Source organism: Onychomys torridus, chromosome 11, assembly GCF_903995425.1.
Source record: "Onychomys torridus chromosome 11, mOncTor1.1, whole genome shotgun sequence".
NCBI classification, from domain to species: Eukaryota; Metazoa; Chordata; class Mammalia; order Rodentia; family Cricetidae; genus Onychomys; species Onychomys torridus.
The window spans coordinates 84,849,107-84,993,285 of record NC_050453.1 but is presented as its reverse complement, the minus strand read 5'-3'; positions in this window follow the sequence as shown (position 1 = coordinate 84,993,285).

Here is a 144,179-nt window from a genome sequence, read left to right as displayed (position 1 = left end):
TGCTTATGAAAATATAAAGCATATTACAGGTTTACTGCATAATCCTATAGGCCAAGCAGTCATAGAAAGATCAAACTGAAATCCAAAGAATATGCTAAATAAACAGAAAGGGATAACAAAACCCCCCAGAAATAGATTACATAATGCTCTATTAATTTTGAATTTTCTCATTGCTAATGAGAAAGGAACAACAGCTGTGGAGAGATGCTGGATAATAGAAAAACTACAGAATTAAATCAGCATATATTCTTTAAGACGTGCTGACCTCAGAATGGAAACCAGGATATGAATTATGTTGGGGATGAGGTTTTGTTTTTGTTTCTACAGGAGAAGAAGAACTGTGAATACCATCAACATTGATAAAAGTTCAAATTGAACAAAGGAAACTTCTAAAGTAGAAAAGGTGAAAGTTCATCAGCCAGCATGACCATTCAATTTAAACTAAGTTATACCACCAACAAATGCTTTTCATTTAATCAGATATAACTTGCCAAAAGGTAACCTCCCCAAAATTAGGCTCCAGGACAAGATTTTGTTTTTCTCTTTCAGGAGAATTAAGGCTTAAGAATCTGAAGAACACTGGACAAATGAGACATCTGAAAAAAAGGACAAATTATCCAAAAAAAAAGTACCAAAAAATGAGAATTGGCCTATTGGTAGATTGCATATAAAATTTCATAAGTCTTCTTAAATGTTTGTTTCTGCTTTTCTCTACAGACACTTAACACAAATGATCTTTATATAGTCTCAGTTCAATTGAAAATTAAAACTGGCTTTGTAATTGGAGCATGTGTTTCTCCTTCTCTAAATCTAAGAATGCTTGTTAAAAGAAAGTGCAAGATCTCTGTATCATGTCAGAAGAGCAATCTGATATGGGACAGAAGAAAATCAAAATTAAAGGACTATTCTATTGCCACTAATCTCATAATTCTTCAGTTCTATTTTGATTCTTTAAAACTTTTCTTAAGGTATAAATTTTATATCAAAATTTATATATATATATATATATATATATATATATATAAACTTTTGTCATGAAATTAATGGTCATATAGAGCACTAACTAATTCTAGAAAAAAAGGTTTCGTCTAGCTGTCTGTACATGTTTTCTTATTTGATTCTCAGTTCTCTGCAGAGAATCATGAACAGGCAACTTTGAAATCTCCAAAAAGATGATGGGACCCCACAACGATGATTCCATCAGGATGATGATAATACCACTAAGCTGACAAATACCACCCAAAATTGGCTTTGAACTACAAACTGCTAATGACAATTTTGAGATGGCTATCTGAGATCATCCAGCCTCACAGACTACTCAAGCATGGACTTGAGACAAGCCCTGCATTTTCTCATTATGCAGAGACTGGACAACAAATGATACAGCTACTTTTCCCAGGACTTGACAATTAACTCAATTTTTTTTTCTTTTCAGGATCCAGTAAAGATGCCTTTGCCCCCAGACTGCAGGAAGTAATTTTAAGAACACAACGCCCACATTCCCAATAGGTGGGGTGGGTAGTTTTTGGTCATTCTATGGGCTATGGATAATTGTTATTGTTTAGGATGTTTGGTTACAAGTTGTTAATTGCTAATGGTCAGGAAAAAAGTTTAACAAAGGAAATTAGAACTAGGATTCTTTTTTGAAAAACAAAAGAGGATATAGACAAGAGATAGAGTATTGAATCTGCTCTGGAAAAAAAAGAAGATATAGAAATGACAGAATAAAGGGTAGATTATTGAATCTACTCTGAAAAGAGAAAAGAGAGAACATGGATATATGATAAGATAAAAAGGTAGATTATTGAATCTACTTTTAGAAAGCAACTATCAGTTTTAAATATTTTACATTGATTTGGAATTTTGTAATATTATACACCAATTTTGGATATTGATACAAATTTAAGATTGATTTTGTTAGAAAAATACTGTACATGTATTTCTAATCTTTTCCAAGGTATTGTACCTATACAGTTCATATGACAATGTAATGCAATTTTCTAATCTTTAAATTATTATTACCAACTAATTAGGATATAAAGAAATGAAAGTTAGTAGATAGTCATTATAATAGAACTTGTCATCATATTAGGTATATTTTCAATATTTAGCAGAGACATATTTTAATAGACAGGTCATCTTCAAACACTTCAGAGATCAACAGAATATGTCATTTAAGATGTTTTAATAACATAGATTTTTTTTCTTTTTTATGGCTATGAGATATGTCTGCTTCTGGCAGCACCAATCTGCTTCAGAGAAGATGATGGGCATAGAAGAAACTCTATATGGAATTTACTTTCCTTTTGACAAAAGTTAGCCACTGGGCAAGAAAGTGGCCTCACATTGACTCCTGACAGCATGCTGTCCAAAATGCACAAGCAGGACACAAAAGAAAGGACTGCTGATCCTTGCCCAGACAAGGTAGGAAGGCCCTTTAGTAAATCTTACTTCACAGATGAGCCTGTCAAGATAAGCTTGTAGGCTGGAGAGTATTTCCCAACATTGCAGAGAAATGTCAGGTGACTGTCCAGGCAGCTGACTGTTTCTGTTATAACTCACATTATGTTTTTTGGAAGTTTCTTATTTTCACTCCTGTTTTACTAGGGAATATTATTTCCTTCTCAGGTCTCTGTGGGAGTTAAAGAATAGATAGTTATAGTTTTCCTTGTTAACAAATTCAGAAAAGAAACTCACATAGAGGTATAAAGTGTATAAGTTTGAAAGACATCAAAAGATAGTTTTTGGTTGGTAATACATGTTTTAAGAGAATGCATGAATCTTAAAAGAGACTCTGAAGTTTTAAACATCTTTGACACTGTGATTGATCATGGGGACTTTCGAAATTGGACTAATTCATTTCATTTCTGCATTTATGGTAAATCTACAAATCTATGGAGGGCAGAGAGTAGAATGTGGTGATTTGAACAGGAATGGCTGCCATAGACTCATGTGTTCCAATATTTGTTCCATAGCAAGTGACACTATTAGGAAGTGTGGCTTGTTGGAGTGGGTGTGGCTGTTTTGGAGAAGGTGCATCACTGTGGAGGAAGGCTTTGAGGTCTCATATGCTGAAGCTAGACCTACTGTAATGACAGTCTCCTTTTGCTGCCTGAAGATCAAGCTGTACAATTCTCAGCTCCTTACCACACACCGCATGTGCCTGCATGTTGCCATGCTTCTAGACATGGACTAAACCTCTGAAACTATCAGCCAGCCCCAATTAAATGTTTTCATTTATAAGAGTTGCTAGGGTCATGGTGTCTCTTCATAGTAATAGAAACCCAAACTAAAACACAGTGGTTAGCTAAGAGGAGAAATTAACTCTCATCAACTTTTGTTTTTCCCTGGTTATTCAAGGACAATACTGATGGATTATATCTGTACTCATCTAAGACTTTGTTCTCAATGTTCTTGGTGTCATAATCACTTCATCTCTTAAATACATACTGAATCATAGGAAATGGTACAGGAATGCTGGAATAAGAGCCTACAGAATACATTGCTTAGCAAAAGAAAATGAAACTTACCAAATGTTTTCTAAATCAATTAATTCAGAATTGTGAAAAATAACAATAGAAAGAACATTTATTCCAGATAAGGGTTTCATTTCGGGTTGAACACTGAATATTGATGTGCTTGGGGCTCCTCTCAGGCCCCTTTCTCTGATGCTCTGAAAGCCATGGGAACTAGAACCTCACAAGTGAAGTAGTTCAGGAAAGTAATTAAAGCATTCTCAACCACAACCGCACATTGTTAATTTCTGCCAAAGCCAAGGGTCCATGTCTCTGTAGGCTTTGTTCAATCAGGAAAACTAGCTGCACCTCAGCAACTTCTGTCATTAGGTGGAAGCCCAAAGAAGGGTCTTCAGACAGGCTTCAACCAATGCCACCTTAACCACCTACTTACATATGTGTAAAAATACATATTGTTGGCTTCATTCAACCTGTAAACCAAAGCTCATTTATTTAGCGATTAGCTTACCTTATGACTTTCTAGCATATTCTGAACTAAAATTCAGTTTATTAATTATATGGTTTTGTTCTTTATTAGAATGTGATAGACCATTGAATATTATGAAAAGTGTTATGAAGGGAAAATGTTACACAGTTATAGTAAGACAATGAAATAATAGCTGTTGATATAAAATTGGCACTTATATCAGCTTGGTGCAACATTAAAGTTCATGTTTTTATTACTGTGTATTTATTTTACACAGTAATGGCTTCCATAATCACATTTTCAACCTGCTTTATAATGTAATTAGACTATTCAACCCTCATTATCCTCAACTCTTACCATTCTGCTCTCTCTCACTCTTTCTATTCAAGCTTCCAAACATTTCCTTTTATTTTCATCAGTGTGCATGTGTGCATCTGTGTGTGTGTGTGTGTGTGTGTGTGTGTGTGTTAGTATTCTGACCCACCCCTTGGAACCGATCCAGCATCCTGTCATAAAGTCCCCTTTTAAAGAGAAACTACTCCTACCCGCTCTCTCTTTCTCCCTGTTCCCATGAGGTCTCTCGGTCTCTCTCTCTCTCTCTCTCTCTCTCTCTCTCTCTCTCTCTCTCTCTCTCTCTCTCTCTCTCTCTCTCTCTCTTTCTCCTCTCTCTCTCCCTTACCAAGTAAAACTCTTCACTGAGTGCTGTCTGCATGGCATCTCTCTCTCTCCCCTGCTGTGAGGCACCTTGGCTCCATCAGCAAGGACTTCCCATGGGCTGTATCATAACATTGGTGCTAGTGACTTGGCAGAAGCCTTCCTAGTGCATTTCTCCTGCCTGATGGCAGTCTGAGACATACTAGGGGCCCTGGAACCTTCTACACTCAATTTCATTCAACACCGCCATAATCAGTAAGCCCCGTTTTGGCCATTTCTCATGACTGAGTATTCGTCTTCTCGACCATGGTCTCTCACCTTTTGGCCTCATTCATAAGTCTCAGTACTTAGCAACCACATGTCCCTTGTGCTTCTGCCCTCCAGTCCCTGTTCTGTGTTTGATGAGACATTGCAGCAGCCTGTGCCATCTCATTTGGACCTCAGCGTCCTTTGTAACCCGGTTCTGCAATTCACAATCACTCAGCAGCCTGTGTCCTCTGCCTCACTTAGGGTGAATTAGTCAGATCCAAGGATTCTTGTACTATACACTCTCATCCTTTCCTCCCTCCCACCTTGCAGCCACCTACACTTTTGGCATTGGGGCAAGCAGCATGGGACATAGCCCCTGTCCCCATTGCCACCACTTGGGTGACCCAGGATGCCTCCCTTTACTTCTGCTTCTTCCTAGCTTTTTCCCACCCTGATACCTCTCAGTCTGCAGTCCTACAGCTCATTTTTTATATATATTTTTTATTTTATTTTTTATACGGATATTTGTGTTTTAATTTTACATATCAGTCATGGGTTCCCCTGTCCTCCTGCCTCCCACCCCTGCCCCTGCCTTCGCTCCAGTCCCTGGCCCCCATTCCCATCTCCTTCAGGGCAAAGACTTCCCTGGAGATTCAGCTCAACCTGGTAGATTCAGTACAGGCAAGTCCAGACCCCTCCTTCCAGGCTGCAGCTCATTCTTTATATTGTACATTCTTATCTCTCTCTCTCTCTCTCTCTCTCTCTCTCTCTCTCTCTCTCTCTCTCTCTCTCTTTTAAGTTGGTCAGCTGACAGTTTCCTTTAGTTTTTTTCTGTCATTCAGTTAAAATGGTTTATTTCATATGTGAGAATGGAAATGTATGATTGAGGTGGCTACCTGACTGACTTTTGAATGCTTGAGTTTATGTGTCCCATATTTGTTCCTTATGCCCATAAATATATATATATATATATATATATATATATATATATATATATATATATATATATATATATATATATATATATATAAATGTGAAATGTGAATATGTGGTCAGGCACTAGAGGGCCATCACATGGTCAGGCTGACTACTAGGGTAAAAACAGACAGGCCATATGACTGCATTCCTAAATTTGATAAGGGCAATCACATAGTCAGATGCCATCTTTACTAAGGTCAAAGGCTGGTCATTTGGCTCCATCACCATCTTTGATGTGATCTGGATCTACCTCTTCCGAGTCTCCACCCCAGCAGTCTTCCACTGCTTTACTTTTTCACTATCATACCTCCTACACTAACTCTGCTGCCCATGGTGTGTTTGCCTGCTTCACATCAGGGGCTCACTCACCTGAAGCAGATCTGCCCCCTCCCACCATACCAGGTCTGTTTTCCAATTCACCTTCTTACACCTATGACAAATTTGCCTTCTTGCTCACCAACAGCTTTACAGTTTACTACAACGTGTGAGTCAGAGATGAGGAGGCCAGCCTTGTCCCACTCAGCACTAGTTCTCCCTTTTAAGATTTTAACATTTCAGATTTTAACATTAATAGAATTAGGATACTGTTTGGGTTACAAGCTCAGGATTTTAAATTTTCCTTGGTTGTCTTCTAAATATAAACTTGAACTTCTTATCAGGCCAAAGACAGCTCTGTTCAATCTGTACCTGGCTTTCTCTAAATAAAATACATACTTTTTAACCCAAATCTCTAATTTTGCTAGAACTCAAAGGTATGAGCCTAGATATTCATTACCTGCTTTTCAACAATATGGATTTCAATACTGATTGACAATACTGAATATATATAAAACTTTTATGTTCTTTTATAAAATAAGAAATCATATAAGCCTCAGAGGATTAATTAAAGCCATTGGCTCTACTTCACAGAGGTCAAAAGGACTCCAGATAAGCACAACAGTACAGCTTGAGTTTTCAAACTTCCTCCCTTCCTAATTACTAAGACTGTGAACATAAAGATTCCAAATAAGTTCATAAATTTTATTTTTTGTCTCTAGTCTATCTGTTTCAAGAGATTTTCCACTTGGCTGGCAGACACATGGAAACAGTAGCTGTGGAGCACCAGGTTTTCTGTCTATGTATGCCAGGAGATCCTCTTAGCTACGTGATATGGACCAGTCCACCAAACATGATTGTTCCCCATCTCTACAGCAAGGTCAGATGACCAGATGCTCCTGATAAATACCCTATTGCCCAAATTCCCTCCTTACCTTTGTCTACCCAAGGTCCTGACCACCTGCACCCCATTTCAGCTTGAAGCAATTATGGAGGAGAATATATCATCCTATGCTCCCTGTTCCCAAAACAGTCTAAAGGGCTAAGTTAGAGGTAAAACCCTTGTCATATGGCTTCCTAATGCCCAGTGACTTATGCAGAATCAAAGAGGTATTCTATAACCTTGAGAAATTATTATCTCTATAAAAATCATTCAAGATGGAGTTTCTAGTCCACTGAGAGGAGCCTTTTTTTCTTTTCTCAGAGGGTCCTTTTCTCAGAGTTGGGCCATACCCTGACTCACAAGCTCCTTTTCTCCTGATCCTATTCAGCCTTTGGATCTTTCCCCTTCTTTGACTTCTCAGGAGACAAGTGGATGGGTGACTTAGGGAATACTAGCTGATAGTCAGCCATTCATACCCAATAGACTAAATGCTCAGAGATCTGCAGAATATGGCATTTAAATATTGATCAAAAAGCTTATTATATCAAACAGAAACATCCACATGCCACAATGTGACAGTTGCTGTCAGGACTTAGCCCAGACTGTGGACAAATAACAGCAGGACATTGGGGAACTGTTTGCACCCCTTTCACCTAAACAAAGTAAGATCAATCTTCTCTATGTCTCTCTTCCATGGGTAAAACCCCCACCTTATGATCCTAATGGGCAAAGATTGATGCTGTTCTGGTAATCCTGCCTACAATGATGTTGAGACCTATGTATGGACTGAGTGGACTGGTCCCTGTCATTTTTTAAATTCAAAAGCTGGTTTGTTCCCACTAAGATACTATTTATCCTTCTCAGATCTCTGATTCCATTTGACAGTCAGACTTGTTTCAGCTGCCTTCTCAGTTCTCTACATAAAATTCACGGGTCCCCCTCTTCTAAAGGCTACTAATACGTCTAGATAGAACTTTCCTGGTTAACAAATCAGATAAACTCACAGAACAGATTTCAATGTAACTTTTTATTATTGACGCTCTCAGTATATCCTGGTTTGTTTATAGAAAGATAGAAAAGCTGTCTCACTTTTATTCACTTATATATCCTTCTCAGATCTGATGATGTTTAGGGAAGCCTCCCTTCTCCTTCACTTACTCAACCACTTCTAGTCAGTGAATTTCCTCTGGTTATAGATTTAAAGATATGTTTCATTGGGCTGAAGCCAGGAAATGCTCATACCTTTTAATCCAAAGCTACAAGCCTTTTGCTATATCTATTACAACTGTCTTAAATATACTTACAGGCTCCTGGGAAAATTTTTACTACTGCATCAAAAATCTGGTCTGATGAAAACTAAAAATCCCCAGAGTTCATTTTTTACCCCACCTATATTTTGCAGTCACTCCTCCGCCTGACGTCTATAGAAACAGCAGACACCTTGGCTCTGTGCTCCTGATTTGGCATGCCATTCTCCCAAGCTCCTGGAAGATAACTGCTGCAACATGTCTTCTCAGCTCCCTCAAGAAAACGATGTCTGAGATCTCCCAACATTCCTCCTTCCCCACTCTGCCCCTTGTCAGCATGAAGTTCTCGAGGATTCAGTGACCTCATTTTCTCCTACTTGCTATCAATAACTTAACTTTTTATAATAATCAAAACAGAGGAATGTTAGTATTCTAACTCACTCCTTGGCGATCCTCCCAGCACCCTGGTGCAAAGTCCCCTTTAAAAGAGAAAACTCCTCCAACCCCTCTCTTTTTCTCTGTTCATTCTAATGAGGTGTGCACTCTCTCCCCATCTCTCCCTCTTTCCTTCTTTCTCTCTCCCCCCTCTCTTCCCTCCATCAAATAAAACTCTTCACTGAGTGCTGTCAGCATGGCATCTTTGTCTCTCACCCAACCTGAGGCACCTTGGCTCCACCTGCCAGGGCCTCCTATGAACTGTATCATAACAGTGTGCATGCTTATGTGTGTGTGTGTAAGTTGTAAAATGGAAGACAAATCTACCAAAAAGCTTCACTGACTTTCAGAATCAAAAGTTAGAATGAATAGAGGTAAAAACAAAGTATATCAGTCATGGAGATTCCCTAAACTGGGAATTAAGACTGATAATTTAATTATCATGTTATGGAAACCTTACTACCAACTTTGGTAGTTACTTTAGATATAGACAAAATAGTTTTAAATTTTACTTTTATATGCTTCTTTTGAAAATTAAATCCATCTAAAATTTAATACAAAATACATAAGCTACAGCCCCAGCTTTCAAATAATATATTAAAATCTACTGGTGTGAGTGCAGGGGGAGGGATGACCCACAGTGGTGTTACGGAGTATTTAAATAATTGGAAAACATTTACCTAAAACAAATATTTTTCATAGCAGTGTTGAGCCATGGTAAGCCAGGACTGGCAATATGTAGAAAGCTTTGTCACAGAGATAACATCAATGGAGACATGAGTGACACAGTGTTTTCTTGCAATCTGATAATAAACTTCAGGATTCTTTTTTAATAATGACAGAACATTTTATTAAGACAAAATATATAAATAATGTCTTCGTGTTCCATAATTATATAAGAGAAGGTAAATCAGCTGGGCGTTGGTGGCACATGCCTTTACTCCCAGCACTCGGGAGACAGAGCCAGGTGGATCTCTGTGAGTTCGAGGCCAGCCTCGTCTATAGAGCGAGTTCCAGGACAGGCAATAAAACTACACAGAGAAACTCTGTCTCGCAAAACAAAAACAAAACAAAACAAAAAAAGAGAGAGAGAGAGAGAGAGAAGGTATGTCTATTAACCTTTGGGTTTTAAATTTTCAATTATTTGTCAATTTATGCTTTGTACTTACTTATTTTGAATTAATTACCATGTACAAAATATAATATGAATGAAATAGAAAGTGCCATTATATGTATTACATTTAACTTTGTGACCTATGACTTATAGTGTGTTCATTTTTATTTTATGATCAACAGCTGTTTATATAGTACATATATTCATTCAAATCATGAAAATATACATTGTAATTAAAGAAATGTGGATAATAGTTAATATCAATATATGATTATATATAATTATATATTTTATATGATTAGTGTATGTTTTTTGCTAAGAACATTTCTAATTATAGTTAAAAAGACATTTTTAATTGACATTTTGATTATTATTTTGCCATCCTGGGAAAATGTAAACATATAATAAATGTTTTCTGGAATTATGTGTGTAAAACTTTCATGTATTTTAAAGGAACACAGCATTGTGGAGATTTCCACTACTGCCCACTACTTCTTGGAAAAGCATGTTAAATGAATCATAGACAGACATACAAACCTTAATTCTCTGATGTGATGTGAAATTATATCCACTTTCTCTACTGTGCTAGAGACTAATGAATACTACTTAAAACCTGCACTAAATATTAGGAATTTTCTAGTCAATGAATTATTAATAATAGAATTTTAAAAAGTGAACATTGTGACCATAGTATTTTAAATTAAATATTGAAATTTAATTATTATTAAATATTCACACTTTAAAATATTAAAATAATGTGTAATTGGCTATCTAATTAAATTCCAATAAATAGACATGTTAATGTTTCCTTTTTTTAGTTTTTGTACAAGTGCGGATCAAGTGTCCATTCATTAATCAGAAATGTGATGATTCCCTCCCCAATTATCACAAGATAAATGAGTTCATCACATTTTATTTCTTTACCTTTTGCAAGCAATGCATTTTTGAACTTTACTAAATGAGTGAACTTTTAAAGTTCTTTACTTATATATTATGTAATATAAGATTTCTTTGAAAATTTAATCCCATAAGTGATGAGTTATATTAGAAAAACATGTAATGGGAATTAAATTAACAAAACCATGGTTTTAGTAATAATTTCAAATAGCTCCTCATGACCTTAGGACAACAGAAAATTTTGATTGTTGAAAGTAGTGAATAAGTGGGTGGCAGCTCTCTAAATATACACTGAGGAGAAATCCAAGCTGTAATGTAGATGGCACAACCTCATCTCTAACTTTGAGGAGTTCTTCTAGGTTCAAGTCCCCATGAGAATAATGGTGTATATTCAGCCATAAAAGTACAAACTTTTTATTTTTATTTTTATAGGTTAGGGTTCCCAAAAGCAACAATTACTGATCAGATTACCCAAAGAATACTTAAATTTTCAAAATGTCTCCAAAAAATAAAATTAACTAGTTACATTACACAAAGTTACTAGACAGTTGAACCATCTTCTGAATGAGCTCTTGGGCAGCTATAAAAAAAAAGTTAATAAGAAATCGTTTGATTAATAGCAACTGAACTTTCCATTACTGTGTTGTTGCTGAAATTTTATTTTCAAATATTTTGAATAAAATTATTGCATGAGTTAGATACACTGCTCTCTTTAGTTGCACTATCATTAGTGATCTGGACCTGAACTACTGTGATACTTGCCAGAGAATCAGTTATATAAATGAAGCACCAAACTCAAGGCCAAAGTGTGTAAAATCAGGTACAGGCTGAATTCCTCTTTTAGCTGGAAAAGAAGACAGACCATTCTTATGCTTTCTAGTTTTATCCACTGTCACTTTTCATATATATGTGTGTGTTTGTGTGTGTGTGTGTGTGTGTGTGTGTGTCTATGAAAGATACATTATAATGGCATATGTATATATGGTGTAGAAATTGTCTTATAATCAATAACATTAAATTATTAATAGGAACAAATATATTGAATATGTCACATAATCATAACATATATGACAATGCTACACTCATACATAGGAGTACCACATATTACTTATTTAGGGTAGTAGTATATCATGAATTAATCTTAAATGATCATGCTGAGAAAGATAAGTAGTGAAGACCAAGGCTAAGAAAAGTCAAAGACCTTCTTCAAAAGCACAGGTACTTCTTTCCTTACGGGAGCCCTAGCATTAACAATTCACTGATTTTACTTTCATTGTTTTTAATTTTTGGACATCAGGATAAATGGTCAGGAAAACTAAGAATAGATTTTCACATTGTTAAATACACTGAATTGAAATGAGAGTGTTATATTTTCTTATTATTTCATATATTAATTGGGTCAACTCTCATGAGCTAATCTCTGGAGGTGACCTCACACATGTCATGAAAAATATGCTTCATGAATATCCCAGGTATTTCTTCTTCTTCCCCCTCTGATTAAAAATGTATTCTTTTCTCATATGACATATCATGATCACTGTTTCCCCATTCTCTACTCCTCCCATTTTTTTTTCCATATTCCCTACCATCTGGATCCACTCCCTTTCTGTTCTCTTTTTTTAGAAGCACAGGCTTCTAAAAGAAACAACAAAATATAACAAAACAAAACATAATAAGATAAAACAAAACCATCACATCAAAATTGGACAAGGGAACCCAACACAAGGAAAAGAAACCCATGCACAGGCACAAGAATAGAGACCCATTTGTACACCCACTCAGGAGTCCAATAAAAACACTGAACTGAAAGCCGTAGTATACAGGCAGGGGACCTGGTGCAGACCTGTGCAAGCCCAATGCTTGCTGTTTCCGTGCCTGTGAGTTCATAAGAGCTTTGCTCAGTTGATTTAGAAGTCCTTCTTCTCCTGGTGGCCTCCAACCCCTCTGTCTTCTTGATTCCTGCCTTCTCTTCCACAAGTTTCCCTGAGCCCTGAAGAGAGAGATTAATTGGTGACATTCCACTTAGAGCTGTGTGTTCCATGGTCTTTCTTTTTGCTTAAGGTCTGACTGTGGGTCTTTGTATTTCTTCCCATCAGAGAAGGAAGCTTCTCTGATAATGATCAAATAAGGCGCTGACATCTGAGTACATAAAACTATTCTTCTGATCTGTTTTAAATAAGATTTACCTTCCTAGCAAATATTAAAAATAAGTATGTTATGTAAAATACACACAATATTATTGTATTGTTAGTATCATATTCTCTTTTTTCAAAGGAACAATATGTGTTAATGTATAAATTATTGTATATTTTAATGCAATGTTTGTTATAGTACATTTAATGTAATCATCAAAACAATCAGAGACAGAAAAATAATCAGCTTTATTTTGAAGATCACTACCAGCTCTTATAATTCTCAGCCACCCCCAGCTACACGACTGTGCCTGTGTTGTCCATCAGTCAGGCAGAATGCTTAGTCATCTCAGGGCCTTATGCTCTACATAATCTGTGCACTATGTGATCAAATAATCTATGTGCATGCATGGCGTAGCTATGGAAGCCCATATGTGCATGCTGGGGGTGGGGACTTATAAAAGCAGATTCTACCCATGCCCCTGACCCTTTTTTTCCTCACTGTTCTTTTCTAGTAGGCCTATTGCACAATCCCTCTTTTCCCTCCCCTAATAAAAACTCTTATAGTGGATTTTGTTGTACCTTGTGTTTTCTCTCACATGGTAAATAATGCCATAAATAAATAACAATTCAAGAAATAGGAAAATTTTAAATGCCTTTTTCACAAAAGACATGAAATATATAGTTTCAAGAAACTAATAGACATATAAAAATTATGTATTTAGCAGCTTTATTATAATCTTTTTGTAATAAAGCTATTATATATTATATAACAAAGTAGCAGGATTTATTATAATTCTTGGACAATAGAAATTTCATGAAATTTATTAAAGTATTAGTTACTGTTCCTTGGAAGTTGTAGTTAAATAAAGTAAAACATACTATAAAATAATATATTTATGCAAATGAATTACATAGGATGCAAGGCCCCGGGATGACTAAGAATTCTGCCTGACTTGATGGAGAGCTCATGTGCAGTCATATAGCTGGGGGATAGCTGGGAATTATAGCAGTTATATTAGATAAAATCATTTCTTCTTGGAAATGAAGACATTGTACAGAAAAAATTGAGAATTGGCTAAATATGTCTTTACAACTTAAAACTGATAATACCCTGTTCAAAAGCCACAACTCATCTCACTTATAGGAAATGGGAAATTAATAACAGCTAATCATGTTCTGATCATTCTGTAATGAGTTTAATGGTTTGTTTCCCCTGCACACTGATCTTAGTCTGTCATTTCCAACCCAGAATGAATTTAATTTAACCATCACAAGTCTCCTGGCAGACTGACAAAAACTGGGAAAATGGAAATCAGAGTTCAGGTAAAGGGAGGAGATTGTGTTTCTGGCCTTTGAAAGAATGATTACACCTTGTCTTTTTAATTTTATTCTCTTCTTAACATTTTCAACATCAGTGCTTATAAGGGTATCATACTATTTTTACTGTCTTTGAATTATATAAACAGGTTTTGTTCATGTGTTTTAAGTTTTTCAAAATTTAAACTTTAAATTAAAAATATGTGATACTGAAATTTATGATACATTATCACAATACCAATTCTGGGTTGGGATGAAATGATAGTAGAAGGGCAGCTAATGTAGTAGAGACTAAAATATAGGACTTTATCACTTTAAAATTGCATGAAGTTTAAGCGAACAAATTTCTTCCTTGATATTTGACTTCTTACAAAGTATCATACTTTGTTTTTAACCACTTGGAAGTCTTCTAAGCAATTTAAAGAATAATTTTTCATTTATTATCAGTAAACAGAGAAGAGTGAGGTACCACTTACAATAGTCAGTGACAATTTGTCTATTTCTTGAGTTTCCTTGTTTTTATGGGCAGTCTGTTAATGTGATGTTTAGTGCAGCATAAATATAAACATGAGAGTAAAGCTATATAAATCAAGAGAGACACGATAAGCCAGATTGTGATAATTTAGTCATAATAGGTCAGGAGATTTCAATGTACTCAATTCAGAAATTAATTATGAACTATTTATGTCTTGTGTTTGTTAACGAATGTTATGAATTAGATTCATATTATTATTATTATTATCTATTCTAAGTTCTAAACACTTTTTTCATGTACCAGACTTTGGGAATAGTCATCTAAAGATGTATTTAGGTAAATAACATCCTGGTTCTTTATAGTGAAAATAAAAACAGGAAAATAATTATGGGTTTAAAAGGAGATATGCACATATACAATATTATCTTTCAAAATCAATGCAGTTTTTCAATAAGAATGAGTTACATGTGAAGAAGATAAAATATTCATTTTCAAGAATGGACAATTTACTGAAATTGCCTGATTTTAGTACGTTTTTATATTATGTATGTTTATATTTATATTTTCTAAATGGCTTATACTCAATGTATCCATATTAAAGACTTTTATACATGATGCAGGTACATTTCAGGTAAATTGTTTCAGAAAAGTAGAGACTGATCATATCACATCTGCTAGAAGAGCAAGATTCATCATACATAACAGAAAAATACCACCAGCAATAAATGCTAAAACAGCAATTTTTTCAGTGTAGAACATTAATTATAAGTCTTAAAACGGTTTGCATTCCAAGGAAGTATCAAAATGCAGATGTCACATAAAATATATTCATTGATGGAGATTATATGTCACAGAGAAAGGTCTTTAAAGGAAACTTCCAAGGTGATGAGCCATAACAATAAATCAGCCAAATGATCCTCATCTGCCGTTGATGGAAGGAATTTCTCCTTCAGATCAATCACTGTGAACAGGCTGAGAACAAAGTAACCCTGCTGCTGATCTCGTGCCAGTCTATGTGGAAGATTTCTTGGGTCCTTGAAAAGCAACTAGTGTAAAAACGGCACATTCCTCATGTCCACAATTTGTTGCAGAGAACAAGGAAAAGAAAGATTCAGGTAGCATTTTGCTCCCCCAAGGAACCCAAAAAGGGAGAACATTTCATCTTTTTTAAAATTTATTTTTGGTTGTGAACTAGGTTATTATTTTGTCTTTTTGGATGAGATTTGGAGGCATAAGAAAATATAGGGCCAGAGCAACAGGTATTTGGTATAGGCAACTGCATGCTTTTGTAGAACTTCTACAACCTATCACTTCATACCAGCCAATGGCATGGGACATTCCAGTGCCACTACTGGGATATTGAGGGAACCATTTAGTTTTTCTATCATCTCCATGAATACTTCTAAATCATGGTTTAACAGAGAACAGATAACATATTCTAAGTGTTGAATAAACTGGAGTTTGTGATGAGCATCAGGCTTTCTTCATGAAGGGATTATGGCTCTTGTAACCATTCCTTGAGAGGTAATTCTTATATTTTGTGCAATTACAAATTAAAATGACAAAACTCAGTAAGTATTTTTTATAGCAGAAAATTGAGATTTTTAAAATGGAATCCCACATAAGTTATTTGTAATTGAGACATGTATTAATTTAAATATATTAATAGTAATCTAATTTGAGTGATCATTGTTGGTTCTCAACTGAAAGAGGAAATGTATGCAATGCTTACACAGGATAGAGTGAAGGGAACCTAGAAGGAAAATGCCATGAAAAGAATGTTTCTTTTTTAAATATTAATTTTATTGTTCTATTAACTATTTGTAAATTTTCTAGTAAATTAAAATTGGAATATATATTTTAATACCAAAATAGTTGTCAAAAATGATCCAGCTTCTTTACCAATAAACAGTGATATACATTTTTTTCCTAATCAACTAGTTGTTTAAAAAAAAACAAAAAAAAAACTTGGACAGATGCCTGTGGGTTGGGCTGAACCTGAGGACATTTTGGTGCTCCAGTAACATGCTGGCACTGGGACCACGCTGATCTAGGTGACCTGCAATGCCAGCTAGGACCGTGATGAAATCAGGGCCCTGGGCTGGTCCCTGGGACCATGTCTGGGTCTATGGTCCTGATGCAGTCTGGCTCTTTCCAAGTTAGTAAGCCACTTTGAATGATCGTTTTTGGCTCTCAATTGAAAAAAAAAAAAAAAAAAGTATGCATGTTTACACAGGATAGAGGAAGGGGAAATATAAGAAAAATACCATGGAAAGAATAAGTGATGTTTAAGGACTGTGTTGCCACCAAAGGACACACAGATGCCCATTATCTGGGCTGCCTGTGTCAAAGTTGGTATCCAAGGTCTGTGCCAATGCTGGGGCCAGACAGATCTGAACGACTTTCGTTGGCAACCGGGGCCAGGGTGTGCTATGGGCAGTGCTGCAGCTGTGGGCATGCCTGAAACCGTGGGTCAGCTAGAGCCAGGATCTGTGTTGATATCTGAGGCTCCTGTTGCCATCAAAGGCCATACAGATTCCAGGGTCTAGGCTCAACCTGAAGCCATGTTGTTGTTCAAGGACCATGCACTCACTGGGTGCATTCCTAGCGAGTAACCTCGAGAGCCAACTGTGGCCATGGTGATGTTCTGGCCCTGCCACTGACAAGGATCATGTCTAGGTTCAGGGTCCAACCACAGCGGGGGTCTCTGTTTATATCCCTGGCTCAGGTTGCCACTAAGGATTACGCAGAAGACCAGAGTCTTGGCTGCAACCTAGGGCCATGTTAGTGTCTTAGAGCCTGGCCACTGCCAGGGCCAAACAGATCTGAGTGGCCTGTGCTGACACCTGGGAACTTGGTATCATCCAGGCCTGGGCTGCTTCCAAGGGCCATGTCTGGGTCCATGCTTCAGCTGAAGCTCTGAATTGCACTGATGTCCACAGCCCCTGTTGCTACCAAAGACAGTGAGGATAGGGCTGCGCTGAATTGGGTCTGTTCCTCACTGGCTACAGCACTGGGTAGAAATGTCCCCCCTACCCCCACATGCAACTGCTGCACTCCAGAAAGAGGGCCCTGCATCTCTCCTGAAGCACAGTAGAACTGACTCCATTGGTGGGGGTATGGATGAGCCAGCCCTGAAGGGATGAGAATGGAAGAGCTATCCCTACTATCTGTCACAGAGTGTGGGTCAGGCAGAGATACCTCCTTCCTCTCTTGCCACCTGTTGCAGGTGGGAAAGCTGGTGCTAGAGGCCCAAAGGTTGACGAGCTTATCTGCCTTTCACAGGAAGCAGAACTCAGGAGAATTGGCCTTGCAACTCACCAGGGCAGCACACTAGAGCTGACACTGTCAACAGGCTTGCAGGTGATCCTGGTCCTGGAAAAGTTCATGAGAGATCTGGCCTCACACCTCATCTTCCACATGGTAGAGTGCTTGAGAGAGAGAAGCCCTCCTCTTGCCCTTTAGACACTGAAGTCATGAGAGTGGGAGAAATTAGTATTCTGACCCTCTCTTTGGAAACCAATGTTAGTATTCGGACCTGGCTCCTTGGGGCTCCCCTGCGTCCTTAAGTAAAGCTCTCATCTTAAAGAAAACCCTTCCTCTCTTTCGCCATTCCTCCCATGAGGTGTGCTCCCTCGACCCCCTTCCTCTCTCTTTCTCTCTCTTCTCTCCATCTTTCCTATGTTTCTCTTCATCGGTCCATTATGATAAACCATTGCCCTGCAGATGCAGAATCTGGGTTGTGAATGACTGTCAGCTGCTGTGCTGCTGCTATGTCTGCACGGTGTGGGTTGCTGCTAGCATGCCGCTGCATCTGCCCGGCCTGCCAGCATGTTTCCCTGTACACACTATACCTTTGGGGTCCCCTGTGCAAAGGAGAGCTTGTTTGTTTTTGTTTTTGATTTTTTTATTTCAATTTTTTAATGAGTAGGTTGCAAATGCAGACAGCAGATATGAAAGGGTGGGGAGATGAATGGGATTCGGATGCATGATGTGAAATCCACAAAATATCAACAAGAAAGAAGCCTAAAAAAAAAAAAATCCAATTTTTCCTCTTTCATGCCTGAATTATTTTCACTCACGTTGAAAAACCATGGACATTTAATTAAGAAATCTTGTAATTACATTGCAAGTGTTTTAACAGATGCCAATGTAGTTAATCTTTCCAAATGTTTAAGGTCAAAATATTACAGAGGAGACCTCCAAGTTTGTCATCTTAATGCTTTTATTAATGAATGAAACATGGCATTTTTTCAAAAATATGATCTATTAAATGTCAAACTTTTATAATATGATGGGTCTTTTAGCTTCCTTTCTTTGTAATGAACATTATGAAACAAATCAAGAACAAACAGAAGATTTGACAAAGAAACTACTTTGTACCAAATGAAGAACAACTTCATCTGCTCAGATAGCAGATAAGTTAGCCACATTTAGAGGAACTGTGCAAAAATGCCCACATTAACATCATCCAACTTGGTATTCTAGCACTGTATACAAAGGGTTTGGATCCTGATAATTCCAAATTCCTAACTTTCTTCTGATAACTCCTTCCTTACATATGTGAGTTCACAGTCTATTATTAAGATGTGATTATGACACTTGAATGCTTTCTGCAACTAGATGCCTTGAAGACACTGAATTCCATCAACTCAGTCTTGGCATCTATTGATTGTAGTCTCTCATGCAAGAAAAAAAAAAGAAAGAATGACCTTGTTGAATTTTTTCTCACTTTTAATGTGAACATACACTTTGTTTAAGGTGTCAAAATACATATCTAAGAGATTATAGAGTCTAGCATGAGTAGTTCATACAGAATCCTTGTGATTTTTCTCTAGGGAGAACAAACATCTCAGAGTGTACAATTTAGTTTTGCCCCTTGATGCTGTTAGTCAGGTGGTTATTGTAGATTGGGAGCCATAGAGTTGTGGTTATATAATAAAATTTATAAAAGCTCTATCAACAGTATGTACTCTCTGTAGGAGAACCTGTTTTTGTTCTTTTCTTGTTATCACATTTCCCTTACTATTATAGAAACTCCTAAATTATCAAGAGGTTATGATTTTAGCCACTCAACCCATTCTCATGCAGGACTAAACATGTTTTTTTTTTCAGTGAGCCCAAGATAAAAGACAAACTGAATATGAAGCTCAGATGTTCTAATTTGTGCCTTCAGAATCATTGTCTACCTAGGGTATAGTTCTCTTCTTCAGTAAAGTGATCTGAGTAGAAATTCTGCACCACAAAACTCAGCAAGAAAGTCAATATTTATTACTTTGCTTTTGAATGTGTGGCTGATTCTGCATGTATCATGCACATAGACATTTCTATTATCCACAGTTCTAAGATTTACTCATTAGCTCTCTATCCAAGCTTCATATGCAAATGTTTCTGAAATAGTACCAAGTGAAACCATGATGATTAGCATCTTAAATGTGGTAACATGTTTTTCTTACTCAAAGTTCTTTCTACAAAATCTTTGGCATAATTAATCATATTGATTTCAAAACTAAAAAAGCATGACTAGAAGGGTCCATCACAGAAGATAAAAAGAAAACTTGGACAATGAAATGTCTGCTTGGTACAAGAAAGAATAGTATGAATTTCTGTTTCAGCTAGTAGTTGGACAAGTTATAAGTGTATCAATATTAGAATATGTCACATATTATGCAGTTTGAAAGTTACATACTTTGACAATTTAGTTATTGACATAATGAGTATAATAGTATTCAGTAAAATAAAAGTATCCAAACAACCTTACCATTTATACATAAGTGATAATAAAATATGTGAAATTTTCAGACTGTCAGTAGTTTCTTCCTCAAGACCAGAAACACTGAATAGATACAAAGATAAGAATAATGTGAGGGAGACTTAAATTATAATAACAACTATAACAAGTAATAAACTTTTAATAGCAGTTTGGCATCTGCCAAAATTCCAATAACTATCAATCCCATCCAGTCCATCTTTAAGGAGCAGAAAGGACCAGGTCTTATATACAAAATACAAAAGTATTCACTTAAATAAAAATTAAAAATGTAAGCTGGACATGGTGGGGCAGAAATGTAACATTAATATTCAGGAGACTGAGAAAGGAGGATTATCTTAAGATAAAGACCAACATGTAATACATAGTAAGTTTGAGGTTATATATACATTTTATGTGTATATATTATGAAATTATACTCAAAGTAAATATTTCTTTACCTTATGTTGAATCTGTAATGATTTTTAGATTGCTATATATAGTTTAAAGATCTATTGTATACATTGGTAACTGTCTGGACCATGCAGTCTTGATAAACACCTTTATTTCACTTGGACTCATCATGGAGTAATTTTACTATAAACATCCATAGGATTAATAAAGTAAGTTCAATTTTCAGCCACAATATTTTCTATAGTATGATAATACAAAGGAGCAAGTGATTATAAGCTTTCAAACTAGTAAGGCATTTAGGTAACAATTACCTATGCATGAATTAGCTCACATCTGCAAAGCTGGCCAAGGAGAATATAAGCATAACCAAACATCACTAAGCACATAGACAACATCTATGTTCATTTCTGGCATTATAACATCTTTGACAATACCTGAATACAATCAATACCACCCTGGCTTATTCATCAATTAAATAGGCTTACATTTTAAAATTCTTCTGTCAATTGCGTGATCTCTTGATTCCAAAGTTATTTTGGGTAGTTAAGGGATAAAGTTTAGTACTAAAGGACACTTGATAATCTTTCATACAAACTAGGAGACAGACTCACATAGACTTTATTCTTATTTCATTTTTTTTTTAATTTGCTTGCTTGTTTGTTTTTTTTTTGTTGTTGTTGTTTTTCCATAAGTAGCATCAAGATTCTCTTCTAACAGGCCAAGACTTTGGCCAAAGAATTAGGAAGCAAGGATAATTTTGAGATAATTTATTGTCCTCTTTAAGTACTGAAGATGTTTCTGTGGTGTGGGTTGAGAGATGCATTAATGTATTAATACAGTCTTAAGTCTTGCAGGGTGTGTTGTCTAATACATACTCTCATAGGTTAATGTGTAGAGAATAAGAGATTGCATAGAACTGGGCCCAATGGGGCTTCTGGATCTAAGAAAATACCCATAACAAAGATAAGTAATCAGGGGAACTAAGACAATTTCAAACTCTCAGGGATCATCTCTGAAGGAGCAGAAAGGTTTTAATACCCAAAGGTTGTAGATAACTAAATTAAATATTGTTTCCTGGACACAACGTGGAAGTTTTGAAATTACAGTGGTTATGATGTCATGCACAAAACCTGAACAAGATCAAAGCACAATACACTCCCAGAGCAGAGTGGGGAAGAGGGCATGAAGTCCAATTGCTCACTGAGGAGATGGTGGCAATTGATTGTTGCTGGAAGAGGTACAGTTAGTTTGCTTTAAGAGTTTGATACTTGGTAGGCTGACCTTGCTCCAGGGGTTGGTCTCACACCTGAGAGTATTTGGGAAAGATTTACAGAACTTGAGAAAAAAATAAAAATAAAAATAAAAATAAATAAAAGCCAAGAAAAATAAACAAAGAAAGACACACAGCATTGGATGTGTAAGAAGGTGTCAATGTATCTGGAAAGAGTTGTGAAAGGTCATATGAATATGATCTGACACATTGTATGAAACTCTAAAGGAATTAATAAAAGCATTATTTTTAAAAATTAGTAGATATTAGGTCAGCATTTTAGAATGTAAGAGAAGACTGAAAGTAAATGCTACAACTGTTGTCATTTCTTGGAATCAACATTGTGTGGTCTGCTTCTCTCCCCCTCCCAAGTGGCCCTGGAAATGTATCAAGTACGTCTTCTGTTTATGCCCAGGGCACACATAATTTTTCATAAGGGGATATCCTGAGGGAAATAGTTCTCTGCAACTATGTTTTGAATTATAAAACATTGCTTACCAAGAAAATATGTTACACATAATTGTCAAACCCAGGCAGAACTGTCATTCATCATAGGGTTGACAAAGAGGTCTTAGTTCATAGCAGAGTTCAAAGAAGCGAAGGAACAATCAAGGTAACTCTGTTTAAACACAATTCCAAGGTCTATCTTTCAATTGCTTCCTAGATCTTCCTTTTTTTTTGTAAAGAATCAAGCATTAAATTTATTTGACCTTAAAATGTTATGACCTTTATATTATTTTTAACTTAGTTACAACTGTATCCTGTTTTTTTATCTATAAATATTCTTTTCTTTATATTTATGTTTCAATTTCACACATCAGCCATGGGTTCCCCTGTCCTCCCCCCTCCCGCCCCTGTCCCCACCTTTCTCCCAGCCCCTCCCCTCCATTCCCATCTCCTCCAGGGCCAAGACTCCCCTGGGGATTCATTTAAACCTGGTGGATTCTGTACAGGCAGGAGCAGTCCCCTTCCAAACTAATGGAAACACATGAATTATGAACCAAAAGCTATGGAGCCCCCAGCTGGATCAGGCCCTCTGCATAAGTGAGACAATTGAATAGCTTGAACTGTTTGGGAGGCACCCAGGCAGTGGGACCCGGCTGTTTGGAACCTTGGGCTTACACAGGTACACTTTGCTCAGCCTAGATCTTCCTTGTTAATGAGCTATAATTTGGGAATATGATTTGTATGTTGTTGACTATATTACCTTGCTAAGACTGTGTACAAAGTATCACATCATAGGTGTCTTAAGCAACAGACATTTGTTTCCTCCTAGTTCTGCAGCTGAAAGTCCAACAGAAAGGTGCTAGCATCCATGACTTCTCCTTAGGTTGCTCTTTTTGGGTTACAAATGGCTCTATCTATTGGCTAGGTCATCACAAATTTGTTCTCTGTCTCTGTCTCTGTCTCTCTCTTATTCTTCTCTTATACATTACATCCCTACTGCAGTTTCCCCTCCCTCCACCCAGTCTCTCCTTCTAATCTCCCCTCTCCCCTAGATCTACTCCCCCTCTGTTTGTACTCAGAAAAGATTAGTCCTCCCAAGGACATCAACCAAAGAAGTCATAACAAATAACATTAAGACTAGACACATACCATCACATCAAGGCTGAATGAGGCAACCCAGTAGGAGGAAAGGGTCCCACAAGTAGACAAAAGAGCCATACAGACCAGCTCTCACTATTAGGAATCCCACAAGAACAGCAAGCTTTTTAGCTATAATATATATTCAGAGAACCCTAGGTCGGACCTCTACAGTCTCCCTGATCTGTGAGAGCCTCTATTAGTCCCAGTCAGTTGATGCTGTGGGCTGTGTTCTTATGGTATCCTTGACCCTCTGGTCCCCCCAGTCCTTCCTCCCTCTTCTCCACAGGACTTCCCAAACTCCATTTAGATGTTATACTCTTCAATCAGTTGTTGGGTGAAGTTTCTCTGTTACTTAGCCTTTCTGGGTCTGTGGACCACAACACGTTATCTTTTATTTTAGCTGTATTATCCCCTTTTGCATCCAAATTTAACTTTATTTTAAATGTGTGAGATTAAATTGAGGCCCATTCATATCACACTTAACAATAATTCATTTTGAAGGTCCTGAATATCAAATATATCCACATTATACAGTATTGGGAGTTAGATTAAGAATTTAATTTGCAAAATATTGCAAGAATAAATTCAACCTGCCCTTTGAACAGTACTACTAGTCAACATGATTACTCCTAATGTGCATGGGAGAAAGCTATGTCTTTGTAATTTTCTAAATATTTCATCCTTTATGGTCAAAACAAGGAAATTATATTTTACATCTTTTTAAGCAAAAATTATTGTGAGGAATTTCCTGGGTCAAGGAAGAGGACATTATTCTCATATTGAAGTACAATAACCATGTTTCATGATGCTTCTTCAAAGCCATGTTCTCAGAAGACATAAAGGCATCACAGCGATACCTGCTTATGGTATAAGCTGTGCTACAAAAGAAGAATTTTGAGTATAGAGGGGTCCGAGATACATTGTTAACAGACTGAAATTTTCTAGGAATGGAGACAGTGTCTCTGTGTCCACTGACAATTGCTCTAAAAACTTGCCTGAAAACAATATTGAACAAAGGCCATGAGAATATTTATTTAAAAGACATTCAAGAGTGTAAGAGATCATGGAGATTCATTATCATGTATATTTTATATACAAAACAATTCAAACTTCACAAATGTATATGCTAGCTTAAATAGATAAAATTAAAGTAATATTAAAAACTTAAAGTAAATTAAAGTAAATAATATAACAACAAAAACCTTAAAAACTAGTGGATCTTTAACTGTACATTGACTAAAGAAACTTGATTTCTTAAAGAAGATTAGCCTTAGATTCTTAACCTTCTTTTCAAAAGCATTTAAACAATGAAAAGGCATCAACTAATACATATTTTACCAGAATACACATAAGCTAAACAAATTCTATAATGATTTATAGAACAAATATAAACAAAATCTTATTTCTGCAATATAAAGAAAATTAAAACTCACAAACCAGGAAGTTCCATTTGCTACTTTGAATGCATGAAAGTAACAATAAAGATTCATTTCTCTCAATCATGTTTATTTTATTTTAATTTAGTTGTTGAAAGAGCTTATGTAGCTGGAGTTTTCTGCAGTCCTGCCTGGCCCAGGGTCAGGGCAAATCTCTATCAGCTGCCAGTCTCATAGCTTCTCAGACCCAACCAAGTAAACGCACAGAGACATATATTGCTTACAAACTCTATGGCCATGGCAGGCTTCTTGCTATCTAGGTCTTACATCTTAAATTAATGCATTTCTATAAATCTATACCTCACCACATGGCTTGTGGCTTACCAGTATATTACATGTTGGTACTCATGGCAGCAGCTGGCAGTGTCTACTGAGTCAGCCTTCCTGTTCCCAGAATTCTCTCCTCTGCTTGTCCCACCTATACGTCCTGCCTGGCTATTGGCCAATCAGCATTTTATTTATACAGAGCGATATCCACAGCATGCTTATCCTGATCACAGTAAGAAATTCCTCCTATTAAACCTGGTGGACATTATAAAGACAATGTTATAAAAACTAAGCTTGTTTTCAAAGCAAAGTAGATACTATTCAAAATTACCATGTAAACAAGATCTGAGCTGTTCATTATGTGTGTTGCAGAGCTGATAAAACCATTTACTAAGTGTTATCCTTTCCCCTTTTTCTCCTCCTCCCCCTTTCCCTATGAATATTTATCTTTTTCCAGCACATTTTTGGTTGACCATGAGAAAAATGTAATGAGGAAATTTATTTGTATTGAGAATTGTGAAGGGAATATAGGATATATATATAGATGAATTGGGGGCTCCAAACTTATAATCAATTTAATCAATGGCTAGATTCCAAAACCTCCATCAGTGTAGTAAACCCAATAATTTTGCAAGTTTATCACCTACCTTCTGAGTTAAATAATTTCTCTTAGTGCACTAAAAATTCCTGAACCATCTTTCTTATTGTGCCTAATTAACACAACATAACCTGTTTAGAAACTAAAATTACACTTTGGAACACCAAACTTTTAAATTCCTTCACAGTTTTTGTGACAGGAGATAATGTTACATGATAACATGCTTCATGTGAAGATAAGCTAATTGTGTTTCTTCTTAGAGACAGTTTTCAAATGACTGTATTTGCAAAATGAATATTAGAAGATTTTTGTTCTATCTTTAAAGAGATTGTACAGATGATGGAACGACTGAGGCCACCACCTCAGATATGCTTGTAGTATTCTATTCTTCTATATAGTCAACCTTGATCATTAATAGATGACAAAATGTCAAACGCCAATTCATTATATTTAAACAATTGTAGTTGCACAAATCTCTAACATTCTGGAGAGTCATGTGTTGCTTTCTAATTTCTATTTTGATTGAGTTACAATATGGCAGTTTCTAGGATATTCATTGTTTTTAATATCTATGAAACTTTTTTATGTGTGCATGTGTTAGAGAGAGAAGTGTAACACACATCTTAAAGGGTCTTAGAGTAAACACACACACACACACACACACAAAAAAAAAAGAACCCAAATCAAACAACAACCCTGAAGCAAGATATTGGGGTGAAAGTTCAAAGATCAGATAAACAGAAAAAGTCAACCATGTTCTTGCCTCTATGAAATTCTCAACTTCAAGAGAGAGACTCCTTGTTTACTCATGCCTTATATATCTTTCTGTGTCCTGCCATCTTCCTTCCTTCCTAGTGCTAGGATTAAAGGCATGGCACCACCACACCTGGCTCTATTCCCAGTGTGGTCTTGGTCTCATAGAGAGCCAGATGGATCCCTGCCTTTCTGAATGCTAGGATTAAGGGTGTGTGCAACCACTTTATGACCTCTATATTTAATGTAGTTTCTGAAATTGTCCTCTGATCCCCAGGCAAGCTTTATTGAGATACACAATATATCACCATAGAGAGGTGTGCATGTCTTCATTTCCTCATGCTTGCACATACCAGTGTTGGGTCACATACATGGAGGTCAAAAAATATCATGAAGGTCAGTCTTCAACTTCTATCTTGTTTAAGACACAGACTCTTGTGTGTTACTTCACATACAGACTGACATTCAAGGGATTCTTCTGTCCACACTCTCCATCTCACTATTGGTATTTAGCAATTTCAGCTATGCTACAGCATCTACCTTTACCTGGTTCTGCAATATCTCTTTGCTTGATTGTGTGATAAAGACTTTTTTTCCCATCTCACTGCTATCTTTTTTTTTTCTTTTTATTTATTCTTTCCTCATACAATACATGTTGATCACAACCTCCCCTCCCTCCACTCCTCCAAGGCCCCTCACACGTGCTCTTTCTCTCAAACTCATTTCTCCTCAATTTCCCATCAGAAAAGAACAGACCTCCTGTGATATTACACAATTAGAGTATAAAAATATGCTGGACTAGGCAACCCAGTAGGCGGAAAAGAATCCCCAGGGCAGGCAAAATAGTCAGTGACATGCCCACTCCTACTGTCAGGAGTCATGGAAAAAAATAACAAGAAAAATAACCACAACCTATATGCAGAGGGGATAGATAGTGTAGGCCTATAAAGGCTCTGTGATTGCCACTTCAATCATTGTGAGCCCCTATGAGCCCTACTAAAGAACATAATTAACTACAGTCAGGGAAGTATATCACCACCAGGTTCCAGCTATGTGAATAAAGCAAGCCCTGAATATTCCAGCAAAACTGAATCAAAAGAAAATCATCTTAAAACTAACTTTATGAAGATGATGATGTTCCTTAAACAAGTAGGACTGCTTGATTGACTGGACATGCAGGACCCATAGAAAGGTGACCACTAAACTTTGCTTGACAAAATGGTCCTTCAGGTTCCTGCTTCACAGAGGAAACTGCCAGACATTCTACAGGACACAGAGAGAAGTGACTGAGAGACTCTAGCCCTGTGGGCTGAAGACAGATGCCCCAGCTTTACAAAGGAACATTAGGTGACTGTCCAGGCTGCCAGCTGTCTCTGTCTACCCTGCAAGACTCCTGAAAGTTGCTTGCATCCTTCTCCAATTTCTCAAGTAATATTATATCCTTCTGAGGTATTTGATGTGGTTGAAGACTAGAGAGTTATAATTTTCTCAGTTATGATAAAAGATAAGTTAAATATAAAACCTTAGACTCACAAATATAAGATAGATAAGATATCTTCTTTAATATTGTAACTGTTAATTATTGCTTGATACTTGTTTTGTTATATGTAATTTTACTATGTAAAAGTTAAAACCTTCCTTAAAAAAGAAAAGGGGAAATGCTGTGGATATTGCTCTGTGTAAATAAAAATCTGATTGGCCATTAGTAAATATAGGCAGGATAAGCAAAGAAGAGAATTCGGGGAACAGGAACACGGAGGGAGAGACACTGCCAGCTGCTGCCATGACAAGAAAGATGTAAGGTACTCATAAGCCATGAGCCATGTGGCAAAGTATAGATTAATAGAAATGGGCTGAATATAAGAGTAAAGCTAGACAGTGGTAGGCCTGAGCTAATGGCCAAACAGTTTAAATAAAAAAATTAGATAAATAAAAACTTATTTTATGGAAAAAAATCCAGGAAAAGATTAATAGAAAATTGGAGGAAATGAATAAAACCATTCAAGAACTGAAAATAGAAACAAAAGCAGTAATAAACTACAAATTGATGGAATTCTGGAAATGGATAATCTAGGTATGTGAACAGGAACTGTAGACACAAGTATCACCAAAATATATAAGAGATAGAAGAGAGAATCTCAGATGTTAAAGATACAATAGCTGAAATAGATACATTAGTCAAAGAAAATGTTAAATCTAATAAATCTCTAAATAAAATATCCAAGAAATATTGGACACTATGAAAATATGAAACTTAAAAACAATAGGAATAGGAGAAGTATCCCTACTCAAAATCAAGAAAGTGTTTTCAACAAAATCATCAATGAAAATTTCCTAACCTAAAGAAGGAGATGCCAATAAATGTACAATAAGCATATAGAACATCAAATAGATTCAACAAGAAAAGAAGGTCCCCTTGCCACATAATAATCAAAACAATAAAAATGCCGAACAAAGAAAGAATAATTAAGGCTGCAGGGAAAAATAGCAAATAACACATAAAAGTAGACCTATTAAAATTACAACTGATTTTTCAATGGAGGCTCTAAAAGCCAGCAGGGCTTGGAAAGATGCTCTGCAGACTCTAAGATACAACAGTTACCAGACCAGACTTCTATAGAAGTTATAACCAGCAAAACTTTAAATAGCCATAGTAAACTATGTATTTCATTATAAAGTCAAATTTAACAATATCTGCAAAACCATTGCAGATGTGACTATGAAGAAAATGCCAATGCAAGAAGGTTAAGTATACCCATGAAATCATAGGAAATAAATAATCTCACATTAGCAAAATGAAAACAAGGGACACACACACACACACACACACACACACACACACATACACACACACACACAATCACCACTACAAATAAAACCCAATAAAATAACAAAATGACAGGAACTAACACTTATTGTTCATTGATAACTTTCATTATCAATGGACTCAACTCCAGTGAAAATACATAAACTAAAAGTATGGAGGGAAAAGTGGGGTCCATTCCAGCCAGGCGGCGGTGGTGCATGCCTTTAATCCCAGTACTCAGGAGGGAGAGCCAGGCAGATCTCTGTGAATTTGAGGCCAGCCTGGTCTACAGAGCAAGATTCAGGACAGGCACCAAAACTACATTGAGAAACACTGTCTTGAAAAACAAAAACATAAACCAACAACAACAACAACAACAAAATGTGATCCATCCTTCTGCTGTATAAAAGAAACACACATCAATATCAAGGTTAGATATTCCTTCAGGGTAAAAGTTTAGAAAAAGATATTCCAATAAATGAACATAAAGAATCAAGATGGTGTAGCCATTTTAATATCTAAAAAACAGACTTCAGACCAAAATTAATCAAAAAGTTAGAGAAGTACATGGATATTAGATACAAAACAAAGGATGACAAGGCTACAATCCACAACCCCAGAGAAGCTAGGTAAAAGGGATGACACTAAGAGGAACACATCTGGATGGACCCAGGAAGGGAACAATTTAAACTGGGTAAACTAGGATGGGGTAGAAGGGAAGGATGACATAGGAGCAGCAGGGCCAGAGGGAGAGTGATGAAAGAGAGATTGTGGTAGAGGGGACTACAGGGGGTTAGGGAGAAACCCGGTGCTAGGGAGATTTCCAATAACCTTCGAGGATGACACCAGCTAAGATTCCTAGCAGTAAGTAATAAAGAGGATGCCTGAATTTACCTTCCCTTATGATCAGATTAGTGACTATCTTAATTGTTATCATGGAGCTGATGGAGGCAGTTGTAGTGATCTACAACCAAGCATTGGGCTGAGCTCCTAGACTTCAGATGAAGACAGGGAGGAGGGATCATTGGAGCAATTGAGGTCAAGATCATGAAGGGGATAACTACAGAGACAGATGACCCAAGCTGATGGGAGCTCATGGGCTCTGGCCTGTCAGTGGCAATATGCATGGGCCTGAACTAGACCCTCTGAATGTGGGTGACAGCTATGGGGCTAGATATGTTTGGGGGGAATTCCTGGCAGTGGGACCAGGACATATCCTGGATACATGAAATGCCTTTTTGAAACACATTCCCTAGGGTGGGATACCTTGCTCAGCCTTGACGTAGGTTGGGGGAGCTTGATCCTTCCTCAACTTAGTATGCTAGACTTTGTTGACTTGCCAAGGGAGGCCTTACCTTCTCTGATGAGTGGATGGGGACAGGGTGGGATAAGGGAGGTAGGGGGTAGGAGAAGGGGAGGGAGGTGAAACAGAGATTGCTTTGTGAAATGAAAAATAAAACATTTTTTTAAAGTAAAAACAAAATCAAAAATAAAGAAGTTTGAGGACACATAATACTCATCAAAAGAAAAACCCACTGAAATTACATCTCAATTTTTTTTTTTGAAAATACAACTTTTAAAAAAGACTTATTTATTTATTTTATGTATATGAGTACTCTGACTGTTTGTAAAATTTTATGCCAGAAGAGGGCATCAGGTTCCACTAGAGTTGGTTGTGAGCCTCTCTGTGGTTGCTGGGAATTGAACTGAGGACCTCTGGAAGAGGAGCTGGTGTTCTTACCCACTGAGCCATCTCTCCAGCCTGACATTTCAATTCTTAATGTTTATATCCCAAATACAAGGACACATACTTTTGTAAAACAAAATAACCACTACAACAAAAGACATTATCTAGCTTACTTCACATAGTGGCTCTTATGCACTGATATTAGGAGATTTCAACACCCCACTCTCACCATTGTACAGGTCATCCAGACAAAAACTAAAAGCAGAAATACTGGAGCTAACAGACATTATTAAAAAAATGGACCTAATTGATATCTACAGAACATTTCACCCAAACACAAAAGAGTATACCTTCTTCTCAGCCCCTTATGGAACTTTCTCCAAAACTGATGAGAAACTGTCACAAAGCAAGTCTCAGCAGATACAAGAACACTGAAATAACTCATTGTATCCTACCAGAATAACACAGATTAGAGCTGAATTTCAAGAAAGAACAGAAACTACAAAAACTCATGGAAACTGAACAACACTCTAATAAATGAAAACTGGATCAAGATAGGAATAAAGAATGAAATCAAAGCCCCTATAATTCAATGAAATAGAATTCCCAACATACCCAACTTTATGGGACACAAGACGAGTGATGCTAAGAGGAAATTTTATAGCATTAAATATCTACATAAGGAAATTGGAGAGCTCTCATACTAGCAACCAAACAGCACACATGAAAGCTCTAGAACAAAAAGAAGCAAGCATATCCAAGAGGAGTAGACAGCAGTACATAATCAAAGTGAGAGCTGAGTCCAATAAAATAGAAACAAAGAGAACAATACCAATGAAATAAAAGTTAGTTCTTTGAGAAAATCAACAAAATAGACAAATCCTTATCAAATCTAACTAAAAGGCTGAGAAAGTATCCAAATTTACAAAATTAGAAACAAAAGGGGGGATATAACAGCAGACACCAAGGAAATCCATAGACTCATTAGGTCATACTTTAAAAGCTTGTACTTCATAAAAGTGGAAAACCTAGAGGAAATGGATCATTTTCTCAATAGGTAATTCTTACCAAAGTTAAATCAAGATGAGAAAAACAATTTAAGAGACCTACAATCCCCAAGAAAATAGAAGCAGTCATAAAAATTTTCCCAAACCTTCATGAAAATGATGGATCTGAAAAGTATTATATTAACTGAGGTGACAAAAACTACATGTTCTCTCTCATATGTGGGTCCTAACTTTTAATATTTGCTTGTATGTAAATAAGGGGTGAGAGAGTGGGTATAGACTAAGAAACCAGTGAGGAGGCTAGGAGATGTGAGGAAGGGGTGTGGAGAAGTGAGTGAGGACAAAGAGTCATGTTTGACATGAAAGAGGAAAGGAATGGGTACTGAGGGTGATGGGGTGCAAGGAAGGGAAGAGTAGGGAGAAAAAACAGAAACAACAAATATAGTTTTGTCCAAGAAAATGCTATAATAAAATTAATCATTTTCATGCTAATAAAAAGAAATAAAAATGTGTATTCAAAAAAATTCCCAATCAATAAAAAATGAGGGGTGGGTGGGTGGACCAGGGCTAGTTTTAGTGCAGAATTCTACCAGACTTTCAAAGAAGAGCTAACTCCAATACTCTTCAAATCATTTTACAAAATATATACCAAAGCAACAATGACAAATTCATTTTATGAGGCCACAGTCAGCAAAACCAAACAAAAATTCAATGAAAAACAGAATTACAAAATCACTTCTTGTATTAACATAAATGCAAAAATACTCAGCAAAATACTAGCAAAGTGAATCTAAGAACACATCAATAAGATCATCCACCATGAACAAGTAGGATTCATAAAGAGATGCAGGAATGATTCAACATATGAAAATCAGTCAATATAATGCACCATATAAACAAGCTGATATGAAAAAATAATATATCGTTTGACAAAATCCAACACCTCTACATGATGAAAGTATGGAAAGATTAGGGAAAAATAAACAAACCTAAACATAATAAAGGAAATTTAAGCAAGTCTATAGTCAACGTCAAATTAAGTGGAGAGAAACTCAAAGCAATTCCACTAAAATAAAGGACAAGAAAAGACTGTAAATTCTCTACATATCTATTCGACATAGTACTTGAAAGTCTAGCTGGAGGAATAAAACTGAAGAAGATCAGGAGAAAAATTGGAAAGGAAGAAATAAATGTTTCATTATTTGCAGATGATAATATAATATATATTTATATATGCAAAACCAAAATTCTACCTGGTAGCTCCTATAGCTGATAAACATTTGCAGAGATGTGGCTTGTTAATAAAATAAAATAAAATAAAATAAAATAAAACTAAAATAAAACATAAATCAGTAGCCCTTTTATATACAAATGACAAATAGACTGAGAAAGAATTGAGGGAAAAACATTCTTCACAACAACCAAAAAGAAGCAAGTAAAAGAAATACATGACAAAATGTCAAGTCTTCAGAGAAAGAAATTGAATAAGATATGAGAAGTTGGAAAGATCTCACTTGATTATGGACCAGTAGAATTTAGTAAAAACTGGTCATCTTACCAGTTGTAATCTATAGATCCAACACAATTTCCATCAAAATTTCAACACAATTCTTTATAGATCTTGAAAGTACAATATTCAATTTTATGTGGAAAAACAACAACAACAAAATCCCAGGATAGCTAAAACAATTCTGGACAGTAAAAGAACTTTCAGAGATATCACCAATTCAAGCTCCACTACAGAGCTCTAGTAATAAAAAAAACAACAACAAAACAAACAAACAAACAAAAAACCCAAAAAACCACGCTATTGACATATAAACAGATATGTTAAGCAATGGAATTAATTCAAAGACCCATATATAAACCCACACCTATGGGTTCCTGATTTTTTATAAGGAAGCCAGAAATACACAGTAGAGAAAAGAAAGCATCTTTAACAAATTACTCTGGTCTAACTGTATGTCTGCATTTAGAAGAATGCAAATATATCCATATTTTTCATCCTGCACAAAACTCAAGATCAAAGACCTAAACATGAATTCAGACACATTGAACATGATAGAAGAAACAACTTATTTACACAAGAAACAACTTAATTGAAAAGAACTCCAATAGCACAGGCACTGAGAAAGGCATCTACAAGGCAAAGAATACTATCAATAAGACAAATTGGCAGCCTAAATAATGGGAAAGTATTTTTAATGATCCCACATCTGACATTTTTTATTTCATGGGATAAAGACTTTTTGATAAAGAAATTAATGAAGGAGTCTTGGCCAGACCTTAATGAAGAACTTGGTCAGGTGGATTAAGTATTTACTGATAAGACTAGAACACTCACTGATAATAGCATGGAATTCATTGAATGTTGCATTGATGGGCACAAATATAAAGGCACAACCCAGGAAGCTGATGGATTACCTCAAACTGATGGGCCCTTAACCTATTTTGATAAAGTAGATAAGAACTGAAAAGAACTCTTTTTGTGTGCTCTGTGTTTATGTCACACTGTAGAAATTAGAACAAATGATGCTGTTGATGGACCTACAAAAATAGCTGAATTCACCTATATCTCCTCCTCACCAGATGAAATAGCTTTGGTGAAAGGAGCAAAAAAGTTTCGGTTCACATTTTTGGAAAATTGGAATGGACATATAAGAGTAGAGAACCAAAGAAAAGAAATAGAAGGTTATGAACTTCTCCACACCTTAAATTTTGATTCTGTCCACTGACATATGAGTATAATTGTAAAGACCCAAGGAGGAGATATACTACTTTTTTTTAAAGGAGCAGATTCATCAATTTTTCCTAGGGTGCATAACCATGAAATTGTTGAGTTAACCAAAGCTCATGTGGAAAGTAATGCAATAGATGGGTATCAGACTCTTTGTGTAGCTTTCAAAGAAATTGCTCCTGATGATTTTGAAAGAATTAATACACAAGTAATAGAGGCAAAAATGGCTCTATAAGATGGAGAAGAAAAACTGGAAAACATTTTTGATGAGATTGAGACAAACATGAATTTAATTGGAGCCACTGCTGTGGAAGACAAGCTGCAAGACCAGGCTGCAGAGACCATTGAAGCTCTGCATGCAGCTGGCTTGAAAGTCTGGGTGCTTACTGAAGGAAAGATGGAAACAGCCAAATCCACCTGCTATGCCTGTCACCTTTTCCAAACCAATACTGAGCTCTTGGAACTGACCACAAAAACCATTGAATAAAGTGTAAGGAAAGAAGATCAATTACATGAATTGTTAATAGAATATCATAAGAAGTTGTTGCATGAATTTCCTATAAAAGCATGAAGGGGTCATGACGAACAACTGAAGCTTGGCATTTTGAGAAGCCAGAAGAATCCCTTCCTGAAGGCATATTCTCAATGGTGTTGAATGCCCAGGATTGAGGGTCACCCAAAAAAGTTAATAGAATATCATAAGAAGTTGCTATATGAATTTCCTAAAAGCACTTGAAGCCTTAAAAAAGCATGGACAGAGCATCAGGAATATGCATTAATCATTGATGGCTTTGAGTCCTTCAAAATGTATGAAGGACTCCAGAACCTAGACATCAGTAAACCAAATAATCCAAACAAAACTATCTAAACAGAGAATTGTCAACAGAGGATTCTCAAATTTCTGAGAAACACTTAAAAAATGTTCAACATCCTTAGCCATAAAGGAAATGCAAATTAAAATGACTCTGAGATTTTTCTCTTACACCTGTCAGTTCAATGAAGATCACAAACACAATGGCAGCTCATGCAGCAGAGGATATGGAGCAAGAGCAGAACTCCTCCTTTGCTGGTGGGAGTGCAAATTGTACTTCCGCTTTGGAAATCATCATGACAGGCCCTTCAAAAATGGTAATCCATCTACCTCAAAACCCAGCTCTACCCCTCTTGGGCATATACTCAAAGGATGCTCAATCATACCACAAGTACACTTGCTATACTCTGTTCATAGCAAGTTTATTCATAAAAGCCATCAATCAACCTAGATGTCCCTTGACCAATGAGTAAATAAAGAAAATGTGGTAAATTTACACAGTGGAGTATTATTCACCTGTTAAAAACAATGACATCATGAAATTTGCAGGCAAATGAATAGAACTAGAAAAAAATTATCCTGAGCGAGGCAACTCAGACACAGAAAGACAAGCATGATATTTACTCACTAATTAATGGATATTAGATGTTAAATAAGGGCTAGTCATGCTATAATCCACTGACCCAGAGAAGCTAAGTAACGAGGAGGCCTTTAGGAGGGAGATTGGAATTAGAATATATTTTTGGGGGTAGCCCAGGGATGGGTGGGGATAGAATATGAGAGATCAGGTGAGAGAGGAAGTGATGGAGGGGGAGAATACAGGGAGAGATTATAGGAACTGGGGGACACATAGTGGGTAATGTGGAAAACTAATGCAGTGGAAACTTCATGGAACCTATGAGAGTGACCAGAGAATACTCCTCATAGTAGACAACAAGGAGCCTGAACTGGCCATCTTCTTTAACCATGGAAGGCTTCTAATTGTGAGACCGGTACATCAAATCAGCCACAAAACCTCCCATCTACAGTCTTTCCTACCTGCAAGATATGCTGGTGTGATGGTGGCTCAGAGATCATGGGAGTGACCAACCAATGACTGGTCTAATAGCCAAGAATCAAAATTTGGATGGCCCAGAGTCCTAGGGTAGAGCCAAAAATAACTGGTGAAGTAATTAATAATAATAATAATAATAAACAATAACAATAATGAAAATAAAATTAAAAATTCATTGAAATGATTCTTCATGATATTCTGATATACTCAGAGACTGGTGGCTAACTCAATTGTCATTGTAGAGGCTTCTTCAGTAGCTGATAGAAGCAGATGCAGAGACCCACAGTGAAATGTAAGGCAGAACTTAGGGAACCATAAGGAAGAAGGGGAGGAGGACTGTAGGAGCCAGAGGGATTGAGAACACCAGAAGAATACATGACACAGACTCAACTAAGCAGAGGTTGTAGGGGCTCACAGAGACTGAAGCACCAACCATCAAGCCTTCATGTGTCTCTGCATGTACATTATGATTTTTATATTGGATTTTTGTGGGACTTCTAACAATGGGAGCAAGGGTGTCTCTGCCTCTTTTTCCTGCTGTTGGGACCCTTTTCATCCTACTAGTTTGCCTGTTACAGCCTTGATAAGAGGGTATATGCCTAATCTTATTGTATCTTGTTATGATGTGTTCATTTGCTACCCCTGGAGGGCCTGTTCTCTTCTGAAGGGAAATGGAGGAGCAGTGGATCTGTGGGAGAGAAGTGGTTGTGAGGGTATTCGGGGAGAGTGGAGGGAGGAGAGACTTGTCAGAATGTACTATATTAGAAAAGAATAAGTATATAAATATTTAAAAATAAAAAAGAAGGGAATCAGCATTGTTGAGGTGCAGTCTGAGCAGTGTTTCCTCAGTGTCAGTGTATGCACAAAGAGGCTATTACAGAGGTGATGAAGGTTGTTCCTTGTGCTGGCTACTGAACTTTGTAGTGTAAGAGTCATCTAGGTGGTACAGCTTTTGAAGGCATGAAGGGGTCGTGAAGAACAACTGAAGCTTGGCATTTTCAGAGGCTAGAAGAGTCCATTACTGAAGGCATATTCTCAATGGTGTTGAAGGTCTAGGACTGAGGGTCACCCAAATAAGTTTAGGCTTGACACCATGAAGACAGCCTATGAAAGGCTATTGGAAAGTGCAGTCCCACTGCAGCAGAAGACCCAAGAATTTTGGAGAAACAGTACTGTGGGAAGACCACCAAGAACAGTAGGAGCAGTATAGGAGAGGCAGCTGGAGTTCAGAAGACAAGTTGTGGGTGCTGCAGAGGGCAGAGCTGGAGAAGCCAGAACTCAAACTTCTTGGAGGAGCTCAGAAGATTGTGAGTGAATCCCAGATAATCAGACATCAAGTTATTTATACTGTTCAAGTTTGGATTTACTTTCTTCAAATTGTGACTAAGTCCTGGTTCTTCCTTCTTGAAGAAAGTATTTATATAAAATTTAAAAAAATTTTTGAGACAGGGTTTCTCTGTGTAGCTTTGTGCCTTTTATCTGGAACTCACTTGGTAGCCCAGGCTGGCCTCGAACTCATAGAGATCCACATGGCTCTGCCTCCCAAGTGCTGGGATTAAAGACGTGTGCCACCACTGCCTGGCTTAAAATCTAATTTTTTATAGAAGCTCACAGCTAAAAGACTTTGACCTTTTAAAAGAAATTTTGAATTTTTAGAGAGATTTTATATTTTAAAGAGACTTACATTTTATTATGTGTGAATTTGTAAAGACTGTGGGACTCTTAAACTTATTTATGATTTTAATTTGAGCTCTTGAACATGAATAAAAAAGGAATGGTTGTACCTTAATAATGATGTGTTTGTGTGTCAGGTTGACACAGGGTTAGTTTTGCTAGCTAGTCTTATGTCAACTTGCCATAAGCTAGAGTTATCTTAAAGGAGGGAACCACAGTTGAGAAAAAATTCCATGGTAATTCCAGCTGTAAGACATTTTTAAAAATTAGTAATTGATTGGGGTGGGCCCAGCCCTTTGTAGTTTGTGCTATCCTTGACCTGGTGTCCTGGGTTCTATAAGAAAGCAGGCTGAGCAAGCCTTGAGGAGCAAGCAAGAAAGCAGCACTCCTCCATGGCTTCTGCCTCCAGGTTCCTCTCTATTTGAGTTCTCATCTTGACTTCATTTGATGATGAACAGCAATGTGGAAACGTCAACACATACACCCTTTCCTCCCCAACATACTTTTTGGTCAAAGAGTTTTGTTGTAGCAATAGAAACCCTGACTAAGACAACAGTTAACATATTTTAACAGTTAAGTTAAGAAATTTTGGATGTTTAAAAAGACTTTGAACTTAAAAAGTGTTGAATCTTTTAAAACTGTTTGGTTTTATATTTGTACTATATTTTATATTCTAAGATTAGCAGGAGTTTTTTCAGGTAAATAAGAAAGTAAATACTGTGAATTATTGGTGATGTGTTTATGTGTTAAGCTGACAAAAACAAAAAGTGTTATTTAACTCTAATCAGCCTGACTCACAAGCTACAGTCTCCTGGGGAAAGTGACTTCAACTGAACAATTGACTATCAGATTGTCCTGTGTGTGCATGTCTGTGGGGGCATTTTGTTTATTAATCTTTGATATGGGGGGCATCTCACTGTGCTGAGATCATTGTATATGGTGGACTGGATTTTATAAGAAGCAACCTGAGTAAATAAATCATGGGAAGCACACCATTGAACAGTGTTCCTCAACAGGCTGCTATTGAGCCTGTCTCCAACTTCCTGCCTCAATTTCCCTTAATAACGGACTGTCACTTCAAAGTGCTCTGTGCCCCAGGTTGTTTTTAGTCAGTGAAAGCCTCAGAAAGCAACTTGGGCAAGTGTCCATGGAGCTCCCTGCCTTGCTGGTCTGTCTGAATTGATGACCTTTGTTTTCAATGAAATACTGGGGTTCCCTGTCTCCAAGATAAGTTAAGTAGTAATAAGTGAAGACAACATAAGATGACCTCTGGTCTCTGCATGAACATATATAAATATGCATGAACATATATAAATATCCTCCCCCAATTTTATACATGAAATACACACACACACACACACACACACACACACACACACAATCAATTTTAAATATATTCTGACCAATGCCAGTACAAACTGTTCTTGTAAGTTGTATCTAAATTCAAAAAACAAACTAATGTTAAAAAAACAATTTATAAACTGACAAAAATACATGTATTCATGTCTGTTTGACTTTTCTTAGTGCTTATATTCTTAAATAAAAATGTAGACATAAATTAAGGTGTCTCTCAGGTAAATATTCTAATACTTTAAAAATATCAATTAAATATTGGAAGGTAGGCAAAATATTTTCTTATTAAAATGGGAGTATAATGATATGTATTAATAAAGGAAAAAGAAATTATTATTGAAAATAATGGGCCAGTTAAACAATGCAGGATCGATAAAGACTTAAAGTAGTATTTAATCCATGCAGAGTAATATAATGGAAGTTAATTTGTATACTTAAAACATCCTCAATTAATCAACAGGCATCACTAGGTATTACCTCATGAACTGATATTTACTGGTCACAGTAATTATCCAATGTCATTCAATTTATTTCCTCTTGCTTTGTCTTAAATAATACTCATCAACCCGTGGGAGCAGTTTCCCTTCATTATGAATTACCTTGCCCTTCAGTCAACCTGCAAAGAAGGTTCTACCACCAAATATTCTTAGAGCAGTTCTTTATCCAGGTGGTTTGTGGAGTCACCTTCTGGCTGTGTGTAATTCAAGCATATGTAATTCCACAACTCTATAGCTGATTTGCACAACACAACATCACGTCACAGAAAATAGTTTCAACTGCTGCACAGTAAGAACAGGATGATTTAAGAAAACTACCACACAATTATTAGAAATTATTTCTTGGATCTGTTCACAGTTGTAGCAGCTTTCTTCTCGAAAGATGATGATGTACTCCTTCCCATTCCTAAGACCACAGGTTATGCCATCCCACCAGCAAAGCTGCTTGATGCCAAGGCATGGCCCTAGGTCCTGGCAGCTGTACGCGAATCAGTTCTAAAATTTTAATGATAGTTTGTTTTCTTATTAATGTGTATTGGAAACATATTAGGAAATAAAATTTTAATTATATGAATAATTAAGGATGCCCCAATGATTTATTGGGCAACATCTTTAAGTACAGTATAGTATGGCCCTCAGGTGAATGTGCTACTGGAAGTAGGTTTCCTTATAAATGTCATAAAAATATTAATTACAGTAACATATCTTCCCCTGACTAATTGTTGCTCATGACTCTAATATCAGAAGGAGTAATGTATATCTTCCCACATCTTCAAATCTCACTGGAGCAGAATAAGCTGAATTTAAAGCATGTAATTTAATAGTTATATTCTACTTCCTATTCAATATAATTCCTTTTTGAAGGTCATAAATTGAAATAAGAGCTGACATAGATAATGCCCCTAACCATCTAGCTATGTGTACTTGGCTGACTGAATAAAATGCAGAGTGAAAGCCCAGATTAGTAGAAATGATTTTTTGAGTAGTGTGTCTTCTGTTTAAATTAGAAAGGATCAGGAGAATATCTGAGGTAGGAAGAACTTCAGTAGATTCAGGACAAGATTGAAGGATTTGGAGGTCATTATCCTGTAAGAACTGGCTCATTTAGAGCCTTCTATATTCAGAGTAGGGAATTAGATACTGTTATCTTGACAGACTTCCTACAATGACCTTCCTGACATTCAATGAAACAGTTACATTCATAATATTCTGAGTAGAAGTATAAGAATTTTCTGAGAAATATAGTTTCCCTCGGTCTATAATATAACAAAATTTATGTTGCAGAAGTTATTGTGCATTGTTTATTTTCATTATTCATGAAATTGTTTGGGATCACGTTTCTGTAAAGAACTACATATTTATAATTTACATTTAAAACACTCTACCAATGTTTTCTCCTTAGCATTTACAGCTGCTGCATACTGCTGAATTTTACAGGGAAGGCACGTCAAGTATCTAGTGCTATGTCCAGAAACAAAATGCAGGAAACAAAGGAAAAGGCTATTGGCAAAAAGTCGAGGAGGGAAGTCTCTCTGCACAAATTGTGTGGCTGTTGAATCACCAGCTCTGACCAGCAGAGTAAAAAAAAAGATAGAGGCATTTTATCGCCATTTGAAATGGGGAGGGGGACAAAATATCTGTTTGACTAAAAATTTTAAGACCTTACTAGTTGACCATGCTTTTGAACCCAAGTCATTAACCACCCTTAAGGAGTATTCAGGATTTTAGCTTCCCACCTGTTAGACTCAATAAAAGTGGCTATGGACATAAGGGAACCACTGCATATGAAAATTCATAAGAAAGTATTTCATGTTGTAGTAAGAAACTGGATAAGAAGCTACCAGCTTTTGATTTTTAATCAAATTCATGTGTCAGAATATTTTGTATTGAAATTCACTAAAGGGTTTTGTTTTTCTAAGATATTTGACATTTCATATTTTATATTCAATCTTCTGTTCCAAATTTCTGGATTACTAAGAATATTTGTGGTTCTTATTACTACTTCTTATTTTTCTCTTAAGGTACATAGGTGTAGTATGAGCTAGTGGACAACAGTTTGTATTCAAGTTAGTAAGTAGCTGAATGTGATCTTCAAAAATGTAACGAACTTTAGATGCATATATGTGCGTATACATATAAGTCTGTATGTATTTTTCTAAGATAGATTACTCATTTTGATATAAAAATAGAAGATTTTTCACTAAGGTCTTGACATAGTTACAATTCACTATAGCTGGATTTTTCCTGTGTCCCACCTGGCCCATGGTCAGGACAAATCTCTCTCACCTGCCAGTCCCACAGCTGCTCAGACCCAAGTAAACACACAGAGGCTTATATTATTTACAAACTGTATGGCCTTTAACTCAGGCTTATTACTGACTAGCTCTTATACTTAAATTAATCCGTAATTCTTATTTGTATTAGCCACATGGCTTGGTAACTTTTCTCAGTTCTGCCTTGTCATTTTGCATCCTCTGTGTCTGTCTGGTGACTCCTGACTCAGTCTTCCTCTTCCTAGAATTCTCCTTGTTTGCTTATCCTGCCTATCATTCACAAAATATTCAAGTACAAATTTTCCACGAATTTGAAAACCATTGTAAATTTCTTATACTAAAATGAAAACTAATGTTTTGTTTTATTTTCTTTCATTCCATCAGTCTCCTTTCATCTGACATTAATATTATTCAAGTAAATTCCTAGTTGATAAAATTATGACATCATAGCTTTTGTAAGTGTATATCATATCTTTTATGATTCATTTAGTTTCTGTAAGTGAACTGTCTCAATACAACCAAAGTCTAGAAAGCCATGGGAATGCTCCAGTTCTACAGACTCATCCCTTCTTGTGGCTCTTTGGCATTCTTTCTTCTCTGTTTTTAGAAAGTGCTAAGTCAGAGTGGGCATTTCTGATTTTATGTTGAGTAATGAGATTCTTAATTGGTACTTGGTAGTACCAGTACCTGCTAGAATTCAGTGCCTTGCTGTAGGAAATGGTGCATGTGAGGAACTGCTGTTGTTTTTTTAAATTTTTTTTAGCATAATCTAGATTTACTGGAAGATGTGAGATGCTGCAACCAACAATGTATATCAGTGAAGAGGAATGATACACAAGTATTTGGCTTCTGGCTACTATTTCTGGTCCTAATTTGTACTGTCTTCTAGAAGAAAGTCTTATCATTCATAGCTTAAAGGCATGTTCACATTTTACAGATTAGTTTTTTGTCTCCACTTCAGAAATACTGTATCAAATTTTATGGAAGTGACACAAATTATTATTGGTGCATATATTTGTTAGAGTCTACAGTCATAGGGTTCTGGGGAAAAATAATAGCTGTGAAAGTACAACAGAGTTTTCCAGGTTACCCAAATTGCTCAATCCAGATTTAAGCACAAAAGAATATACATTTTTCTCAGCACCCCATGAAACTTTGTACAAACCTGGCTACATATTTTGTCACAAAGTAAGTGTCAATAGATACAAGAAAATTAAAATAATCCCCTGTATCATTTTACATGATATAATGTATTTCACAGGATCTGGGGTGATGGCTCAGAGGTTAAGAGCACTCTGTGGTCTAGCAAGAAAACCTGAATTTTTTTTTTAAATTAGGAGGCGGACAATTGCCTGTAACTCCAATTTCAGGGGAACTGATAACACTCTCACTTCCATGGGCATCTGCATGCACATAATGCATGTAAACTTCTCCAGGCACATACCCTATCAGAAAATTAATAAAAATAACTGAATATTAAAATATGTTTAACAACATTTCAAAACATTATGAGATTTAAATTTGAAGCTTTATTTCCCCTAGAACATGTCAACTTTTAGGTATAAGGCTTATACATAAACTTAGCAATTGATATTTTAATATTACAACTTTAGTTTATGTGCTATGCTGTTGTTTTCATTTTACTTGGGCATCCTGGGCTAGCATCAAACTCATTATGTTACTGAAGAAAGAATACTGAATTCCTTATTCTCCCAGCTTCACTTCCCCTGTGCTGTCGTTATGGCCATGCAGCACTATCTCTGAGTCACTAGGTGCTTTGGATTAAACTAGGGTTTTGTGAATGTCAGACAAGCACTCTTGAGAACTTGCTGAAGTGCACTTGCATCCACCATCTGTCATTAACGCAGACTTATATGTGTCATTAACACAGACTTTTATGTTCTTTGAGTTGTTTGTGTGTTCTAGATACTAAGTAAGGCTCTTTCAGACAGACACCTACATAGTAAAGATTCGTATCATCCCATGGGCTACCTTTTGTTTTGAATGATGCTGTCTTTTGCTGTATGTAAGTGTTTTAGTTTTACAAATTCCCACCTTAATTGTTGGTTTCCATGGCTTCACTATCAGGGCTCAGTTCAGAAAGTCCTTCCAGTGTTAATGTGTTAAGTTCTATGTCCTAATTTTTAATTCCATAAGATTCAGGATATCTGCTTTTATGTTAAGGCTCTTGCTATTTTGTAAAGTAACTGCTTTATCAACACCATCTTTGCAGATTCTGTCTCTTCTCCAGTGAGTATTTTTAGTTTCTTTGTCAAAATCTAGTGGCTGTGGGCTTATATGAGGGGACTCAATTCTAGCATTGATCTGTGGGTATTTTATGCCAGTATAATGATGTTTTTATTATGATACTTTTGTAGTATAATGTAGCATGAATCTTAAAGATACTTATTAATAAAATTAAACCTGAGGCCAGTTATTGGGGTGAATGCTGGAAGATCAGAGAGACAGAACAGACGACAGCTAACCTCACCTGGCCAACTTCTCAGCTGATCCTGTTTCCTCAGACTGGAAGCCTCTGAGGCCTCATCCAGAATGAATCTCAGCTGAACTGTTGCTCAAAAGGCTAAAAGCTTAACCAGTCTAAAAGCTTATCCAACTCTAGTTCCTGGTCCTCACGCCTTATACCTTTCTGCTTTCTGCCATCCTTTCCTGGGATAAAGGCTCACTTCCTGGGATTAAAGGTGTGAGTAACCATGCCTGGCTGTTTCTAGTGTGGATTTAAACTCACAGAAATCCATGCCTCCAGAAGGCTAGGATTAAAGTTGTGAGTTCCACCATTTTTTAGCCTCTGTATCTAGTGGCTATTCTCTTCTCTGACTCCAGATAAATTTTTTAGAGTGCACAATATTTTGGGGAACACAATACCACCACAGTATAACTTAAAACTTGGCATGATGATATCTTTGGAATGGTATGTATTGTTCAGGGTTGCTTGGCCTATCCTGACTCTTTAATACTTCAAGGTGAGATTTAAATATATGTTTTAAACTTCTGTGAAGAATTATATTAAAATTTGATGGGAATTATATCTACGCTTTAACTTACCTTTGGTAGGATGGCAATTTTTATAGTACTAATATTGTAAATCTTCATAGTATGGGTAGTCTGTGGGAGCCCACAGAGTTTTGCTAGTAAGATCTGAGCTTGCATTACCAACAGGGCTGCATAAGAGGATGATTGGACCATAGGCCTGGGTACCAGGTGTTTGGAAGGGTATACACTTGGCTGTGCCTAGCAAGGGGGAGGTCTATTGCCTTGCCCCATGGCATTGTTATAAAAAGTCCCGTTGAATAAAGTTTGGGGCCTTGGGTATTGACCCGGGTCCTCCTGAAGCTATCCTGGGTTTCTGTCTTTCCTCTTGCTGGCTGGGACTGCCATTCTCTCCACACGTTCCTTCTTCCTCGCCCCTCCTTATAGGAACCTGACAAAGCGGGGGCTGGTCCCTCACAGTGGTCTTTTCAATTTCTGGAATCTTCATAAAATTCTTTTTGCAATGTTGAATTTTAAGTTATAACTGTACAATTCTCTTACACCTTTGGTTAGATTTATTCCAAATCTTTGTTTGAAGCCTGTTTTTCTTCATTTTGTTCAAGGCTTTCTGCAATGGTTTAAATGTTTTAATTACTTGATTTTTAGTATTTTAGGTCTATTTTTCTACTGTCTTTTGTCTATCATCACTGATATTTGAGAAGTTTTACTAATATAGTTTAAAGTTATTCTATCACTTTTGTGTAAATACAGTTTTTCACAGCCTTAATAATTTAATGCTATTACTCTAATTTTTGAGTATGGAAATTTGCTATACTTGTGACTGAATTATTCAGCCTGTTTTAAAAACTTTATTATTTTGAAAATATCATTATTTTCTTCCAGATATTTTCTTTTAAATATCTCTCACTGAATATATTTGGATATCTCTTTAGTTGAGTCTACAAAATGTTTCTTTTGACTGTTAAACTCATCCAGTTATTACAACCCAGTGTTCAGCATGTTACAGGTCACAAGTATTTCAGAATAAATAAATGTAGCACACTGTACATACATGTTAAAAAGTAGAAAATCTACCTTAATATTATATATTTTGACATATATTTTATATAACTGATCACTCTGCGTACTAATTGCATGTTGTAGTGGTTTGAATAGGTATGGACCCCATAGACTCATATGTTTGAATGCTTGGCCTATAAAGATTAGAACCATTAGGAGGTGTGGCTTGTTGGAGTAGGTGAGGCCTTGTTAGAGTTCGAGGAAGTGTGCCTCTGTGGAGGAGGTCTTTGAGGTTCCATATGTGTTCATCAAATTCTACTACCTGAGGATCAAGATATACAACTCTCAGCTCCTTCACCCACTTCATGTCTGCCTGCATGCCACCGTAATTCTTATGAGACTATGCAGACAGCTTGCAACTTGGACAGTCACCTAAGGTTGCTCAGCATCACTGGGTCATCCAATTTGCCTACAGGCCTAGAATAACTGGCAGACCATTTTCAGAAGCAAGAAATTTGAAAGACCATCTTACTCTGTCTTGGCAAGGCTCAGTAGTCACCTTTCCTTATGTCCTGCACCTCTGGAAAGGACAGTCTTCATTCTGTCAGCAGTCAAGAAAGGTGAGTTCTTTGTCCAGTAGGCCATTTTGTGCCAAGAAGACAAACTTCCAAATGGAAATGTCTTAGAAGCTCAACATTCTCTCAGAATCAGATATGAGCTGCCAGGAGCAGTAAGTAGTATCTCACATCAACAGAACTGTAAGTTATCAAAACATTTAAATGCCATATTCTCTCAGTCTATGAAGTGTTTGAGAATTACCTGTCCATCTGACATATGTTTCTACAAATCTAGATAACCTAACTAACATAACTATAGAAATGACAAGCATGGGTGACTATAGTTCTGTAAGTTTTATCTACCTAAATAGTCTAAGGACTAATGCTACACATTAACAAGGTAAACAGTCTGTAAACAGATGTACCATAGAAGGACAATGACACAAATTGTGACAATACACAAAATATCTTAAATGGAAGTATAAATGTATAGTGCATTATGATAACAATATCCTTAATATATATCAATATATAAAATATTCTAAACAGAGGTAGAACATACCTACAGTGTGGCAAATATAATTTTACATTTGTATCAATATACAAAATATGTGGTAGCAAGAATTTCTGCCCAAAACCTGAGAAAACTTTAAAATGGGTTCTAATATGGAGTAAAGAGCAGCTTCCTAGTTGTGTCTCTCAAGCAAGCTATGATACAGAGACGCCAAACTACCATCTAAGGAGCAACATGAATTGGGAAGCATGTAAAGCCACAGAACATGTGGCGATTCATAAATTAATAGTTATGGGTTGAATTAAGTCATAAGAGCTAGATAACAAGAAGCCTGACCCATAGTTTGTAAATAATATAAGTCTCTGTCTGTTTATTTGGAACTAAGCAGTTATGGATTGCAAGGCCAGGCAGGATTGGAGAAAGTTCTGGCTACATTTGTAAAATTTAAATAAAAAGATGTCATTTCTCTTCCAGTTTTTTATTCCAATGTAGTTGAACAAGATTATGTAAAAGTACTAAATCATCTCAGAGTCTTGGTCCAGAAATGATTCTGGAGAAGCAACATAGTTCAAGATATAAATTTCTCTTAGAAGTAACTCATTAAAAATGTTTGGTAGTAAAATTATATATATAATAAAAAGGAAGAGTTAAGCAAACTAAAAGTTTGATACAAAAAAGTGTTACTCCCTCTGCTTCTAATTCTAAATTTTAACCCTCAAAAATCAGTTATCACACATCAAACGAACTTCTCCTGTTTCTGCTGTCTCCTAAGCTTTCGTATGCACAATTATTATTTCTCAATGTAATAATGAAAACTTTCCTCTAGAAATGAAGTGATGCATTAACTATGAGGCAGGAGCTAAAACACTGAAATTCCCTCATTGTGTTCTGTGATTGCAGCCAAGTATAATAACTCATTGATAAATTGCCACCTTTGTAACTGCAGGTAGCAAGATGAGTGGGTGTTCACCATCTGTAGTTAATTTTATTCTCTGTGATAGGAAGTGTTGTTTTTAAGCATCTCTTATGTTGTAGCTCCCATGCCGAAATGGATTCACCATGTGGCAGTTACAGAGCAAATGGACATATGTAGGCAATTCTGAGAAAACTTGGCACTATTTCCTTCCCAGGTTGCTGTCATTTCCTGAAACCAGAGAGTCTGCCCTCCTTGCTATCCACTCCGTTTGGGATCCAGCATTCCTCCCACTTTTGGCAGTGAGAGGACTATTAACATTGGCCAGCCTTGGCTGCTTGTGCAGCAGATGTTTGGGAAGTCTTGGTTTTGAAAATTGTAGCCTCTGTAGAATAAAAGTTGGGGTTTAAAATGTGTTTCTAAGATTATAATTTCTACTATTTTGATAGTTGTCTACTTAAAATGCAATTCTTAAAGATGAACCACAATGTCTGGCTATTTTCTATTGATCTTACTAAGGATTTTGTGTGTGTGTGTGAGCAAAAGTGATGTGAGTTTAAATTATTACAAAATTTCTCTTTATTTATACAATCAGCACAAGATGTCAAACCACAGTATTTCTTAGAGGAAAAATGTTGAAGAAAATAGAGTTTAATGTGTATAGTACAGCACAGGCTTTATAGTCACAAAATAGCATGATTTTTTTACTGAGCAGAGTTTTACTGAGGATTTAAAAGTAAACTATTACAAAGCTGATTTATGTGAAATTGACATACCGCATATGAAACTATGGAGACAATATGTGCATATAGCTATATAAGAAAAAGTTTCCTAGTTAATCTGAGACTGTATAAGAAAAATAATTCAAATGAAATGAAACTATGCTTTGTGTATGTATGCATGTATGCATGCATGCAGGTGAATGCATAAATGTGTATGTATGTGTGTGCTTGTGTGTATGTGCATGTGTGCGTGTGCATGCGTGTGTGTGTGTGTGTGTGTGTGTGTGTGTGTGTGTGTGTGTGTGTGTGTGATCCATTGCCTCCATACGCACAAGCAGTTTCCAGGTAAAAGATAATGTCAGGAACATCATCCATTGCCTTGTTCTTTCAGTGAATATCTCCATCAAACAAATCTAGAACACATTGATATGATGAGATTCAAACCAGCTTTCAGAGTCTGGAGTCAGGTTACATTTCCCTAGGACCTAGGCATGTTAACTGTTGTCTTCTTCCTCTAGTAGTAACCCTTTTAACAACTGGACCATCTCTACAAGGTCCATATTAAGGATAACAGCAGTGTTCATATTGGTTATTAACATGTATTCTTTCTGTACACAGGTTATAACATCTGAAGAATCAATTTTATTACTACACTGCAAAATTTATGTTACATATTCTAAGAAAAACAACAGAAAATAACCACTTCCGTTAAAAGCTTGTCCATATTTTAAAGAGTAAAATCTGAGTTCTTAAAGCCTCTTTCATTTTTTGTGACCATAAAAATTCAGAAGATGGACACAAATGATTAAATTTTGTATGTACATACAAAACTATGTGCACATCACTTACGTTTTGTGCAATATATATATTTTAAATTATAATAGAAGAAATTCTCATTATGATTAATGTGTTTCACAGTACATAGAAATCTTTAGCAGGTAAAAGCAGAAGGTAAACTGGTTAACAAAAGGATGAAGATGAGTAGAAAAGGAGACACCATGTGGACTATTACTAGCAAAACAATTAATTCATGAAATAACAAAAAATCACTACTTTGTACATTCAAATTTTATTAAAAGTGATAGAGGTTATTGAGGTAGTTCAACTCAGTGCTGTGGTTGTGATGTGTATATTTTGACCTCATTTAAATTATCCACCATTTGTCAGGCAGTGGTGGCATACACCTTTAATCCCAGCACTTGGGAGGCAAAGGCAGGAAGATTTTGAGGCCAGCCTGGTCTACAAAGGGAGCTACACAGTGAAACCCTCTCTCAAATAACAAGACAAAAATAAATTATCCACCATTCAGATACTTCTACTGTTATTTCTTACATGTTTTTTCACAGTCATTTTTTTCCTTTGTTGAGGTTTTAATGTTGTGATCAACCATGAGCAAAAGCAAATTGAGAAAGAAGTTTGTTTGGCTTACATATCCAGAGTCATAGTCCATTGAGAGACGGTAAGACAGGAATTGAACCAGAGAACATGGGGAAATGCTGTTCATTGGTTTGCTCCGCATGGCCTGCTCAGCCTGCTGAAGTCAGCCAAAACAGACTAGTTGCTCTCCATCATTTACTAATCAAGAATGTGAACTAAAGACTTGGCTAAAAGCCAATCTTTTTGAAACATTTTCTGAAATGAGTTTCCTTTGTACCAGTGGATCCTAGCTGTGTCAAGTGGATAAACTCACTACTCCACTTATCCAGAACATAGTAGATCATTATCATTTAAAGTACTAGGAGAGATATATTGTTATTTTTGACAGTATAGAGAGATGAGTTCTTTCTGTGTTCTGAAATCCTAAAACTTTCATTTAAAAATTCAGTTTAAAAAGTTGTCATAAGGGTAAAGAAATGGCTCAGTGCTGATGACTTAAGTTCCATCCTTTTGACACACATCATTAAAGCCAAGAACAAATTGATTCCCTTGGATTGTTCTCTGACCTCCTCTCACCATACATTGGTCCATGCATAACCCCCTCAAATAACACCCACTGAACGAATAAAATCTAATGAAAATTTTAGGAAGTTAAATAGTGTTCATTTCTATTAAAGTACAAATTTTATGAAGGAATGAGGATATAAGGAGTGACAATTACTGTGGAGACATGAAGCCATATAAATAGTTCCAGTAAAGCAAAATTTATTGAGAACTTAAAAAAATGCTTCCATGATTCTCTTATGTAAAAAGAATAGATCTGTTATATTACAATAGAATATTTTCTCACAAATGTGAATATCATGGTTCCTTGTGTAGTAATACAATTTTAAAAAACAGAAGATGTTTATCTTACTTCAAATTATTATTTATTATTCAGCAATAATAAACAACAACATCATGAAATTTGCAGGCAAATGGATGGAACTAGAAAATATCATCCTGAGTGAGATAACCCAGACTGAGAAGGACAAACATGGTATGTACTTACACATAAGTTGGTACTCGATGTAAAGCAAAGGATAAACAGACTACAACCCACAGCTCCAGAGACGCTAACAAGGAGAACCCTAAGATGGATGCATGGATTACCCTGGGTAGGAGAAATAGATGAGATCTCCATGAGCAAACTGGGGGTGGGGGAGCAATGGAGGGTAGGATATGGGGGATGAGAACATAAGGGAATGGGATGGTTGAGCTGGAGGAGAGACAGAGTGGGAGAGTAAGGAAAGAGATATCATGATAGAGGGAGTCATCATTTGAATAGTGAGAAACAGGGTGCTAGGGACATTCCCAGGAATCTTCAAGAATAACCCCACCTTAGACTATTAGCAATAATGGAGAGGGTACTTGAACTGCCCCACTCTGGTAATCAGATTGGTGAATACCCTAACTGTCATCATAGAACATTCATACAGTAACTGATGGAAGCAAATGCAGAGATGCACAGCCAAACAGAGCTCCAGAAGAAAATTCAAAGAGAGAGAAGAAGGATTCTACGAGCAAAGGGCATCAAGATCATGATGGGAAAATGTATAAAGACAACCAAATCAAACTAGTGGGAACTTATGAACTGTGGACCAATAGCTGTGGAGCCTCAATGGGACTGACTGGACTAGGCCCTCTACATAGGCAAGACAGTTGTTTAGCTTGACCTGCTTAAGGGTCTTCCCAGAAATGGAATCAAGATCCATCCCTGGTACATGAGCTGGCTTTTTGGATCCCAGTACCTATGGTGGGACATCTTACATAGCCTTGGTGCAGGGGCTGTAGCTTGAACCTGCCTTAACTCACTGTACCAGGGTCTGATGACTCCCCATGGGAGGCCTTGCCTTGGAGGAGGTGGAAATGATGGATGGGTTGAGGGAAAGACTTGGAGACAGGATGAAGGAGAGTGGTATCTGTGGTTAGTATGTAAAATGAATAGGAAATTTCTTAATATTAGAAAAAGGAAAAAAAAAGAATGTGAGTTTTCAGAGCAAGGGGAACAGACACCAATGAAAATAGGTGGCTCAGGTAATCCAGCCTCTCAGAGTTAGAAAGTTAAACAAAGAAGATTAGATTCAGGGATCTCTTTCTGAAGGGAAAAGGGGGTATAGAGTATAGAAATGATGGAATAAAAAAGATAGATTGTGTAGTCTACTTTTGAATAACCACTAGTCTCACATATTTTACATTGGTATTGATTTTTGTATATTGATCCAAATTATAGGTTATTTTTATTGTACTGTATATATGTTTCTACTCTCATCTAGGTATTGTACATATACAACTCATTTTAAAATGTGAGTAGAGTTTTAGTCATTAAAACATATTTAAGTTAACAAAGAAAAACAAGTTTGTAGTTAGTCCTCTCTAACAATCAAACTTATAGTCATGTTAGGTAAGTTTTCACAGGCAAATACAGAAATATTTAAAACAGGTAGATGGTCTTCAACTACTTCAAAGACCTATGGAATATGGCATTTAAAAGGCTTTTCTTGATGAGACACGTCTGCTTCTGACAGGACCAATTTACTTCATTAAAGTATGAGGAGAATTGAAAATCCTCCATATGGAGTTTGCTTTCATGTGTAGCAAGATTATGCACTGGGCAAAGAAACTACATTTGCTTCAACATCTGACAGAATGATGTCCAAATTAGACAAGCATATCACAAAAGAAGACAACTGCCCAACTTTGTCAAGACAACATAGAAGAGTCCTTAAAAATTCCTGTCAAGTGTTTTAAAACATCTGTCAGATATTTCTGGCCTGTAGACCAAAAGTGGATACTCCAGCCTTGCAGAGGAACACCGGTGTTCCAGATGTCTCTGTCATTTCTCAGTTTTGAAAGTTGTTTTCTCTGCACTTCCTTCCTGTTTATTCAAGTAATATTTTATCATTCCCACATCTCTGATAGAGGTGAAGACTCAAGATAGTTATACCTAATTCAGAAAGGAAACTTACAAAATAAATGAAAATTATATAAGTTTGAGTAACATAAAAACTTAAGTTGTTTATCAAAGAAAATGTCTTAAGGTCTAAAAGGGTATTTTTAAGTTGGTAATAAAAAACTATGATAGAAAAGGTTTAGGTATAAAACTTTGGACTCACAGGGTGGAATAGGTAATGGAATTTTTTCTCTAAATTTCTAGCTAACTTCTCTAACTTAAATTATCCAATTTATCTTTAACTATTTGCCTCTAGGCTTTTTGCCTTTCTTTATTCTATATATCTTTCTTTCCTTCTTACTCTGTGGCTTGCTGTGTGGCTGTGTGGCTGGTCCCTGGTATCCTCTTCTCCTCTTCCTTTTCTCCCTCCTCCATCTTCTCTTGAGCCTAGATTTCTCTTCCCATTTATTCTGTCTGCCTGGAAGCCCCACTTATCCCTCTCCTGCCTTGTGATTATCTGTTCAACCCTATATTAGAACAATCAGCCAGGTAAAGTAACACAGCTTTACATTTTTAAACAAATGAAACATAAAAGAATGCAGCACATCTTTGCATCATTAAACAAATATTCCCTATCATAGATCTTAAACTAATATTACACAAAAGGTTAATTTAAGTTATAAGAGATAATGGGACAGGCCTAAATTATAGGCTGAGCTTTAGTAATTAATAACAAGTCCCCATGTAGATTTTTGTGAGCTGGTAGCTCAAAGAAAAATCATTACAGTCATACAAGGCTCACTTCTAAAGTGAAGGAAGGTAAGACACCATATCAACAGATAGAAGATAAGAACTCTTGTATTCACTTTGGTAACTGCAGAAAATAAAAATGAAAGACAAAGCAAAATCAATTACGGATTAAAATCATCGTCTAATGACTAATGATACAGGAAGAATTAGTCTCTCCCAGGGATGAGCCTCCATATTTGTTATGCAATACAGAGTGGTCAGCACTGAAACCATATAGAAACAAGCAACAAAAACCAGACTCTGCAGATTATGTATTTGTGCATATATGTACATACGCATATATTATTTTATGTATATAACAATAATAATCAAAGTGAAAGATGCTAACAATTTGAGAGTAGTGGGTAACAATTGAGGTAAAGAAAGAGAAGCAGGAAATGATGTAATTCCATTTTAATTATAGTATAACTTTGAAGGAAAAAGTGCTATCAGCAAATTATTCTTTAAGGAATATTCTCTATTCCCAAAGGAAAAAAATACAAAATTAACATGAACATTGAAATAGTAACTGTTTTCATTAACAGTTACAAGAAATACAGAGTGGCTTCTAATATCCTAATTGAAGTTCTACCAAAGCAATGAAATAAAAATTAAAACAGTCATAATTTGGATGTTAATATGCTGTCTGCAGTCTATTAAAATATTAGGATATATAAAAATAATAAATTAAAAATTTGCTAGACCTACTGGATTCAGAAAAAGTATGGGACACAAAACCATTAAAAATAAATCAAATTTATTTGTACATCTTTTGCCCAAATAAACAACTTGAATTTGAAATACAAATGGGGGAAAATAAAAGCACAATGACATTAATCAAAGAAAGCACATAGTTGAAATTGTAAGAAAATATCTGCAGGACATTTATAGCTCAAACTATAAAGAAATGATAATGAATCAACAAAAATATAAAGAAATGTAAATCAGTACTACAGAGATTTAGACTCAGTATACTTAACAGTAGAGAAGCAAGAATTCCGTGTATTTTCCCCACAATGCAATGATAATGAGGAGAAAGATGTTTGCTTTAAATTGAAATATGTATATATATAATTCAAACTTAAAACATATGAATTAAAATAACAATTAAAAATATTAGTATATTGATGCAAAATATGTAGTTTCTCCACATTACCCTTTTGCAGCAGCCTCTTTTCATATTACTAACAAGTTATGAATTTTATTGTTATCTTTTTTCACATTATGATAAATTGAAAGAAAACAAAACTGAAAGAATACATGTAGCAGAAAATCTAAAAAATATTTGCTGTCTTGTTCATTACATAATAAATATGCCATTCTTGACTTACAAAATCAATGTAAATGCAATTTAAATTTTAAGACTATTTTTAGATATTAACAAGTTGACTCTAAAATTTATATAGAAAGGCAGTCAACTGGAATAGCAACATGATCCAATTTTCACTTATCAAAACACTATAATTATCAAGACACTAAGATGCTGTCAAAAGTATAGAGAGGAATCAATACACAGAAATGGAGAGCCCAGAGGTGGTATGCACAAAGGTAGCTAAATTTTGACAAAGACACAAAAACAACCTGTGCATAAATAATGGATATTTCTTTCAAGGATAGTTCCAGAAAAATGAAAGGTTACTTAAAAGTAGAAATAAACCATAAAAAATCTTCATCACTTATATAATATTCCAAATAGGTCATGGATTTAAACATATAATTTGTAGAAGAGAAAATATTTGTAATTTTGTGATAGGCAAACATTTACAAACATTAAAGCCATAATATGTAAGAAAACAAAACTATAAATTTGACTTATAGAAACTAAACAAGGTTTCCATTAGAAAGCATTTTATACACCAGGAGAAAATATTTGTAGCACATATTCTGACATGTGTGTATAAGTTACAGGAAAATCTTTTTTTCTATTTTTAAAAATTTTTATTGTTAAGAAATTTTCTGTTCATTTTACATGCAAACCACAGATTTCCCTGTCCTCCCTCCTCCCACCCCCCATTCCCACCAAGGCAAGTTCTCCCATGGGGAGTCAGCAGAGCCTGCTATGTTGAGTTGAGGTAGGTCCAAGCCCCTCCCTGCTACTTGAAGGTTGCACAATGTGTCCCACCATAGGCACTGGGTTCCAAAGCCTGCTCATGTACCGGGGACGTGATCATTATGGGAAAATGTTACAGTGATGGCCAGACAAGCTAGTGGAAACTCATGAACTGTGGACCAATAGCTGTGGAGCACCCATGGGACTGGACTAGGCCGTATGAATGGGTGAGGTAGTTGTTTTGCTTGAACTTGTTAGGGCCCCCCAGACAGTGGTATCTGGAAAAATCTTTAATAGTCAATGCAATAAAAAAATGCAATCTGCAAAAAGTAATGTATTAAAAATACACCATAAACATATAAAATAATAAATAAGCATGCATAAATGCTGTCACTGGCACTAATGATTAGGAGTAGGCAATTTATCATATATGTTTTTATTATATGAACCATTGAGTTCCACGTGGCCAGCCAACAAATACTTATGGAGAGACAACTCAGTCTCTGTCATCAAAAAAAGATGCTTTTGTTTTGGAAAGGTAATACATACAACCAAACAGAAAAAAGAAGGCCAATAATATAAATACTAATTTCAGATACTAACAACTACTGGGAAGATAAAAGAGAATGAAGTGCTTGGTTGGAGTGGAAGTTGGGGTAAGTTTGGGGTGTGCAGTTTTAATTGAGATACACAGTAGATACACAGCCTACAGAATAACAGAAAATCTTTGCCAGCTGTTTAAATAATGGAAGATGGACAAAGCCATGATAGGCCCTGCCTGTGAAAAAACCTGCCAGAAGGTTTCAGAAGTGTGACAAATTCAAAGAAAGGTGGGGGAAAAAAAAAAAAGATATCCAAGCAACAGGGTGAAGCCAGACTGTGTTAATGTACTTGGTATGGTTTCAGGGCTCAGTATGAAATCAGGATTTTGTTGATATTATGATTAGAAACCATTAAAAAATTTTTGAAGAAATGATTCTGAGGAAAAAAATAACTGAGGCCTTCATATGTGCATGTGGTGCCAGTAGTAGTGTGGGACTGAAGTGAGGGCTTTAGCTGCTCACAAACTGTTTGTGCATGTATCTGTGTAGCATGCTGAATAATAATCTTCCAGGAGAATAGCCTGGATTGGTGTAGCTGGTCACATTTCTCTTTCCCCATATCCTTCCCAGCATTTATAGTCATTTGTTATTCTAATAAAAGGCATATTTACTGAAATGAGCTGGTATCTCAAAATGTTTCCATTTGCATTTCCTGAACACATTTTCAAGTTTATACTTACCATTTCTTTGTTTCTTTTGAGGATTATTCAGTCCCTGACACATTTAATTACTGGATGATTAGGAAACTGTTGCTTAATTTTTGGAATTCTCTGTACACCCTAGATAGTAATTCCTTGTCGGCTATATAGCTGGCAAAGATTTTCTGTTTTTCTGTCGGCTGTGTATCTACTGTGAAGTTTCTTTCATCACCTGTGCAAAGCTTTTTAACTTCATACAATCCCATTTTTCTATTATTCAGATTGTTTCCTATGGTACTACAGTTCTTCATATAAATTTCCTTCCTGTGAAACATTTCAAAGTCTGTTGACTTACACAAAGGTCTGTTTTCCATTTGAAACTTCCAGAGACATAACCTGGAAAGTGTAGCTGGTTACATTTCTCTTTCCCCATATCCTTCACAGCATTTGTATTCATTTGTTCTCCTAATAAAAGACATATTTACTGAAGTGAGACAGTATCTTAAAATGTTTCCATTTGCATTTCCTGAACACATTTTTCAAGCTTATATTTCCCATTTCTTTGTTTCTTTTGAGGATTATTCAGTCCCGGGCCACAGCCAGACTTAAGAATTTAGCCTCATTATTCTGCATGTGAATATACAGCTTTTCTACCATCATTTGCTGAAAACATTATCTCTTATTTTAATTTGTATAGAGCTGAAGCTCTGTGGAGCTAGTTTTTGGTCGTGCATTCTATTCCACTGATCCATATGACTGATTCTGTGCCAGTTCCATGCTGTATTTGTTACATAGCTTCCTAGTATAAATGTAGAACATATATCACAGTGAATCCTGAATTATTCATTCTGTTTAGGACTCATTCTGTATATATTTATGTGAAGAATATCATTGGAATTTTGATGGGAATTGCACTGGGTCTGTAGGTGGCTTTTTGTGATGCAGCCGTTTTTATAGCATTAGTTCTACCAATACCTCAGCATCTGATTCTTTTACTATTACAGTGTAGTCTTTGGGCAGGGTTAGAGTGGTTTTAGTTGAAAATACTCAAATAAATGTCATTCATATGAAAAAGAAAGACAGTTTTAGGATCATTATAAAGCAATGAGGTTGGAAATTTCCTAAGAGGAAGAGATGATCAAAAGAGAAGTAGGAAAGAATCCATTATAGCAAATCCTAAACTCTTAAATGTTCACAAAGAGAGAAGAAAAAAGTTAAACAATGTGATTAATTTTTAATTCTTCAGTAAAAAAAAATTAATCTTCTTGAAGAAACAGCTCATACCAGGGCGAGAGTGAATTACAGCAGTTTATGACAGAAAAAGCAATGTTTGACTTTGTCGAATAATAAGGAGTGCCCAATAGCACATTTGAATTGTGTGGACAAAAAATAACATAGTAAAGTAAATGAAACATGACAATCAATTGAAAAGTTCCAAATTGTCAAAGCAGGAACCATTTTAGAAAAAAAAAAAAGTGTATTTCTTTTTGTCATTGTCTACAAAATAAACAACTGACAAACTGTTGATGCAGATGGAAGTAGATAAATATGGTAAAGAAATTGAGGAAAGAACTACCCTAACTGAGAAATGAATAGAATACAGAACAAAAGAGGCTACTAAAATATTAAAATTTAGTTCTTGTAAAAGAACTTTAAAGATGGTTCATAAAACTAATTTGAAGTTAGTTGTGATGTTGACAGGTTTCTAAAATATCCTGTTCAATTTTTTTTATAGAGGATATAAATTGTTACAGTGTAGATAAAAGTTTTCTGTGTTGAAGAAATAGTGGAGAAAATGATGGGAGTAGAAATAATGGAAATATAGACTACTATTTAACATGGAGTGATCTTTTCAATTAAAGATGTAAAGAAATTCTTAATACATTAAATATTGTATACATATATCATACACAGAGACAGACAGACAGACACACACACATTATACACACACACACACACACACACACACACACACACACACACACACACACACATTCTAATCAGTCCTTATTTATATACGAATTTAGGGCTGATCTTTTGATATTAGACAACTGATTGATATGTTCTTCCTAAAGGACTACTGTAGATGCTGTTATCAGAATTCCTAGTTAGCCGAGAATTCTTTCTCTGCTCTTGGAGACCAGTGAGATTTCCCCCTCAATGCACAGGTCACAAATTTGAGAGAGAGTAGGTGGAGGGGGGCATACGAAAGGGTTAGAGAGAGTTAAAGGACAGGGAAAAATTATGCAATTTTATTTTAACTTCAAATATTTTAAAATAATGGAAATAAAATGAGGTTGAACCTAAAGCTAAATTGTAGAAATTTGGCTTGGTAAGTAGAAGACTCTAAAATTAATTCATATCACAGGCGCGGGCACACACACACACACTCACACACACACACACTCACACACACACACGCACACACACACACACACACACAAATGTACATACATGAGCATATAATAAACACACACCACACACACTCCCAAAGCTGTCTGATAATTGTGTTAAATAACTATTACAGGATATTTGAAAACAATATGTACAACTATTTCTTTGGTATTTCTAACTAAAATCCTTGGTATGATTTAATCTTCATAAAGTTCCTCAGCAGTTTTCAGATTTTTCAGTTCATTCATTGACTTGAGAAACAATTTGTATACTAGGTATGATCTAGGTAGTTTGGAAGCTTTGTTTTTTCAACCAAGTTGAAGGACCATTGTGTATCGAAGCCTGACATTGCCAATCCCTCCAGAGCATAGCAGCTCATTTTTCATTGGACTGTGTTTCACAAGGGCTATCACATATTGGCCTGACTCTGCTCTCTAATATGCCAGTTCTCCAAAAGCAAAACATATTTTTTTTCATTCCCCCATGAAAATGATAACTAAAGTGACATCAGAAACATGAGCTGCTTAAACATCACTTTCCTTCTATTCATTCCCATTGGTGACCAGGCATGTCAGGATGATAATGTTTAGATGACAGTGAGCATTCCACTTGCCTTCTTCATCATGTAACCCATTTCTTGTTCAAGGCTTGGGTAATGGTGGGCTATGCCTCAAGTGTGACATAAGCATCCACTTGTAAAAAGTATGTCTGTAACTCCAATTCACAAACCTTCTGCTATGTAAAAATTTTCCTAACTAAGATTTAGTTAAGCTATGCTGATTTCCATGAGCACCTAGTGCCAAACATTTTTCTTACAAGAGTATTTATATCTAAGAAGTAAAAACATTAATGATGAAAGCAGACTGAATATATATTTTTGACTTCACAACATATATATACACACATACATATATGTTGTGAAGTCAAAAATCTCAACTACTACATGATTAGCCAAAAATTGTATAGTTGTTTAAATGAAATAATTGGAACCTACTCTGTCTAATGTTTTTAAAATAAACTGTTAGCATACTATCAAATAAAATGTATTAAATAAATAACTAAAAAGACAACATCTCAGGATGTGTTTTGAAATGAATTTTGAATGAAAACCAAATAAACACAGTAAGTGTATGAGGTTTATATTTATTCTGTTGATTAAGTGATGTACTCACTTTGCAGCACATAAACTATACATGATGACAGGCTTATAATTTTGACTACAAAGTAAGAAGCATCTAGGTTCATGAACTTTTTTTGGAATGATGGTTATATTGTGAAAAATAAGATTTCCTTATTCCATGGTACAATTAAAAACAAATGATACAAAATACCAGAATATTACAATAAATACCTGTAAAGTCTGTAGATTTCTCAATTACAGAAAGAAAGCATACAAATTCTAGAGATACATGATATAGAGATAATATAGACAAATACATTTCAAGGCCTGTTTTAGAACTCAATTAATTTTGCTTCTATTGCTTAAAGTACAGAAGGTATGTTTTTGTGTAGAAATATAATGGATGGTTAACTGGGTAACTTTTTCTTCAAAGGGAGTACAACCTAAAGAACACAGAAATACTATAATATGGCAAGAACATAGCACATAAAATTCTGAGATGGCAAAACATCAACTGTCAGAGCCCGTTTAGGCTGACAAACTGAGCTAACTGATCATCCTTGTATCTTGGATTTACTGTTTGTATCCTTAGTTCTTATTTATTTATTTATTTATTTGTTTGTTTATTTATTTATTTATTTATTTATTTATATTTTATAATTTAATTCAATTTTACACTTCGGCCACGGATTCCCCTGTCCTCCCGCCTCCTACCCCAATCCCCACCCTCCCCCCAGTCCACCCCCATTCCCACCTCCTCCAGGGCAAGGACTCCCCTGGAGATTCAGCTCAGCCTGGTAGATTCAGTCAAGGCAAGTCCAGTGCCCTCCTCCCTTCACCCAGGCTGAGCAAAGTGTCCCTGCATAGGCCCCAGGTTACAAACAGCCAGCTCATGCACTAAGGACAGGTCCAGGTCCCACTGCCTGGGGGCCTCCAAAACAGTTCAAGCTAATCAACTGTCTCACTTATCCACAGGGCCTGCCCCAGCTGGGGGCTCCACAGCTATTGGTTCATAATTCATGTGTTTCCACTAGTTTGGCTATTTGTCCATGTGCTTTTTCCAATCATGGTCTCAACAATTCTGGCTCATACAGTCCCTCCTCTCTCGTGCGGATTGGACTCCTGGAGCTCCAACTGGGGCCTGGCCATGGATCTCTTGCATCTGCTTCCATCAGTCATTGGATGAGAGTTCTACTCCAACAGTTAGGATATTTGGCCATCTGATCACCAGACTGGGTCAGTTCGGGCTTTCTCTCAACCATTGGGAGTAGTCTATTGTGGATGTATCTTTGTGGATTTCGGGGAACTTCTCTAGCACTTTGCTTCTTCCCATTCTCTTGTGGTCTTCATTTATCATGGTCTGTCATTCCTTGTTCTCCCTCTCTGTTCTTGATCCAGCTGGGATCTCCCCCTCCCCTAAGTTCTCTTTCCCTCAACCCTTGTCCTTCATTAGCCACCCCCCACATCCAGACTGCTCATGTATTTCTCATCTATTTCTCTGTTGCTGGGCAATCGCTGTGTCTTTCTTATGGTCCTGTTTTCTAGGTAGCCTCCCTGGAGTTGTAAGTAGCAGTCTAGTCATCTTTGTTTTACATCTAGTATCCACCTATGAGTGAGTACGTACAATGTTTGTCTTTCTGAGTCTGGGTTACCTCACTCAGTATGATATGTTCTAGATCCATCCATTTGCCTGCAAACCTCATGATGTCATTTTTTTCTCTGCTGAGTAGTACTCCATTGTGTATATGTACCATATTTTCTTTATCCATTCTTCAGTTGAAGGGCATATAGGTTGTTTCCAGGTTCTGGCTATTACAAACAAAGCTGATATGAACATAGCTGAGCAAATGTCCTTGTGGTACAATTGAGCATTCCTTGGGAATATGCCCAAGAGTGGTATAGCTGGGTCTTGGGTGAGATTGATTCCCACTTTCTAAGAAAGCACCATATTGATTTCCAAAGTGGCTGTACAAGCTTGCATTCCCACCAACAGTGGATGAGAGTTCTCATTGTTTCACATCCTCTCCAGCATAAGCTGTCTTCAGTGTTTTTGATATTAGCCATTCTGACAGGTATAAGGTGGTATCTCAGAGTGATTTTGATTTGCATTTTGCTGATGATTAGGGATGCTAAGCACTTCCTTCAATGTCTTTCAGCCATTTGAGCTTCCTCTGTTGAGAATTCTTTGTTTAGCTCTATAGCTCATTTCTTAATTAGACTGTTGGGCATTTTGTTGTTTAATTTCTTGAGTTCTTTATATATATATTGGATATCAGTCCTCTGTTAGATGTGGGGTTAGTGAGGATCTTTTCCCATTCTGTAGACTGTTGCTTTGTCTTGTTGACCATGTCCTTTGTTTTACAAAAGCTTCTCAGTTTCAAGAGGTCCCATTGATTGATTGTTTCTCTCAGTGTCTGTGCTGCTGGTGTTATATGTAGGAAGTGATCTCCTGTGTCAATGTGTTCAAGACTACTTCCTACTTTCTTTTCTGTCAAGTTTAGAGTAACTGGAATTATGTGAATTATGTTGATGTCTTTGATCCACTTGGACTTAAGTGATTAAAGGCGTGTGCTACCACTGCCTGTCCTTATGTTTAATGTTGTGGCCGTCCTGTTGTCTTACCCCAGGTAAGTTTATTTTGGGGAACACACAATATTTCAGGGAACACAATACCCACCACAGCAACTTACTCTTCAGTCCCAGCTAACGATAACTATAGATTCTCAACTCAAAATAGCAAATGGCCCTGATGGAGTCTTTAACATTCCCTCTGAAACTTTGCAAGCCAGACCTCCATTGTCTGTACTGCTCTCAACATTTTTATCTTCCAAACTCCCAAAAAATAGCTTACCAAGCTTTGAAAATTCAATGATTTTTCTTGTTTCAAAGTTACTAAGTTCTTGAACAATCATCCCCAAAACAGGTATCTTGAAGCAATACCCTACTCCTTGTATTAAGAAGTTTTCTACTCACCCTACATACCCTCCACAGATTCCACATCCTCCCTACTCCCACTCCCAAGCCTTCCCTCCCAAGCAACTCCCCATTACCACATCCTCCAAATCCAGGTCTCCCACAGGGAATCAGCAGAGCCTGGCACACCCAGCCAAGGCAGGTCCATGCCCATTCCCACCACACCAAGGCTGTGCAAGGTGCCACACCACAAGCACCAGGCTCCCAAAAGCCTGCCCATGCACCAGGGATGGATCCCTCCCCCCACCTGGTGTCCCCTAAACAGTTTGGGCTAAACAACTGTCTCCCATATCCAGAGCACCTAGTCCAGTCCCATGAGGGCTCCACAGCCACAGTTCATGGGTCTCCATCAGTGTGGCTGGTTATCTCTACCCACCATGATTTCTAGGTCCTCCACCTCCTTTCTCCCATGGACTGGATGATCTCTGTATCTACCTCCATCAGTCACTGGATAAAGGCTCTATGATGACAATTAGGGTAGTCACTAGACTGGTCACCAGAGTAGACCAGTCCAGGTACCCCCTAGATGACTGCCATCAGTCCAAAGTAAGGTCATCCCTGTGGATTCCTGAGAGCTTCCCTGGCACCCTGCCTCTACCCATTCCCATGATACCTTTATCTATCATAGTATCTCCTTCCCTGCTCTCCTACGCCATTTCCCTATGTTCTCATCCCCAATTCCTTGCCCTTAACCACAATCTACCACCCCTAGCCTACTCATGGAGATCCCATCCACTTCTACATTTCTGGGCAATCTGTGTGTCCCTTCCAGGGTTCCTCCTTGTCAGCTGGCCTCTGTAGAGCCCTGGGCTACTCTCTAGCTATCCCTTGCCTGACATCTAGTATCCACTTATGAGTAAGTATATACCTGTTTATCCTTCTGAGTCTGGGTTACCTCACTCAAGATGTTATTTTCTAGTTTCATCCATTTGCCTGCAAATTTCATGACATTGTTTTTGTTGTTGTTGTTGTTTTTGTTTGTTTTTTTACTGCTGAGTAGTACACCATTGTGTATATGTGCCACATTTTCTCTTCAGTTGAGGGGTATCTAGGTTGTTTTCAGGTTCTGGCTATTACAAATAATGCTGATATGAACATATTTGAGCATGTGTCCTTATGGTAAGATTGAGCATTCCTTGGGTATATGCCCAAGAGTTGTATTACTGGGTCTTGAGGAAGATGGATGCCCAATTTTCTGAGAAACCAACAAACTGATTTCCAGAGTGGCTGTAAAAGTTTCCATTCCCACCAACAATGGAGGAGTGTTCCCCTTGCTCCCCATCCTCTCGAACATCATCTTCAGTGTTTTGGATCTTAGCCATTCTGACAGGTGTAAGATGGCATCTCAGAGTCATTTTCATTTGCATTTCCCTGATTATTAGGGATGTTTGGCAATTCCTTAAATGTTTCTCAGCCATTTCAGAATCTCCTTTTGAGAATTCTCTTAAGCTCTATACCACATTTTTTAAATTGGATTGTTCAGTACTTTGAAGTCTAGCTTTTTGAGTTATTGATATATTTTGGATATCAGCCCTCTGTCAGATGTGGGGTTGGTGAAGATCTTTTCCCATTCTGTAGTCTGTTGTTTTATCTTATTGACCATGTCCTTTGCTTTACAAAAGCTTCTCAGTTTCAAGAGGTCCCATTTATTAATTATTGGTCTCAGTGTCTGTGCTACTGGTGTTCTGTTTAGAAAGTGATCTCTTATGCCAATGTGTTCAAGACAATTTCTTACTTTCTCTTCTATCAAGTTCAGTGTAACTGGATTTATGTTGAGGTCTTTGATCCACTTGGATTTAAGTTTTGTGCAGGGTGACAGATATGGATCTATTTGCAGCTTTCTACATGTTGACATCCAGTTATGCCAGCACCATTTGTTGAAGATGCTTTCTTTTTTCCATTGTACAGTTTTGGCTTCTTTGTCGAAAAGCATATGTTCATAAGTGTGTAGATTAATGTCAGGGTCTTCAATGTGATTCCATTGGTCCACATGTTGGTTTTTAGGCCAGTACCAAGCTGTTTTTATTACTGTAGGTCTATAGTAGAGCTTTAAGTCAGGAATCATGATGCTTCCAGAGGTTGTTTTGTTGTACAGAATTCTTTTAGCTATCCTGGGTTTTTTGTCTTTCCATATGAAGTTGAGTATTGTTCTTTCCAGGTCTGTGAAGAATTGTGTTGGTATTTTGGTAGGGATTGCATTGAATCTTTAGATTGTTTTTGGTAATATTGTCATTTTTACTATGTTAATCCTGCCTATCCATGAGAATGGGAGATCTTTCCATTTTCTGATATCTTCTTCAATTTCTTTCTTCAGGGACATAAAGTTCTTATCATACAGATTTTTCACTTGCTTGGTTAGAGTTACCCCAAGGTATTTTATATCATTTGTGGCTATTGTAAAGGGTGATGTTTATCTGATTTCTTTCTCAGCCCATTTATCATTTATATATAGGAGAGCTAACAATTTTTTTTAGATAATCTTGTATCCTGCTGAAACTCATTACTGAAGGAGTTCATCAGCTGTAGGAGTTCCCTGCTAGAATTTTTGTTGTCTTATTGCTATTGCTAGAATTTCAAGTACTATGTTGAATAAGTATGGGGAGAGTAGACAGCCTTGTCTTGTTCCTGTTTTTAGTGGAATCACTTTGAGTTTCTCTCCATTTAATTTGATGTTGGCTCTCAGCTTGCTGTAAGTTGCCTTTATTATGATTAGGCATATTCCTTGTATTCCTGGTCTCTCTAGAACCTTCATCATGAAGGACTGTTGGATTTTGTCGAAGGCTTTTTCAGCATCTAATGAGATGATCATGTGATTTTATTTTTCTTTCAGTTTGTTTATATGGTGTATTACATTGACATGTTTTCATATGTTGAACCATCATTACATCGCTGGGATGAAGCCTACTTGGTCATGGTGGATAATTTTTTGATGTGTTCCTGTATTTAGTTAGCCAGTATTTTATTGAGTATTTTTGCATCAATGCTCATGAGGGAGATAGGTCTGTAATTTTCTTTCTTTGTTTCATCTTTGTGTGGTTTGGTTATCAGGGTAACTGTGGCCTCATAAAAAGAGTTTAGTAATGTTCCTTCTGTTTCTATTGTGTGGTACAATTTGAAGAGTATTGGTATTAGCTCTTCTTTGAAAATCTGGTAGAACTCTGTGCTGAAACCATCTGGTCCTGGGCTTTTTTTGCTTGGGAGACTTTTAATGACTGTTTCTATTTCCTTAGAGGTAATTGGACTATTTAAATAGTTTATCTGGTCTTGATTTAACTTCGGTATGTGGTATCTATCCAGAAAATTGTACATTTCTTTCAGATTTTTCACTTTTGTGGAATATGTGTTTTTGAAATATGACCTGATGATTCTCTGGATTTCTTCATTGTCTGTTGTTAGGTCTCCCTTTTCATTTCTGATTTTGTTAATTTGGATTCTCTCTCTCTCTCTCTCTCTCTCTCTCTCTCTCTCTCTGCTGTTTGGTTAATTTGGATAAGGGCTTGTCAATCTTATTGATTTTCTCAAAGAACCAACTATTTGTTTCATTGATTCTTTTCATTGTTCTCTTTGTTTCTATTTTATTGATTTCAGCCCTCAATTTGATTGTTTCCTGGCATCTGTTTCTTCTGGGTGATTTTGTTTCTTTTTGTTCTAGATTTTTCAGGTGTGCTGTTAAGTCACTAGTGTGAGATTTCTTCAACTTCATTATGTGGGCATTTTGTGCTATGAATTTCCCTCTTAGGACTGCTTTCATAGTGTCTCATAAGTTTGGGTATGTTGTACATTCATTTTCATTGATCTCTAGGAAGTCTTTAATTTCTTTCTTTCTTTCTTCCTTGACCCATTGGTGATTCAGTTGGGCATTATTCAATTTCCATGAGATTGTAGGCTTGCTGTAATTCTTGTTGTTTTTGAAATCTAACTTTAAACCATGGTGGTATGATAAGATGCAGGAGGTTATTTCAATCTTTTTGTATCTGTTGAGATTTCCTTTGTAACAAATCATGTAGTTGATTCTAGGGAGGTTCCATGGGGTGCTGAGAAGAAGGTATATTCTTTTGTCTTAGGGTGGAATATTTTGTAGATATCTATTATGTCCATTTGTGTCATAGTATCGGTTAGTTCCCTTATTTCTCTGTTAAGTTTCTGTCTGGCAGGCCTGTCCATTGGTGAGGGTGGGGTGTTGAAGTCTCCCATTATGGGAGTTTGATGTGCAATTTAAGCTTTAGTAATGTTTCTTTTACAAATGTGGGTGCCCTTGTATTTGGGGCATAATGATTCAGAATTGAGACTTAATCTTCTTGGATTTTCCCTGTGATAAATATTTAATGTCCTTCCCAATCTCTTTTGATTGATTTGAAGTCTATTTTATTAGATATTAGGATAGCTGCACTAGCTTGCTTCTTAAATCCATTTGATTGGAAAGTCTTTTCCCAGCCTTTTATTCTGAGTCCTCTATGAAGTTGAGGTGTATTTCTTGTATGCAGCAGAAGGATGGATCTTGTTTTCTTATCTATTCTGTTAGCCTGTGCCCTTTTATAGGTGAATTGAGACCATTGATATTAATGAATGTTAATGACCAGTGATTGTTAATTCCTATTGATTTTGGGGGGTAGTGTTGTATGTTTCCCTTCTTTGGTATTTTTTGGTGTGGTACTGTCTATTGGGGAGGCATTTTCTTAATTACAGTTCCTTCCTCTCAAATGAGTTTGGTTTGTCCCAAGTAGACATAACATTATTTAGCACACTAGCCATATCTTAGAAACTGGATTTCACTTTTGAGTAGTCAAGGAAATAGTGAGATTTGCTGTTTTAGCTAAGATTATGTGAGAATTTCAATTATCACCCTAGTCTGTCAATGACTTATAATTTAGTCATCATCAACCATTCCTTTCTGAAAGATGGGGAAAAAATCAAGTTGTTATAAGGTGGAAAAAGAGGGTGAACAATTTCTGGTTATTTTTATTGGTATGTTTCTATGTATGCCTACTCATATGAGCATACATGCTGTGTGACACTTGTGGGGGGCAGAGATGATCAATTACCTAATCACCTCAGATAATATGACAATAACAGAACAAAGTAAGTATAGGAACATTGTTTAACTTAGCAAACAAATATGTTTTCTTGGAGATACCTTTAGGAGTATAGGTAAGGAGTAACAGAGGAAAATAAATGACTCACAAAAACAAAATTGACAGCTACATCATCAAAAGCTGGCCACATTCTTGTACAAATAACAACTCATAAAATATGAAAACCTGGAGTTTGCAAATCAGCTTGCTGGCTGCTCAGCTGAAGTATCTTGGAATCAGTGTTCAGAGCCTCTTCTAGGCTGCGAGCTTGCCTTAAAGTCTTCTAGGTAGCTTGGCTTCTCTCTATCTCTCCTAGAGGGATTGGATAGTTCAGGAGGCTAGTTCAGTGTTGCTCACAAAGGGAGGTCTAGAGCATCTATCTGGATAGGCTGATTGACTTCCTAAAGACTCTGCATTCATTGTTTATTTCCTAAGCTTAACAAGCTTACCTGAAGAATAGAATGTTTTCAACTTGATATAGAACATCCTGTAACTTTATAAGTCTTCTCCAAGATGTAGGTTTCCCATGTCAGAAGTCGATACACCAGAATGTGCTGTGTATATGTATGTGCCTTACAGATGTCACACCATGGCATAAGATCCCCTGGAAAGAGAGATAAAGGCTTCAAGTACCACTTGATGAATGTTCTGAGAACCAATACCTGTGCCTTGCAGGATCAGTGAATGTTGTTAGTTTCCAAGCCATCCCTCCAGCTTGTGAAAAATCAGCCATACCAATTTATTTTAAGAATTGGCCACTCTAAATTTATAACATCTTTAAAAGAATATTTTAGAGACTGTTTTTTAAAACTCTACACCTCCTAAAGGTGATGGTTTAATAGGTTCAGAACCTCAGCTGGAAACCATTACTTAAAAATGAGCCTATTTCCAATGTTAATATTCTTTAATTTCTTTGATAATTAAAGTTTAAATTCCCATTTTAGAGTTATCAGAGTAACAGTTTTAGTAATGATTGACTTAATCTTTTCTAACAGTGTGCTAAATACAAAACACTCAGAGAACCCTCCCAAATCTCATTTCTACACAGCTTACTTAAGAAACCTACACTGAAGACATCAGGTCCCATAAGACAAATTTTCTACACAATTTATTTTCATAAATGAAAAGTTGAGCTTTGTAAAGAGGTTGCCTGCCTTCTCCTAATGAAGCCTGGCAAATGACACCTGGGGTGTTGTCTGCTTTCCCACTATACTTGATGATAGTGCTGATGCTGCCTCAGTACTTTTGTCCAGGGAGATGGTCATCACATTGTTTAAGTGAGGGTTTTGACTCAAACCAACATTTATGGACTCTTTTATGGACTTTGGATCATGTGTTGTAAGGATAGTTAATACTAAAAAGGAAACAGAGAAAATGCCAAGTGAGCCACAAGTTGTGACTGTGATGGATTTAGCACTAAACAAGCCTGTGTACCACTGAATCAGTTTCTCCAGTTGGTAGTCCTCCTTGTGTTCTATTAAACAAAATCAAAGGGAAGAAACCATAGATCTCTGATATTGTTTTGGTCTCTTCCCTTCAAGTTTTAACTCACCTGAAGTTTTATCCTTTCTGTGTACTGAATAATAGCCTTGAGTACATCACAGGTCAAGAATGTCAGCATCCTTTTAGAGAATTACAGATCAGAATATCTTCAACTACTGCCTGAGCAAGAAAATGATGACAAAAATAAGTCCTTTGGTAGACTATTTTCTCTAGTATTGAATCTGGCAAAAAATACTCAAGATATTTTTAAAATCATTGATATCCTATTAAAATTTTATTATATTCCAAGATATTTAGGGTTTGTGAATGTGCAACTTAAATACACTAAAATCTTTAAAAGCTCATAAAAACAATACATTTGCTTTTTCTTTATTTATTGTAACCCAAAGCATACAGATTTCTAATGTAAACCAAAAAAACTAAACAATGACAATATCAGAAAGGCAAAATAATCTAAAAATTAAGTTCCTTGAACTGTGTACAGTTCTGGTGTGGGACAGAAAAAAACCAGTATTTTTATTTAAAACAGGTTGATTATAAATGTGATCTCTTTCTAAAGAAGAAAAGGGGATATGATATAGATATAATAGGATGAAAGGGTAGATTAGTGAACTTACTTCTAAAGAGCAACAACTCATTTAAAGTGTTTTACATTGGTATAGATTTTAGTCTATTGATACAAACTTAAAGTTAATTTTGTTATACTGTGTGTATACTTCTACTCTTGTTTAAGGTATTATGTTTGTATAGCTCATTTAAAATTGTAATGGATAATTTAAAATAGATTAATAATTAATCATCTATGATAATCATACTCATAGTCATGTTAGTTAAGTCTTTTAGGTATACATAGAGATATTTCAGATAGATAGGTAATCTTAAAATACTTCAAAGACCTTCAGAATATGGCATTTAAAATATTTTTAAAATTTAGACTTTCTGGACAGTGAGACATGTCTGCTCCTGGCAACACCAATTTACTTCAGAGAGGAGGATGGGCATTGAAGACACTTCATATCTTATCTTCACCTTGACAAAAATAGCCATTTGGGCAAGAAATTGTTCTTGCCTGGACTGCTTGATCGACTGGACATGCAGGACCCATAGAAAGGTGACCACTGAAATTTGCTTGACAAAATGGTCCTTCAGGTACCTGCTTCGCAGAGGAAACTGCCAGACATTCTATAGGACACTGAGAGACATGAACAAGAGACTCTAGCCCTGTGGGCTGAAGACAAATGCCCCAAATTTACAAAGGAACATTAGGTTACTGTCCAGGCCGCCAGCTGTCTCTGTCTACCCTGCAAGACTCCTGAAAGTTACTTGCATCCTTCTCCCATTTCTCATGTAATAATATATCCTTCTGAGGTCTTTAATGTGGTTGAAGACTAGATAGTTATAATTTCCTCAGTTATGATAAAAAATAAGTTAGATATAAAAACCTTAGTCTCACAAATATAGGATAGAGAGAATATTTTGTTTAATTTTTGCCAAAACAAATAGAATAGATGTTGTAACTATAATTCTTGCTTGATAATTGTTTTGTTACATGTAATTTTACCATGTAAAAGTTAAAACCTTCTTTAAAAAAAAAAAAAAGAAATGGGGAAGTGCTGTGGATATCGCTCTGTATAAATAAAATACTGTTTGACCAGTGGCAAGGCAGGAAGTATAGGCGGGACAAGAGAGAAGAGAACTGTGGGAAGCCGAAGGCTGAGGGGACACTGCCAGCTGCCGCCATGAGAAACAACATGTAAAGACCTTGTTAAGCCACAAGCCATGTGACAAAGTATAGACTAACAGAAATAGGTTAATTTAAGATAGAAGAAGTAGATAACAAGGAGCCTGCCATGGCCATACAGTTTGTAAGCAATATAAGTTTACTTGGTTGGGTCTGAGCGTCTAGGGGCCTGGCGGGTGAGAGAGATTTGTCCTGACTGTGGGTCGGGCAGGAAAACTCTAACTACAGCATTGCAGAGAAAGATAGATAGAATTAATGTAAATATCAGAGCATGTCTGAGAAGGAGTTAGTGAAAAATTTTAAAAGGAAATCAATACTTTTAAATTATAAAAGGTATATGAATTTAAGTATTTATTTCTCATGTTAAAATAAAACAGAATACAGAATAGTTTAATTATAAATTCACTAAGAATGCCTAATTGTAGTTGTCAAACTAACATTTACCTGTTAAGTAATAAAATATAATTGATACCCCAAATCTTATGCTTGTAATGTGTACAAAGATGTTTTACAGGACTTTCTCATAATTTATTGGTCAAAAAGAGAGAGACTGAAAAATGACAATATTGCAGAAACTGTAATGACAGGTTTTGTGTATCAACTTAACACAAGATAGAGTCATCCAGGAGGAAGGAGCCTCAATTGAGAAAATGCCTCAATGAGATCTAGCAGTAAGGCTTTTTCTCTGTTAGCTAGCAGTGGGGAGGGCCCAGCCCATTGTGGCTAGTGTCATCCCTTGGCTGGTGGTCCTGGGTGCTCTATGAAAGTAGGCTCAGTAAGCCATGTGAAGCAAACCAGTAATCAGCACCTCTCTATGGCCTCTGCATCTGCTCCTGTCGCTGGGATCCTGCCCTATTTGAATTCCTGTCTTAACTTCCTTCAGTGATGAATAGCAATGTGGAAGTATAAGCCAAATAAACTCTTTCCTTTCCAACTTGCTCTTTGGTCATGATGTTTCATTCCTGTAAATAGAAACCCTATCTAAGACAAATTGATACCAGTATAATGCCGTATTGTTGTGACAGACCTGACCATGTTTTGGGGAGGGTTGTGTAAGAACTTTGGAAATTTGGGCTAGAAGAACCATTGAGTGTTAAGCACTCTATGGGGTGTTCTGTGGGATCCTGGAAGATACAAATTTTGAGAGCAGTATGGAGAATGGAGGCCTGGCTTTCAGAGGGAAATTTATACACTGTATTGGAGCCATTTGTTATTTTGAATTAAGACCCTATGGTTCTGTTTAGCTGGGGCTGAATAATCAATCAGCTATGATTAATAAGGTAGGAGAACTACTAAAGTGGATTTTTGTTGTTCTGGGATACTTGATGCTGGTCCTTGAGAGTACAGAGCAGCTATGTTACAGAGGTATCAAAGATTGATTCTCTTCATGGTATCCGGCCTTGGTAATGTGCAAGAGTCACTGAGATGGTATTGATTTTGAAGACATGAAGGGGTCATGGAGTGTAGGGACAGATGCACACATATTATAAAGAACCAGCATAAAGCTTTTAATTCTGTTCATGAAGGTCAAAGCAGAAAAATTAGTAAGAATATAATTATATGTTATGATGTTACAAAATAGCATTGTTTATGAAAGTAGAATAAAATATAATTTGAATTTCTCAAGAGTTAACTTATTGTGAATATTCTCAAATGAAAAAGATACTGAATTAGATTTCTGTTATGTAGACAATCACTGAGATATTGACTATTGAAAAATGATGTCTTTTTCTTCCTTATATATTATGAGTATATTGAGTGCAAACCTAGCTGTTATTTTAGTTCAATAATATTAAAATGTAACAATGTGTGAAATTATAAATATATGCATAATATAAGGAAATAATGCAAAACATTTAGAAACCTACTCTGTATTCTGTATTTTTGTTAATTCCCTATGTAACTTTTAAAACAATGTCTTAATATAAGATATCTACATATACTACACACACACACACACACACACACACACATATATATATATATAGTTTTTCATTTATTATTTTAAAATGTAAATATACAGTTCAATTCAATGCATACTATACATACTTCTCTATGAACTACATTAAGATAGTAGAGGAAAGGGAGGAGTCAGAGAGGCAAAAAGAAGGTAGTATAGTTGAAAAAAGGAAGAAGGTCTGATGAATTCTGGAAGAAAGTTACTAGTGAGATGGAAATAAAGATTGTTCTTATTTCATAGTCAAAGCATTTTGTCAATCTTTTCCTGAAAGTGTTTTTGGAAAACATGTCAGTGATAAAATATTTTACTTGACCAAAATCAGTATTTTGGCACTGATTTAAATAAAAACTGAATATGATGAAGCCTGGCATAAAGCAGGTACAGAATGTAGTGCAAGTTTAGTGGAGAGATCCTTTGTCTATAAAGGAAGGAATGAAAACCCTTCAAAGAAGGACTTCTGAAGTTAGGATTGGCTAGGGGTAAAATTGGATATGCACAGAAATTCCCATTTCATTTCCAGTGAATGTACTTAGAATCAAAATATGTCAATGTTTAAAATATAAAATATGATATTTGCAAACAACAGCAAAGGGTGTGATATATAAACTGGAGAAATCCCTACTGATGATTAAGATATCTTACCTTGTTTCCAAAGTTCTATAAATCTTGGATTGTTCTAATATACAAAATTCACTAGTTTCCCATATAAATGTATGTACATTCTGGAACTGACATAAAACAGAACTCCTCAATGCCATGTAATAAGTTTATAAGATATACTTCAATTTTAATCTCACTTCCTACTAATAATCAATCCAAAATATTAAATTCAGGTGATTTTTGCAAAGGGAAGTTCAAATTGCACAAGAAATAAATGAAAACTAAAAATGTACCACTTTTAATCTTTTCTCTACAAATTCTCATTCATGCTCTGTTATGACCTAGATGCTGGAGATAAAGGAAGTATCAGCAATGAAGCTTACAGCTGAACCCTTTTATTTGGGAGTTTATATTTCTTGTAAACAATATGGTGATGAATACAGAGATACTTGAGTTCCAGTGTGGTTTGTGTTAGTCCATGAACACTCATATTCTCTGTGTGAAAGAATGATAATTAATGTGATGATCTAGAAAACACTGCATGCATGACAAGGGAGTTCAGGCTTTGGCATTCTTGATTTCAAGCCAGATGAAGGTTCACATTTAGTCAAAAGGAATTAGGACAAAATGCTGTGAAGCACAGGGAGCTCTTGATTGAAAGATTCCCACAGTCACAAACCAGAAAACAGCTCCCATTCAAGCCAGCTCCCATTAGAATGGGAAGGAAACTGATGAAAACACAGGATAAAAACTTTTAATAAAAAAGTTGATAAATCCCCTTTTAGAGCGTGTTTGAATGTTCTCTGTGTGTGTGTGCACATGCGCTCGCACGCGCATGTACACGCACACACACCTCCCTTCTATGGGTTTGTAGCCTGTGCTCTATAAATATTCAGCAGTAGTTGTTGAGGTCTTTTTTATTACTATGACAAAGATAGGAGCACCTCTTACAAACAAAAGAGATTGGCTCTGAAAAATGCATTTATATTCATCACTTCTAACTCAGTTAAAGAAGAAATGATGATACCTCACATTTCTCTTTGGCGCTACGATGAAATGGATGCTCACAATCATGCTATGAATCATTGTTTTAATATTAATGGAGAAAATAGGACATTATTTTATTGTATGAAAAAGATAATTATTGGCATTTATTCTGACATTCTCATAGGAGATTTTCAGGTAGACTATTTTAATTGTAACAAACTGGTGGTCAAAAGTGATTCTTTACAGTGAAAAAAATGAAAAAAAGCTAAAACTCTAATAAAATCATTTACATAAAAGTTTATATATTTCACAGATATGTGTAAAGAAATTGAGTTGCTAACCCATTAGTGATACTGAATTTAGTTATTTTAATTTTTGCTTTTCTCTTATTTGTTCTAAAAAGGGATTTACTTTTTAGTACATATTTATTGATTTTTAAAAGGTCATATAATTATATTTTAATACTAATCTACCTCTCCCATAAGCTCCTCCCATCTACTTCCCACCATACCCAACCAGCTTCATGTTATTCTTCTCTTTCCAAAAAAACCCAACAAATTCTAAATACAAACAAACAGCTGGTAGGTGGTGGCGCATGCCTTTAATCTCAGCACTTGGGAGGCAGAGCCAGGCGGATCTCTGTGAGTTCAAGGCCAGCCTGGAGTTCCTCAACCAAGCGAGTTCCAGGACAGGCTCCCAAACTACACACAGAATCCCTGTCTCAAAAAACAGTGACAATAATGCAAAGAGAAAATCCAAAAGACAAGAATGCCGAAACAAAGCCAAACAAATGTAAATTAAGCAAACAAAAAAAAACCCTGGATTCTGTTTCATGTTGGCTAATTATTCCCAGGTATGGATCATATTCTGGAATATGGTTGATCACCTAATGTCAAACCAATGGAGAAACATTTTTCCCTATCCCAACTGGTATCAATTGCAAATAGCTTCCTAGTTGGAAATAGGACTTTGCCTACTTTTTCTTCTCTATAATGCAATTTTGTCTGTCATGAATTTGTTCAGGTCCTGTGCATACTGTAAACAATTTTGGACATCCATATGGACACTAGTCCTCCTATATCTGGATCACCCCATTTACATTCACCTCTGGTTTTTACAATCATTCCACCTCCTCTACCACATGTATCTCTGGCCGTGAGAGGAAGTGTGTAATAAAAACTATCCCACTTAAGGCTGAATGCTCCAGTTTCTGCGTTTTGTCTAGTTGTAGGTCTCTATATTAATTACACCTGCTGCAGAATATTCTCCTGAAGAGAGTTGAATAATGTACTGAATCAAGGATGTAATATGTTCTTTGGAGTGATTTTATTGCCATATTCATTTAGGATGATGATAATAGTAAATTTCTCTTGGTTCTTGGCCATTTTAGCAGTGTTAGGCAAGGATTCCATCTCATGAAGTGAGCCTTAAAACCAAGCAAAAATGCTGGGTTACTCTTATAACATTTGTGCCACTATTGAATCAATACATCTTGAAGGCAGGAGGATATTACAGGTCACAGACATAATTGCTAGGGGATATTGATAATTACTTTTCTACTTCTGTATTATACCTCGTATCTTTCCACACTATTTATGCTACTTAGTAGTGACAAAGCTTCTAGTTGGGCATCAGCTTTATTTCTCTGTGTTTGAAGACACTGGAGTGCTGTAGAATATTTAATTATGCAAAGATATGTTATTTGTTTATACTGTGGAATATAACTTTGACTATGTGAAGGTGTGTTGCATTTGCTTATGGTGCCTTTGTTAACATGTAAAGAAAGATGTGTTACATTTGATGCATTTTTTTTATCATGTAAAGATGTGTTGCTGTTCCACCTTGACTGTCTAAGGCACCTGACAGTTTGGATTAGCCTGACTAGGAGGAGGTGCAGTGGAGGAATAGAGGAGGACTTGGGAGAAATGGGAAGTGCATGTGATTTCTCAAATAATTAATAAAAATGTTATGTTGGAAAAAGGGAAGAGAATATGATGCTAAATAAAAGAAGCCATCCTCCTATTTGAAGTAAATCAGTGATGCCAGGAGGCCTACATGTCTCACTGTCCAGAAAGTCCAAATTTCTAAAACTTTTTAAATACCATATTCTGCAAGTCTTTGAAGTGTTTGAAGATTACCCAACTAATTGAATTATATCTGTGTGTATCTAGAAAACTTAACATGACTATAAGTTTGACTATCATAGAAGACTAATTATTAATCTGCATTTTTAATTATCCATTACAATCTAAATGAGTTACATAAACATAATACTTCACATGAAAGCAGAAATATACATACAATATAACAAAATTAAGTTTAAACTTCTATCAATAAACTAAAATTCATAGCAATGTAATACATTTTTAAACAAATTGTTGCTCTTTAAAAGTAGGTTTATTAATCTACCCTATCATCCTATCATATCTATACTATTCTCTTTCTTCTTTAGAAAGAGATTGCATTACAATCACCTTGGTTTAAATAAAAATATTGGTTTTCCTCTGTCCCACACCAGAGGGATTTTCTGATATTGGACAGAACAATCTCTCAACCTTTTCTTTCAGCAATATCCTTGGTTTTAGAGAAGGAGTGTGCCAATTCCATCTCCAAAGTCAGCTTGTTATATTTGGGAATTTGGGTGTAGCTTTTCATACTATTTCTTGCTCGATGAGGGCACTGTATTCTTATAGGGACACAAAGAAATTTTAGGATTATGGAGTAGTCCATGAGGCTGTATTTTCTGAGCCAGTTGCCTTTAAACCATTCTGGATGTTGGATCATCTGGGCCATGGTGTCATCAGAGACCTTTTAGGGAGTCTTGGCTGGTCACACCTGCTGTATCTTATTCTGGAACAAATCCATAGCCTCTTGTTTTATATGGAAACAAAAGCAGAACATCCTTTCCAAAGCAACATATCTTTAGATCCAAATTTTGAAGTTAAGATACCTTTAAAATATACATATTGGTATAACTGAGCAACCTTTACAATCAAATATCTTTCTGCAGTTAAAAATCCCAAAGACAACACAATCCATATTCTCTGTGTAATATCCATCTTTGTGTGGCTTACTATAATACTTTTTACTGTCTCTTTAAAGACTTTATATAACTGTCTATATTCATTTTCTTCTCTCTTCCAAGCCTACATACATTTTTACACACATTGTAAACCATTTAAAGTCTTGTCCCATCTAAATCTATCTGCCTTATTGTGTAACTATTGCTTTAAACTGCAGTGGCTAGTACTGAAGCAGAAGCCTTGGCTGCTGGCTCCACCCAGCTCAGCTTCCCAACATGGCGAAAATATGTTTACCGCCAAGCTCACTGCTGACTCTGGGAAGCAATGGATCCATGTATTCATCCAGCAGCGTGTAGCCCAGGAACCTCTTTTTTTTTTTTTTTTTTTTTTTTTTTGGTCTGTACTAGCAAAGGCTAAATCCACTAGGCACCACACTGTATAGCTTGGAGATGCCTCTGTGTACTGTGGCAGGAATCCATAGCCATGCCCACATGCCATGAACCTGCCATACTGTAGTGGCATCTCTGGCCCACCCACATGAGACATGAAGCAGGAACCTGTTTTTGCCTCTATTTAAAATTGCTTATTAAGTATTTTCAGGTTTTAGGTGGAAACTCCAATCATTGGGCACCATTTGTACCTGAAGTTTTCTCTGGTCTTGCCCAGCCCCACAGACCCAGCAGCCACTTATAAAATAACCACTCTGAACCTTATATTAATTAAAACTGCTCAGGCATTAGCTCAGTCCTACCACTGACTAGCTGTTACATTTAAACTAACCCGTAATTCTTATTTATGTTTAGCCATGTGGCTTGGTACCTTTTCTCAGTTCTGCCTTTACATCTTGCCTCCTCTGTGTCTGGCTGGTGACTCCTGACTCAGCCTTCCTCTTCTCAGAATTCTCCTCTCTGCTTATCCCACTAATACTATCCTTCCTGCCTGGCTACTGGCCAATCATTGTTTTATTTATCAACCAAATCAGAGCAACACACATTCACAGCATACAGAACAACATTCCCATCACATGACAAGTTGTGTGTGTATATATGTGTGTGTGTGTGTGTGTGTGTGTGTGTGTGTGTGTAGGAGGAGGGATCAAGACACATTTAAAAAAATTGACTCTCCCTTCCACAGCAGCTATCACTTGCAAATAGTTTTTCAGCAAGAATGGGAATTTGTCCCCAACTTTACTATCTATGATGGAGTTTTGTCAGGTTTGTACCTGCGTAAGTCTTGTTCATTTGTTCAACTGAACTACTGTGTCCAACAAATACTATATACTTTTAGTCATCAATCTTCACAAGCTCTTGCAATATTACACCCTCTCTTTCATGGTGACACATCCTTGATGGGACAGGATATGATACACATGTCCTATTTAGGTCAGTGAATTTCAGTCTCTTATACTTCACACTTTGACCAGTTTTTGGTTTCTGTATTGCCATCTGCTGCAAATATAAGATTCTTTTATGAAAATTCATAGATATATTAATCTATGGCTCTAATTGTAAATCTTTCAGAATTGGTTTAATACTGTATCCTCTAGGGCCTATGACTTGTCTAGCTATAGGTTCTTGGGCACTGTGGTGGTATTGTGTTCCCCAAAATATTGTGTGTTCCCTGAAATAAACATATCTGGGGTCAGAGAACAGACAGCCACTAGAACAAAGCCAAAAATGGTGGCTAAAAAATGGGAAGAGAAAGCTATAGCAGAAGTTGGGCGGTGGTGGTACACACCTTTAATCCCAGCACTTGGGAGATAGAGCTAGCTGGATCTCTGAGTTCAAGGCCACTTCAGAAACAGCTAAACATGGTGAACCATGCCTTTAATCCCAGAAACACAACCTTTAATCCCAGGGAGTGGGGGCAGAAAGAGAAAGGTATATAAGGCATGAGGGCCAGGAACTAAGGAGTTCAGCATTTAGTTAGTTAAGCATTTGGCTGGAGAAGTATTCGGGCTTTGGAACAACACAGTCCAACTGAGAGCCATTGGGATGCATCAGAAGCTTCTAGTCTAAGGAAACAGGATCACCTGAGGAACTAGAAAGGTGAGGTAGTCGTGGCTTGTTCTGTGTCTCTGATATTCCAGCATTCACCCCAATAACTGGCCTCAGGTTTAACTTCATTAATAAGAACTCTTTAAGATTCTTGCCACAGGGCACCAATTATCTTGTCAAGTATCAGTTTCATCTTGTGAAATGGGCTTTAAATTTAATAACAAAATGTTTGATTACTCCTATAATATTAAGCCTACTACTTCACCAATGGTAATATATTTATATTTCTAGAACAATTATTATTATAGCTCCCACGGTTCACAGCTCAATGAGATTGATTACTTTTCTCTTCAAGTATCATGTCTATTGAGTTCTTTCACAGTGACAGCTAGCCAATAGAAATGAGTCTTTTAATGCAATACCTGCTTAATTTCTCCATGTTCTATGACTCAGGTATTGCTTGTTTTCAGTAATCGAGTCTTGTCAAGTTCTGAAACACAAACAGAAGCACTGGCAATATCCTGCAATGCTTGGGAGTCTATGGGTCTTTTCTGACCCTTGCCTCAAAAGAGGTAATTTATTCACTGGACTTTGTACTTGTTACCTTGTGTCTTCTGGGACATTGTCACTGAGCTATAGCATAACTACCCTTAAATTATTTTTATATATGTGTATGAACAAACTTAGGAAGCCTCTACAGTAGTAGGTTTCCACATGAATTTTAGGAAAGTCTTTGGTGCTAGTTATTTCTCCTTCTATTCCCTCCTCTACTTTGCTCTCTCATCCTTCGTATTTTCTAATCCTTACTAGTATATTCTCCTTTATTACATTCTATCTACCCTCCCTTGAAAGTCCCAACTCTTATGACCCCTTACTCATTTCTTGACCTCTATGGGTATTTCAAATTAGACATTCACATCTAAGGATTTAAAGCTGACACTCACAAGTAAGAAAAAAACCTGTGGCATTTGTCTTTTCTGGTGTGGGATATCTCACTCAGAATGACTTAAACCAACTGTATTTATGTATGCGTGGTTATCTTTTGACATAACAGTTCAATGTGTGAATGTATCACAAGTTTTTATCCACTAATCAGCTGATGGACTTTTGGCTCTTTTAAATTTCCTAAATATAAATAGAGCAGCAATGAACCTAGATTAGTAGGTGTCTCTGCAGTGGTTATGCTGTCCTTTGTGTATATGCCTAACTGTCGTATGTGCAGATACAGACTCATTTCTAGCATTCTCAAGATGCTTCCAGCTGCTTGTCATATTGGCTACATGAGTCTACTTTGCCAAAATTGGTAAATAAGTGTTTGCTTTTTGTTTGAATCCTCTCTAGCATATGCTTTCATGTGGTTTTGAGGTCTTAACGATTCTGATTGGGATAAGAGAAAATCTCAAAGTAGTTTTAATTTTCATTTCCCTGATGGCTAAGGATGTTTAACAGTTTTAAAATGTTTCTTAGAAATTTGTATTTCAACCTTTGAGAATTCTCTTTAGATTCATGATCAATTTTTAATTGAGTTGTTTGCTTGATTTTTATTTTTTGAGCTTTTAAAAAATACATTATGGATGGAAATCCTATGTCATATGTTAAAGATTACTTTCAGTATTGAATGTTGTCTCATTACTTGAGTTATAGAGTCATTTTCTGTATAAAAACATTTTCAGTTTAATGAGTTTCCATTCATGAAATGTTGGTTTAATTTCCTACACCACCAAGGTCCTCTGCAGAAAGTTCTTTCCTGTTCCAGTGAGTTCAAACATATTGCTACTTTTTTCTCTATCAGATTCAGGGTACTTTGTCTTATGTAAAGGTCCTTGATCCATTTGAGGTTCAGTTTTGAACAGAGTGAGATATAAGGACTTTTTTGTGCTTTACATGTAGTTATCCAGTTTGAACAACAGCATTTGTTGAATGTGTAGTCTTTTCTCCAATACTTTATAACAAATTCTTTCATATGTACAGAAAAAATTTTAAAACATTATTTATAAAACAATATTTAAAAGTAAAATACAGGAAACATAATATATATGTATATATAAGCAGTTTCTATCAGATAATATGTATTATACATAATTGTTGTGGTATAACATTTTTTAACTTTTGTCATTGCTATGGGTCTATACCACCACAAAAACCTGAACAATGCATGGAATTACATTTATATAATGGCCTCAATATCCACACGTAAAAATACCTTGAGTTTAAAAATATAAACTTTTGAGATTATTATTGTATACAGTGTACAAACCTACTTCTCTTTGAGATAATACTAGAGCTGTAAAGCCTATTGAATTTTACAACCTATAAAATATGAATTTTTCCATTTGAAACTGTTATATACAGATATATTAATCTATCCCAACAAAGGAACATTTTATGTATTTCCTCATCCCTGTTGTCTTGACTTAATGTTTCTTTTTCTTTGGTGACTTTTTTTTTCCTTTCCTTGTTAAATATCATCTCTATGTCAAGTACCTACATAATATAGAATTCCCTGTAGAACTAGAAATTTTAGGAAGAAGGATTATCATGCCATGGTGACTATGAGTGTTTACATTTTAGGAATGTCAATATATATGTTTATGCAAAAGAACGTGATCTACCAGTGTAAAGAGAATCACCTCACTCATCAGTGGCTACATGATAACCACAATCTTTCCCAGGTACTGTAAGAACTTTCATGGTATAGGGTTTTCTGCTGGTTTAGCTGTGAGCTGTCTGAATAGACTTCACTCAGGCCACTGGAGCTCTGTTACACCTTACTTATGACAACTACTGTCACATGAATAATAGCATGAGGCTACTCAAGTTTATTTCAGATCTTAACTACATTGATTTAGGCAAGACTCTGTGGCCAAATCAAGTTGGGAACTGATATCCACATTTATGAATGATGTTCACCCTCTAATAGAATTGCTTCTTTGAAAGAAAAAATATATATATATGGGATGAAGAAAGAGGTTTCTATCAATCTATTTCATACATATATCTTAGTAAATGTTTATTCATAAAATGTGTATTTGTGAACATAAGCATATTTGAACATAAATATAATCTCTTAGAGTGTATAGAATGTAACATGGATAATTACAATTTTACTACTGGCCTCCAAATACCAAAGTCCTTTGAAAAGATTTAAATTAGCATGTATACGCAAGGAAGAAACTATCTCCTCATTTATGGCAAAGTTCTTTGGACATACTTTGTAAGATAATTAACCATGTCTGTATAATGTAGATGACTTCTCTGTACCTATCATTCCTTATCATTTATATTTTCACATTACTTAATTTTGCCCTATCCATTCAATTATAGCAAGCTGAAAACATCTTATAAGTAGTGATCTTTGACTTTTCTTTTCGGTTAATTTTGTATTTAAAATTTTCAATGTTAGATCTTTATTCAGCAAATATTACTTAACAAAATTATAAAGGTATATTTCATTGTACTGAGAGAATATAGTTTCATGCTTGTATAAATATGAGGAGCAGATTTTATAATAGTATTTCAATTTTTTTTTCATTTTTCAGACTACTAGTGAATTTTTGAGGAACTTACACACACACACACACACACACAGCATTTGACTTGATAAGGGCAACATTGATCTATAATGAAAAAGGAATAAGCACAGGTTAAATGTTAGCCAAGGAACGCACAGACCTTTAAAATGTATTATCAAATGATCAGTGTAGAAGTAACTAACCAGTGCCAACAAAAATGCTTAAAGAGCTTGCCAAGATGCCAGATGCTCCCACTGCTAAATTATCTATTGCAGATTGGCACTGCATCTTATAACTGACATGCCTTTAAGTGCCATTCATACCGCAGTGCTGTACACATTCGACCGCTAACTTAAAAATAGTTTATTTCCCCTTCAAAAGTGAATACTCCCCATGCATCTGCTTTAATCTCTTAAGAAATTTACACATTTAAAGAAAATGAGCCATGAAAATAAAATAACACTTGCAAAACACCCTTCCTTCTTGTAAATATGTTGTCAGATAAAAATGATATATGATTCACCAGTGCCAACGTTTCTTACTTTCTCTTACATCTTGCATGTGTTGAATCCCATTCTGAAATGCTAGCTTACACAAAGAGGAAAGAAAGTCAAAGTTTGTCATATTATCTTAAAATGTTGGTATGCTATATAATGTGTATTTTAAGAAACTAAATAAAATGTACCTCATAAATTTATATCTGAAGAATTTTAATATTGTAGAGACATTCTTAGGCCAGTTAATTATAATAAAACATGGAAGTATTTGATAGCTTTTGTATAATTAAATATAGTATAATATATTGAAAATATGTGATGCTCAGTCTTGCATTCCTTGACATTCTCCAAATAGCTTAATCTCTGTTCAGTATGTGACAACTGATTTCCAACATAGTAGCTGAATTTAGGAAAAAGGATTTATTAGTAGTATATGAGGAAATTAAAATAATTGTGTTTATTTTTTTTTACTGTGCTATAATTTTTCTAAACATGTTAAGACTATCTCAAAATTTTGACCTTGGTTTATCTAATTATAGCAAAGTCTTTTAAATTATCATTTTTATTTTAAGCAAGCCATGTTTAGAACCTCAATATTTTAGAACATTTTGCCAAGTGAAAAAAGGATAGTATGATACACGAGAGAAAGTCATACAGCTCATGCAAAATAGTACCATAATATATTGCTATAATCATTTTTTTAAATGAACTCAACAATATTCTATAGTGTAGGTGCAAAAATGTATTTTGAAAGAATTATAGAGAATGAAAGTATTTAATAGTCTCCAAAGTAGCAACTCATGTTGGTAATAGTACTCATGTTATACATAGTGTAAAGAAACACAGAGCCCACAATTTAGTTTTTGGTTTTGTTTTTAGTAGGCTTGTGAATACTCTAGGTAAAATTTCACAGTCTCATACCAAGCATGTATCTTGAAATAAGAGGTAAAATAAATCATGACAGTCAAATGATGTCATCACTAGGTCCTTAACATCGAAGTCTAAGCCAGGTGGTGGTGGCAAATCTTTGTGAGTTTGAGGCCAGCTTGTTCTACAGAGCAAGATCCAGGACAGGCACTAAAACTACACAAAGAAACCCTGTCTTGAAAAAAAAAAAAACAAAATCTAATAAGGTGTGTATTAAAATAATGAAATGTGAAATGGAATGTCATGGTTTTTCTGTATTTAATAAAACCAATAATGGCTGTTGAGATGTGACCACATAACTAGGAATATGCTTGCATTTGTGTGTGCATGTTACACATCTGTGTGAGAGCTCATTTGCTAATACAGTGTATAATTTATTGTACTCTAAAAATGAAATTGATATTTTATATGAATATTGTGAAAACCTATGTTAATTCTGGGGTTCATCTTTCAAATATAATTTCTATGCAATATTAAATCTAGCTTATGCAAAAATGGTAACAAATTACTTTTGAGGTACACACACACATACACACACACACACACACACACACACACACACACACATGTATACATTTAAAAAAGCAGCTACCATTGGAAAAAAGTAGTTTTCCTTAAAGTATTATTATCATTAAATCAATAAGTGCCAGATTTCAAGAGACATGTACAATGCAGTATTATTTTCTTTAGCCAGACTGAAGACTTTCTCCTGGGACCTTGTTTGCTGAGAAGAATTCAGGGCTGGAGCATATCAGCAGCTGGCATGATAATGAGCCCACTTCACTGCAAATGAGTTCATTATTATTCCATTCCTGCTATCCTGTAATTCACAGTTGCACGGCATCTATACATAAATAAAATATAGGTATTGTGCACAGCAGAGCTCTAGTGATCTGTAAGAACTGCATTTGCAAACAAAAGGACAGAGTAGAAAGCAAGAGCAAATGAAGCTACAAGGTGAGGGAGGGAACAGAGTCAGTTTCTTTTCAAGTGAATGGAAAAAACGAAATCAATTAAAACTGAGAGTAATCCATGCCAACTCTCATTTTTGTAACAGAATGAGCTTTGTCTTACTATCAGATCACTTGGATGAAAAGATTTTGTAGGTTTCTGGTCTTTTTTTTTTTTTTTTCCACCCAGGGACCATAACAGTTTATATAAGGTCTTACATTAGTACAACAAAGATAATCCTCTTCACTTTTATTTGTAAATCATTAAACACCACTCTAATTGGAAATAATATGCTACCATTAATGGATAATTTTCTGACTTTACAGCAGATGGAGAGTAATCTTGAATTACATAATACTGAGATGATTCACAAAAGATTTGAATAGGGATAGTGAAAAGCACAAATAAAAATATCCAGCCACTTTTAGAATTCGAAACTTAAACAACTGAAATATAAGATAAACAAATCTAGAATGTTTCAAAGTAAGGTCAAGAAATGAACATTTCAGATTACAGGTAAAATTTAAATTCTGCTACAAGTGTTAAGCATTTGAAAAATGTTAGGGGAAAACAGTGTTGACTGCTTAATACAGATCACTGTAAAGTAAATTGAAATGAGATAAATGTAACTTAAGATATATACATCACTTTTAGCATATTGACTCAAATTGTTGCTACTTAGAAGAAGAAAAACAAGTTCAATCATAGAAATGTATGAAAAAATCAAATGTAAAATTTAAATAAATGTGCTTTTAAGAGAGCATTAAAATTTATTAAGTGCTTAGATATTTTCAAAGTAGTGCAATCTTCAAATTAACCTCATAGGAGAAATAATGATGAAATGTAACACATTTCTAAACTAGAGAATTAGAAGAATATAGAAATCTATTCATAGAGAAATACAGCATTTAGAAAAGAAAATACATTGATTTTTTAAAAAAATTTTGATGAAGTAAACTAGTGTATTTTTAATATTGCGGTGAAATGTTAAATCTGTTTAAACTTAAAAAACCTGAGCTAAACCACTATAATTAATATTTTCTATCTTTATAAATACAGCTACTTAGTTTTATGAAATTAGAAAATATTAAGGCAAATCATCCCAAATCCAATTATCTTCTATTCCAATATATTTTGAGAAAATCTTGTTCCTTTTCATTTTCTTTTGAAAATTCAAGACACATATACAGAATGAAAGTAGGCTAGAGGACAAGAACTCTGCTGTGAAATAAGTACTAGTAATGTCAGGAATCCAAGGCTGTCTCAGAAGTCCCTTAGAGATTAATAGTACTTGCTTCATCACATGGAATCTATATCTTTGTTCAGCAACTGTCCAGGAGTGGTCTGTATCTAAATGGTACTCTCCACCAGCCCTGCCTTTCTATAGATGAACAAGTTAATATAGATGAGCCTTTGTCTTTCTCTGAATTTGCTCAGGAAATTCTGACAGGAAACAAAATTTGTAGAGCATATTTAAACAGAAAAGTTATTTTCACAAGGAAGTCAAATATGATAAAATCTAAGAGTAAATATAGATACTTCTCTACCTGGCAAAACATCATGTTTACTTTTGATTTTGTTTCTGTAGAGTTATTTGTAATGTACTGCCACGTAAATTAAAATACTTCTCTAAAATAGTAGTACTCTCACTCCACTTTAAATTAGAAGTGTATGTATTATGAATTTTGGAAATACATTAATTATTATGTAATAATTTACTGGACACATATTCTTTGCATAAGTTCTAGTCTGATTTACAATTTGGAAACATGAAACTCACTGCAAAAGTTTGACTACATTTATATCTCCAAACAGACCATAGCACTATACCTCCTTACTCAGACTGTTTTGTGTAGTGAGTGGGTTCTATTCACATGAATAATGTTCCTCTACTTAGAATGAAAAAATGTAATAAACTAAAATGAAGACCTTTAGTAACTAAGAAGGATGTAAAGGTCACAGGTTGCAGCTGTGAATAATTACCTTATCAGTCTACAAATCATATTGAGTGGTTATGTTGGCAAGCCTGGGATAGGAATCCTCAAGGGTGTGAAATATTGCTTCCTTTATCCAACTGTGTTTTGGTATCAAGAGAGTAAATAATTGGCCACTTCTTTCCAGACTGCAGGAGGAGAGTATTTGATTCATTACACTGGTTCTTATGAAAATGAACTTAGTGTTCAAGAAAATAACACCTTGTAATAATAGGTAATGTTTTTATTATCTTTTAAAATATAATTTTTTTCCTGGTCCTCATAATTTTAATGTTTCTGCTCTTCCTTTCTATATTAAAATCAAATTTTATTTATTTTTCACCTTTAAAATGTACATACATTTAGAGCAATAATATCCCTCACTGTTATTATATAATATTTTCCTCCTGAATCCCTTTGCCACAGATTTAATGTTTTTCCACATGATTTTAAAAATACAGATTTAGTCTTGGCTAAGCTAAGGAATAATACAGCACCTGTATGTCATACCTAGCTCATACTACTTTCATACATCTATTAGTAGAAGGCATAGGGAATAGTTACTAAACACAGTCTTAAGTACACACCTATCCATAGGCTCTGGGGAAACATTAACTTGCACTTGATATTTGCACTATACTTTGGTGTGCAAATAAGGAATATGATGTGAATTCACTAGTAATTTTGTATCTTTGAGTGTGACAGGACAGAATAAAACATGATAGGATTCAGTCCTTCACATTAAGATACTATGACTTTTTCTGGGAAACTGTGTAGACAGGTTTCTTCTTTCTTGAAGAACACTTATTCTGAATAGAGATAGATCAAGCTAAGCAGAGAGTTGTGGGGAGTTTCTGCCATTGGACTGCATTCCTCATGAATAATAGTTAGAATTTGCCACCCCATGAAATGTACAGATTATAGCTAAAGTAAGAGTAAAAGAAACTGGCATAGAAAAACAGAAAGTGACTGTTAGTAGTCATCACTTGCTTTATAGAGACATGGTCTGATCAGTAGACAGCCTGCAATTGGCCAAAGCTAAGCTATTGTTACTTTCTTAGAATCAGTGGTTCATTTTATTTACATGGCATAGTAAGACTCAATTAAGTGGGTATAGAAGCTGCTTAGAGCCAAGATTTTCATTCAGATATGAAAGGTGTGGCTTATCACTAATGCATACTGGTTTACTTGAGTTATGTCTTTGTTTTGGGAAAGTGGGAATCCGAAGCTCCTTTCCATAATCTGGAAAATTATTATATATGGAACCATAATGCTTAGACATTTCTTAGTGCTTATTTATTTAATTACATATTTATATTAATTTTTGAGTTACATAAGATTTTGTAATCTAAGTAGGCCTGGAACACACTATTAAGTTCAGAATGAACTTGAATTTACAATGATCTTCCAGCCTTTGTCTCCAGAGTTCTGGCATTCCACATGGTCAGTGTGTCTTTTGAATGTCAATTGTCTCCTAGAGGCTGATCTGTTTGACCCCTTGTTTCCCAGATCTAGTGCTGCTGGGGAAGGCTGTAGGAACTGTAGTAGTTTCCACATTGGAAGAAGTGGTGATGTAGGACCTGTAGTAGTTGTCTCATCTGAAGATTACTGGTAATGACCTTTGATACATTTTAGCCTGGCCCCCATTTCCTGGTCAACATCTCTGCTTCCTTACTGATGACATAATGAATATTACACTTTGAATTTATTTTGTCATAGCAGTAAGAAATGTCACTACAATACACAAACTGGAGTACTGATTTGATTTCCAGCCTACCTGTGAAGATCAGATGACTTAGAAAAAGCTCTCTGAAATAAACAAACACAAAGCTGTAGAGAAAGCATTGTTTTCGATTTATTATTAAGGAAGCAATCTTTTAAGAGGAAATGGAGCCTCAAAAATCTCCTCATTGTTGACTATTAAGGGAAAAAGTTCAATATTAGATGCACATGGAAGAGAGAGCTTCAGAGGCTTTTAGGTCACAAGAAAAAGACAATTTGGAAGCTGGTATCTAATGATTCTAAAAATGAAATCTCAAGTGCAAGTGGATAAAAAAACCTCAACATAAATCCAGATGCACTGAATCTGGTAGAAGAGAAAGTGGGAAATAATTTTGAATGAATTGGTACAGGAGACAATTTCCTGCACAGAATACCAATAGCAGAAGCACTAAAATTGGCAATAAATAGAACCTCATGAAATAGAAAAGTTTCGTGAAGGCAAAGGACACTATCAATAGGAGAAAACAGCAGCCTACAGAATGAGAAAAGAAGGTTCAACAGAGGGATGATTCTCAAAATATATAAAGAACTCAAGAAACTAAATATCAAAAACAAAATAATCCAATTTAAAAATAGGGGTACAAATCTAAACAGAGAATTCTCAACAGGAATCAACATTTAAGGAGATGTTCAACATTCTTAGCCATCAGGGATATGCAAATCAAAATGACTCAGATTCTATCTTATACCTGACAGAATGGCCAAGATAAAAATCACAAGTGATAGCTCATGCTGGAGAGGATGTGAAGCAAGGAGAATACTCCTCCATTGCTGATAAGAATGTAAACTTGTTCAACAACTTCAGAAGTCAGTGTGGTGGTTTCTCAGAAAACTGGGAATCCATCTACCACAAGACCCAGGCATAGCACTCTTGGGTGTTTACCCAAAGAATGCTGCATCATACTACAATGACAGTTGCTCAACTGTGTTCATAGCAGCTTTATTTGTAAGAGCTAGAATCTGGAAGCAACCTAGATGTCTCTCAACCTAAGAATGGATAAAGAAAATGTATTACTCAGCTGTTAAAAACAAGGTCACCACGAAATTTGAAAGTAAATGGATGGAATTAGAAAAAAATAATCCTGAGTGTGGTAACCCAGACAAGAGAGAGAAACATGGTATGTGTTCATTAATAAGTAGATATTATCTGTAAAATAAAGGATAACCAGATTATAATCCACAAACCTAGAAAGACTAGGTAACAAGGAGAGCTCAAGGGGGGATTCTGAAATCTCCCTGGGAATGTAGAAATAGAAGAGATTTCTTGAGTGGACTGAGGTTAGGTGGAGGTGGTAATAGGACTTATGTTGAGGCGAGCAGCAGTGAAGAGGGAGATTACTGAAAAAGATTACTGGAAAGGGAGATATTTGGGGATCGTAAAAAAATCCTAGCACAGGAAATCTCCCAGGAATCTACAAAGATAACCCCAGCTAAGAATAGCAATAGTGAATACATAGCCTGAACCTGCTATCTCATTCTGATCAGATTAGTGTCTAGCCCAAATGTCATCTGAGAGGCTTCATCTAGTAACTGACAGAAACAGATGCAGACCTGCATCCAAACATTAGGTGGAGTTTGGAAAATCCTGTAGAAGAGGGAGAGAAGGATTTTAGAAGCCAGATGGGGTAAGGACACCACAAGAAAACTCACAGAATCAACTACTCTGGGCTCAGAGGGGTTCACAGAGACTGAATTGACAACAGGGAGCCTGCATAAGACTGACCCAGGGCCCCTGCATATTCATTACAGTTGTGTAGCCTGGTCTTCCACTTGTACTCCACGGGAGCTATTTTGGGACCCTGTTTCTCATAAGGGGTTTCCTGGCCCAGGCTTAATGTAAGGGGAGGTTCTTAATCTTACTGCAACTTGACATGGCATGGGAGACCTGACCTTCTCTGAAGAGAAAGCGAGGAAGAATGGAGGAGATGGGTGTGAGAGGGGAAGTAGTAGGAGACAGACTGAGAGGAGAGGAGGGATGGGGAACTGTGGACAGGATAAAAAAATGAATAAATAATGTATTAAAAAAGAAAAAAATAATAATAAATGTAGACATTTAACTTGGTAATAGGATTGAAAATATTTAGGTAGGTAATAAAATATATTTATGAAAGCTGTTTTCATTGTTTATTCTTTTTGTGTTTGTTTGACTGAACTAGGCACCCTGGGAACCATGCATGTTAGACAGTACTCTACCACTGGGCTTCAGTTCTCTACCCTTTTTCTTTTCTTTTCTCATTCTTCTCTTTTCTTTGATTCTCTCCTTCATTCTTCCCTCCTGTCCTTCCTTCTCTCCTGTCTTTTTCCTTCTTTGCTTCCTTCTTCTCTTCCTCTCTTCCCCCTGACCTTCTTTCTTCCCTCTCTCTACGCTTTACCTTTCATTCTTCTGTGGTGAAATTTTGTTTGTGATCTAACAAATAAAGCTTGCCTGAAGATCAGAGTGTAGAGCTAAGATGCTCATTAGCCATAGAGGCCTGGTAGTGGTAGCACACACCTTGATTTCTAGCTCTTATGATCTTTACTCTCAGTACTTGAAGAGATACACATGTCTTTGATCCCGGCACTAGGGATTTTGAGACAGGAGATGATATGGCTGAGTGGGGAAAAGAAATATAAGACAGGAAGAAACAGGAGTTCCTTCCCTTTTGACTGAGTAGTTGGTGAGGTGAGTGGTGGCCATGGCTTGTGTCTTTCATCTCTCTGATCTTTCAGCATTTACCTGGATATCTGGCTCCAGGTTTTTATTAAGACCAATTAGGATTCATGCTACAATTTTCTATTAAAATAATCTCTCATTAACGTGTCCAATATATTTTTAATTTATTATGTAGCCAAGATCAGCCTTGAATCTAATAAATTATGGCCTCAGATACTCAAGCACTTGAACTTATAGCACTGCACTGCTGTGGGATATCTTTTTGTAGGCTGTGAATGTGTTGCTCTGCTTGGTTGATAAATAAATCTGTTTGTCCTGGCAAGGCAGCTTAGAGGCAGGTAGGAAATCCAGGAGAGAGATAGGAAAAAGAAAGGAGAGTTGGGGAGACACCACCCTGCCACCCAAGGAACAATATGCCAGCAGACTGATAAGCCACAGAACATGTGATGTGGCAAAACATAGAATAATAGAAATGGGTTAATTTAAGATATAAGAGCTAGCTAGCAAGAGTCCTGCCATAACTTATATATAGTTAAAAAATAATGTAAACCTCTGTGTGTTTACTTGGGTCTGAGTGGATGTGGGACCAGGCGGGACACAGGAAAACTTTCATCTATACTGTACCAACAGTCCCCAGCAAGAAACACATGGTAAATTTTTATACTAATACAGACTTAAGGATAACTAGAGAATGAGAACATTGTCAGGAAATAGTTACAGGAGATATGGATGTACAGTTCTTTTCTGGCATTTGTAATAAGGACATCAAATGGTAATATATATCATTGAAAGAGATCAGAGATTGTTAAACCATTGACTTTAGGATGGTATGATGAAAGAAGTTAACATAAAGTATTGTACTTAATAAATACAAATTCCTCAGTTCAAGGAGAGTTCCAGTTAGGATACCAATTAAAACATAGATTACATAGTGTTATATGAGATCAATGTTTTTATATCAATATTTTCATAAAAATGGAAAATATAATGCTACTTTCTAGAGAAGTTCTAGAAATTAGCATCAATAAGATATTAGGGACAATATAGAATGAGTGCAGGGAAAAGATAATGAAATAAACCCAGTGGCTGCTCAAACTATTCCCAAGTAATCAGCATTAAAATAGGAAAACTAATTATACAAATGGATATGTGGGAACTAAATGGGGATATAATTTTATCTCAATGCTTGGTCAAAGCATAGATCTACAAAAAATCACATGTGTAACCTTTTCTAAGGAACATTTATTCTTAGGGATTTGAGTAGATACAAAGGTGATTTTTAACTTACCTAAGGCATAAGTTTATTGATCTTTTCAGAACGTTGCTCCCTGATAGTTTTCAAATAATTGCAATTATAGATCAAAATATAATAACTTAATATGGAATCACGAACACCTTATATAAAATAAACTTTAGATTTTTCACCTTTGTGTTCTGATAGGCAAAATCTCCCTTAGGCTCATTAGCTATTTTCTACTTTTAAAAAGCCCACATATAAAAGCAACAAAAGAGCTGTATATGCTTGCTACTCTTTCAGCCAATCATACTCTTCTAAATATCCTGTGAATAGATCTCATTTTCATTGTTCATTTTAATTTGAACCAAAATAAGGATTGGTGAGAAAAAATAGCTCAATAGAAAAGGAACTATAAACTGCCTTAAAACTTTTGATTGCAGAAAGGTCTTGACTTCGGGTTTACTTGTAAGACATAATGTTGTCCTGCTTTGGGATATTGTCCTACTTTGAAGCTGTCTAAGAATATAACCTGATCAGTGTCACATAGCCACTCCCATCAAGCTGCACTTATGGCAGGGCAATAGGAATAAATGACTTATGTGTGATTCTAATCACAATCAGTAGATATATACTTGAATCAAGTACATGAAAAATACATTTTTCATTTTTGTTTTAATAGCATATCATTTTCAAAGATGCATGAAGCAAACAGATAGCAAACTTATGGGTAAGTCATTTCTGATGAGCTAGGAGATGGAAAAGTTTCATGCTGAGGTAATAAAGGTGAAATTTCCTAGGCAGGGAGGAAGCCAATTATGTAACAATGCTGTGAGGTCACCTTGCTCAGTAATTTTCAGGCATGTTTCAGGTGCATACATTAAGAATCTAGAGGCCATGTTCAATGTTATCTAATTCATAATGAAGTTGATGTTGACTTTTACCACTAAACATGTAAACAAAAAAAATAATTTGCAGAAATACAACCATGAACACTAGCCTCAGACAAATAAGCAGATACAGGAAGACTCTCTTCATCTTACTTTTGACAGTCTGTCTGTCCTTGAAACCATCTAACTGTTAAGACACTCACTAATGATATCTCCCTCTTTCTTTTTCTCTTTCTTGCAAACACGCACATTAAGCTCTGAAAAGAAAATGTGTTATATGCTATTGAAATCATTTAAAATATCATACTTAATAAAGTTAATGAAAAGTTCTGAATGTTATTTTAAATACCCAACAATATTTTATGGTTGATGAACATTAGTAAAGGTTTTAATCCAATTCCTATGTCTAAAGAGGTGAATTTTTTAAAAGGATTTATTTATTTTGTGTACATTGGTGTTTGGCTTGTGTTTATGTCTGTCTGAGGGTGTTGGCTCCTCTGAAAATAAAGTTATAGACAGTTGTGAGCTGTCATGTGGGTGCAGGAAATTGAACCCATGTCCTCTTAACTGTTGAGACATTTCTCCAGCTGGAGTAAATATTGTTCTTAATGCATTATTTCAAATGGTTGCATTTGAAATACCTAATAATAACAAGTTGAAATTATCCACATCTTTTGGCCCTTGATACATTTTATTCATTGGTTCATATTTAGATTTTTAATATGGGAGCTATGGGTATATATACACAATTGTTTAATTTTCATTTCATTAATTTGTTTTGTCAAATATATTTTCCACATAAATGGAGGACATTCACATGCCCAAAACTTACCATATTCTTCCTGAAAACTCCTATTCCTCTCCTAAGCTAGAATATTGTAATTACTATTTGTTAATCTTATATATGTAGAGACTTTAATTAGATTTCTGCTCTAGCTCGTTTTGTCAAACTGTATGTATTATCTGTCCATTATATAATATATAATATTTTAAAACATTTAAAATAATTTTATTTTCCTAATATTAAATTTTACAGATGCTTGTAGATATGACACATTCATAATGAATATTAGAAAGCATATATTACATTCTGATATTGTTACTTTTCCCCCCACATTTGGATTACATACAATGTAACAGGAATCTTTTTTTTCCTCCTTTTTAATTTATTATATTTGTGTTTTGATTTTACACATCAGCCATGGGTTCCCCTGTCCCCCCTACTGCCACTGCCTCCACCTTCCCTCCAGCCCCTCTCCTCCATTCCTATCTCCTCCAGAGCCAAGACTCCCATGGGGAATCAATTCAACCTGGTGGATTCAGTACAGGCAGCTCCAGTTCCCTCCTTCCAGGCTGAGCAAAGTGTCCCTGTGTAAGCCCAAGGTTCCAAACAGCCAGCTCATGCACTAAGGACAGGTCCGGGTCCCACTGCCTGGTTGCCTCCCAAACAGTTCAAGCTATTCAACTGTCTCACTTATCCACAGGGCCTGCCCCAGCTGGGGGCTCCACAGCTTTTGGTTCATAATTCATGTGTTTCCATTAGTTTGGCTATTTGTCCCTGTGCTTTTCCTATCTTGGTCTCAATAATTTACACTCTTTCTGGACAATTGGACAGCTGGAGCTCCACCTGGGGTCTGGCAGAGGGTCTCTGCATCCACTTCCATCAGTTATTGCATGTGAGTTCCAGCACAACAGTTAGGGTGTTTGGCCATCTGATCACCAGACTAGGTCAGATCAGGCTTTCTCTCAACCATTGCCAGTAGTCTACAGTGGATGTATCATTGTGGATTTCTGGGGACCTCTCTAGCACTATGCTTCTTCCTGTTCTCATGTGGTCTTCATTTATCATGGTCTGTTATTCCTTGTTCTCCCTTTCTGTTCTTGATCCAGTTGGGATCTCCTGCTCCCCTAAGCTTTCTTTCCCTCAAACTTGCCCTTCATTACTCCCACTGTCTTCCAGGTTGTTCATGTAGATCTCATCCATTTCTCTCTCATTGGGTGATCCCTGTGTCTTTCCTAGGGTCCCATTTACTAGGTAGCCTCCCTGGAGTTGTGTAGCAGTCTAGTCATCTCCCACACACCTATGAACATATAATTTTTGACAAAGAAGCCAAAAATGTACAATGGAAAAAAGAAAGCCTCTTCAACAAATGGTGCTGGCATAACTGGATGTCAACGCCTAGAAGGCTACAAATAGATCCATATCTGTCACCGTGCACAAAACTTAAGTCCAAGTGGAACAAAGACCCTAACATAAATCCAGTTACTCTGAACCAGATAGAAGAGAAAGTTGGAAGTAGTCTTGAACGCATTGGCACCAGAGATCACTTTCTAAATATAACACCAGTAGCACAGACACTGAGAGAAACAATCAATCAATGGTCCTCTTGAAACTGAGAAGCTTTTGTAGAGCAAAGGACATGGTCAACAAGACAAAGTGACAGGCTACAGAATGGGAAAAAGTCTTCCCCAACCCCACATCTGACAGTGAGCTGATATCCAGAATATATAAAGAACTCAAGAAATTAGACATCAAAATGCCCAGCAGTCCAATTAAGAAATAGGCTATAGAACTAAACAAAGAATTCTCAACAGAGGAAGTTCAAATGGCTGAAAGACATTTAAGGAATTGCTCAACATCCCTAATCATCCAAAAAATGCAAATCAAAACAACTCTGAGATACCACCCTACACCTGTCAGAATGGCTAAGATCAAAACCACATAAGACAGCTTATGATGGAGAGGATGTGGAGCAAGGGGAACTCACTTCCACTGCTGGTGGGAATGCAAGCTTGTACAGCCACTTTGGAAATCAATATGGCACTTCCTTAGAAAATTGGGAATCCATCTCCCCCAAGACCCAGCAATAGCACTCTTGGGCATATACCCAAGTAATGCTCAATCATACCACAAGGGCATTTGGCCAGCTATGTTCATATCAGCTTTGTTTGTAATAGCCAGAACCTGGAAACAACCTAGATGCCCTTCAACTGAAGAATGGATAAAGAAAATATGGTACATATACACAATGGAGTACTACTCAGCAGAGATAAACAATGACATTATGAGGTTTGCAGGCAAATGGATGGATCTAGAAAAAATCATCCTGAGTGAGGTAACCCAGACTCAGAAAACAAACATGGTATGTGCTAACTCATAGTAGGATAGTAGATGTAAAACAAAGTGAGTAGCAGGAATCTTAAAGGTAATTATTAATAAAATCAAACCTGAGTCCAGTTATTTGGGTGAATGCTGGAAGATCAGAGAAGTAGAAAACGCTATAGCTACCTCACCTTGCTATTTCCTTATCTGATCCTGTTTCTTCAGGCTGGAAGCCTCTGAGTCCTCATCCAGAATGAATCTCAGCTGAACTGTGTTCTTCCAAAGCCTAAAAGCTTAACCAGCCAAATGCTTAACCAGCCAAATGCTTCTACTTTCTGGTCTTCATGCCTTATATATCTTTCTCTTTTTGCTGTCACTCCCTGGGATTAAAGGCTTGCTTTCTGGGATTAAAGGTGTGTGTCTCCAAGCTGGCTGTATCCTTGAACACACAAAGATCTGCCTAACTCTGCCTCCTAAGTGCTGGGATTAAAGGTGTGCACCACCACTGCCCAGCTTCTGCTATGGCTTGCTCTGACCCATTTTCTACCCACCGTTTTTTGGCTCTGTATCTAGTGGCTCTGTTGTCTGACCCCAGATAATTTTATTAGGGTGCACAATATTTTGGGGAACACAATTCCACCACAATATATTATCTGCTATAATGTAAAATATGATAGTGAATACTGTTTTCTTTGAATCTTAGCAATTGATCAGTATGTATCATTCATTTTTTTTAAGAATAAAAGACAAAGATTTGGGCAAAATACTCCTGGCTGGTTATCTTGGCCCTTAGAGATGAGACTGGGAGAAAAGATTGGAAATAAACCACTTGGGCATTCTTTGGAGTCAATTTCTCAACTAAATAGTGCATTAGTATCTTCTTCAATTAAAACTTATAATTTGAGGCCATCAGCATTTACACTGGGCAGCTTGGAATAGCCTATTACTCCAGCTCAAAGGATCAGAATCTGTAATGCTAGGAGTGTGTGTGTATGTGTGTGTGTGTGTGTGTGTGTGTGTGTGTGTGTGTGTGTGTGTATGAGTGTGTGTGTGTGTGTGTGTGTGTGTGAGTGTGTGTGTGTATGTGTGTGTATGTGTGTGTGTGTATGTGTGTGTGTGTGTGTGTGTGTGTGTGTGTGTGTGTGTGTGTGTGGTATTTTATCAGTTCTCTTAGTCTGTGACCAGAACATAGAATGTTCTGGTTCCTTTTGTGCTATGAATTCAGAGATGCCCTGAATTTAGTCCTAAATTTTGGAAAAAGCCTCCACAGTCCCCAAAGCATCCAAAAAATCACCTAAAATTATATCAAAACTGATTCTTTTCAGAAAGCTTTGTTTTTCAGATCTTAAAAATACTTACTTTACTCTGACTCTCCTCAATAAAGGAGAACAATTTTTAAATGTTTTGGCATCTACACTTCTGAACTCAATTTGCACTTATATGTTCATTAAAGAATGTATCAGAAAACACAGAATTAAGAATGATTAAAAATAATGTAGCAAAATATTTTTGTGAATAATTTTCTGAAATATAATGCACATCAATACTGTGTAAATGTACCGGTGATGAAATGATAAACAAAATTGACCTTATTTTTTGCTGTTTTGGAGGTTTGTTATTAGATTAATGGTTGAGTTTAATACCACAACAAATACAGCATAGTGAGAGATGAAGATACAAACTATATCCCATCTTACCTCTTGTCCTAAAGGAATTCTGAAGAGGAATTTCAATGGGACAGTTGATTTGGGGGCAAAAACAAAACAACAACAAAAACCATGAATTACTGAAACATGTTTAAGTTGAGGAAACCTTAGTAAAATTTCTAATGCTATGATTGGGTATCAGTTGTGGAGTCAAAATTCTATCATTGATATATAGGAGCAGCATTATGAATGAGATTTTCCAATGAGACAGAGGGAAGAAAGTATTCAATGTGTGCCAATATGTTCCCCAAAGCCATAAAAATACCTACTGGCATGAGATCTATCTAAAAATACAAGAGTACAGCATCTTTGAGCATATGAAAATAACTAAATTTAGAGCTTTTTCTTCCTGGCTTATGTAAGACTGTTTCCATATACCTTTTTTTTCTAAATCATTGGTTTTCAAAATGCAATTTTTTGTTGGCTGTGGCCTCTATCCAACAAGATGATGCAATTCCAACATACAAATTTTTCTCTTCCTGAGAGAAATGAACTTTCATTCATCTTAAATTCACTTCTAATGAATACTAAGATGCAACCAAAAGACTTCTTTTTTTTTAACATGATTTGATTGTGAGAAGTAAACTAAATTAATAATTTTATTCCCTACTTTAACCATTTGAAAAATAGAAATAAAACATTAAACTCATTATTGACCAGTTTGTATCACAATAACACCAGTAGTAATAATGCGTGAGGCTGGGAGATGTCTCAGTGGCTAAGGACATTGGCTCTCCTCTAGAGGACTGAGATTTGATTCCCAGAACCCACATGTTACCTCACATCCATCCACAGATCCAGTTTTGGGGAATTCAGTGGGCTCTCCTAACTTTTGTGAGCCCAACTCATTCACATGGTTCATATACATACATACAGTCAAAATATTTATATACATAAAATTAATAAATGTAAAAATATAGTAGATAGTTTTGGGAGCTTGTAGAGAGCTGCGTGTAGCCGCACCCTAAAGATGGCGCTGGCTTCCACCCTCTGCCTTCCCGATGGCAAGCACTCTTTGTGGTAAACAGCTCCTTATTTGGCTATGGCTGGATTCGTGTGCCACTGGCATATGCGTGAACCTGTGGATAGTGCCCACGTGGCTGCCTGGGGTTGGTAGCCCAGACCTACTTAGGTGCTGGAAGAGGCTTGCCCCAGGGAGAGACATCGCAACTAACAAGGGTCTGATTAAACTGTATTAAGAAGAGTCCCATTGTTGCATCATCCTTGCTGGTCGAGGCGGGCGCGACAAGTGGTGGCCCGTACGGGGAAACGTACGGGGACACTCCCACGTCTCTCCGTGGGACTCAGAACTTTTTACAGTCAGGAGGTATACCGGTAAGTCCTCAGAAAAAAACTGAGGATCCGCGACAAAAGAGGGTTTTTACGCTCACCTGTAGACAAAGTGGGAGCGGGATAATAGAGCCGCGACAAAAGCGGACGGGTAATTCAGTAGAGCTGCGACCAAAGCAGACAGGTAATTTGCATAACAAAACAAGCAGGTGAAACTGGAGGGCTGGGGCTGTTCTGTAAAAGCTCCAAGAAACCTCCGAGAAACTTCTCAAATTGAGGAAAGAAAAGGATATACTCACATGGGCGCTTCCTCCTCGCACCCAATTTTTCTGGCTCTTAACGAGCTGCTTCTCTCTAAGAAATTAAAAATAAAAAAACACACCCTAGAGCGATTTCTGGAACAGTGTGATGTAGTTGCTCCTTGGTTCACAATTTCAGGAAGCCTCACAGTGCCTTCCTGGGAGAAATTGGGAATAGACCTAGATTTGGATACTGGAGCGGATCGCAGGAGCAGATCGCAGTATCATAGCTAGCAAAGATTGGCCTCGAGGTTGGCCTATACAGGCTTCCTCACAAACATTGCAGGGATTGGGTTATGCCAGTGTCCCTAATATTAGTGCAAATTTGTTAAATTGGCAAGATTCAGAAGGTCACTCTGGCATTATGCAACCCTATGTCCTTGAGCTTCCAGTGTCCCTCTGGGGGAGGGATCTTATGAAATCCATGGGCTTTCAGTTGAGTAATGAATACTCCAAAGAATCTAAAAATATTATGAAAAAATGGGGTGTCATCCTGATTTTGGCCTGGGAAAATTTTTACAAGGCCGAAAGGAGCCAATACAAACAGTACCTAGGAAACCCAAACAAGGGTTGGGTTTTTCCTAGGGGCCGCTGAGGAGGGTATTCCCATATCCTGGATAACGGAGGAGCCAGTGTGGGTTCCTCAGTGGCCACTCTCCTCTGAGAAATTACATGCTGCATATCAATTAGTGAAAGAGCAATTGGAGGAAGGGCACATTAAATCCTCCCTTTCTCCCTGGAATACACCCATATTTGTCATCAAAAAGAAATCAGGAAAATGGAGATTGTTACATGATCTTAGAGCTATCAATGAGCAAATGAGAATTATGGGACCTGTACAGTGTGGTCTTCCATTGCTGTCAGCCTTGCCTGAAAATTGGCCTATTATTGTGGTAGATATTAAGGACTGCTTCTTTTCCATTCCACTGAATAGCAAAGACAGTGAGAGATTCGCTTTCACTTTACTGTCCACTAATCAAAAGGTATCAGTGGGTTGTATTGCCACAAGGCATGGTCAACAGTCCTACTATGTGTCAATTATTTGTAGCTACTGCTTTAGAACCCTTGAGAGCACGTTTTCCTGGCTTGAGATGCCTCCATTATATGGATGATATACTGTTAGCAGCTAAAGAGGAGAACATTCTTCAAGAAGCATATAGCTCACTTGTAGAACTGCTAAAACAAAAGGGACTCTGTATTGCCCCTGAGAAGGTGCAACATAACAAAGTTGTCAATTATCTTGGCTCTAAAATAACTAATCATCATATCATGCCACAAAAGGTGGAGTTAAGAAAGGATCATCTTTGCACATTGAATGATTTTCAGAAATTATTAGGAGATATAAATTGGATAAGAGGAAGTTTAGGAATGGCCAATTATGAATTAAAACCATTATATGATATTCTAATTGGAGATGCAGCCTTGGATTCACTGAGGCAATTAACCAATGCAGCCCGTGAAGCCTTAACAAAATTAGAGGATAGGCTACAAAGAGCTTTTCTTCAAAGACTGCAAAATAATGATGATATTACCCTATGCATTCTCCCTACCCAGTTGCAACCTACGGGAATTTTATGGCAAATAGGACCCTTGTTATGGATTTATACTAAAATCTCACCTACAAAATCAATTGAGTATTATCCTACTGCTGTAGCATTACTTGCACAACAGAGTATTCAGCAATGTTTACAATATTTTGGGACATCACCACAAACGCTAGTTGTTCCTAATGATTCTACTCAAGTCAAGGTATTATGTGCTGCCATAGATGATTGGGCAATACTGCGTTGTACCTATCCAGGACACATAGATTGCCATTATCATAAACATCCACTATTAACTTTCTTTAAAGAACATCCTGTAGTTTTCCCTAAGGTAACTGCTTCCCAGCCCATTCCAGGAGCCAGTGTTATATTTACAGATGGGTCTAAGACAGGCTGTGGTGCTTATATGGTAGATTCTAATGAACCTGTAAAGCATCAATTCTTGCCAGGTGCACCGCAACAGGTGGAGCTTTCAATAGTTCTTGAAGTTTTCAAGGCTTGTCCATTTGCATTTAATTTAGTGTCAGATTCTAGTTATGTTGTTAATGCTTTGAAAAGCCTTGAATGTGCAGGGCCCATCAAATCTTCTAGCCCTGTTAGCTCATTGTTTGGCCAATTACAGAAACTGATCTGGCAATGTAAGAATCCCTTTTTTGTGCAACACATCCACGCACATACCAGTCTACCAGGTCCATTGGCTAAAGGTAATGATATAGTGGACCAGTGTAATAGACAGAAATGGATGTTTGTGGCTTCTGCCATACAACGAGCACATGCATTCCACAAAGAATTTCATGTTAATGCAAGGACATTACAACAAAAGTTTTCTATCTCACGTGCTGATGCACGAAAGGTGGTACTAGATTGTCCCCAATGTGTCATTTTTCATCATCCTTCTAGATTAGGAGTTAACCCTCGTGGTCTGCTCCCCCTAAAAATATGGCAAATGGATGTTACACACATCTCTGAATTTGGACGTGTCAAATACGTACATGTATCTGTTGACACCTGTCCTGGAATCATTCACGCCACCCCAATGGCAGGAGAGAAAGCCTCTCATGTTATTGCTCATTGCTTAGAAGCTTGGGCAGCATGGGGTAAGCCTCAACAGTTAAAAACAGACAATGGTCCTGCATATACCGGACAGAAGTTCGCTTCCTTCTGTCAACAGATGAATGTGCAACTTGTACATGGCCTACCATATAATCCACAAGGTCAAGGCATTATGGAGCATGCTCATCGCTCCTTGAAGGAGTTGCTTCAAAAACAAAAAGGGGGAATAGGCTATGGCCGTACCCCTAAGGACAGACTCTCTCTTGCATTATTTACTCTGAATTTTTTGAATTTGGATACTTCCAATTGTTCTGCTGCAGATTTATCTAAAAGGTTGTCTAGTTATCTTTTAGGCAATTGGACCAGAGAGTTTGATAACCTGATAGACCAGCTGAGAGTGGCGATTGTCAAGGTGAATTCGACCCGAGAGGATACAGGACTGGTGGAGGGATTATCTTCCTGGATTGCTACAACCATGGATCACCTGGGCAGGAATAGGAGCCCTAGTAGGCTTACTGGTGCTCACCTCCCTAGTATGCTTGTGGTGCATTTGTCGCATTAGCATCTCACAGCATTGCCATGCAGCCATGATTGTCCAAGCCTTTATGGCCATTGATGCAGGACAGTCCCTCCAAGCCTGGTTGGCTACTTTAAAAGATATTTAGGCACAGGATGCGAGGCCTGCGCACTGCACTTGAGGTTATGATACGCTGACCTCAAGAAGAGCAAGTCTGATTGCATGTGGGTTGGTACCCTAACTCCCACCTCTGTGAAAAGGGTATCAGACGGGTCTAGTGTTCTCTGGGTGGACGACGCCTGGACAAACATTAGTACATGTTCCATTTTAGCAGAGATCAGACCTCTACTCTTGCCTGTTGCTCTGTAAAACAAAAAGGGGGAACTGTAGAGAGCTGCGTGTAGCCGCACCCTAAAGATGGTGCTGGCTTCCACCCTCTGCCTTCCCGATGGCAAGCACTCTTTGTGGTAAACAACTCCTTATTTGGCTATGGCTGGATTCGTGTGCCGCTGGCATATGTGTGAACCTGTGGATAATGCCCACGTGGCTGCCTGGGGTTGGTAGCCCAGACCTACTTAGATGCTGGGAGAGGCTTGCCCCAGGGAGAGACATGGCAACTAACAAGGGTCTGATTAAACTGTGTTAAGAAGAGTCCCATTGTTGCGTCATCCTTGCTGGTCGAGGTGGGCATGACAGGAGCTAATAAAGAATACTACTTGATTTTCCTCCTGAGTTAAGAAGTATGGGAGATTAAAGAAAGATGCAAAGTGACCCTTCCTTTGGAAAAAGAAATTGGAATTATTAAATTGAAGCATCAATTCTAACAGTATGCCAATAGGCTAAGCTCGGCTATCTACCATGAATAATCCATTAAAAACAAAAAAACAAAAAATGCAATAGTGAATAGCAGGAAAATGGGGTGTCTTCAATGTCCTCAGAGTAGAAAAGGGAGAAAAAACTGAAATGAACAAGATCTATTTTAGGGGTCCTCACAAGAGTACAATAGAAAAAAGAAATTAAGAGGTATGTGCAACAAAGCAGTTCTTTTCAAGTTGGGTTCTCACTCATCATTGTCTTGACTCAACTCTTTTATGAAAGACTGTCTGACAAGCTGTAAATCTTAGTGAAACAAGTTCTTCCCTTGGCTGCCCTCAACACAGTCTTTTCTTCCCACAGCATGAAATTCCTGGGAAAATGTCAATTTCTCGGTGCACATTCTTTCAAGCAGAAGGATACATTCCTCCTTAGAGGAACCATATCCTACCGTGTTGGTTACACTTCCATAAACACCTCTTCAAGTGTTGGAAGCCAGCTGCCACACTTCTAGGTATACGGGCTAACATACTGTGAGGACTCTCAAAAGGAGACCACATAGGTGGAGAGGAAGTATAGGAACCCTGCAGAGTCTGCAACTGACAGTCAACACCTATTTATCAAAGGTATCAATGATTTATTTTGTTTGAAGACAATCCAATAAACAACACTGCCTTGTGTTTATTTTTTTAATTAAGATGTAAGAGACCTGCATTGAGCTCTGGCCAAATTACCGATTAAGGGACCAGGTAAATTGTTTTAGTGGCCTGGAAGAGAATACATTTAGATCAAGATAAAGCCTTACTCTGTTAAAGCGGCATTAGAGAATGAGATTTGCCTTAAAAAATATCATTTTTTAATGCCAATATCCTCTCCACATTGGAGATTTGTAACTCTGTAGGAGAAAATTTGGTAAGTAGTACAGATATGCACACACTCAGAGTAACTAGCTTCATACACCGGCAAATTGAGTTTAAGAGGAAAGTTATTTTACCCAGAATCATATCAAAGAAACAGAATTCTTCCTAAGGCCTCCCTTTATGACTCAGTAGTTTACAGTGAAACCTGTAATAAATAACAAAATTACAAAGAGAAGTTACTGTAATAAATAAATATAGAATGATTTATTCTTGCTGCTAGTGCTCCAGATTATTTTCATTGCCCTTACTTCCTTGTTTTTGCTTTGATTACATTTAACTCAATATCAGAAATATATTTAGGCAATTAGAAATTATTACAGAAATTTAAAATGCAGAATCATTTAAAGCAAAAGTTATGTAACCTGTAACACATCTGCAGCAAATATTAATGATAATGACCTTAAAAAATGTGTCCATATTGAACAATTTAAACGATTACTTAGCCTATATTTTAAATGATAGATTTGTTGCTGAGTAGTTTTAGTGTTTTGTGTCTATTAAATACTAACCCCACGTCAGATATACTGATTGAAAATAATTTCTACCATTCTGTAGGTTGTCATTGATAGAAAATTATATGTCCACACAGTTGGGCTTGCCCGGCAGACTGCCTAACTATTTCCGGTTCAAAATAGCCATCTCTGGGTCAGACATTTCATGGGGCCAGGACTCTGTGGCTTTACATGGTTGTATAAAGCACGAGTGCAGCCATGTAATCTATGCGCATGTGTGGAGTACCCACATGAGTTCCTGTACGCATGCACGGCCCAACCTTTATAAGGCTGGTGCCATCTTGCATGAACCCCCCTTATCTCCTCACCCAGGTGTGTTTCACACAGGCCTGTCACATTTCTGTCCTCTTTAATAAAAACTCTTCTGTGGTCTTGTCGTGTTCGGGATGTGTTCCTTGCAGGTAAAGCACCGCTAATACCTAACATTGGTGCTGTGAGGGAACGGGTGCTTCTGGGCGCTCTGCGCCTGGAAACCTGGGAACCGGGGACGGAAACTCTGCTCTGCACACACCAGAAACTCTGCTCCATTTGTGACAGATCACTCTCCACTAGCCTGGTCACACAAATCCACATGCAACACCACTACTGATTGGTGAGTTTTCCCCTTTTCGGCTAGTGTAAACTGTTTCCTGAATCCGTGAGAACAACCGTTGAGCATCCGGAACCTCATTGGTTATTCTTGAGACCAGGGAACCCCCAGCCATGGTCTTCACTGTCTACTGTCAACCCCCATCACAGGCCCAGATTTCTAGCCACCTCCCACGTCTGCAGCTTGAGATATTTTTCGCGATGGGACCACCACTGTCAGGTGCGTCCTGGGGCTGTGTGAAGCCGTCATGTTCTTTGCACCTGATGGGGCAGCTGAGAGTGTTAAGGGCTCCTGGGGAATCCTTGCCTCACACAGCGGGGCCCCTGCTTATCGGCTGATGGGCTGATAAGGCGGCTTGTGCCCAAGTAGATCTAACTTTGGTCTCTGGATCACGTTTATTTTTTTAATTTTTTGTTTTTGCCTCTCCACTGCAGACATGGGAAATAAGGCTTCCAACTCAATCAGCCCTAATTCTCCCTTAGGCTGCCTCCTTGAGGCTTTGAAACCTCTTACCTTAATGCCTTACTTAAAGATTCCTAAGCTTAACCGTCTCTGTACTAAGAAATGGCCCAAATATGCTTTAGAAAATAATAAAAAATGGCCGCCGAGCAGCTCCTTGGATCCCGATGTTTTACAGGAGTTATCTAAGTTCTGCCAGCGAACAGGCAAATGGAAAGAGTTGCCCTATGTCATTGGTTTCCTCTTTCTCAGTGCCAAGCCTTCTCTTCTGGACTCCTTCTCTCCTGCTCATGTGCTCCTAGCTATGCCTAAACCTGATGATTCTCTGACTCCAGAATCTCTGACTCTAGATCCTGCAAATGAACCTCCACATATCCGACCTCCAGATCCCACCCCTGCTCCTAGGGTGTCTGTTCCTTCAGCTCCCTTTCTGGATTCTTCTTCCTTGGCAGTGACCATTTCCAGAGGCCCTGTTCTGGCTCCAACTTCCACTCTGCCTATTACACACTCTGGAACTGCTAAGGTGCCTGATTCCAGCCATCCAAGCCTGTCCACTGTTCTCCCTTTGGGAGAGGTGGCTGGTGTGGACAGACTGATTAAGGTTCATGTTCCGTTTTCTCTCGCAGAACTCTCTCAGATAGAAGCTAAGCTGGGTTCTTATACTTCTAATTCTGCTTCCTTTATTAAACAGTTTCAATATATAACTCAATCCTATAGTCTCACCTTTCATGACATATACATGACACTTTCTAATAATTTACTTCCTAAGGAGCGCAGGCGAGTATGGAAACAGGCTAGAACTCATGCAGATGAAGTTCACCAGACCAACCCCTCACATCCTCCAGGAGCTGAGGCGGTTCCTGACCAGGAACCACACTGGGATTATAATACTCACCATGGAACCCTGGCCAGGGATAGGTTTATTACCTGTCTCCTGACATGCCTCTCTAAGGCTGCCCTAAAGCCCTAAACTATGAAAAACTAAAAATGATAATTCAGGATAAGGACAAAAATCCATCTCACTTCTTAGAGTGGCTCACCAAGGCTCTACTTCAGTTCACTAGCTTAGACCCAGAGAGCCCTGAGGGCAGGCAGCTCCTAATGACCCACTTTGTCTCACAGAGCTTCCCCGACATTAGGGATAAACTTAAATGTTTAGAGAATGGCCCTCTGACCCCACAGGCAGATATGCTGGCAATAGTATTTAAGGTGTACCATGGGAGAGATGAAAAAGCTCAAGAGAAACATTACCAGATGCTGGCAAACACTGCCCGACTGGCTTCCTGAAAGCCGTCTGGTCCCTGTTTCAAATGTGGGAAGGAAGGCCATTGGGCCTTGGCTTGCACCATTGCCCAACAGAGGGCACCAACAAGGCCTTGTCCAAAATGTTGCCAAAAGGGTCACTGGTCAGCTGACTGTCCTAATGTCCCAAGCGACATAGGAATGCCAGAGGAAGACCAACCTCCAGCTGACTTTGTAGGCTTGGCTTACAGGGATGACTGATGCTGCCCAGTTTCCGCCCTGGCCTCTCCCATCTCACACAGGGAACCTAGGGTAGTAATAAAGGTAAATGTGTGCCCCATCTCATTCCTTTTGGATACCGGAGCTACCTACTCTGTTCTGAGAGAGTTTTGGGGGCCTACCTCTCTTTCTCGTCTCCCTATTGTCGGGGTTGGGGGACAGCCTTACCTACCTCACCAGACACCACCACTCAACTGAATTTTCAGAGGTATCCCTCTCACACACACATTCTTAGTGGTGCCAAGCTGCCCTGTTCCTTTAATGGGAAGGGATCTTCTAGCTAAGGTAGGAGCGTCCATTTCTTTTGCTCCACACATTTGCCTTGTCCCAGATGTGCCAGCAGCTCTTCTTCTCGTAGCCACTCACTCTACTGACTCTAACAATTCTTTTCCCTTGCCAGCCTCTCAGGTAGACCCAAAAGTCTGGGATTCCCAGAATCCTTCTATTGCTAGATACCATCAGCCTATTATTATCCCTCTATGTAACAGAGAAAGAGGGATTTGCCCTGGGAACTCTAGGACATCAGCAGGGACCCTCCTTTGCACCTGTAGCCTATCTGTCAAAGAAATTAGTCCTTACCAGTCAGGGCTGGGCGCCGTGCATCTGTGCCCTAGCAGCTGCAGAGCTCCTTATTCAGGAATCAAAGAAGCTAAGCTTTGGGTCACCCATTACTGTCTTATCTCACCATAATCTGTCCCATCTTTTGATTTATAAAGGCTTACAAACTTTACCTCCTTCCAGGGTTCTTTCTCTCCAGGTGGCATTACTAGAGGATGCCACACTTACTTTCCAGACTTGTCCACCTCTTAATATTTCAAACCTCCTCCCTCAACCTAATGCTGACTATTCTCCTCATTCCTGCACTGAAACCTTAGAGGAACTGTTACCTCACCCTTCACACATACAGGAGGGCACATTGCCCCAGGCCACTTATACCTGGTACACAGATGGCAGCTCCTTTTTATATGAAGGTACCCCTAAAGCGGGTTATGTCATACTGTCAGATACTAAGATAATAGAGGCACAGGCATTACCCACACACACCACTAACCATCAGGCTGAGCTTATAGCTCTCACCCATGCCTTCCAATTGGCACAGGGACAATCTCTAAATGTTTACACAGACTCCAAATATGCTTTTCATAACCTCTTGTCCCATGCTGCTATTTGGAGGGAGCGTGGCCTTCTCACAGCAAAAGGGGGATCCATATCAAACTCAGGCCAAATAATGGCCATGCTGGAGGCTTCCCCCCTCCCTAAGGCTATAGGAATTGTCCACTGCTGGTCTCATTGGACCGATGGCTCTATCATCTCTAGGGGAAACAACCGGGCTGACCAGGCAGCCAGGACAGCGGCCCTCCAGGGTCAAGTCTCACCTCACCCACCACAGGGAATCCATACAGTACAGCCTACACCCTCAAAGGAAACTCCTGACACTAAGCAAATTCTCTCCTACCTACATACACCAGCTCTTTCATCCTAATAATCTTGCTCTATCTCAATTCATAAAGGCTCACCTGCAGCCCACTTCTGAGGACTTACAGTTTTTAAAAACTATTACTGTCTCTTGTGAGATCTGCCAAAAAACAGATCCCAATACCAAATACAGGTGTCAGCCTTTTCCCACCCATCAGGCTAGAGGTTCCCTTCCAGGTACTGACTGGCAGCTCGATTTTACCCATATGCCTACCGTCAGGAAAGTTAAATATCTTCTCGTGATGGTGGACTCATTTTCAAATTGGGTGGAGGCATATCCGGTTTCTAATAAGCGGGCTCAGACAGTTGCAGACCTCCTTCTCTGAGAAATTATTCCTCGGTTTGGGGTTCCTGCTTCCCTTCAGTCTGACAATGGCCCGGAGTTCACCTCTCAGATTTCTCAGACACTAGCTAAGGCTCTTAACACCCCTTGGCATTTTCATATTCCATACCGTCCTCAATCCTCAGGAAAGGTGAAGTGTACCAACCAGTCTTTAAAAAACATTCTTACTAAGATGTCATAGGAACTTCACCTCGACTGGGTAAGATTATTGCCTCTAGGTCTTCTCAGGCTCAGGGCTCTTCCTAAAAGCCTCTTTCAATTTCTCCATTTCAACTAATGTATGGAAGGCCAGTTCTAGCACCAGGTCTTTTATCCAACCCTCCAGCTGTTCCAGATAGCCTGTTAACTCCTCTCTTATGTCACCTAAGGTCTATCCTATGGAGCTACACAGACTGGTCATTACCTCATCCGTGTGACAATCATTGTCCACCTCCAATCCACATAGGGGACCAGGTTCTTCTCTTTCCTCCAGGCCAGCACCCTTCACCCCTTTCCCCTAAATGGCAGGGACCCTTCAAGGTAATTCTTGTGACTCCAACAGCCGCTAAACTTGAGGGCTTTCCTCACTGGGTCCACCTGTCTCATCTAAAACCTTTTATCTCTCCTCCATCACAGAAAAATCTCTCCTCATATACAGTAAAACAAACAGGGCCTTGCACTCTCAAGCTCCAGAAGACACCAGGATCCACTGCCTTGTCACCAATTCCAGAGGAATAAGGTATTACCCCTTTTCTTCCCAACTAGGGCCACATAGAGCCAGAGGCAAAAGGGACCGTCAAAATACCCAGGCGGTAAGGATATAACAATCTATCACTGTTCAATACTCAACAAATGATCACCTGTGTATCCCAAATGCTAAACTAACAAAACAAGCAGGTGCCTTAAATAAACCACCTCGAATAAGGCTTGTCTCAGTTAAAAAATCAAGCAGAGTACTAAAACATCACAGCCACTTTTAACATGTCTCCAACCAGACAGACCAGATCTACCTCAGATAAGTGTCTTGTCTCCAACCAGACAGACCAGATCTACCTCAGATAAGTGTCTTGACTCCAACCATACAGACCAGATCTCAGATAATTGTTTTGTCTCCATCCTGACAGGCAAGATCCACCTCAGGTAACTGTCAACTCCAAAAATAAAATAATAATAAATCATTTGTCTAAGCTTTTTATGTCATCAGTGTCTTGTCAGACAGAAGGTCCCCAGCCACACCATAAAGGATGGACAGATGCAGGACAAGGCATGACAGAACTTCATCCCAGGACCAGCACACCATGGAGGATGGACACAGCTGCAGGACTTCATCCCAGGTCTTCAGGAGGCAGCTTCCCATCTCCCCCCAAGAACCAATCAATGTCCACCATTCAGCCTGAAGCAGTCTTTGAGAGAAATGGCACCCCATACCCATCTATCCATATTTTTTTCTTTTTTAAAAAAACATATGAGTCGGGAATGATAGAAAATTACATGTCCACATGTTTGGGCTTGCCCGGTGGACCACCTAACTATTTCTGGTTCAAAATAGCCATCTCCAGGTCAGACATCTCATGGGACCAGGACTCTGTGACTTTATGTGGTTGCATAAAGCGTGCGTGCAGCCATGTAATCTATGTGCATGTGTGGAGTACCCACATGAGTTCCTGTACGCATGCACGGCCCAACATTTATAAAGCCAGTGCCATCTTGCATGAACCCCCCTTATCTCCTCACCCTCGTGTATTTCACACAGGCCTGTCACATTTCTGTCCTCTTTAATAAAAACTCTTCTGTGGTCTTGTCGTGTTCAGGATGTGTTCCTCACGGGTAAGAGCGCCGCTAATAACTAACAGTCATCTCATTTTGTTGATTTTCCAATATGCTGTGTTGAATATTTTTCAGTTACTGTACTCTCTTTTTTCTATGATTGCTGTTTTTACTTGTGCTTTTCAGATATAATATATAATATAAAAATATTGCCTCAGATTAAGGTCATGTAATATTTCCAGTATGTTTTCTTTTCATTTAATATTTAACTACTTAATTCATTTTGAATTAATTTTTGTATTTCATAAATTTTTCTATTATCATGAAAAATGTCAATGGTAGTTTGATTTGAAGTACATCTTACCTCTATAAAATTTATGCAGAGTATAGACATTTAACGCTATTTATTATTCCAGCCCAAATGTATAGAATAATAAACATAGAAAAATATTTTATGTATTTTTTTTGAGACAGGGTTTCTCTGTGTAGCTTTGTGCCTTTCCTGGAACTCATTTGGTAGCCCAGGCTGGCCTCAGACTCACAGAGATCCACCTAGCTCTGCCTCCCGAGTGCTGGGATTAAAGGTGTGTGCCACCACTGCCCAGCTACTTTTATGTATTTTAAACAGTGATTATGAATGGAATTGTTATCTTTTTTTAATTGAAAACAGAACCTTCTCTGTGTGAAATGAGGTTGTTGAGTCACTGATTTATGTTAGCAGATAATTATCTTCTACTTCCCATGCTTTTTCAAGGAGTTAAAATATGAACTTCATACATAACGTTTCCACCATATCCTATTTCTTCTAACATATATAAAGAACAGTACACACACACACACACACACACACACACACACACACACACACATACATCCCCCTGTATATGTTTTCTCATATCTGTATTCTAGTTCCAATGGGACAAATCTATAGCTCAAGTGGTTCATTTTCCACCCACATAATGCAAGGTAGAAACTTATTTTTCATTAATTATTTGCATATTACTTTGTAGCAATATGCACTTGAGACATCTTTTACATCTAAAAGAAGATTTCTAAAATATGTATTTTATTTCACCACAATTATTATAAGAAATATTTTTGAGAACTACATTAAAATAGAAATATTTTAACAGAGGCTGACAGATTCTTCATAATTACTTTTGTTCTATTATAACACCTTACAAATTTAATTAATTCACAGTACTATAAAGCCAAACTATGGGACATAAAATCTCTCTGAACCAAAGAATTTATGCTATTGTCTAGTCTTAAGTCACTCAGGAAAATCACACCTTTAAAAGGGACATATGAACATTAACTTTTAGAAAATATATATAAACTAACACTGTAAGAAGACATAGATTCACCCTAAGATCTCTTGGATCATTTCAAGTTTTTGGAACATAGATATGACTTATCAAATCAAACTTGTCAATGGAAATAGTTAATTTTGAATTAAATTGAAGTTATTTAAAGCAAAAAAAAAGGTATTGCTAATGTTTAAAACTATAGCCTTTCCTCTTCATAATGTCATTTTAGAGATATATACAGTGAAACAACTTGAAATGTTTTTATTAAAAAAACTATCCCAGTTCTTTTTAAACTAATTAAGATTGCTTATCCATTTAGAAAGAAAGTATAGCTATTGTAGTACCTTTTGTAGAAACCAAAATTGATTCATTTCAGTTTGGACCTTTCTTTTATTTCTTTTTTTTTTAACTGTTTTTCATTTATTTTATTAACAATTTTGTATGTGGATGGATATAATGAAGTCTGATTACTCTACCATGTCTTATTTTCCTTCTGTCCCTACTAAATACCACTTCTTCCTACCAGCCTTTTCCCCAGATTTATGACTCTTGGTTTTGATTTGTGTCTCAATTAGTTTAATGAGGGTCATCTGTGTTTCTAGGGGAGCTGGGTGGATATCCACAGCTAGAGGCAATTGCTACTACTTTCCTTAAAGCAATAAGTGGCAAGTAACTCAGCAATAAGGGGTAGGATCACTAAAGCCCTTCCTCTATCCAGACCTAACTGTTAATGATACCATTCTTGGGTAGACCTATTGCATGTATCCATAGCCTCTGTAAAATGATGGCAATCACTGTGCCCTGTGCAGAAGACGGTATTTTGAAACTCCTTCCCCTATCTTCTGGTTCTTATATTCCTACCCACTCTTTCATAACACCCCCAGTGTATAGGAAGGGAAAGCATAAATATCTTGTTTTTGGCTAAGCCCTCTCTTTTCTCTTCTATACAGTGCCATGATTCTCTGCACTCACCAAAATTCAATGAAAAGAGAGTTTACTCTGATTAAGTCTGAAAGCACTATTTTTTTTTTTTTTTTTTGGACAGGGTTTCTCTGTGTAGCTTTGAGCCTTTTTCTTGGAACTCACTTGGTAGCCCAGGCTAGCCTCAAACTCACAGAGATCCTCCAGGCTCTGCCTCCCAAGTGCTGGGATTAAAGGTGTGCTCCACCACCATCCGGCTATGTTTACACTATTAAACATGAATTACCACCTGTGGAATGGGCTACTGCAGAGTGTGAATTCATGTAGTACTACAATACTATATACCATATGTTCACTTGGAAACTTGGCCTCAGCCTTGCACTCCAAACCCTGATCCTCATAAAGCCTGCCAAGTAGCTACTCCTCCCCCAGAACTGCTCAAGACCATGCTTATAGAGTATTTAAGCTCCAGTCCAAAGACCAACTATGTGATTTCTCCTTTCCCCCCAAGATCAGTCAGGAGTGCTTTGCTGTGATTAAACCTGGTCATTTATGATTTAATTTAGCTCGATTTCCTTTATGCATTGGAAAAGAAACCTAATAGCTGGCATTCAAAATACTTATCACCATATGTTTGACTTTCCTTTCTTTCACTCACTGTGTGTGTGTGTGTGTGTGTGTGTGTATGAATGAAAATGATAACATTGATATCTATCTCACTGGTGCCTCTTTCTTCCAGACTCCAGCTTGAAAAGACAATTTTATTTTGGAAATAGCTAGGAATATTAGAAAGTGTTTTTCCCAAAGTTTGACAAAGGTATGAAACCAGGAAATTGGGAAAACATGGAAGACAAATATCTGGAATATTTGGCTCCTTTTCCTTCCACTCTAAATTCAGCTAATTGAGATGGATTTTTGTTAACATATCACTAAAATGCAAATAACCCAAAACAGATCCCTACAGTTTTGTTACTATTAATCATTTTATAATATTGCTATTTATAAACATTTTTGACATGAACTGTAGTATGAAAGGTGAATTCCACGTTACTAGAGTTAGGTAGGTAACTTATATTTTTTTTTATCAGTATAAAATTTGAATGGCTTAAAACACTATGAAGAAGAGAGTAGAATAACGAGTCTTGGTGTTAATGGTTACATATTTAGAAGTCACTAGTTTAAATGTGATTGGTAAAACCACAAATATGGCTGAAGTGTGTCATCAAAATTCAAAGACTTATATAGAACCAGAAATGCCAGAAAAATTGATTTTTAAGAGTCCTTTTTGTAAATTGTATTTTACCTGTTTACAATGTAAAAAAAAATATCAAAAATCATGTACGGAGTTTATTTCCACTGTCATTAGAAAAGCTTCCATGTACTAGTATGGAAAAGTTCTGTATATTTCTCAAAGGAAAAAAAACATATTTTTGTTACCTCAGACCCAGGTCTCAGGGTTGTCCCCAGCACTGCAACAGAACACTAGCTGCAACCTTCTTTTTGCAATACCCACATTTCTTAATTATCCCACAGATGATCCACCTTTTGCCCTCCTCTCCAATTCATCTACATCTCAGACCCTAACTCAGCAGACAACCTCTACTAAACCACAGACTGCTTGTCTCCTCACAGAAGACCAGGTAGAATACACCCAAGAACTTCTCAAGTGTCTATGTTCCCTTAAGCTAAATTCAAAGGGGTATTCCTAGCATTGCAACAAGTTATCTCCATCAGCCTCCACTTTCCCCATCCTCCAAATCCAGCAGGTACTCCCCATGACCACAATAGTCCAGCAAGTCAATAAAACAGGCAACAAACAGCCAATACATCCTCTGAAAATCCAGAGGGGAAGCAAAAAAACAAGAAACAAAACACCCACAAAACCAAAACAAACTAAATAATCATCACCTAGACCTATAATCACCACAAACTCAGGTGCCTAGATATCAGCATAAGAACAAAATCAGTAGCAGCAGTGTGTGTCCACCAGAGCTCAGCTATCCTGCTGCATCAGGGCCTGAATATTCCCACATAGCTGAAACACAAGAAAAAGACCTTAGGATCTATGTGAAGATGATAGATTTAAGAAGAAAATAAATAAATCCCTCAAAGAAAGCAAATAAACACCATATTGGTAGATATTTTTCCTTTGATGAGTATAAAATGCTCTTCTCCATCTCTTTTGATCAATTTTGGCTTGAAATCTGTTTTGTTAGATGTGATAGTTACACAAGCTTGTTTCTTAGGATGATTTGATTGGAAAATCTCTTTCCAACCATTTACTCAGAGGTAATATCTGCATTTGACAAAGACATGTGTTTCTTATATGCAGCAGAAGGATGGATCCTGTTTTTGTTTCCATTCTGTCAGCCTGTGTCTTTTTATTGGAAACCATTGATATTGAGAGATATTAATGACCTGTGATTGTTAATTCCTGCTATTTTGGTGGTGGTGGTGGCATTAGCGGTAGTGTGTGTGTGTGTGTGTGTGTGTGTGTGTGTGTGTGTGTGTGTGTGTTTCCTTTCTTTGAGTTTTGCTCATGTGAATTTATTTATTGCCTATGTTTTCTTAAGTGTAACTAGGTTTCTTTGGTTCAAATTTTCCTTCTACTACCTTCTGTAGGGCTGGATTTGTGGACAGATATTATTTAAATTTGACTTTGTCATGAAAAATTTTGTTTTCTCTATCTATTGATTGAAAGTGTTGCTTTCAGTGGAGAAAGTTTCTCTATCCATGATTGAAATTTTTGCTGGGTATTGTAGTCTTCACTGGCATCCATGATCTCTTAGAGTCTGCAACACATCTATCTAGGCCCTTCTGGCTTTTAGAGTCTCCATAGAGAAGCTGAGTGTAATTCCAATTGGTCTGCTTTTATATTCTTTTTTTGTTTGCATATTTAATGTTTTCATTGTTATGTGGCAAGGGAACTTTCTTTTATGATCAAATCTACTTGGTTTTCTGTACGCTTCTTGTACAGAATATCCTTAGGTTAAGGAAATTTTCTTCTATGACTTTGTTAAATATATTATCTGGATTTTTGAGTTGGGAAACTTCTCCTTCTATTTCCATTATTCTGAATAGTTTGGTCTTTTCATAATATCTCAGATTTCCTGGATGTTTTGTGTTAAAATTTTTTAAAAAATTTAATGTTTCCTTTTTTTTTACTTTATTACATTGGTGTTTTAATTTTACATATCAGGCATGGGTTACCCTGTCATCCCCCCTCCCGCCCCAGCCCCTCCCCTCCATTCCCATCTCCTCCAGGGCCAAGACTCCCCTGGGGATTCAATTCAACCTGGTGGATTCAGTACAGACAGGTCCAGCCCCCTCCTTCCAGGCTGACCAAAGTGTCCCTGTGTAAGGCCAAGGTTCCAAACAGCCAGCTCATGCACTAAGGACAGGTCTGGGTCCCACTGCTTGGGTGCCTCCCAAACAGTTCAAGCTTATCAACTGTCTCTCTTATCCAGAGGGCCTGTTCCAGCTGGGGGCTCCACAGCCTTTGGTTCATAATTCATGTGCTTCCATTCATTTGGCTATTTGTCCCTGTGCTTTTCCAGTCTTGGTCTCAACAATTCACACTCTTACAGTCCCTCCTCTTTCTGGACAATTGGATTCCTGGAGCTCCACCTGGGGCCTTACAGAGGATCTCTGCATTCACTTCCATCAGTTATTAGATGAGAGTTCCAGCACAACAGTTAGGGTGTTTGGCCATCTGATCACCAGACTAGGTCAGATCAGGCTTTCTCTCAACCTTTGCCAGTAGTCTACAGTGGATGTATCATTGTGGATTTCTGGGGACCTCTCCAGCACTATGCTTCTTCCTGTTCTCATTTATCATGATCTGTTATTCCTTGTTCTCCTTTTCTGTTCTTGATCCAGCTGGGATCTCCTGCTCCCCTAAGCTTTCTTTCCCTCGAACCTTGCCCTTCCTTCATTACTCCCACCATCATCCAGGTTGTTCATGTAGATCTCATCCATTTCTCTGTCATTGGGTGATCCCTGTGTCTTTCCTGGGGTCCTGTTTTCTAGGTAGCCTCTCTGGAGTTGTGTAGCAGTCTAGTCATTTTTGTTTTACATCTAGTATCCCACTATGAGTGAGTACATACCATGTTCGTCCTTCTGAGTCTGAGTTACCTCACTCAGGATGTTTTTTTCTAGATCCATCCATTTGCCTGCAAACCTCATGATGTCCCTGTTTTTCTCTGCTGAGTAGTACTCCATTGTGTATATGTACCACATTTTCTTTAACCATTCTTCAATTGAAGGGCATCTACATTGTTTCCTGGTTCTGGCTATTACAAACAATGCTGATATGAACATAGCTGAGCAAATGCCTTTGTGGTATGATTGAGCATTCCTTGGGTATATGCCCAAGCTGGGTCTTGGGGGAGATGGATTCCCAATTTTCTAAGGAAGCACCATATTGATTTCCAAAGTGGCTGTACAAGCTTGCATTCCTACTATCAGTGGATAAGAGTTCTCCTTGTTCCACATCCTCTCCAGCATAAGCTGACTTTTATGTTTTTGATCTTAGCCATTCTGACAGGTATAAGGTTGTATCTCAGAGTTGTTTTTTTTTTTTTTTTGATTTGCATTCCCTTGATAATTAGGGATGTTGAGCCATTCCTTAAATGTCTTTCAGCCATTTGAGCTTCCTCTGTTGTGAATTCTCTGCTTAGTTCTATAGCCCATTTCTTAATTGGACTGTTGGGCATTTTGATATCCAATTTCTTGAGTTCTTTATATATTCTGGATATCAGCCCTCTGTCAGAGGTGGAGTTGGTGAAGTCCTTTTCCCATTCTGTAGATTTTACATTTTTTTGACAGATAAATCTACTTCTTTGAAAATTTTTCTTTCTTTCTTTTTTCTTTTCTTTTCTTTTTTTTTTTTTTTTTTTGAGGCAGGGTTTCTGTGTATTTTTGGAGCCTATCCTGGATCTCTCTCTGCAGAACAGGCTGTCCTCAAAATCACAGAGATCCACTTGGGTTTGCCTCCCAAGTGCTGAGAATAAAGGAGAGCTCCACCACTGTGAGGCTGATAATCCTATTTCTCACAATGTATTTCCAATGCCTGAGAGTCTCTCTTCTATTGTTTGTATTTTGCTAGTGACAATTGTCTCATTAGTTCCTGTTTGCTTACCCAGATTTCTCATCCAGAATTCCCACAGTTTGTGTTTTCTTTATTTTTTTCTATTTCAGCTTTCATGTCTTGAATAATCTTCTTCACCTGTTTTTTTAATTTTTATTTATTTATTTTTTCTTGGCTTTCTATGAGGGATTGTTGATTTCCTCCAATTTTTTGATTGTCTTTTCCTCAGTTCTTTAAGAGAAATTTTAGTTTCCTATTAAAGACCTCTATCATCTTCAGAAAGTTGTTTTTAAAGTCATTTTATTGTGCTTTAGTTGCATTGGATGAAAACAAAACAGTCGGGGGTGAGGGGCAAGAGGAGGGAATCTGTGGCTGATATGTAAAATTAAATTAAATTATAAAATAAAATAAAAAATAAAAAATGTGATACCGATCCAAACAGAATTCTCAACAAAGGAATTTCAAATGACAAAAAACACCTAAAGATATATATTCTTCCATTGCTGATGGGAATGCAACCTTGTACATCTACTAAGAAAATCAATATGGCAGTTCCTTAGAATATTGGGAATTGATCCAACTCAATACTCAGCTATATCATTCTTGGACATATATCCCAAGGACAGTCTGTCTTACCTCATGTACCCTTGTTCTACTATATTCAGTTTTGACAAATGACATCATGAATTTTATAGTTAAATTGAGAGAACTAGAAAAAAAATTAATTTGAGTGAGCTAACTCAGCCTCAAAAAGGCAACTATGGTTTGTATTCACTTATAAGTGGATATTAGCTGTAAAGTAAAGGCTAACCATGTTACAATCCTCAAACCCAGAGACATTAGGCAAAGAGGAGATTTCTCTCAGGGAGTTTAATTGACTTCCCTGGGAAGGGAAAATAGAATAAATTTTTCAGATGGACTATTGGCAGGTGATCCTATAGGAGGGATAAGTTTGGGTACTGAGGGATGGATAGTGTGCGAGGAGAGACAGATTGAATTGGGGTGTGCAGTAGTACAGTAGAAACATCCTAGAATAGATGAGGGTGGCCCTATTGATGACTCCAATAATGGAGTATACAGAGTCTGAACTGATTGTCTTTTGTAAGCAGGCAAGGCTTTCAGTGTTGGGACTGGATTGCATTACATTGTGTTGTTGGCCAAGTAGATTCTGTGGTTATTCTAAACATCCCAGTCTGATGCTAGGATAAAAGGGCACTCTTTGGAAACTGACAGTGGTCCACATTGCAGAAGATAACATCTTTATGCCTCATTGAACATAGAGGTCAATTAGGATCCTTCACCCCAACATTCTATTCTTTGGTATGAGAAACTACTTTAGAGGCTATGGCAATAAAAAACTGGACACCAACACAGCCACTAAATCTTCCACCTATAATATGTTCTGACTGCAAGAAATATGGAGTAATTGTGCCACAGAACTTCTGAGAGTAGCCAACCAATATTTGATTTAACTTGAGGCTAACTCCATGAGAAGGACTCTATTTGATTCAGACTCTGCCTGGATGGCCAGAAACCAGAGACCAAGAGTAGAACCAAACATGACCAAGAAGAAAATAAAAGACAATGAAATGAAACCTAGAGGTACTCTGCAGTACTTATAGATTGCTTCCTTGTCCAGGTTTTATGAGCGATGCTTTATCTGGCAGCAAATGAGAGCTAGTACAGAGATCCACAGCCATACATTATACAGATACAGGATAAATTGGAGGAACTTATCAGGTCCCTAATCTAGGAGATCAGTGAAACTTGTGGAAGAGTGGGAGGAAAGATTATAGGAGTTAGAAGAGATGGACAACACCAATAGAACATTGGTCACTGAATCAACAAGGCAGAGCTCATTAGGGCATACAGAGACTGAAGTCACAAGCACAGGGCCTGCTTGTGTCTGCACAAGGTTTTCTGCATACATGTTATGGCTGTTAGCTTGGTGTTTTTGTGGAAGTCCTAACACTAGGAGCAGATGTATTTCTGACTCTTTTCTTTATATTGGGACCTTTTCCCTCCTATTGGGCTGCCTTGTGCAGTCTCAGTATGAGGGCTTTTGTCATATCTTATAATAGCTTGTTTTATACTGTTTGACTGTAGTCTTTTGTAGATGCCTGGTATTTTCTAAACAGAAAACAAAAGGAGAGCAGATCTGGGGGAGAGAAATAGTGAGGGACAGCTGGGAGGAGTTAAGGGAGGGAAATATGTAGTTAGGATATAATGTATGAGAAAAGAATTTATTTTCAATAAAAATTAATTTAAAAAACATGATTATGGACTTAAAAACAAATCACTATTTGTAACCAACTTTCATTTGAGTGTCTTTAATGTAAAATAAGATTACCTTTTCTACTCCATGTATCAGGCAACATTCACAAAGACTTAGTTAAAAAGATATTGTAAGCATCACAATTTCAATATAATGAAATTATCATACATTACAGCAATTTAAATTATCTAATATATTGATTCTCAAAGTTCCACATTTTCTACTGGATTAAGAATTACATGATCGAACCATAGCTTTATCAGATGTAACTTTCTGTCATTTTTTTATCCACACATTCCTCTTCTAAGTTCTCATATTTTCACTGAAGCCAGGCATTTCCATATTTCTGAGTAGGTGAGCCTCTGCTGTATATAAGTGATGTACATCTGAAAAGACTTGTGATGTTTCCATTTTGTAGTCCCTTCTTACATTCACAATGTCTCAGGCAGTCCTACCTAAATTGCCGTTTATACTTCTCAAATGGAAACCTCTCTTCCTCCATCAAAATGAAAACATGAAGGGTTGGGGATTTAGCTCAGTGGTAGAGTGCTTGCCTAGCAAGCATGAAGGGTTGGGGATTTAGCTCAGTGGTAGAGTGCTTGCCTAGCAAGCACAAGGCCCTGGGTTCAATCCTCAGCTCCAAAAATAACAAAAAACAACAACAAAAAAAATGAAAACATGAAAGACATGATTTTTGTTTTAACGATGACAAATTGTAATTGTTGTCACATAGTGAGTGCTTGAAATAGTTGAAGAATTTTAGTACTGATTTTCTATTATTCTGTTATTTCTTTTATTCTCAATACCATGTTCACTTTCCACATGAAACAGCAAACACATTAAAGATTTATTTATATTTATTTGCCCCCAAAGCACTGATTTAGAGGCTTCACAGATTTTATTTAAGGTGTAATCTACCATTTCCAGTAGCAGTCTGATAAGGATTACAACAAATACTTTCTCTTATGTTCAGACTTTTGAAAACAAAACAGACAGTAAAGATTTTTCTATTCAATTATTGTCAAAATCATAACCCAGTCATGTAACCTTATCTTATATTTGCCCCTACTTTCCAATGGAGTTACTATAAAAAATAACTGTATTTCCTTGGATATCCATCTTTTCCTTTATTTTAGTAAATAAAACCCCAAGTTTTAGTTGTGCATATGGCCACCCAGCTTGAATTTATATTCCTGCAGATGGTGTGGCCCTATGCCTAGAATTTGACCATAGAGAGGAAAGAGGAATTGATTTGCTTGCAGTCTTAGTACTTATTTTTTAATTCACTGCTACTCTGTCTGCACACATTTTCATCTTCTCATAGATTCAGTCATGGAATTAATGAAGAGGATAATTTTTTTTCCTTACTGTTCCATATCCACTCCCAATTTTTTTCTTTCCTGAATATCTGACTTGTTTTTCATGTTTGGTTCTGGAGAGTTCTGAATTTCAATTAATTCAGCATTTGGTTGACTAGTGTATGAGGTTTTCTAAATCCCCCTGCATCCAGAATTTAAGTTATATTTTTTAAGACTAAATTTACCAAAAGATCATTTTCTGTTCTTCACCTGTGAATACACTCTGGTTTCCAAACACATTTGTCTTTTCCTTATTGGTCCTATGTAGAGAATAGCTCTGGCATTCATTCTTAGTCCATTACATCTATGTAATTTTCTCCTTTATTATATTTTTCATGTATTATTTAGAATGTGTCCTTCCTCTCTAAAACTTTATTCATATGGTAAATAGTAACACAAATAGAATCAGTAAGAATTTCTTTCTTTCTTTCTTTCTTTCTTTCTTTCTTTCTTTCTTTCTTTCTGTTCTTTTTTTTTTTTTTTTTTTTTGATTAAGCAGGAGATCTCACTACATAGGTTGGGGAGTGGGGAGTTCATCAGGCTGGCCTTGAACTCAGAGTGCCACCTGCCTCTGCCTCACATGTTTTAGGATTAAATACAAAAGCCACAATGCCTAATTGTAAACAGCTCTTTAAATAGGTTATCTTATTCACCTGATTTCTTGCTTAGTTTGAAGAAAAAATACAACAACAGTATAGCTCTCATCCCTCATCAAAGAAGCTTCTTTTTCTGGCAGAGACTACTACAAAAAAACTATTACTTGCTAAAATGCAGAGAATAATAAGGCACAAAGAACATTGGATAAGATGGAGTGTGAAGATTATAAAAGTTAGATGGCTAGAATCTGCTGCAAGATATTGTTCTCTATGTATGAGAGAAATTGCGCCCATTAAATCTCAACAATATGACAAAATAAGACCTGCATAATGATACCACCAATTGTCATGGCTATGTGGATGAATAAAACCTCACAAGTTCCCATCTCTAGATGAATTTCTATATTGAATTAATAATGGCTGCTGGGATGCAAAGGTTTTGTCTTCTCCAGGGAAGAATCCCATATTAGGTTATTTATACTAAGTGGTCATCCCTAAACACGTCCACATATGAAGAACACAAAACAGGCTTGTATTTATGCTTATACAGCCATAATTATTAAAAAAGAAGAGATCATAAATTTGAGATGGAGTATATGGAAGGAGTTGCAGTAGGAAGATGGAGGGATAAAATGATGTAAATTTGGTAGTCTTCTGATATTCAAAAATGTTTAAAATAAAATATTGAGAAAGCAGTCTGTGAGTATAATAACTTAGAATTTTAGTCCAGAATCTGCTGCTTTAAATTCGAGAACCACAGCCTTAATTAAATGTCCATATGAATAAAATGATAAATGTTAATGAAAAAAAAGTAATGGTAATAGATGGAACTCCTGTATCACATATGGAACTTTTGAAGATGAGAAACAGAACAATAGACTAATGTGGTGTCCCCTTTTCTGGTTGAGGTTCTCTGATTCATTTATCTGCAGAAACTGGAAGTCCTTAACAAATTAATCTGAAAATTCTAATGTTACATATTCTTGCAGAGATGTAACTCTCACTTTATTCCAAGGGCATGTCAGTTCCTAATCCTTAGCTGACATAAAAGTATAGTTACTGGCAGTAAATAGTCTGTCTGTGGAAAGAATTGAAAGATGGTGTCAACTTTGATCAACACAAATGTAATTATCTTAACAGAGGTTGCATTCTGAAGACCTGAATCAAAGTCTATAGAATATAAGATAAGTCATAGGTGTCTGTACTCAGAATTCTATATTGGAGAGATTTAGGCTCTGGATAAAAGTATTTAGATTCTGTGAGGGTATTAATTGCTTGGCTTAATGTCAGTGAGGTTCAAATAGCCCTGTTCTGGCACATTCTAAAGGAAGGTCACGCATGAGAAATGTATCTATTAAATAAAAATTAAGATGGATTAAGTCATAATCAATGGAATGACTAGGAGAGAATTCTCTTCACTGTTGCACTGAAAAAGGCCCAGAGATGGCAGTATCTTGAAAGCATTTTCTGTCAGCTGGGGATGAAAGTGGGACTATCGCAATCAGCATAAGCTCCTGAGATGAGCAAGAGAAGTGGGACTGGAAGTTAGAAACCAATTAATAACATTTAAGACCAGAAGAAAACACAGTTATAGGAATAATGCAGACAATTGGTCAGATGGTAGGATTTGACCAACAATTTCGGTAACCGATAACCAATCCTAAAATTAAGGAATGAATTTCTGAATCCATGACTGATGTGTTTGACAAACATAAATATATTAAATTACAATTGCTTAAATAATGTTCATGATACTAAGGAATAAAGCCATTCAAAGAAAAGGAAGTGGCTTATCCACCCACAGCACGACAGCAAATGCATAGAGGTATCACATTTTAAGCAGGCTGCAGACTCTGGAATCCATCTCAGTAATGAATACACAAGAATACAGATTCCTCAAAGATAAGCAATTAACTTTCTAAAACAAAAACATAGTTGATATTATAAAATAATACATGTATGTTTTAGCTATAATTTTTAAACTGTAATACTCATGCAAATTACCATGAAATCCTGTTAAGCACCATATTTTTACTGAATAAGCCTATGATGAAGTCAGATCCTATATTCTCAGGCTCACTCACCCAGTGATGTAATGTACACTCCTATAGGTTATACATGCAGTTGACTCTGGATATGGCCAGAGAGGAAAAAGGCTATAGTCTTGTGCTCAACAACTGACACCTTCCACTTTAGGACTATGCTTCATTAAAAGTATCATATGAGCCATCATCATTGCTCCCTATGAATCCACACATTCTGGATACTATCCCTTCTTCTTTAAGTCAGTTTTCTTCATAGTTCACAATGTGGCTTCATCCTGTATGTGTAATCAACATTTTGTTTTTAAATTTAACCCCGCTCTTACTGCTCCATACTGTCCCCTAATCAGATTTATTGAAAATAGTCCTTTGGATTACATTTTATATTTACTGTTGGGACTCTGATTGATATACCACAGGAATCAGCATCAAAAAACCTGCAAGCAACGTAACTCTTGAGGTTGTAGCTGTGCAATGACACAAAAGGAACCTGTGTCTGACCTTGAGTTACCTACTGGGCAGAGCAGCTTATTCCCCTGGAAGATTCACTCACTAAACTGTCTCAGGAAATAGCAATTAATAGTTGCCTGTTTCAGGTACTATATTTTTTGATATCGCTGTCATAACAGCTCACTCTATGACCTAATTAATTTATTTAGGTGTGCATAGCATTGAGCTAAGGGGTTTACATGGAACTTTTCATTTAGCCTTTGTAAAATTCCTAAGAGGTTGTCATTATTAATCACATTTTATAAATGAGAAAATTGAGCTTCACAAGCACTCAGTAATTTTTTTCACATCCCCAGAGCTGAAAAGTGGTAGACTTGGGAATTGAACGAAAATCTTATTCCAAAGGGTATAATCTCCCTACCATGGAACACTGGCTCCTTAAGTAGGTTTGCTGTGCTCTCTCCAGTCTTGGTGGCCTCTTTCCTTGAAAAAGAGATTTTCGAGCTTTTCTTTCTTTCCTCTTTGTCTGGAATGCTATGCTCAGAATGCTCCTTATAAAAAGGGTCTGGAAGATCATCTTCACACGTCCATCTATAACTGATCCTGTCTAGAGACTAAACATATATAGATATGTGTGTGTGTGTGTGTGTGTGTGTGTGTGTGTGTGTGTGTGTATGTGTGTGTATGTATGTATGAATGTATGTATAGGCTTTCATAAAACTGAAGTGTTTTTCATATGGCAGAAAGTCAATAATCATAAAATAATTACATAGAAACTTACCAAGAATGTGCCTCTTTTGCTTTAACAAATGTGAAGGGAAAACATAACATTCTGTTAATTTTAATGGAGGCTTTTAAGAAACCAAAAGGATCACAAGAATCTTTTCAATGTTTGACAGAGAAGTAAAAGATATGTATGCTGGCAAAATTAATTCCATTTCAAGACAAATGTTTCAATAAGCCTTTCAGTAAATAGTGGAAAATTTCAGAAACACAATATTGCAGTGTGTCACATCAGTTTGGCATACTGTTTGTCCTTGTGGTTTGACCTCTTTATATGTATATAGTTTCACTTTTAGTGTATTTCAAAAGCATTTCCAAACCTTGTAAATATCACCAGGACTATCATAATTGTCCAAATCATTGCACCTTCAGGGTGTGTGCATTTGTTAAATCAAATAGTAGAATTGCAAACACAGGACCTGCCTGTACTGAATCCACCAGGTTTAAATGAATCCCCAGCGGTGCCTTGATCCTGGAGGACGTGGGAATGGAGGGGAGGGGCTAGGAGGAAGGTGGGGGGGGGGGTGGGAGGGGGGAGGACAAGGGAACCCATGGCTGATGTATAAAATTTAAAACACATAATAATAAAGAAAAAAATTTAAAAAATTGCAAACACAGTGACATTAGTGTTACTCTGGACAAACATACAGAGTATGAAAGCTCAGAAGAGGTGTATCCAAAATCTATTATTTATGTGATGTGTATGAGCCCCTGGGAAGCTTATTTAGAGGTGGTGGAGACCAAGTTGCCTCATACAGTAGAAGACTCTGCACAAATCCAAAAGTTTCCAAGAACTTAGGAGTTCTGAAACTAGGAAGTCATCTTCATGTCTAATTTTATAATTTAGCTATAGCTGTGGCTTCATAGAAAGTCTGTTTTTTGCTCATAACTCTGTTAAATGAGGATTTTTAGATAATGAAATAATTGGTTAAATAAGTATAAACCTTCATGATTTATGTTTTTCTCCAAATACAATGATATTTCAGGGCCTAAAACTCTGTGCTTTAGAACACAACTTTTATATCTTGAATGATGATGTTGCAAATTGGTTTTGACACTAATTTGCTTTAAACCCCACATATTTGCCCGTTACTAATTTATCTTTACTAAAATACTTTTTGCTATTACTGACTGATATGTATTGCTGATGTTCATTTCATATCTAAATCTATATCTACATCTATATCTATTTAATCTCTCTCAGTATATTTAGTAAACATATGTAGTAAATATATGTAAACAATACACAACATTCAACCAGGATGTGAAGATATCATTTTATTTTGGTTTATTTAAATTTTTAAGAAATATTATTTATTCATTATTTAGAACATACTCTGAAGTAAATAAAAACACAGTAGTCTTAACTGATTAATAAATTTGGAAAATGTCTTTAATAGTTAGCAATGAGTATTGTCGGCATGTCTGATAACAGCACATCATTTTGGGGAAGATGTGGTGACACTGGTGTGAGGTACCTGGTTATTTGTGTCTATTGACAGGAAACAGAAAGACATGAATGAATTATTGTGTTTAACACACTTCCTCCTTTTTGTTCAGTTTAGGATCCTGCCCATATGGTGTGAGTTGTGGACATTCAACTCACTTCCCACTTCAGTTAAACTTCACTGAATAAAAAATTTATTAACAATCTCAGAATATATCTCTTAAGGTGACTCTGAAAGTTGACTCTTAGGCTAACAATAAAGCCTAAATAAAAATAATAATCCCTAAACTAAATATCTATTTTTTTACTTGTGCCTTAACTTCTTTTATTTTAAAACTAAACTAGTAGCTCACATGTATTATTAAAGATCCCACTTTGGCCATTATATGAGGACTTTCTCAATTTCCATACTCCTGCTACCTTCCTCCCCCCACACCCCCGCCCCTGGCAAAGTTCCTTTCAGGATTGGCCAACCTATAAAATGAAAGTAGCTATCAATCATCTAAAATATGCTGCATGCAACCACACATAGGCCAAAGCTTGCCTATAGTCCCACAGCCATAACCTTGTACGTCACAGATGAATAAGGGAAATTGACAAATACACAGATGGAAGAAATCAGTTGTACAAATATTCCAGGTAAGAATGCCACAGATTTGAAGAAACTGCTGCTTGCGCTGATTCATGCTGTTCTACACCTAATCACTTACAAAAGATCCCACTCTGGCACCATCACACTGGAATCAGGTTCTCAACACAGGCATTTGTGGTGGATGCATTTAAGACCTAACAATAAGTTTGTGCACTATTGAGTCATGATAAAGTATTTCCTATAGAGAAAAATGTCTCATTTCCTACCAAATGTATGTTGTTGGGGCTTCGGGAAAACCTTTAGGAGACAGATATTCCAACAGGCCTTCATTCTTACAATAGCTGTAGGCAAACCTCTGGATGTCTATGAACCAATGGATGGTCACTCTTTAGAAATAATATATTTTCCAGTCCCATCTGTCCTGTATAAACTTCATTTTACTTTTTCCTGAAAACACAAAGAGAAACTATTGCCTGTAGCTGAAGACCTTCTCTCCGGCCCCCATCAAGCCCTGTTAGTCCAACAACCCACTTGTAAAATAAACACACAGACATTTATCTTATTTAAACTGCTTGGCCATTATTTCAGGCCTACCATTGTCTAGCTCTTACTCTTATATTTAGCCCATTTCTATAAATCTATACTTTGCCGCATGGCTCATGGCTTACCAGTACCTTACATCTTTCTTGTCATGGCAGAGGCTGGAAGTGTCTCTCTGCCCCAGCCTTCCACCTCCCAGAATTCTCTTCTCTCTTGTCCCGCCTATATTTCTTGCCTGGCCACTGGCCAAACAGAATTTTATTTATACAGAGCAATATCCACAACAATTGCCAGCTCTGAAAGTAATACTAAGCACTCAACAAGTGTTAAAGAATCAATCAGCTGAATCAGTGGCTTGTAAAAACCTGTCAACTAGGAAAAAAATATCATAAGCAATCATGCAGAGAAGCAATCACATACTGAAGACAGAGCTGCTGAAAATCCTTCTCTGTGAAGTTCACAGCTGGGTGACTGTTATCTGATCCCCTGTGCCCCAGTTTCTGTTTAGGTTAAAAGTGATAATAACTACTGCATGGGGTCTGGGGTGGTTTGCATTTACCAGGATTATACATGTAACATGCTTGTCATTCTTTTCAGCATCTACAAGGAAAATAAAAACCATTGCAAAAATAATAAAAACAAAAGGCAAGAGTTGACATGCTAGTGTCAGTGTTAGTGGTTCCTAGTATTAGCAAGGGCCTGGGTTTTACCTCAGTACCAAAACAGTAGATAGACAGATGGGTGGATAGATGATGATAGATAAATGGTAGATAGACAGACAGACAGATAGATAGATAGATAGATGATAGAAAAATGATAGAAAGATGATATATAGAAAGATAGATGATGAGATGATAGAAATATAATAATGATAAATATATACATAAATGATAGATGATAGGCAGATGGATGATACATAGATAATTCATAGAGGAGAAGTAGGTAAGTGATGATTGATTAATTGATTGAGTGTTTGATTGATACATAGCTAGGTGACAGATATCAGGGGCATCCTCAAGTAAAACCAGATGAATAAAGAAACCTTTAAAAAGGCAACAATTGGCCCCCATCTAGCCCACCTCTGACTTGTCAAATGGCCATTTGAAAATGGACAAATTTTTGCTGGTAATCACATATAAATGTAATGATGTCAAAGAATTTAATAAGTAAAGATAGATAGAACAAAGGTGGAATTTATATAATGTACTTATCAGAGGTTTGTAATGTATTTTCATATATAAGTAAATTTCAAAGATTTTCCTGAAAAGACAGGGCTTTATGGAAGTATTCAAGCATATAGTTACATTGCAATATTATTTGAAAATTCATTGTGAATAAAAAATTTATATAGTAAGTTCAGTGGTTAAATTTACCACATTATAAAGATATTTTTGAAATAATCAAATTTTTATAAGCTGGCTATTTTCCTCAGTATTGTCATGTTCTGTTTCCTTAATGTCAAAAAACTTTGTGATATCACACTGAAGCTATTGCTTATAAGTTATAGATATGTGATGAGAAATTAGTAGTATTAACTTTATCTTGAAACTGTGTAAGAATATTGAAGAAGATATAAATCAATTAACAGAGCTAGTGACTGGCTACACTGAACTACATTTGTGGCTCTCACACAAATCACTTCCTCTCTCCTACTTCTCAGCATTATATTATAATAGATTTTATATTGTCGCTGCTTACCATCCACACAGAGGTTGTTTGTTTGTTAGAATCATCTACTATGCATCAAAATTTGGACTTCCAGGGGGAACAGTAAGTAGCCATGTGTACTCTTGAGACTAAATGAATATTTTTTGTTTGGTGACAGAAGAAATACTGTCAGCGAGACAAAGAGAACGCACACGGAAAGCCCTTGTTAGTAAAGCAGTGCTGTTCTTTCCTCTGCTCTATATATGTCATCTCAGTTAATTGTTACAGGGTTTCTTGTGTTACAATCAATATCTCAATTTTAGCAATGTCTTTTAAATAAATAGACTTTTGTGAGTGGGTAACTTATTTCATGCCACATAGTAAATAGAACAAGAATACATTTTCTAGTTTCCCACACAATGTCATTAGTATTGTTTATAAATTATAAACTAACATTCATTATTTATAAAAATACATATGAAAATTGGAATGCATTATTCATAATAAAATGTTTTGATGTCACTACTCAAATAAATAGAATATTACCATTAACTGTAGAACAAGAAGAGGCGGCTGAAAGACTGTAAGAGCTAGAGTAGCAAGGTATGTCCTGTGAGACTGTGTCTATAGAAAAAGCTGCATAAACAAGACCTGAACCTATATCCAATGACCAATGGAAGCTGATACAGAGACCCACACTCAGGCACTTGGCGAAGCTCTTGGAGTTCAGTTGAAGAGAGGGAGGAGGGACTATAGGAGCAAGTAAGGTGGGGGTGGGGAGGAGGTCAAGATAATGATGGGAAAAATTGCAGAATTGACCTGAGCAAGTGGGTGCTGATGACTGTGGACTGACAGCTGGGGAGCCTGCATGGAACTGAACTGAATTAGAGTGCAAGTTGTGTGCCTTGATCTGTTTGTGGGGACCCTGGTAATGGGACTGGGACCTATGTCAGGTACATGAACTGACATTTTATACTCCATTCCCTGTGTTGGGATGCCTTACTCAACCATGATGCAAGAGGGAGGAGCTTGCTCCTGCCCCAACTTGGCATGCCAGCCTGTTTTTACTACCCAAGAGAGGCTTTACTCCTATGAGGAGTGAATGGGGGAGAAGGATGGAGAATTGGGGGGAATGGGAGAAGTGAATGGAGGGGGAAGAGTGGTTGGTATGTAAAATAAAAAAAAAGAATAAATGATTAAATTTTAAAAAGAGATCCAAACAATGATGACAGACCTGATAATACAGAAAAGGGAAAATTCTAAAGTCTCACTCACCTCCAGACAAAGAACAATAGATAACTAATGACTACTCTCCTAGGAACAAGAATTCTAATTGATTTTACAAACAAAATTGTTATCGCTGAAATCACACACACAACCAGGAGAAATGGACACAGCAGATTATATATTTGTGCCTATCTCTCTCTCTCTCTCTCTCTCTCTCTCTCTCTCTCTCTCTCTCTCTCTCTCTCTCTCTCGTGTGTGTGTGTGTGTGTGTGTGTGTGTGTGTGAGAGAGAGAGAGAGAGAGAGAGAGAGAGAGAGAGAGAGAGAGAGAGAGAGAAAGTGTGTGTGTGTACTATACTTTTCTCTATACATGATATAATTACAGGAAAGAAAGTTTGAAAGGAAGATGTGGGTCTTGGGAGGAGTTGAAAGAAAGAAAAGGAGGAATTATATAATTGTATTTTAACTACAATATATTTAAACTGTTTAAAAAATCTAGGCATTAAAGTGAAAACTCAATATTTCAGATACTACTTGGCATTTCTCATTGCACTGATTGTCCAGAAAATCTTTGAAATTTTTCAATTTTTAAAAATATTGAATGTTATAGATTAGATATACTTTTATAGATTTGTTATAAGTTATGTCAGCATGAATATAGGAGTTGATTCTTAATTGAGGTTTGATTAAACATAGATACAATATCCAGGTGTGTGTGGAGAAGAAGAATATTCCTGTAGGACACTGATGGGGGTCTTGGCCCTTTCATTAAAACAACAACAACAACAAAAAACCTGAATATGAAAGTCGAGGGAAGCAGGGAGAGATCTTGCATGAGCTACTGTGGTTTGCTCAAATCTGTGAGCTCTAAACTATCATGATATACCCAGATGGTTTCTTGCCTTTGAATCTAAATCTCAGTATCACAGATGCATGTGACATTTTACTCAAACATCCCTACTTACAACAAAACAGTGCAGAGTTTGCCAATTAAATGCTGAGAAAGCATATACTACAATATCCAATTGACAGTAAACCTGGAGACTTGTAGCATCAAAATGAACGATGCTAGGAGCAATTTAGTTTGGAGTAATTTTTTACAAAGCAGGGTTGTGGCATTAGGTAACTACTTCATTATCTGTTACTATTTAAAATATTTATTGTTTATAAGATATGTTTAGGTCATTTGGTGGAAACTATGGAATTTCACTTATTTTAATTCTTTATTTTGTAATGTATTTATGTAAATGTGTTTCCCTATAGCATATGCAAGTAATTCTTACAAAGACAAAGAAGGTTCAAACCATGGAACTGGAGTCAAGTATGGATGTTAAAAAACAAACGCAGATCTTCTGCAAGAGCAGCAAGTGTTTTAACTAGCAAAACATCTTTTTTAACCTATTTATATGTACTTTATTTTGAATACATGACAAATTACAACATTTTTTCTTTGGTGAAGTGCTATATATAATTGATTAATAAATAAAACACTGATTGGCCAGTAGCCAGACAGGAAGTATAGGTGGGAATAGCACAGAGGAGAATTGAGAGAACAGGAAAGCAGAGAGGAGGAGACACAAGTCTGCCATCCAGGGAGCATCATGAAAAGGCATCAGCAAAAGCCACAGAACACGTGGTGACATATGGATTAACAGAAATGGGCTGAGTCTAAGAGTAAGAGCTAGACAATGGTAGGCCTGAGCTAATGGCTGAGCAGTTTAAATAATATAAGCATCTGTATGTTTATTTTATGAGTGGGCTACAGGACTGCCAGGGCTTGGTGGGATCTGGAGACAAAAACTCTAGCTACAGTGAATACTGAGTCTATTCAATTTAAAAATCAAACCAAAACAAGATACATGTGGTTTGTGTTTTACTACCACTGATAATTGAGTATAAACATTGCTCAATGGTCTTTAAATTGCATGTCTTGTCATGGAAGTTCATATGCATTTCTTGAAAGACCTTTCCCCACACTGAGATTGGAATGTGTTTATTCCTGCCCTTTATAGTAGATTTTTGTTACTTCAAGTTTAGGACAGTTCTAAAAATGTTGCTATAAAAGCATGTGGAATAATTGAAGATACATGCTTCATTTCCCTTATTTTAGCATCTATACAGTACAAGAATCCCATAATTAGGTACATTTAGTCTTTTAAGAAATTGTCACTTTGATATCCAAAGTAATTATATAACTTCACAATCTAACAAGCAATTCCTAACAGTTCCCACTCCTCCACATTCTCACCTACATATGACATGCTCAGTAATTTAAATTTAAACTTTTATAGTACATATGTAGCTATTTGGGGATGTATACCCAAATGCTGTCTGTTGTTTTTTCAAGTACTTTTAACATAATCTGTATGTGTCTTTTCAGTGAGTTCTCCATTAAATTGTTTTGCTCATTTTAATAAGGTCTTTTTCCTGTTTTGAACTTTTTATTTATTTATATGTTCTAGAACTACCATTGAAATAAATGATACTGAATTAATTTTTGTAGAGTGTAATTTATCTGCTCATACTTTTAGCTATGTCTATCATATAGATATAATAAAGTTTTTAATGTTTTATGGTGTGAAACTGATTAATTTGTTTTCTAGATCACTTTGTGTTGCACTGATCTATAAGCTCTATTAACTAAATGCTGAAACTTTATAATATTAGATTTTTTTCTAATCATCTTTTGCAGTTACCAACTTATAACTGTGAAACAGAAGATTCATTTTGAATTTTAGTGATTTTTATCTGTTTAAATGAAATGTGTTTTTTTACTGTATTCTATAGTATGCCCAGTGTATCATTTTGTATTTCTATTGTTGCAGGATATAATAATACATCTTAGTATTTCAGCTGTGACTTCATCTTCTTAGTACCAATTCTGACAATGAGATGAAGGTTTTTCAGCCTCCTATAAAGCTGTCCTACCTTATGATGACTTTTTCTTAACTCTCACAGATTTTGATTTATACATATACACATATATCAGTTGTCTATTATTTAGAAAAATAATAGAATGCTAACTGTAAAATTTAATCTGATTTTTTCTAACTACTGAATCAATTTATTTATTTGCTCTGAGGTTATGTATCATTATATTTTATTTCCTTCACCCACAATGCAACACTCTCTTTCAACTTCATGTCTGAAGCATGAACTTATTAGTCTTATCAATAAAAACCAGGAGTAGATATTTTGGTAATAATCTGAAAGATAAGAGAAACAGAAGAGCAACCACCAGTGACCTCCTACCTCTCTAGTCCTCTGAACAAAAGACCAGAGGTTCTGTCTACTCCCCACCTTCTCACTTGTTATCTTCAACTCCAGAGTGCTGAGAGTAAAGTATAAGCCACCACAACCCAGCGTCTATGGTTAACTAGTGGCTAGCTCTGCCGTCTGATCTCCAGGCAAGCTTTATTTGTCAGAAAATAATCAAAATATTACACAATGTTTTCCCCTATTTACTAAATGAAAAATGAAGGTTTTGACTAACATAGAAAAATCTATATACACTAATTGCAATAACTATAAATAAATACATACAGGCAAGAATTATATTAACATTGTCTAGGCTATTTGCATTTGACAAATTCAGTGATAATACTCTATTAATTATCCTATATTGGTGAGTCCAAAGTGTTGTACTTAATTAATTTTCTATCATAATTTGCATTACTAACCGAAAACAATCTGTTTATGTCTCTCAACCTTATACACTTTACATGTCTTTAGTGAGTTTCTTTTCTGAATCTAGTAACACTGAAAGCTATAACTATCTATGCTTCAACTCCATCAGAGACCTGAGAAAACAGGAAGTGCAGAACAGACAACTTCCAAAGTTAGGAAATGAAAGAAACATCTGTCTGCCTGGACAGTCACTCAAAGTTCCTCTGCAATGTTGGGGCATCCATCATCCGCCTATATGTCTTGAATATCTGACAGATGTTTCTGTAAAGCAAGATTTTTGAAGGACTGTCCTGCCTTGTCTTGGAAAGATTCAACAGGCACATCTTTTTTGTCCTGCTTGTTGAATTAGGATAGCATACTGTCAGCAATTGAGGCAAGGGCACATTCTTGCCTAGTAGCTAACTTGCCCTAAATGAAGTAATTGCCACATGGAGTTTCTTTGATGCCCATCATCCCCTCTGAAGTATACTGATGTTGCCAGAAACAGACGTGTCTCATTGTCATATAAAAGAAAGAACCTTATGTTATTAAAACATCTTAAATGCCATGTTCTGTAGATCTGTGAAGTGTTTAAAGACCACCTTCCTATCTAAAATATATCTCTGTTTGATCTTGAAAACATACCTAACATGACTATAAGTTTGAATGTAATAGATGACTAACTACTAACCTACATTTCATTATTATCCTAAATAGTTTGTAATAATAAATTTCAAGGACTATAAATTTACATTATATTGTTAAATGAGCTGTCTAGGTACAATACTTGAACAAGAGTAGAAACATATGTATAGTATGCTGTAACAAAAATAACTTTAAAATTGTATCAATATACAAAGTTCCACACCAATGTAAAATATTTAAACTGGTAGGTTTTTTTTTTTTTTTTTTTTGGTTTAAAAGTAGATTCAATAATCTACATTTTGGGGGGAGTTTTTTGAGACAGGGTTTCTCTTTGTAGCTTTGTGCCTTTCCTGGAACTTGCTTTGGAGACCAGGCTGGCCTCGAACTCATAGAGATCTGCCTGTTTCTGCCTCCTGAGTACTGGGATTAAAGGTGTGCGCCACTACTGCCCGACAATAATCTACATTTTTATTCTATCATTTCTATAACATATATACAGTATAATAAAAAAAACCTCAAATTTGTATCAATATACAAAAATTGAGGCCAATGTAAAATATATAAAACTAGTAGTTGGTTTTTTTTGTTGTTGTTTAAAAGTAGATTCAATAATATACATTTTTATCCTATTTATATACCCCCTTTTTCTTTTTAGAACAAGATCCCTGAATCTGATATCCTTTGTTCATCTCTTTTGTTTTGTTTTGTTTTTCAAGACAGGGTTTCTCTGTGTAGTTTTGGTGCTTGTCCTGGATCTTGCTCTGTAGACCTCAAACTCACAGAGATGCTCTTGGCTCTGCCTCCAGCTTTTTTATAGACCAGTATCAGCAAGAACTTGTAACCTCCCTCACAAATGACAACAAATATCTATAACCCACTGAACGACAAAACAACACCCATTCCACCTCTTGGGAATATGGGCATCATGTTCATAAAATCACTTCCTGCTATCTGTGGTGCTGACATCATTAGGGCAACCTGAAAAAAAAAATTGGGATAATTGTCAAGTCCTGGGAGAGCTAGCTGTATCATTTGTTATAAAGTCTCTGTATAATGGGAAGGAGCAGGGTTGTCTCAAGTCTTGGCTTGAGTAGTCTGTGAGGCTTGACCATCTCAGCTAGACACCTTGAAATTGTCCTGAGCACTTTGTAGTTCAAAAACAGTCTTTAGGTGGTGTTACCACAGTACATGTGAAATCATTGATGTGGGGCTCCATCCTCCTTTTGAAGACTTCAAAGGTCGCTGTTAGGCAAGTTCCCTGCAGAGAACTTAAACATTTTAAATGTTATATGCCACAGATCTAGAAGAGGTTAATGGATTATAATTTGTTATATATATATACAGAGTACAAAAATTAATTCCTAGTTACCTGATAGGGACGCAAACCTGAAATCAATGTACAAGAAGCTAGATGAAACCTCTTCGTAGAATTACTCATTATTCTTTGTGACAACTAATATCATGAGAAGTTTAAAATATATTTGTATTGATTCTATAAATTTTGATATAATATTTATGCTTTAAGAAAAATTTTAAAGAGTCAAAATTAAACCAAATGATCATGAGATTAGTAGCAAAAAAAAATAATACCTTTATTTTATTTTTTTTTTTTATACCCCATATCAGGTGTCTCTTCTGACATGAGATAGAGATTTTGGATTTTACTTTAATAAGCATGAGTGGGTTTAGAGAATGACAGAGCCACAATACATCTCCAAAGAAAGCTTCAATTTTTAATTGAACTGGGAATAAAAAAAGACCATTTGTGTTATGTGTCTGTAGAGAACAGTAAAAAGAGACATTTAGGAAGATTTATGAAATTTTGTCCTGTTCAAAATGTGATATACCAGTGTCAAGATGGCAGAATGGTCTAAGGTGCCAGACTCAAAATGTGATATACCAATAGGCCAATATTCTCTCTCTTTTTTTTTTTTTTTTTGGAAACATTTTCTCTAGATAATTTTTCTTCAGATGTCTCATTTGTCCAGTGGTCTTCAGATTATTTAGCTGGATGCCTTTGATCTCTGGAAAAGATAAAACAAAACCCTTTCCCAACTCTAACTTTGGTGAGGTTATCATTAGACAAACTATATCTGATCAAATGAAAAGCATTTGTTAGTTTTATAAGTTAGTTTAGATTGAATAGTCTTTAAAGTATACAGGCTGATTTAATTCAGTAGTGTTTTCTCATTAGGATTCAAAAAATTGAAAGTTAATATGTATTAGGCAGTCTATTTCTAGGGTTTCTATTACCTTTCTGTTTATTAAGTATTTTTTGTGTGTTTGTTTAGATCTTTCTATAATTGTTTGGCCTATAAGATTGTGTGGTATATCTCTAATATGCTTTATGTTGTAATGTACAAGAAACTGTTTCATTTTACTAGAAACATATGCTGGAGCATTGTCAGTCTTAATTTGTATAGGAATCCCATGATGACCATAACTTCTAACAATATGTGGTTAAATAATCAGCCTTTTCAGAACTCAAATCCACTGAAATCCTCAATATTATCTATGGTGTTGTGTACATATTTTAATTTTCCAAACTGTGCAAAATGAAACAAGTCCATTTGCTAAGTTGCATTTCTTTGAGTACCCTTTTGGTTTCTTCCTGCAGTTAGTAGTATTTGGTTATATAAGTAACAAGTAGGATTTTTTTTTCATAATTTCCTTGGCTTGTTGCCAGGTGATGGAGAAATCTTTTTTTCAAACTCTTGATATTAACATTGGGCTTTTTGTTTTGTTTTGTTTTGTTGTTGTTGTTTTTTTTTTTTTAATTCTCAGGCTTCTAGCACTTTTCAATCAATTTTAACATTGCCTTGTACTAGATGGCCTATTGACCCATATAATATCTAGTATGTGCTATATAAATGAGATAATTTCTATTTTTGACTATTTTTTGTAACAATAAATAACAAGGTCAATTTTTAGTAACACCTGGATTAAGCACAGAAGCTTCAATATTAAAACAACTCTTTTGACATATTGAGAGTAAATAACTATATTAAGAGGTTCTGGAAAATCTAAGAATACTATGAGAATAGCATATAATTCTGACATTTGAACAGAATCACATGGATTTGAGAAACTTTATTCAAATTTCATGATTTATAACATGTATTTCCTGATTTGTTTGCATCAGCATAAAATATAGGAGCTCCAGATATTGATGTTCCCCATAGAATATGAGGAAGGATCCAATTAGCTTCCTTTATAAACAACATTTTCTTGTTGTTATTGTTGCTAATATCTCCCAAAAAATTACTGCAAGCTCTTTTCCATTGTTCATTATCTTCCCTTAAAGAGGAAATTTCAGCATTAATAAAAGGCACTACAATTTCTTCTGGGTCTATTCCTCATATTGAAAAACTCCAAATTTTCCATTTAGAATCAATTCAGAAAACTTTTCAACATAGGCCAATAAATTTTTCCTCTGCTCTTGTTAAAAAAAAAATCAATGCTAAGATAATATCTTCTCTGTACATTAAAATTCCTATAAGTTGAATGCTTAGAAGGTAAAATAACCAGAATGCAATCAGGCTGTGGTTTCAAATGATCCACACGTGCATTCCATAATTTCATTTCTTCTAAAGCCAATTCTCTCTCAGCTTCAGCTGATAATTTTCTTGGACTATTTGTCCTTGTCACATTGTAAGGTCTAAAAACTTTACACAGTTCTTGAGTTGTTAATTCAGTTGTGAGCATATCCAGTTAATGTCACCCAGTAATTTTTGGAAGACAATAAGATTCTGCAATAGATCTTTCTTGATTTGTACCTTTTGAGGTTGATTTTTTTGTAAATCTATTCTATGTCTTAGGTGGATAATAGACTCTCATCTTTGTACTTTTTTCAAAAGCAATATGTAATCCCCAACAAGCAAAAATTTATCTATTGCTCCAAACTTTCTCTAAAGTATTTACATATGAATCAGCTAGTAAGATACAATCCAATTATAGGTAAATTATAGATTGAGGAAATTGTACATGAATCATTCCCAACAACTGGCATACAATTACCACTGAACATGGCTGTATAACATCCATTGAAGAGAATCTTCCACTGATATCTCTTAACAAGCTGAGAATTATTATAGGTAAGTACCATGAGGGCAAATTTTTCTCTACCCATTTCTTGTAAAAGTACATGAAGAAACAGTCTTTGAAATCAGCATTAGGCCATCCATTAGGTAATAGAGAAGGCTCGAGAATTCCAGATTGTAAAGAGCACATTGGCTGAATTACCTTATTAATAGCTTTTTGATTTGTTACTATTCTCTATTTTCCAGATTTCTTTTCAGCAACAGGTACAGGAGAATTTCAAGGACTACTTGATTCCTCAATATGTTGAGCATTTAGCTACTCCTGTGACAGCCATTCTAAGGCCTGTGATTTTTCTGAAGTTCTATCCAGACAGGTTTGTCAGTTAACCATTTTAAAGGCAGAGCTGCTGGGACCTTTGAAAGATCAATGGCTGCTGTGCCCTGTTTTTGTCCAACCTGGATGGTTGGTGATTGTTCTTTACAATACCTTTTAACATTTTACTCAGAAACATATTTTAGTTTATGAGATTGGAGGAATGGTAATCCCATTATTCTCTTGCTGTTACTAGTTACATCCCCATAGATTCATTGCTGTATTAGCCACATGTGGCTTTAATTTTCCTCTCTGTTCTTCTGTCCCTATACATTAACTCTATCTCATGCTTTGTTTTACATGAGATAAAGTTCCAGTCTCTAAAAACTGAATATTTATGTCTTGAAGAGGCAAATTTGGAAGTCAAGAACTGTATGCAATTATTATTCCATCTTCCTCTGTGTCTACAAGACCTTCACTTACAATGTTATTTAGTTATACCTTTAGCTTTGGTGTTTGATCATTTATGGAAGCCTACCAAAATATTGTATTTCTGGTTTCTCCTGAAATATTTGTTTTATCTTCTAAAGCTGTTCTATCATCCAGAGCCATATTATTTATTCATTCATTCATTCATTCATTCATTTATTTATTTACTTATTTATTTATTTATTTATTTATTTATTTATTTATTTTTGTGATAGGCATTAGGCCCTTTAATTGCTCTGTGAGGAGTGTCCTTGATGATGACAGGAAATAGATAAACCAAATTGGACATGAGGGCCTATGAGAATCTCCCCAAGGCATTTTCCAATGGCAATAGGTTACTCTGTTGTCCCTTCTTGATCTCCATTCATTGGTCCAATGTCAACCTTTGACACACTTTCTGCATACGCTATAAGTCAGGGACCTTCTGTTTGATTTATTCCTAGAGAATACATTATTTCTAGAATCCCTTTTTAGGTGAACTTGTTTGACACAATTAAACCACCTGACATTTTTATTTTTCTTCAGGCATCTAGAAATCACCTCTTTCATCCAGGTATTATCATGGTTGCAAAATTTAATATTAACTCTATCTCAAATCTTTTCCAATGTGGGTCCTGATTTTGCCTTTAAAAGCCAAATTACCCTATTGTATTGTGAATTAGCATTTTCTTTATTATTATTATTATATTTGTGTTTTAATTTTACACATCAGCCATGGGTTCCCCTGTCCTCGCTCCACCTGCCCACACCGCCACCTTCCCCTCATCACCTCCACTCCATTCTCCTCTCCTCCAGGGCCAAGACTCCCCTGGGGATTCATTTAAACCTGGTGGATTCAGTACAGGCAGGTCCAGTCCCCTCCTTCCAGGCTGAGCAAAGTGTTCCTGTATAAGCCCAAGGTTCCAAACAGCCAGCTCATGCACTAAGGACAGGTCCTGGTCCCACAGCCTGGATGCCTCCCAAACAGTTCAAGCTATTCAATTGTCTCACTTATCCAGAATGCCTGATCCTGCTAGGGGCTCCAGAGCCATTGGTTCATAATACATGTGCTCCCATTTGTTTGGCTACTTGTCCCTGTGCTTTTTGCAATCTTGGATTCAACAATTCATGCTCTTACAGTCCCTCCTCTTTCTTGACAGTTGGACACCTGGAGCTCCACCTGGGGCCTGGCTGAGGATCTCTGCATCCACTCCCATCAGTTATTGGATGAGAGTTCTAACACGACTGTTAGGGTGTTTGGCCATCTGATCACCAGACTGAGTCAGATCATGCTTTTTCTTGACCATTGCCATCAGTCTACAGAGGATGTATCATTGTGGATTTCTGGGGACCTCTCCAGCACTCTGCCTATT